Source organism: Rhinoderma darwinii, chromosome 5, assembly GCF_050947455.1.
Source record: "Rhinoderma darwinii isolate aRhiDar2 chromosome 5, aRhiDar2.hap1, whole genome shotgun sequence".
In the NCBI taxonomy this organism is placed as follows: Eukaryota; Metazoa; Chordata; class Amphibia; order Anura; family Rhinodermatidae; genus Rhinoderma; species Rhinoderma darwinii.
Genome location: NC_134691.1, coordinates 137,405,301 through 137,527,196, shown reverse-complemented (window position 1 = coordinate 137,527,196; position 121,896 = coordinate 137,405,301). Strand labels below are relative to the sequence as shown.

General features: G+C 43.2%; 4 protein-coding genes across 5 annotated transcripts; 2 read left to right on the top strand and 2 right to left on the bottom strand.

The window, feature by feature from the left end:
- Window positions 1–733: 733 nt before the first annotated feature.
- TDP2 (tyrosyl-DNA phosphodiesterase 2) lies at window positions 734–36,896 on the bottom strand. The gene is made up of 7 exons (XM_075826563.1): window positions 36,714–36,896; window positions 14,499–14,617; window positions 13,770–13,946; window positions 9,851–9,942; window positions 4,813–4,931; window positions 3,045–3,215; window positions 734–1,248 (listed from the first exon to the last, which is right to left on the bottom strand). The coding sequence occupies exons 1-7, from the start codon at window positions 36,867–36,869 to the stop codon at window positions 967–969; spliced, it is 1,116 nt and encodes a 371-aa protein (XP_075682678.1). The 5' UTR covers window positions 36,870–36,896; the 3' UTR covers window positions 734–966.
- A 164-nt stretch (window positions 36,897–37,060) lies between these two features.
- On the top strand, window positions 37,061–56,514 carry ACOT13 (acyl-CoA thioesterase 13). Of its 2 annotated transcripts, XM_075826562.1 has the most exons (4): window positions 37,354–37,444; window positions 43,349–43,412; window positions 45,515–45,699; window positions 56,259–56,514. In XM_075826562.1, the coding sequence occupies exons 2-4, from the start codon at window positions 43,383–43,385 to the stop codon at window positions 56,413–56,415; spliced, it is 372 nt and encodes a 123-aa protein (XP_075682677.1). In that variant the 5' UTR covers window positions 37,354–37,444; window positions 43,349–43,382; the 3' UTR covers window positions 56,416–56,514. The 2 variants fall into 2 exon arrangements, with proteins under 2 accessions (XP_075682676.1, XP_075682677.1); XM_075826561.1 differs by lacking the exon at window positions 43,349–43,412 and having other exon boundaries at window positions 37,061–37,444.
- A 21,692-nt stretch (window positions 56,515–78,206) lies between these two features.
- Window positions 78,207–91,478, bottom strand: C5H6orf62 (chromosome 5 C6orf62 homolog). The gene is made up of 5 exons (XM_075826559.1): window positions 89,948–91,478; window positions 87,032–87,208; window positions 86,466–86,588; window positions 86,156–86,290; window positions 78,207–79,429 (listed from the first exon to the last, which is right to left on the bottom strand). The coding sequence occupies exons 1-5, from the start codon at window positions 90,074–90,076 to the stop codon at window positions 79,304–79,306; spliced, it is 690 nt and encodes a 229-aa protein (XP_075682674.1). The 5' UTR covers window positions 90,077–91,478; the 3' UTR covers window positions 78,207–79,303.
- Window positions 91,479–98,356: 6,878 nt separating this feature from the next.
- LOC142652724 (uncharacterized) lies at window positions 98,357–99,983 on the top strand. The gene is made up of 2 exons (XM_075828401.1): window positions 98,357–98,967; window positions 99,091–99,983. The coding sequence occupies exons 1-2, from the start codon at window positions 98,744–98,746 to the stop codon at window positions 99,827–99,829; spliced, it is 963 nt and encodes a 320-aa protein (XP_075684516.1). The 5' UTR covers window positions 98,357–98,743; the 3' UTR covers window positions 99,830–99,983.
- Window positions 99,984–121,896: the final 21,913 nt, after the last annotated feature.

Below are 121,896 nucleotides of genomic sequence, written 5' to 3'. Positions count from 1 at the left end.
CGGACAGGAATGAGACATGTTCTATAATTTTGTGGATAATTTTTATGGCACGGACACACATCCGTAAATATACGAAAAGGTGCCCGTGGCCAATAGAAATTAATGGGTCTGCAATTTCATCCGTAATTGTGGATGAAATCTACAGTCGTGTGCATGGGGCATGCGTAAGTTGCCTAAAAGTGACCTAGAAGCCTATAGTGCTTCTGAAAAAGCTGGGGATATATAAGCAACGGAAAATAAAATCCTGAACAGGTCGCCACAAATCTTGAAAAGGCAGAATACGCGTTACACTTCATGTATCGCTACAAACCACGTGTGGGGGGGGGGGGGGAATGGTTAGCTAGTTAACAGATCTTTTAATGGTTGACCTAGTGGGATAGATACGGAGGTAAGACTTTGTGACAGTTTGTTAGTCCAACTACCTATTTCATATTTGTGTATAGAGGAGTCTGTTTGTAAGGGATCATTCTATTTACCTCAATGATCCATTGGTCAGGCAGAGTCATTTTCCATAATTAGTTTTTGTGCTAGGAACAGAGTGCCTCTGTGTCTCTCAATGTGGTGGGGGGTTTGATATAGATGAATACAGGAATTATAGAACTCCCTTTTTTATAACCGAAGAAACTGGAATTCCCCTTAAAAAACACACACACACACACACACACATAATATATCATAAGTATTGTGAAATACAGTGGCATCCGTAATTTAAAAAAATATTTATTTTGTACATTTGGATAATCGCTAAATATTTTATGAAAACAAAAATAAATGAAACAATACATTTAAGCACAATAAAAACCTTTCCGAAAAAGTACAGAAAATAATGAATACCGGTTTCACACCAGAGAACAATTATGCATATAAAAGTTAGTAGTGGAAGGGAAATGTCTAAATCCCTGTCGGAGAAAACAGTTTAATTAAATGAGCTATAAAATAATCCCAAGCATGGAAGGACTCCTAATTTTACAAGATCACATCAAAATCACAAAATAGACCCCAGTGATCACTAGGAAACCTCCCACAGTCAAGCTTTTCAGTACCAACTAAATCCAGAGACTGAGGAACCACTTGGCTCCCATCTACAGCAGCACGATAGAATATACGGTCAAATCGCAGCCTGCTAGTGTATGAAATTTTCAGATTGTTGTTCATTTTTGTGTCCCATGTATATCGACAATGTTCAGGTTTTCCCAGGAACTCCCAAATGTCCAAAATGTTACTTGGCAATCCTCCAATTTTCTCTACCTGTAAGGCAAAAATAAAATAAAAATAGATTTAACAATTCAAGAATACAAAACAAAACACTTTCAATCATAGAAAGTCCTGGAAATGGTAAAGTAGAACGCTTATATGCGCTATAAAATATTCTCCTTTTTATATACACATTTCGCCGAACTGCCGTCCATTATGTTCACACAAACGTTATGAGCCATTGTCAGAAATTCCGACAGTGCTGCATACTGCTCTATTCTTTCCATAAAACTATTATTGCCATCAAAACCCAAATGGAAACCTTTATAAATTAATGGGGTTAGTCTTACAGAATGGAAGCCATGACGCCAGTGTGAACATTGGCAAATGTTGCTTTCACACAATCACATTTTTAATTAGTATTACATCTTCAGTGCATAATAAAAAGCAAATTTTAATCTACGAGGTCAGTCAGGTGGGCGCATACAATATGCACATACTTTAAAAACGGAGCATTTGCTACTTTCATCTGTCTTGTGCATGAAAACTACCCATTGAAGTCAAGAGAGTGTTTAAAGTACGGATTTATCCCTATGTAAACCGTATTGCATCCGTTTTTTGAAGAAGCGGTCGATTATCTCCCTTGAAAGCCCATCATTATTTATAACATGGATGCATCATCTGTAGTGAGGATGGTAGGGTTATTCCCATCTTATAAAGTGATGCCACCACTTTATGAACTGTGTGGGGGGGGGGGGGGTCTGACCTCTGGAATCCCCCCCCCAGATGGAAGTCGCTGCAGTAATGATTGTCAGACTCCTTGCTCACTGTTTTTCCCTGAAAAGCGGCGCTCCCGGCCTCTCAACTGGGCAGGGAACTTCAGCACAGCTACATTTTCTTGAATGGTTATGCGCTGCAGTTTCCTGCATCGGACGGGGGGCCACTGTGCAGGGAAAGCCAAAATTAGCACTGCGGCTCCTTCGTTCTCATCTCATCACCGGGATGCTGCTAACAGGACCCAGCACAGCACTAACCGTGACAATCACTGAAACACGGCAGATTTGTCCTGTAACAAGCAGCAGTATAGTGTAAATAAAAAAAATTAATACAATAAAATAATGCCCCTCAATGATCTTTTCTGACACTTAATGGACAAAACAAAGTCAAATAAACCCACCTCCCCCAAAAAATTGCTCCCCTCTACATTTCCACTAGTTACGCTAGCCCCGACTCAATTATCCTAAATTGGACATCCAACTCACGTTCGACAATGACAAACACTAATGAAAAGTCTATTTAAGGACGGGGTCCCACATAGCGTAAACGCTGTGGAATTTCCACAACAGAATTCTGTGCGGAAATTCCACAGCATTTATAGTAGCAGCAAAGTGGATGAGATTAAGAAAACTTCATGCCCACGCTGCGGGGAAAAAATACTGCAGCGTAAACATTAATAATATGACCTGCGGTGCGGAATTTAAAACCGCAGCATGTCAATTTATGCTGCATTTTTGTTGATTTTCTGTTGCGTGTTTTCCTCATTGAAGTCAATGTGAATGCAAAACCCACAACAAAAAGCCAAGTGTTGCGACTTTTGGTGAAAAACATGTTTTCAGTACGTGACAGTTTTCCCACAGTGAGGCAGCGACTTCTAGCGTCATAGAGAACGATGATGCTAGGAGCCCAGCTCCCTGCAGTGTGTTCAGTCCGGGAAATGCGGCCGACCTGCGGACCGTAGATCACGGATTGAACACGCTTGTGTGAATCAGGCCTTAATATAAGGGGGGGGGGGGGGTGGACGACGACAACAAACCATTAGTGAACAGTTTGAACTGGTGAACAGTACGGACCTCTTTGTCCCTCAGGTTTGTATCTCCAGCAAATAGGACCGTGGTGGAAGGAGGCACTTCTTGTATCTTCTTCAGTACAATGTCCAGTTGTTTCAAACGTTCATTTGAGTGCTCTTTGGTGCTCTCTAGATGGGAAGTCATGAGGCAAATATTGTGTCCGCAGATATTCACCTATTTGGAAAGCACACAAGTCACAAAATAGAGGAACAACATGAGGCAGAGTTCTAAGAGAAAATGCTTTGAAACATTGAAATTGCAACACCAAGAAGGAGAAGTTTTGGAATTGTGGAAATTACAGGTTCGATATAAAGGTTAAATAAGTGAATGAAATATTTTGTTATCTTTTTTTTTTTAATCAAACATCTTGATTTATTCAGTATCGAGTGCGAGCGCCATAAATCCACGCACTTACACGCCTTGGCATGCCATCAATGAGGTTATTAATGCTTGTCTGAGGAATGTTATGCCACACAAATCTTTAAGATTGTTTGCTAGCAGCTCCCTTTGCAATTTCCAATGACGTCCCAGATGTGCTCGATGGAAGACAAGTCCAGAGATGCTGCCGGCTACGGTAGCATGTTTAGGCAAAGCAGGCTGCTTACAGTAGCACGAGCAACATGCGGCTTGCCGTTGTCCTGTTGAAAAACTGCTTTTGGGACGCTATAAAGAAATGGCCGTACCACTGCTTCCACGTCCAATTCATTGTAACACAGAGCTGTTAGTGTACCTGAAATAAGGACTAGAGGGGTCAGACTACCGTACATTATGCAACCCCACGTCATAATACCCAGGAGTAGGACCAGTGTGACGTTCCCTTGTGAAGGCCTCTTCATAGCGTTGCCCACATGGTCTCCAGACCAATCTCTGGCTATCATTGCATCCAAGACTAAAGCGGAACGCATCACTGAAGAGGATAGACCTTCATTCCAGCCTCCATAGCCTTCTTGCTGTGCACCATGATAGCCTTGGAGAGCGGTGGCGTGTGGTCAATGGAACACCTGTAGCTGGACGTCTGGCTCGTAGCCCAATGTCGTGCAAACGCCTTCTGCCGGTTTGTGTTGACACTGGTTGCCGTCCTATGCTTGGGACGGGACGCCCAATTTCACTTGCAGTACAAAGTAGATCACTACGCACCATTCTTCCAATCAGACGATCCGTGCGTGCAGTGGCTCGCCTCCTCGCACCACTTGCTGTCATTCCCGCTCGTAGTGGTTTTCCCAACCTCCGGGACCCACAACATGGATGAGTGTGGACATCTCGGCCTAGGCGCGTAGCGATCTACCGGAGTGATAAACCAAGGTCTCGCAGTTCAAGGATTCTGTCCCTTTCAGTTTGCGACAAGTGGCGATAACTGCCACGTTGATGAACCTCCTGCATTGCACAATCATCCCACACTACTGGATCCGATTTTTGTGGTTTCATGTGGCTAAAAAACTTTGCTTTCAATCTGGCTTTTATGCCCCCCACATGCCACAGATTGGAGCTTGAGAATTTGATCATTTGCAGAATTTAGCAACACCTGCTACTTCCTCGATTTGCATAACCTTATGGCTTTCCCTTCTTGGTTTTGCAATTGCAATGTTGAGAGTATTTTAAAGGGGAATGCAAGTATTTATTAAATTACACATATCAGGGGAGCAGAAGACATTACACAAGGGAAGAAAGGAAAGGCACGCACCATCTATTTTGCAATCCAGAAAACAAGACACATTCATCTGCTAGATAATGTACACAATAAATCATTCAGACAAAGCAAGGACATACTTACATTTGCTATCAGCAAATTTCTCATCATAACCGTACTTGGGAATGTAACAATTTCTTTACTTATTAGCCTCACTCTGGTTTTTTTCAGCATTATGGCAGTAAAGTAACCATCTTCATTTCCTAGAAAGTTTTCAAATAATGATGAACAGTCATTTTGGTCTGGACTAGTGCGCTCTAGCCCGAATAAGGGATATACAGCCACCAGGGATACCATGGGGGGGGGCACAAACACACACTGCTTTTCTACAGTTAATCAGGTGCTTTGGCTAATAATGCTGCATGACATACATATATACCGTATTTTTCGGACTATAAGATGCAGTTTTTAGCAGGAATAAATCTTGTATTAAAAAGTCCCTGCGTCTTATAGTCAGCAGTCAAGGGACCCGGCAGCGCTGGGCCCCCTCACCGCTTCTTACTTAACCCTTTCCCGACACATGATGTGCCGGCACATCATGGAGCGTGGAGGGGGATAATGTTTGGAGCAGACTCACGTGTTGACCCCGCTCCATACACTGCAGGTGTCCGCTGTGTTTTACAGCTGGCATGCTGCTCTAACAGCCAGGAACAGCGATGGCACGGTTCCTGGCCACGGCATTTATAAGGGTCTTACCATGAAGGACATTTTATGACATATCCACAGAATAGATCATAAACGTTAGATACATTCGGGTCCCAACTCTGGGACACTCACCTATCTCCAGAATGGGGCCCCCTAAGCCCTGTTCTATCTTACTCGGCTCCGCTGTCTCCGGGCCACTTCCTGGTTAGGTTGGGAGGTACGGAAACAGCAGTTCGCTGAGCTACGCGGTTTCCGTAACTCGGTAGCTACGAAAACGTACATGGTCCAGTTACGGAAACAGCGTAACTCACTGTGCTACCCAGTAGATGTAACTCCCATAGAACTGAAAAGTAGTTACGGAAACAGCGTAGCATGCTATGGGAGTTACGCTGTTTCCGTAACTCATCCATTGCAGTGTATTGTAAATGATCGCTGGTTCAAGTCCCCTAGGGGAACTAATAAAATCTGTAAAAAAAATTAATTAAAAATTAGGTACATTTTCAGGAGTGTAAAAACATATTAAGGCCTCATTTACACGAGCGTGTGCGCAAAAGGCACTTGACAGCTCCATGTGTCATCAGTGTATGATGCGCGGCTGCGTGATTTTCGCGCAGCCGCCATCATAGAGATGAGGCTAGTCGACGTCAGTCACTGTCCAGGGTGCTGAAAGTTAACTGATCGGCAGTAACTCTTTCAGCACCCTCGACAGTGAATTCCGATCACAATATACACCAACCTGTGAATAAAAAAAAAAAAAGACGTTCATACTTACCAAGAACTTCCTGCTTCCTCCAGTCCGGTCTCCCGGCCGTTGCCTTGGTGACGCGTCCCTCTCTTGACATCCGGCCCCACCTCCCTGGATGACGCGGCAGTCCATGTGACCGCTGCAGTCTGTGATTGGCTACAGCCTGTGCTTGGCTGCAGCTGTCACTTGGACTGAATTGTCATCCCGGGAGGTCAGACTGGAGGAAGAAGCCGGGAGTTATCGGTAAGTCAGAACTTCGTTTTTTTTTTTACAGGTTCATGTATATTGGGATCGGAAGTCACTGTCCAGGGTGCTGAAACAGTTTAACTCTTTCAGCACCCTGGACAGTGACTATCTCTGGACGTCGCGTACCGGAAATTTTTTTGCCGGGTTCGGTCAAAACTAGTTCGGCCGAACCCGGTGAAGTTCGGTTCGCTCATCTCTAAATTCTGACACTCCGTTTGGATGTTTGTAAACAGAAAAGCACGTGGCGCTTTTCTGTTTACATTCAGTTTGACAGCTCTTGCGCGAATCACGCAGTTCGCACGGAAGTGCTTACGTGCGGCATGCGTGGTTTTCACGCACCCATTGACTTCAATGGGTGCGTGATGCGCGAAAAACGCACGATTATAGAACATGTCGTGAGTTTTACGCAACGCACTCGCGCTGCGCAAAATTCACGCATTGTCTGCACTGCCCCATAGAGTAATATAGGTGCGTACGACACGCGTGAAAAGCACGCGCGTATATTACGCTCGTGTAAATGAGGCCTAAAAGTTAAAAAAAAAAAAAAATAATCCCCAAGCACAATGTAATTATTATTTTTTTTAATTGGCATCGCTGCATCCGTAAAACTCCAAACTATTACAAGATAGCATTATTTAACTCGCATGAACGGCATAACAAAAAATTTAAAATCCCATAATCATTGTTTTTTGGTCACCATAGCACTAAAAACAATGAAATAAAAAAAATCAAAAAAGTGGTAAAAAAAAAAAAAATCAAAAAAAAAAATCGTATGTACCAAAAAATGGTGCTAATAAAAACTACAGCTCGTCCCGCAAAAAATAAGCCCTCACACTGCTCAAATGATGAAAAAATATAAAAACTTATGGCTCTCAGAACGTGGTGAAACGGAACTAATTTTTTTTAACCAATAGTTTTTTCTTTGTAAAAAGTAGTCAAATATGAAATTTTTTCTTATTTTCTGTTGTCTAAAACCTGGGTACGCCTTATAGTCAGGTGTGTATTATAGTCAGAAAAATACGGTAGATGATACACACTCGTTTGGCTCTGTGGAACACGTCTGAATCAGGGCTAATATCTGCCAGCTGAATTATTCCCCATATATCAGGAACCAAGGGTTTTTTATTTTTAAATCCCTTGCAGACACAGCCAATTTTTGGACTTTTATTTTTCCATTGACATAGCCGTATGAGGACTTGTTTTTTGCTGGAAGAGTTGTAGTTTACAGCTTTTTTTAATGTGCCATATAATGTATTGGAAAACTCCCCAAAAAATATTTGTGAGGTGAAATGGGTAACAAACTGCGTTTCCACCTTTGTTTCTTGGGTTTCGTATTTACAATGTACATCGTGCGGTAAAAATGATAAGTTAACTTTAATGTATGGGTTGCCATAACTTTTTTTTTCCGTCGATGAAGAGGTAGAAGTGCGTATTTTTTGAGTGTTGTGGTTTATATTGGTACCATTTTGGCGTACATGAGACTATCATTTTTTTTTTTAATTGAATTTTTTCGTGGGAGATGAAGCGACTAGAATAAACAGCAATTCTGGCGTTTGATTTTTTTTAAATGGCATTCGAGCAGGTTAAATAATGATATAATGTAATAATTCAGACTTATGGACGCGGCGATACCAGTTCTGTACAAATCTATATTTTGTTTAACTTTTAATATTTTTTTGTACACTGAAAAAGAAACCCGAGGGAACTTGAACCAGTAATTGCTTGCATGATATACTGCAATACTAATGTATTTCAGCATATCGCTATACTGACAGTCTGCTATGAAGCCCTGCATGGCTTTATAGGAGTACAAAGATGGCAGACTTAGGGGCCCCCAGAACGACCAGCAGCACTCTGCGATCGCGTTGCAGGGGGGGGGCGATGGGCAGTCAGAGGGGGATGCCCCCTTTTAACGGCTTAGATGCCGCAGTCACTATTGACCGCAGCGTCTAGGGGGTTAAACAGTCGGAATCTAATTGATCTTTGATTCCGCCTGTTGCAGTTGGTTGTCGGCCGTAACATACAGCCTACACCCGCTCAGTATGGAGAGCGCTCAGCCTGTGAGCGCGCTCAATACTTCCCCCTAGGCAGCGGTCACGTACACGTCTTGGGCCTCATGCACACGACCGTGTTCGGTCCGTGATATACGGTCCGCATGTCGGCCGCTTGTCCCGGACCGTACAAAGTACAGGGAGCCGGGCTCCTAGCATCATACTTATCTATGACGCTAGGTGTCACTGCCTATCCACGTAACTACTGTCACACACTAAAACATGATTACAGTACGGGACAGTAGTTCCGCGGACAGGCAGTGACCCCTATCGTCATAGATAAGTGTGATGCTAGGAGCCCGACTCCCTGCACTGTGTTCGGTCCGGGACATGCAGCCGACATGCGGACCGTATATCACGGACCGAACACGGTCGTGTGCATGAGGCCTTAGAGCTTAACCAAACACAGGAATAGACACACAAAAAATGAAGATGCATCAGTCTTTCCTTTATACTTTTCCTTCTTTTAATCTACTTTAGTCTTTGGCTTAAAAAAAATTATATATATATATATTTTTTTTTTTTAAAAAAGGCCCCAAAAACGGCGTCTGATCCTGGCCTAATGCAGCTTGTCTCCCCTCTACTCTCTATCATTGCACTGCAAATGCAGCACAGACACAAAAGAACTAAGGCTGCTATTACATGGCCCCATATGGGCCGTGAAAACGAGTGACGGTCAACGAGATGCTGATTGGCGCTAGTTTGCACCTTTCACAAGGAGAAATTATTGCTTATATATAGGGACAAGCGATCGAAAAGGGCGATTATTCGTCCCCATGCATTTTAATTATGTCAGCAGCACATCTCCTTGTTCACACAGGGATATGTGCTGCCCACAACCATGATTTTTAATACTGCATAAACTACCAGATCAGCCGGTTTGCTCGTTAATCGGCTGATCGTTGCCCTGTTTACACAGAGAAATGATCGGGAATGAGCGTTCATATGAATACTTGTTTGCAAGACCATTGGCCCGTTACATGGCCTTTAGTCCCTAAGGCCAGGATCACACACACACAGCTTTGGGCTCCGTTTTTTGAGCCAAACACAGAATTCGACACAAAAGTAAGGAAATGCATCAGTCTGTTCTTTATACCTTTCTTTCCTATTGTATCCACTTCTGGCTTTGGCTCGAAAAACGGAGCCAAAACTGCATGAAAACTGTGTGTGATCCAAGACAGAGGGAAACATTGAGGTTGCGCTGCGGTCGTGTTGCAATTTTATCTTAACGCACGGGATACTAAATGCCACCTTCTAGCCCTAGCTTAAATTAGAAGAAACAAAACAAGGCTTTAAAAGAGACAATGCATACTAGAAATTGTAGATAAATTCTTTAAAAGAAATAAATAAAAAAAATAAATATATATATATATATATATATATATATATATATATATATATATATATATATATATATATATATATAAAAACATACCTGTAATGATTGTGTAGCTTACTGCTCTTTTCTTTAGATATTCATAATATGGGGGAATAACCTCTTGCAAAAATATTATATCTGGGCTGTACCTACAAAATATCAATCACTACAAATAAGAAGCAATCACTTCGGACATGGTGGGATCTACAGTTCAAGTTTAACAAAAAAAAAAAAAGGGCAAAGTCTAAAAAAAAATTTTTTCCCATAAAAAATAGAAAGCGTTAAAAAATAAAAAAAAAACATAGTATTGCTGCGTTTGTAACAAGCCAAACGATAAAATTAACATAATTTTTAAACCGCAGGGTGAATGCCGTACAATAAAAAACAAAAAAAAAAAACATCGCTTTTTGTTTTCCACCCCCCCCCCCAAAAAAATTTTTTCATTAACCCCGTGTATCCGAAATTGGTGCCAATGAAAACTACATCTCATAAATCAAGGCCACATCGAAAGAAAAAGACAAAAAGCTATGGCTCTTGGAATGCATCAACACAAAAACCAATTATTTTTGTTTAAAAGTGTTTTTAGTGTGCAAAAGTAGCACAAAACATAACTATACATATTTGCCATAATCGTACCGACCTATAAAATGAAGGTAACACATTATTTACACCGCGCACTTACAGTAAAGACTTTAGAATTTAGCCCAAGTACAACTCGGGTCAGTGCGAGTGCAGTCTCTTCGCTTTAAAACAAGACCGGCATCGCGGCTCTAGTCGTGATCTAGTCTGAGCTGTTCAACTGGGAGATCCATATACTGTTCTTGCTGCTCTCACCAGCCTGTGTGAAGAGCAGAGGGGGAAGGGGAGGGCAGTGGGGGACATGCAGGGAGAGTAGAGGGATCTGTGAACCTTCTCCTGGACATTCAAATAGGCTCAGGAGTGAAAGAGTACCATGCGAAGTTGAGGCCTAATTTGGCAACTTACACAGTATTGGTTCACAATTGCAGAGGCTCTGATGTGAAATAATAAAAAGAAACCCTTGAGAAGTGACCCCATTTTGGAAACTACACCCTCAATGCATTTATTAAGAGGTGTAGTGAGCATTTTCACCAACCAGTTCTTTTCCATAAATGATTGCGCTGCGGATGGTGCAAAGTAAAAATTGAAATTTTTCCCTAGATATGCCATTTCTGTGGCAAATATGTAATGTCCAGCTTTTGCCACTGGAGACACACACACCCCAAAAATTGTTAAAAGGGTTCTCCAGGGTATGGCAATGCCATATATGTGGAAGTAAACTACTGTAGGGCTCAGAAGGGAGGGAGCGCCATTTGGCTTTTGGAGTGTGGATTTTGCTTGGTAGTAGTTTTGTTTCAGGTATTACTGGTATTTCAGTCTATAATGTAGGGGCAAATGTAAGCTGGGCAGAGTACATCAGGGGCATAGTCAGGTGGTATAATGATCGGGTAAAAGAAAAGAAAATAATCCATAGCTGTGTGTTATGCTGTGAAGAATCCTTTATACATAGGCCAGTGTGACACTGATAAATGGCATCCTTACTTTTTCATTTTGGTCCACACTCTGCACCTTTGGAGTTTGGGGAATTTTACTGGGAAGGTGTTGTCCTGGTATAATACTGGCACCCTCACTTCCAGCAGATATGTTTGGGCTCTCCCCTTCCTGGTTCCCTAATTTTAGGGCCTTGATAAATCGCCTCTTGAAACAGAAGAAATTTTCCCCTCGGGCCGGCACAACTGCATATTTTTATTTCCTGAATTATCAGAGCCTTAACTTATTTTATTTTTTCAGACGTAGTGGTATGAGGGCTGTTTTTTTTGCGGGATGAGCTATTGTCATTATCGGTACCATTTTGGGGTACATGCGACTTTTTAATCAGTTTTTATCCTATTTTTTGGGAGGAAATGTGACCAAAAAACAGCAATTCTGGTATAGTTTTTAAAAAAAAATATATATATATATATATATATATATATATATATATATATATCTCTTCATAAATTATATGTTTACTTTATTCTGCGGGTCAGTACGATTCCGGCGAAACCAAATTTATAGCACTTTGTTTTACAACTTTTTTCACAATAAAATTACTTTTGTAAAAAGAATGTATTTTTTCTGTCGCCATGTTGTAAGAGCCATAACTTTTTAATTTTTTTGTTGACTAAGCTATATGAGGGCTTTGTTTTGCGAGACGAGCTATAGTTTTTATAGGTAACATTTTTGGATACATGCGACTTTTTGATCACTTTTTGGAAGACAAAGTGACCAAAAAAAAAAGCAATTCTGGTAGTATTATTGAGCCGGCGCCATCTTTCCGATGGTACCAGAAGCCTTTTAGGGGGCATAGGAGGCTTTCGTTACTGGCAGACCGGGAGGCCAGTATTAGGCCTCCGGTTGCCACTGCAGCCACTGGCAACCCAGCGATCACGTTGCTGGGGTGCCGGTGGCTAAAAACCCCTCACATGCTGCGATCTCTATTAAACGCAGCATCTGAGGGGTGAATCGGCTGGATCGGAGGCTAGCTCCGGTCCTGGCCGTTACATCAGGGTGCCAGCTGTGACATACAGCTGACACCCAGCGGTGACTGTGCGGGCTCAGCTCCTGATCCCGCACTATCACCGCGACGTAATGGTGCTGCGCTTCGCGGGAAGCCCTGCCCGCCCGCGCCGTATATATACGGCGGATGTCGGGAAGGGGTTAAAGACAAGTCAATAAGGGGTTAAAATGCACTTAAAGAGGCCCTCTAACTAGGGCAGTTGAACTGGTTAACTCACCTGAATAGCGCGGGCTCCTTGATTCCAGGGCTTTTTTTTCCCCAAGCATCCCCCCCTGTTCCAGACATATTGCCCACTGTTGTGTTAGTTTCAGTTATGCTAGTTTGCTGTGGTTAGCCAACAGGGCCTGAACTACCGTCAAGCTGCCTTGAGTATTAGTATATAGGGATCCAACACAACAGTGGGCGAAGTCTCTTGTCAGTTAACCAGTTCAACTTATATGACCTAGTGACTGGTCCTCTTTAAGGCATTTAAATTATGCAGCGATTACACGTACTTAAAATATAAAAGTCAAAATATACAATTTTGGGAAGGTTTTGGCTAGGCATTAAAGGGGTTCTCCGCTTTGGACAATCACTAGTTTTTAGAAGTGTCCCTTGGCAATAAGCGGACTACAAAGAGCCCCCCTGCTGGGACCTCCAGCAATTAGCCGTATTCTGTGGAGAAACGTGACAGTAAGAATGTAACTTTTCCGCAGCACCACCACAAAAGGAAATTTAGCGTTACACAGTGCCCATTCAAATCAATGGGTAATGCAGAAGAGGACAAGTCCTTCAGAGCAAGAAATGCTCTCTGTAGCTGCTCCCCAATCTGCTCAAAAAATAAGGATCCTGAACAGCAGACCCTCCCTCTATTAAATCAGAATTCTCTAACAGGGTATATTGTAATGGGGTTATCTAAACGAGATGACCCCTTTGAGCCCCAAAGTAGGCAGGTCGCTAAGGTTGGTGCCATTAAGGAATCTTGTTGAAAGGAATCTTATTATATAATGTCTCATGCACCATTCCTTTTACTTATTTTAATTGGGGATGGTCAGTCTAAACTTCAGTCATAGGCTCTGTTCACATCTACGTCAGAGGCCGTTAGAAGCCCCGTGAAAGATTTTGACATTTTTGCCAGACAAAAAAGCGCAGCATGCAGCACTATGTTGTCTAGCAAAACGACAGACACCATGAAGGAAACCCGACGGAATCCATTCAAGTCAACTGGTTGCGTCAGGTGCCGCTGGCGTCAGACATGACAGATCCAGCTCTTCCAGTATTTTCGTTGTTTTCCTCCTATGACAGAGCAGGACAACAGAAACACGGAGCGCATATGTGAACAGACCCATAATGCTTTCTCTTTCTTACCAAAAAACAAACACATAATACATACATAAAATACACACATAATAGACTTACAATGCCACATAAGAGCAAACACCCCGAGCTCTCTCTTGAAGGTTGGATTGGTCAATGCCATCCACGTTCCAGGTTAGGAAAGTAATGTGGCCCTCATCTTCTTGGGTCAACGTAGCAGGATTATCTACAACAGGTGCTTGCTTTATAACAACCGGTGCATCATCTGTCAGGTCAATGCTAGATCAGAAAACCAAAACCATTATTAACAACAACGTTCTGCGTGCCTAACAAGTACACATTAGGGGAGAGGATTTAAAAACGGATGCAAAATGGATTCCACCTCCCATTTTTCAGACACCCTTTGGGAAATGAAAGCAGCAAACTAACTAGTTGCCATTACCATGGGCAATTACACTTCTCCTTTGCACCAGTTTTGCTACATCTCCCACATGGTGTATGAAACACTGCGTAAATACAGGATAACTAGGATTTCGCATTTGTGTACATGGTTATAAGAATATACAACATACTGTAGATATCAGAAAACAGTTTCTATATGTGCCTGGCAAAAACAACTTTCATGGACATTCCTAGAAAACCAACCAAAAAGTTAGAACATTTCTAGGAACATTAGCTAAATGGTTGCTGGGATTTTCCCAGCCCTTTGTTAAGAAGTATGTGCTCCCCACTTTAGGGGAGGGAATGTAAACCTAACATTTTGGTTGATATAATTTCCTTACATCTTCATGTAGAATTTCAGTTTGTGCCAGTATTCTCCTTTAATCTTACCATGTATCTGAAGCGGTTACAGGCATGATTTGTTGTTCTGGTGGATTTGTCAAATTAGTTGAAGACTCTTCGTTTGGAGGAGTCTCCACACCTGGTTCAAAGTAAGAGTTAATTGCCCTCTAAAACAGTAAAAGAAAAAAAAAGAAATAAAGTGAGGACATAAAAACGATACTAATTGTATATATTACGTGTACTTTTAACTCCTTGCGTACCTTCGACGTAATAGTACGTCGCTGGCCGCTTATTCCAGCATACCTTCGACGTACTATTACGGCGCAGGAATAAAACTGTCACTATGTGAAATCACATAGAACAGCGGCGGCAGCTGTCATTGACAGCTAACCGTCTCTGCTACCGGCCTGGGGACCAATTAGCAGTCCCCAATGCCGGCGATTGCTGTGATTGGTCAGTCTCTGAAGACTGACCAATCACAGCCGTCTGACGTCGTCTGCAGGAGAAAGCTCCTGTCACTTTCTCTGATCTCCTCACTTCTGTGAGATACGTGAGGAGATCAGAGAAAGCGGTGTAAAAAAACAACAAAAACACTATTTTTATTAACCCCTTCCCGAAAATGGGCATATAGTAACGCCATGAGGATGAAGCGGGCACAGGAGCTGTGCTCGCTCCATCTTCATCGGATGTCAACTGTAATATACAGCCGACATCCCACTGCAACTACAGCGATCACTGTCCTCTCCGATCGCTGTAGTTTAACCCCTTAAATGCCGCTGTCAATAGCGACAGCAGCATTTAAGTGATTGATACAGAGGGGGGGGGGCTCCCTCTGCACCCCAACGGCTTCCTGGTTGCCAGGTACGGGAGCCTATTAGGTCCTGCCCAAGGCAGGACGTAATAGGCTCAACTGTCAGTTGTAAAGTGACAGTTACAATACACTGCACTACATACAGAAGTAGTGCAGTGTATTGTGCAGGGGATCAGAAGATCAGATCTTCCAGTCCCCTAGTATGTGTAAAATAAAAAGTAAAAAAAGTTTTAGATAAATAAATAAATACAAGTTTTGCGTAATAAAAACAATAATCCCCTTGTTTCCCTGATCAAGCCCTTTATAATTAGAAAGAAAAAAAAAAAAAAAAAAAAAAAGACAAAAACTAGACATAATAGGTATCGCCGCGTTCAAATCGGCCTGACCTAAAAAAAATATCATATTATTTATCCCGCACGGTGAACACCGTAAAAAAAATACCATAAAAAACAATGGCAGAATTTCCTTTTTTGGTCACGTTGTTTCCAAAAAAAATGGAATAAAAAGTGATCAAAAAGTTGCGCGTACCCAAACATGGTACCAATAAAAACGACAGTGTGTCACGCAAAAAATGTATGTACTCCGCACAGATTACATATGCCCCCACATTATAAACTGAAACACCAGTAAAACACTAAACAAAACTACTACCAAGCAAAATCTGCGCTCCAAAAGCCAAATGGCGCTCCTTCTGGGCCTGGCAGTGTGCCCAAATAGCGGTTTATGACCACATATGGGGTATTACCGTACTCTGGAGAACCGCTTAACAATTTATGGGGCGTATGTCTCCAGTGGTACAAGCTGGGCCCAACGCATTGGGCACTGAAATAGCATACATGTGGAAAATGTCAATTTTCAATCTGCAACATCCACTGTGCACTAATTTCTGCAAAACCTTTGGGGGTCAAAATGCTCACTACACTTCTAGATGAATTCCTTGAGGGGTGTAGTTTCCTAAATGGGGTCACTTCTCGGGAGTTTTCACTGTACTGGTACCTCAGCGCAATGCAACATGGAGTCAAAAACAAATTTTGTAAAATCTCAACTCCAAAAACGAAATTGCACTTTTTCCATTTAGACCCTTGCCGTATTTCCAAATAGCCGTTTACAACCACATATGGGGTATTTCCGTAATCAGGAGAAATTGTGTAACACATTTTGGGGTGTCTTTTCTCCTGTATTCCTTGTGGAAATGAAAAATTCTGAGCTAAAGCTACAGGTTATTGGAAAAAAAAAAAATGTTTTCATTTTCACGGACCAATTCTAATAAAATCTATAAAACACCTGAGGGCTCAAAATGCTCACTACACCTCTAATTTAATTCTTTCAGGGGTATAGTCTCCAAATTGGGATCACATCTGGGGAATTTCTACTGTACTGGTACTTCAGGGACTCTGCAAATGCGACATGGCCCCCAGAAACCAATTCAGCAAAATCTGAGCTGCAAAATCCAAATGGTGCTCCGTCCCTTCTGAGCCCTGCCGTGGGTCCAAACAGCAGTTTATTACCACATAATGGGGTATTTCCGTAATCAGGAGAAATTGCTTTACAAATGTTGAGGTGCTTTTTCTCCTTTATTCCTTATAAAAATTAGAAAATTCTGTGTTTTTTCCAAAAAAAAGTCTCTTTTCATCTTCACAGACTAATTCCAATAAATTCAGCAAAAAACCTGTGGGGTCAAAATGCTAACTATTCCACTAGAAAAATTCCTTGAGGGGTATAGTTTCCAAAATGGGGTCACTTTTGGGGGGATTCCACTGTTTAGGTCCCTCCAGGGCGTTGCAAACGTGACACGGCACTGAAAACCATTCCAGTAAAACCAGAGCTCCAAAATCCAAATGGGGGTCCTTCCCTTCTGAGCCCTGCTGTGGGTCCAAAGAGCAGTTTATTACCACATATGGGGTATTTCCGTAATCGCGAGAAATTGCTTTACAAATGTTGGGGTGCTTTCTCTCCTTTATTTCTTGCAAAAATTAGAAATTTTTACGTTTTTCCAGAAAAAAAGTAGATTTTCATTTTCACAGACTAACTCCAGAAAATATAGCAAAATACCTGTGGGGTCAAAATACTAACTATACCCCTAGATAAATTCCCTGAGGGGTGTAGTTTAAAAAATGGGGCCACTTTTGGGGGTTTCCACTGTTTTGGCACCACAAGACCTCTTCAAACCTGACATGGTGCCTAAAATATATTCTGAAAAAAGGAGGCCCCAAAATCCAAGAGGTGCTCCTTTGCTTCTGAGGCCTGTGTTTCAGTCCATTAGCGCACTAGGGCCACATGTGGGATATTTCTAAAAACTGCAGAATCTGGGCAATAAATATTGAGTTGCGTTTCTCAGGTAAAACCTTCTGTCGTACAGAAGAAAATGTATTACATATGAATTTTGTAAAAAAAAAATGAAATTTGAAAATTTCAGCTCTACTTTCCTTCAATTCCTGTAAAACGCCTAAAGGGTTGAAACACTTTCTGAATGCTGTTTTGGATACTTTGAGGGGTGCAGTTTTCAAAATGGGGTGTTTTATGGGGGTTTCTAATATATAGGGCACTCAAAACCACTTCAGAACTGAACTCGTCCCTGAAAAAAAATCACTTTTTGAAATTTTCTTAAAAATATGAGAAATTGCTGCTAAAGTTCTAAGCCTTGTGAGGTCATAGAAAAATAAAAGGATGTTCAAAAAACGATGCAAACATAAAGTAAACATATGGGAGATGTTAATTGGTAACTATTTTGTGTGGTATTACCATCTGTTTTACAAGCAGATGCATTAAAAATTGGAAAAATCATAATTTCTTCATATTTTCGCTAAATGTTGGTGTTTTTCACAAATAAGCAATGAATTTATCGACCAAATTTTTGCACTAAACTAAAGTCCAATATGTCACGAGAAAACAATCTCAGAATCAATTGGATAGGTAAAAGTATTCCAGAGTTATTACCACATAAAGTGATACATGTCAGATTTGAAAAAAATGGGTCTGGTCCTCAAGGCCAAAATGAGCTGGGTACTCAAGGGGTTAATGAGACGTTGTAAAGGGGGGGACACACACACACACACACACACACACACACACACACACACACACACACACACACACACACATGAGAGATTGCCTCAGTCAAAGCAGGACAATAGCAACAGGGGGAGACAGGAGATACTACTTGTGATCTGCTGTCTCCATACTCTGCGGAGGGAGGAGGCGGAGAGCCAGTTGGGCGGTTGTCCAGCTATGCATAGCAGGACTTTCCCTGTGACTTGAACTTCCCGCGCAGGCGGTCGATTTCACGCTTGTGAGTTGGCCGGTGAGGTCATATCACCTCGCCGACACTGGTTAGCCGGGGCAAGCACCACTCGCTCCCTGCTATGAGCGTACCAGCAGGGTTTAAACAGCCCTGCATCGGTACGCTCAGCAGCTGGGACTTGCCCTCACCACTCCACCAATGGAACGGCTCGGCTCTGTCGCCTGTCCTGCTCCACCAACGGACTGCTGCACAGATGCTCCCCTACACCGAGTGCCAAGTATCAAATGCACAACAGCTGCATTTAACCCTTTCCCATCTATCTCTCCAGATTCCTCTAGAAACAAACAACCCTTTCATCCCTGCACTTTAACCCTCTCTGCCCTCCACTACAGCACATCCCTAGTTAACCCTTTCTGACCTACCTGTACATCCCCCAAATTAACCCTTTTCCACCTGCACGTTACCTGCATAGCCCTTGTTCCCATTGTTAAACCTATACCAGATTATCCCCTGGTAACCCTTTATCCTCCACCTCCCTTGTTATACCCTTAGTGTACAGGGGCAGTTATAGTTAGGAGGGAGAGACAAATAGTGAGCATGTGTGTATTTCAACGCAACTTACCGTATTATTCTGACTATAAGATGCACCTGACCATAAGACGCACCCAGGTTTTAGACAACAGAAAATGGGAACAAAAATTATTTATTCTGTTTCACCACATTCTGAGAACCAAAACTTTTTTTATATTTTTTTCATCGATTGAGCAGTGTGAGGGCCTATTTTTTGCGGGACGAGCTGTAGTTTTATTGGCAAAATTTTTTGGTACATACGATTATTTTGATCACTTTTTTTTTTATTCAATTCTTTTAAGTGCTAGGGTGACCAAAAAACTATTTTGATGGTTTCAATTTTTAAACTCACCGTGCAAGTTAAATAATGGTATATTGTAATAGATCAGACTTTTACGGACGCAGCGATACCAAATTATTTTCTTTTTTACATTGTGTTTTGGGAAAAGGTTTTATTTTTGAACTTTTTTTTATTTATTTAAATATTTTTTTTTTATTTACTTTTTTTGCACACCTGAAATTTTTTCTTTTTTTTTTTTTTTACACATTTCATTAGTTCCCCTAGGGGACTTGAATCAGCGGCCACTTGGTTACATGTGGAGTTACTGAAACAGCATAACTCGCTGAGCTACACTGTTTCCCTAACTTCCATTGTAGTGAATGGCAGTTACGGAAGCAGCGTAGCATGCGAGCTACGCTGTCTCCGTAACTACGCATGTAACCAAGTGGCCGGGAGAACACAAAGCTAGAACGGGGTTTAGGGGGCCCCGTTGTAGACATAGGTGCGGGTTCCAGAGGTGGGACCTGCATCTATCTGACATTTATGACATATCCTGTGGATATAATCCAAAAAATACAATATTTGAAGCAGCACAAATCCCGTTATCAGGAGCGTTGTCACGCTGTAAAATCAGACAAACCCAGTCTGACGTAATGTAATCTTCAGAAAAAGCGTGGTGAACAGCAGCACACGTCTCCCAAGTTTCAATCAATAAGTTCTTTTATTGGTCAAACATCCAGTAAAAAAATGGCAAAGTTTCGACCCGTGACAAGTGGAGAGTCTTTCTCAAGGCTTGAGAAAGACCCTCCACTTGTCACGGGTCGAAACGTTGCCATTTTTTTACGGGATGTTTGACCAATAAAAGAACTTATTGATTCAAACTTGGGAGACGTGTGCTGCTGTTCACCACGCTTTTTCTGAAGATATCCTGTGGATATGTCATAAATGTCCTTCATAGAAAAACCCCTATAAATGCTGCGGTCGCTATTGACCGCAGCATTTAACTAGTTAAAGGGGTTTGCCATAAAACACATGTCTCCCCTATCAACAGAATAGGGGCTACATGTGAGATCACTAAGGGACCAACCGCTGGGACCCCCAGCGATAAGGAGAACAGGGGACAGAAAGTCACCCAGAAGCCTGGACTTCAGGGTTCTGTGTCCGGATTACCTGTTCCGCAGCTCCATAGAGATCAATGGAGAGCCGCTCGCGCATGCGCAGAAGAATCCCATTGATTTCTGAGAAGCTGCCGGACACAGAACGCGGAAGTCAAAGCTTCTCATGCAGCGCTCTTGGTAACTTTCCTGTGGATACATGTTTTATGGCACACCCCCTTTAAACTGCCAGGAACAGCGAAATTGCTGTTCCTGGCCGTTAGAGCAACGTGCCCGCTCCATACATCATCCCCCCCCCCCGCTCCATGATGTGCCGGCACGTCATTGGTCGGGTAGGGGTTAAGTAATGAAGCGGTCAGGGGGGCGGACGATGCTGGGACCCTTGACTGCGGGCTATAAGACGCAGGGACTTTTTAGCAAGATTTATGTTCCGAAAATACGGTATATCTATGTTTAGGTAAGTGGGTGGTGGTTTAGATTAGGATTGTGATACCTTGTTTATGCTATACCACATGTAGTATCAGCGTATTCAATACATATCAAGTTATGTGTATTGGGATACACTGATACTATATTGTGATTACTGTGTTTGATGTATTTGATCTAAGTATTACTTACTGAGTATTAATAAATATTACCTTTATTTCTACTATAGTCGTATCCACTCAATAGCAAAGAAAGTAGACTAACGTTAATACAAGAGAAAGATAGGGGAAACTAGGCATAACCCTAGTGACCCTAAGATAAAGGAGGTAGTAGTAGTGGGCGAGACTTTACAGTGAACCCCGCAATTATTACGAGCCCTTTTACATTGGCGAGCCAGCCAGGAGACGTGTGTGCGCAAGTATGCTTTTTACATTGGCGAGCCAGCTCATGCGGTTTTTAATTTCGGTGTTTTGTACAATAAAATGGTGTTAAAATGTGAACTAAGATAGGCGGAGAGGCGTGGACAGGTAACGTACGTACACAGTGTAGTGTTGGGTTGAGTTATACTGTGCGCCCAGTCCTTTTGAATTTCGGACGAGTAACAGTTTTATTTAAGGCTTAATACAGGATACAATTGGAAGCAGCGAACCGAATACTATTGTTTGTTTTTTTTTCGAAGTTATTAACGCATTTTATTTGCTTTGCGGCGTTCTGCCCTAAGGCGACGAATCGTCAGGCGATCGAGCATACAAAAGAGTCTGCAGAAGTATCGACATCGGCGTCTTTCAGAAATCCAGCTGTTCAGGAAAAGGCATTTCGAAAGAAAAAGGACCTTCTTCATGCAGCAAGGGACAAGGAGGACAACGCAAACGGAGAGGACTTCTGGAACAGCGAGTATGGATTTCTCCACACTTAAAAACCTGGCCAAACACAGTACATTCAATCCAGTATTCTCGTCCTGTGTGACAGCCAGTGTCCGCGCGCCATGACGAGCGGGGCAACGGCTGTAATACACAGCTGCAGCCCCGCTCTATCAGCGGAGTGAATAGAAACCTCTTCACTCAGCCGTTAACCCCTTGAATGCCGTGATCAAAGCTGACCGCGGCATTCAAAGCTAAAGTGAGGAGGGGGGGGGGGGGGTCTCCCCTTTGATCGAGTCACAGGAAATCCCTGCGACACCATCAATGGCTATACCTGGTATGGGCAGACAGCCTAGGGTCCATTGAAGGACCCCAGGGCTGTCTGACCATATTTCCTGTTAAGGCATACTGAGGTATGTCCTAACAACTGTCTGTGTACGATCAGTACACAGGCTAATGTACCGGCATGTAGATAGAAAGTTTTGTTAAATAAAATAAAAAAATGACACAGAAATACAACATTTTTACAATCAACTTTTCAAAATATAAGTCCCAAAACATGAAATATATGCATATTTGGTATCGCCATGTCCGTAACAACAAACATATAACATTATATAGGATGATCGGTGTAAAAATAATAAAGAAAACTGCAGCAGATCTGCTTTTTTTTTTTCTACATTTTTGCCAAAATATAAACTTATAGAAATTAAACGATAATGTAAATGTACCAAAAAATGGTACCTACATAAAGTTAAACTTGTCCCGCAAAATACAAAAAGTCTCATAAAGGCACGTCGGGCAAAAAAAAAATAAAAAATAAAAAAAAAGACGATTGGACAGTGTCAGAGCGGAGACATCACGACCCCTTGCCTTTTAGCTAGTTAGAATTGCCCCATTGACTGTTCAGGGGCTTATTTACATATCGGGCACCAAATATAACGGCAACTATATGTAAATAACAGAGGGAGTTACAAAAATAATTTTACGTGAGACAGGGTTTGTGAAGCCTTTCCTATAACATGATGCACATGTTTGGGGAGGTGAAAGGTTCTCTTTAAGGCGGTATCCCCAATAATCAAAACTTTATGCATGGTAACACTGCTGTAATTGTATCAGCAGCATTTATTGAGACCATACAGCTACTACTAGGAGATATAAACTTCTACATAGTTTCATTCTAACAAGCAGAGATACAGCAGCAGCGCACATGTAACCACAAGGAATTTGCGCTTGCTTACACTATTGCTAATTGTATCAGCAGTGCTTGTTGAAGCCATGCGGCTGCTCCTTGAAAATATAACCTGCTATTAAGTTTTACCCTAAGGCCCCACGCACGCGAACGTGCTTTTGCAGCCGCAATTCCCCCGAAAATCCATGGGAGAATTGCGGCCCCATTCATTTCAATGGGCCCATGCACACGACCGTGGTTTCCACAACCGTGCACGGCCCAGGAGCCTGGACCGCAAAAAGAATGGACATGTCTTATTACGGCCGTGTTTTGCAGTCCAGGCTCATAGACAATTACGCACGCGGCCATGTGCACGGCCCGCGATTTGCGGCTGTCTCACAGATGACACTCCGCGGCCAGCCAGCCGACCCGAAAATCACAGCCGTGCACATGGCTACGGTCGTGTGCATAAGGCCTAACAGTCAGAGACACAGTAGCAGCGTATATGTAACCACAGGATAAGCAGAGCGCTTCTTGATCGAGTGTGATATTATATAAACACACTCAATGTAGCGAACATGCTCTGCTTGAACAGCTGACACACTCCCCAGGGCCTGCCTGATGAAAAGCATGATATTTACTGCTGTGTGATGCAGCGATCAGAGCCAGCACTCAAGTGTTCTATGTGCGGCTCACACACCTGGGGGAGATATGTAGAGGTTAATGATACTGTGCTGCTGATACAATTACAGCAGTTTTACCATGCATAAAGTTTGGATTATTAGGGATACAGCCTTAAATTTGGAACCCAGCCTTTCCTCCTATTCCCATTCTTATTTCTGTATTCACCTCTGCTAGCTATTGGAAGTACCAGTGGCAGCTCAGGAGGTGAATAATATCTGATTTTATAACCACATCAAAATATAAAAAAAAAATGTAAAAGTAGAAATGTTAATAGGATTTGAAAATTTATTATTGGTGTTCGCAAGAGGGACCGTTCGCCATATATCCCCTTGGTAGGCATAATCTGCCTTTTGGTGCTGGTTTTATACTATAAGGCCTCATTTACACGAACGTGATATACGTCCGTGCGACTCGCGTGCTTTTCACGCGGGTCGCACGGACCTACACAAGTCTATGGGGGCATGCAGACAGTCCGTGAGTTTTGCTCAGCGTGAGTGCGCTGAAAAAAAACTCACGACATGTTCTAAAAATCTGCGTTTTTCGCTCATCACGCACCCATTGAAGTCAATGGGTGCGTGAAAACCACGAAGGTCGCACGGAAGCACTTCCGTGCGAACTGTGTGATTCGCGCAAGAGCTGTCAAACTGAATGTAAACAGAAAAGCACCACGTGCTTTTCTGTTTACAAACATCCGAACGGAGTGTCTTAGAGATGAGCAAACCGAACTTCACCGGGTTCGGCCGAACTCGTTTTGACCGAACCCGGCAGGAGACAGTCACTGTCCAGGGTGCTGAAAGAGTTAAACTGTTTCAGCACCCTGGACAGTGACTTCCGATCCCAATATACGTGAACATGTAAAAAAATAAAGTTCTGACTTACCGATAACTCCCGGCTTCTTCCTCCAGTCTGACCTCCCAGGATGACAATTCAGTCCAAGTGACAGCTGCAGCCAATCACAAGCCAAGCACAGGCTGCAGCGGTCACATGGACTGCCGCGTCATCCAGGGAGGTGGGGCCAGATGTCGAGAGGCGCGTCACCAAGGACGCGTCACCAAGGCAACGGCCGGGAAGTTCTCGGTAAGTACGAACCTCTTTTTTTTTAAACAGGTTGCTCGATATGGTGATCGGAATTCACTGTCGAGGGTGCTGAAAGAGTTACTGCCTATCAGTTAACTCTTTCAGCACCCTGGACAGTGACTGACGTCGACTAGCCTCATCTCTATGATGGCGGCTGCGCGAAAATCACGCAGCCGCGCATCATACACTGATGACACACGGAGCGGTCAAGTGCCTTTTGCGCATGCAAAACGCTGCGTTTTTTTGCGTGCGCAAAACGCACACGCTCGTGTAAATGAGGCCTAAGGGTATGTTCACATGGGCTATTTTCGGCCATTTTTAGGGCTGTAAACGGCCCGAAAAATCGGAAGCAGAACGCCTCCAAACATCTGGCCATTGATTTCAATGGGAAATACAGCGTTCTGTTCCGACAGGGCGTTTTTTTACGCGGCCGTTTTTCAAAATAGCAGTGTGAAAAAACGGCTGCAAAAAATCAGTGCATGTCACTTCTTGAGCCGTTTTTGGAGCAGTTTTTCATTGACTTTATAGAAAAACAGCTTCAAAAAAACTCAGTGAAAAACGCGAGTTGATAAAAAAAAAAAATAACACGGCTGAAAATCAGGAGCTGTTTTCCCTTGAAAACCGCTCTGTATTTTCAGACGTTTTTTAGTAAGCGTGTGAACATACCCTAAGAGATCGAATGATCCAATTAACATTTGCCATTTTTTTCTTATCCCCAACCCTTTTTCCTACTATTTCCCTATACTGATGTTGTGGTTTTGCACAAAAAAGTGGAACCTTGCAAGCAATTTAGCTGCAAGAGAGCAATTTGATCACAACATGCGATTGTACCCATACACATTTCTTTCGGGTGGAAACTATTTTTGGCAGACACCCGCTAACTGTTGCCATAAACAATTGTTTCAGGGAGTTTCACGAAAAACAAACAAAAACCAGTAGTGGCTAACACATTAGATAAGGGATTTGAGATTATTGATTGGGGATAGAGTGTGTATAGAGGGATTTATGCAGCAATAGGTTGGCACATTCCTGCGGTTTCTTTATTAACACACGCACCTGTGAATGTAGACGTGAAGTGATATGTATGAACTCCTCACATCTTAGTTTTTTGCAGAGTACATTTTGTTTGCATAAAGGGTCTGCTTGAGTTGCTAGCACAGTTGTTTTTGTGCAGTTTGTGTTTATAAATAATGTAAAGTTGCGTGAAGTTGGTAGGGTGTATAAAATTATTACGCTGTATTTTTATATACGGTATGCTGTGCACTCAAAAAACTATAATTAGATATTAGTAGCATAGTACTGTAGCAGTTTGCAGTGTCCACGGCCAACTATCACATGGGCTCTGCTCTAGCATTTTTTGAGAATGCAAGCTCTTCGGGTATGTGCACACGACCTCTTTTCAGACGTAATGGAGGCGTTCTACGCCTCGAATTACGCCTGAAAAGACGGCTCCAATACGTCGGCAAACATCTGCCCATTGCTTGCAATGGGTCTTACGATGTTCTGTGCAGACGAGCAGTCATTTTACGTGGCGCTGTCAAAATACGGCGCGTAAAAAGACGGCTCATCAAAAGAAGCACAGGACACTTCTTGGGACATTTTTGGAGCAGTTTTCGCATAGACTATTGAAAACAGCACCAAAAACGGCTCGTGAAAAACGGCGCGAAAACGCAGCGAAAAACGCAAGTTGCTCAAAAAACGTCTGAAAATCAGGAGCTGTTTTCCCTTGAAAACAGCTCCGTATTTTCAGACGTATTTTGTTAATCGTGGGAACATAGACTTATTGATATATATATATATATATATATATATATGCAGGGGCGGATCCTCATTAGGGTGGTTTGCCGGCTGCCCCAGAACCAAAGGCCTCCATGGGGCCCACGGCCACCTGAACCGCACAGGCCCCCTCATGACCAGTGGCGTCGCCTGCGACGGAGGGGGCCCCGGTGCTAGCGACAGCCACATTCACTTGTATCTGAGTCCTCAGGACTCTGATACCAATAAATACTATAGGCTGCAGGCTACGTTAGGCCTATAAGGATACATCACGCCAGTCTGCGCATGCGTCCGGCCGGAATGGCCGTCGCGGGAACGGGGCAAGGCAAGTACAATATATATTTATTTTAGGGGGATAGCACGGTGTCCCTATATACAAAAGGGGGTGCGCTGTGTGTGTGTCTGTGTGTGTGTGTGTGTGTGTGGGGGGGGGGGAGCGCTGTGTGTCCCTATATACAAGGAGAAGGGAGCGCTGTGTCCCTATATACAAGGGGCGAAGCTCTGTGTGGCCCTATATAGAAGGGGGATCGCTGTGTGGCCCTATATAGAAGGGGGATCGCTGTGTGGCCCTATATAGAAGGGGGATCGCTGTGTGGCCCTATATAGAAGGGGGAGCGCTGTGTGGCCCTATATAGAAGGGGGAGCGCTGTGTGGCCCTATATAGAAGGGGGAGCGCTGTGTGGCCCTATATAGAAGGGGGAGCGCTGTGTGGCCCTATATAGAAGGGGGAGCGCTGTGTGGCCCTATATAGAAGGGGGAGCGCTGTGTGGCCCTATATAGAAGGGGGAGCGCTGTGTGGCCCTATATAGAAGGGGGAGCGCTGTGTGGCCCTATATAGAAGGGGGAGCGCTGTGTGGCCCTATATAGAAGGGGGAGCGCTGTGTGGCCCTATATAGAAGGGGGAGCGCTGTGTGGCCCTATATAGAAGGGGGAGCGCTGTGTGGCCCTATATAGAAGGGGGAGCGCTGTGTGGCCCTATATAGAAGGGGGAGCGCTGTGTGGCCCTATATAGAAGGGGGAGCGCTGTGTGGCCCTATATAGAAGGGGGAGCGCTGTGTGGCCCTATATAGAAGGGGGAGCGCTGTGTGGCCCTATATAGAAGGGGGAGCGCTGTGTGGCCCTATATAGAAGGGGGGAGCGCTGTGTGGCCCTATATAGAAGGGGAGGGGGCATTACTGTCCATATGTGGACAGTGATGTAAGGAGGAGAGAAGGCGTCCCAGGAAGAGTGCTAGCGGCTCTGCTCCGGAACTCCATCTCTGGGGAAGCCCCTGACATCAGTGTCCATACACCGCGTTCCAAATTATTATGCAAATGTTATTTTTCGCCGATTTTCCTAAATAGTCGATGCAAATGACAGTCAGTATAATCTTCAAGCCATCAACCGTTGGAGTATAATGCAAATTTTATTGAACATATCTCATAATAATAAGATTTTTTTTTTTAGAAGTAAAAAACTCAAAATGCACGGTTTCAAATTATTATGCACAACAGAGATCAAAACATTTTAAAGTTGTAAAGAGAACTAAAATGGTAATTTGTTGAATTTGCAGCATCAGGAGGTCATATTTACCGAAATCAAAAGCGCTTTCAATAAAAAAAAACAAAAAAAAAAAACTTAACAGGCCAAGTTACAGGTTAACATATGACCCCTTCTTTGATATCACCTTCACAATTCTTCCATCCATTGAATTTGTGAGTATTTGGACAGTTTCTGCTTGAATATCTTTGCAGGATGTCAGAATAGCCTCCCAGAGCTTCTGTTTTGATGTGAACTGCCTCCCACCCTCATAGATATTTTGCTTGAGGATGCTCCAAAGGTTCTCAATAGGGTTGAGGTCAGGGGAACATGGGGGCCACACCATGAGTTTCTCTCCTTTTATGCCCATAGAAGTCAATGACAGAGGTATTCTTTGCAGCATGAGATGGTACATTGTCATGCATGAAGATAATTTTGCTACGGAAGGCACGGTTCTTCTTTTTGTACCACGGAAGAAAGTGGTCAGTCATAAACTCTACGTACTTTGCAGAGGTCATTTTCACACCGTCAGGGACCCTAAAGGGGCCTACCAGCTCACTCCCCATGATTCCAGGCCAAAACATGACTCCGCTACGTCCTTGCTGACGTCGCAGCCTTGTTGGGACATGGTGGCCATTCAACAACCATCCATCTGGACCATCCAGGGTTGCACAGCACTCATCAGTAAACAACACGGTTTGAAAATTAGTCTTCATGTATTTCTGAGCCCACTCCAACCGTTTCTGCTTGTGAGCATTGTTTAGGGATGGCCGAATAATAGCTTTATGCACACTTGTAAACCTCTGGCGGATCCTACACCTTGAGGTTCGCGGGACTCCAGAAGCACCAGCGGCTTCAAATACCGGTTTGCTGCTTTGCAATGGCATTTTAGCAGCTGCTCTCCTAATCCTATTAATTTGTCTGGCAGAAACCTTCCTCATTATGCCTTTATCTGAACGAACCCGTCTGTGCTCTGAATCAGCCACAAATCTTTTCACAGTACGATGATCACGCTTACGCTATTTCACGCTTTTCGGCAGCAGAGAGATCCTTTTTCTTTCCCATATTGCTTGAAACCTGTGGCCTGCTTAATAATGTGGAACGTCCTTCTTAAGTAGTTTTCCTTTGATTGGGCACACCTGGCAAACTAATGATCACAGGTGTCTGAGATTGATTACAATGATCCAAAGAGCCCTAAGACACAATACCATCCATGAGTTTAATTGAAAAACTAATAAATTAAATGTTTATGACACTTAAATCCAATGTGCATAATAATTTGGAACACGGTGTATATGGACAGTGTTGTCAGGAGCAGGGTAGTGTCCCAGGCAGTGGCGTAGCTATAGGGGTTGCACATTCAGTTGGGTTCAATGCATTCACTGTGCAGTGAGCGGCTTGGCGCAGGCAGGTGCGATGTAGTTACTCACAGCACAGTGCAGAGGAGGGGAGGAGAAGGATCTCCACCACCAGTCATGGGAACGGGGATAGCTAAGTAATGTTATTATTTTTATATTAGGTACATACATATGGGGGAATTATACTGCGTATGGGGGGGGAGGGGGGACGACTTATATGGTAGCTTTTGAGGGGGCATTATACTGTATGGGGGGCATTACACTGTCTGTGACAGCTAGGAGGCCCAATCTGAATTCTTGCACCAGGGCCCATGAGCCTTTAGCTATACCCCTGGTCCCAGGCAGAGTGCTAATAGTGCTCTGCCCGGGACTATGGCTCCGGGGTTGCCCCTGACAACACTATCCATATAGGGACAGGGATGTCTGGGGCTTCTCCTGAAGCGGAATCCCCAGCCAGAGCGTCGGCAATGCTCCGACTGGGGATTCCACTCCAAGAAGGAACCCCAAAGGCGCTACCTCCATGGAGGGGGGCTGTGTGGCACTATCTACAGAGGGCATTAAATTTATGGGGGTACAAACTAAGAGCCTAACGTCCATGAGGGCATAAACAGGGCCTAACGTCGATGTGGGGGCACAAAGTGACGTTTCTGCCATTTTACTGCCGCCGTGAGTTCCCCCGCAGAGGGGCCTACTAAGTGTGTGTCGCCCGAGGGCCCACATAAACCTAGAGCCGGCCCTGTATAGGATTGTGGTATATATGAAATTTACACACCGTAATCTATTTTACATTGTTTTTGTGTGTAACCTCTGCTTGTATGTGAGTTTTAGGCCCTATTCAGATGAGCGTAGTGACGTCCATGTGCTGTTCAAGTGTACAGGGTGGGCCATTTATATGGATACACCTAAATAAAATGGGAATGGTTGGTGATATTAACTTCCTGTTTGTGGCACATTAGTATATGGGAGGGGGAAACTTTTCAAGCTGGGTGTTGACCATGGCGGCCATTTTGAAGTCGGCCATTTTGTATCCAACTTTATTTTTTTCAATGGGAAGAGGGTCATGTGACACATCAAACTTATCGAGAATTTCACAAGAAAAACAATGGTGTGCTTGGTTTTAACGTTACTTTATTCTTTCATGAGTTATTTACAAGTTTCTGACCACTTATAAAATGTGTTCAAAGTGCTGCCCATTGTGTTGGATTGTCAATGCAACCCTCTTCTCACACTGATAGCAACACCGCAGAAGAAATGCTAGCACAGGCTTCCAGTATCCGTAGTTTCAGTTGCTGCACATCTCGTATCTTCACAGCATAGACAATTGCCTTCAGATGACCCCAAAGATAAAAGTCTAAGGGGGTCAGATCTGGAGGCATTTCTTCTGCGGTGTTGCTATCAGTGTGTGAAGAGTGGGAGAAGAGGGTTGCATTGACAATCCAACACAATGGGCAGCATTTTGAACACATTTTATAAGTGGTCAGAAACTTGTAAATAACTCATGAAAGAATAAAGTAACATTAAAACCAAGCACACCATTGTTTTTCTTGTGAAATTCTCGATAAGTTTGATGTGTCACATGACCCTCTTCCCATTGAAAAAACTAAAGTTGGATACAAAATGGCTGACTTCAAAATGGCCGCCACGGTCAACACCAAGCTTGAAAAGTTTCCCCCCTCCCATATACTAATGTGCCACAAACAGGAAGTTAATATCACCAACCATTCCCATTTTATTTAGGTGTATCCATATAAATGGCCCACCCTGTAGAATCGCAGCATGCACTAGTTTGGTCTCATTTTCACGCTAAACATGTTTATTAAAGTAAATGGGTCTGTATAAAAAAAATAAAAAATCAAGCAGCACAGCCGCTATGCGAGTGAAGTTAAATTTTACACAGATGGGCTGCTGGCAGACGCTGAAAAGAAAACAGGAACGTATCTCAAAAGTGGATGATAGCTGATGCTATATGGACATTATATATATATATATATATATATATATATATAGCTATAGCAGAAAAAGAATGGCGACCGCACACTGCGGACACTAATGCCACGTAAACCACTAAATATAAATAAATATGCACTAAAGCTAAATCTACTTATAATAGGGAGGTTCTTAGTGCACATTTTGATCAAAAAGTGTTTGCTCACCTGCCACGACAAGGCGACCTCTGTAAGGTGGGAACCTACGCTGCACATACACCCAGAACTGGGACTAAGCCTACATATATACCTGGGGATGGTAGGATCCAGCCTTAAACTAATTAAAATCACCCAGGGCAGAATGGGAGGAGTGCAAGAACAACAAGTGGAGGCAGTCACTAACCCCACATATATGGATCACATAAACACAACAAAAATTTGAACAGCACATTCCAACTAAACGATATAAAATGTGTATGCAGGTGCAGGAACACCTATGACTGCAGATATACAGCAAACATAGAATGGTGACAGCACACTGTGTGTGTGTATATATATATACATACATATATATACATACATACATACACACATTTATTAATAATAATACAAATAATAATAAGTAATAAGATGAACGGAATGCATACTAATACAATAAGGATTAAACTCTGATAGAAAATAGTTTGTTTTTTATCCTGATGAAACAGACGAGTTTTACAATGCTCGTCTGAAAGGGGACTTGGGGTATGTTCACACGCAGGGAGCAAAAACGTCTGAAAATATGGAGCTGTTTTCAGGCGAACACATCTCCTGATTTTCTGAAGTTTTTTTTAACAACTCGTGTTTTTCGCTGCGTTTTTTACAGCCGTTTTTGGAGCGGCTTTTCAATGGAGTCAATGAAAAACGCCTCCAAAAACGTCCCAAGAAGTGACCTGCACTTCTTTTGACGAGCCGTCATTTTACACGCCGTATTTTGACAGCGACGCGTAAAATAAAGGCTCGTGGGAACAGAACATCGTAATTCCCATTGAAAGCAATGGGCAGATGTTTGTAGGCGTAATGGAGCTGTTTTTTTCAGGCGTAATTCGAGGCGTAAAACACCCGAATTACGTCTGAAACCACTGCGTGTGAACATACCCTTAGACGCAAATGAAGGTTTTAATGCATGGTTTAAAAAAAATAATTCCGTTTTGTCACAAAGTTATGTGACGGTGGACATGGCTGTCAACAGCACATCAAGACAACTGCAATAGTTAGATTTTCTGCTATCAGGAAATGTATAGGGTTTGGGGTTGTGCTCACTGTTCAAGGTGTGTAATCCTTGTATTTTATAGGTGGTTACTTTTTTCAATTTCCAGCTTCAAACCAGAATTCGGTCTCCAGTTGTGGGGCTTTTATGAAGAAACGTGCATGTAGACATAGGAGTAAGAGGTACGTATGAACGGTGTTCATAGGGTTTCATAAGCTTGATGAAGGCCAAAAAGTGTGTTCTTTTGACCTTTGTATTTTGCTACGTAATTGTTCTGCGATTTTACCCCTCTCATTGAAAAAAAGCAAAATCCACAGCATAAATTGACATGCTGTGGATTTTACATTTTTGTGTGAGATCTGTTCAAATCTCATCTACATGGCTGGTACGGTATTCTGCTGCCGATTTTCTGTCCGTAAACCTGCAGCTATAAGGGTATGTTCACACGCTAGCTTGCTTTTACGGCTGAAGTGACAGCCTGTTTTCAGAAGAAAACAGCTGCCTCGTTTCAGCCGTAAAAGCTCCTCCTCGTATTTTACGAGGCGTCTGAGACGCTCGTAAATCTTGAGCTGTGCTTCATTGAATTCAATGAAAAACGGCTCAAATTACGTCCAAAGAAGTGCCCTGCACTTCTTTGCCGAGGCAGTCAATTTACGCGTCATCGTTTGACAGCTGTCAAACGACGACACGTAATTTACAGGTCGTCTGCACAATACGTCGGCAAACCCATTCAAATGAATGGGCAGATGTTTGCCGACGTATTGTAGCCCTATTTTCAGGCGTAAAACGATGCATAATACGCCTCGTTTACGCCTGAAAATAGGTCGTGTGAACCCAGCCTTACACTCGTGTGCAGATGGTCTAAAGAAGGTGTCTCCAACTCGGCCGGGTAAGTGGGCCACATATAGAAAAATTGGGAAGTTGACGGGCTGCATTACTTTCAAATTTGATACAATACAAAATTATTGTTAATTGCTCAGTTGGCAGTGTTTGGCAAACACACGTCAAGATTGGGCAGCCCCTTTTTAGATAGTGACAACATGTAGAAAAGAAGACAGCACGGCACTCACCTTTATTTGCAAAAGGTTTCTCTTTATTCCAAGATTGAGGCAGGCAAGGGATGCCTTGATAAAGTGTCTGATGGACGGGAAACAGTTGGCTCTATTGTCTTTTGAATCCCGTGTTGCCTGCCTCAATCTTGGAATAAAGAGAAACCTTTTGCAAATGAGGGTATGTTCACACGGCGGGGGTCCGTAACGGCTGAAATTACGGGGATGTTTCAGCCTGACAACATCCCCGTAATTTCAGCCGTACCGGCATGTGCAGGCGCTTGAACGCCGCGTCAATTACGGCCGTAATTAGCGCTGCTATTCATTGGAGTCAATGAATAACGGCTCCAATTACGGCCAAAGAAGTGACAGGTCACTTCTTCTACGCGGGCGTCTATTTACGCGCCGTCATTTGACAGCGGCGCGTAAATATACGCCTCGTGTGAACAGACAAACGTCTGCCCATTGCTTTCAATGGGCAGATGTTTGTCAGCGCTATTGAGGCGCTATTTTCGGGCGTAATTCGGGGCAAAAACGCCCGATTTACGTCCGTAAATAGGCCGTGTGAACATACCCTAAAGGTGAGTGCCGTGCTGTCTTCTTTTCTACATGTTGTTATTTGCTGAAACTAACTTCAACACGCACTGAGCACCGCCAGACAAAGGCTGTTGAACCACAGGTCCCAGCGAGCTGAAGCACAGAGTCTGTGACATTGCAAGCTAAGGCAGTGCCAACCATTTTTCATTTCTACATGTTGCACCTTTTTAGATAGTGCCGCAGTGATGTCAGGGCAACCCCAGAGCTGGAGTCCCGGGCAGCTCGCTAGTAGGCTCTTCCTGGGACTCCAGCTGTGCTCCAGACATCACTGGGACTCCTGCTCTGGGGAAGCCCCTGACATCATTGTTGATGTATGGACAGCAATGTCAGAGGCTTCCCCAGAGTCCTAGAGCAGAGCCTATACTAGCGCTCTGCCCGGGACTCCGGCTCTGGGGAAGCCCCAGACATCGTGCGTCCAAACATGGACACCAATGTCAGGGAATTCCACAGAGTCCCGGAGAGGAGCCGATACTAGCGCTCTGCCCGGGCCTCCGCTCTGGGGAAGACCCTGACACACTGTCCATATATAGACAAAAGAAAGTGAGGCAGCACTACCAAATATTTGGAAAAAGTTATTTATTCCACGTGCGACGTTTCAGCTCAGTGTGAGCCTTTCTCAAGCATGAGATGAAACGTCGCACGTGGAATAAATGGATCTTTTTCCAAATATTTGGTAGTGCTGCCTCATTCTTTTGTCCAAATTGAGGAGTCATTTTTGGACTGTGACCCAGGAGGCGTGCACCCATCTTGAGTTTTGGATCTTGTGCTGCTGATCTGTATCTGTCCATATATGGACAGTGATGTCAGGGAATTCCACAGAGTTCCAGAGCAGAGCCGATACTAACGCTCTGCCCGGGACTCCGCTCTGGGGAAGACCCTGACAACACTGTCCATATATGGGAAGCGATGTCAGGGAATTCCACAGAGTCCCAGAGCAGAGCCTATACTAGCGCTCTGCATGGGACTCCGGCTCTGGGGAAGCCCCAGACATTGTGTGTCCAAACATGGACACCGATGTCAGGGAATTCCACAGAGTCCCGGGGCAGAGCCGATACTAGCACTCTGCCCAGGACTCCACTCTGGGGAAGACGCTGACACACTGTCCATATATGGACAGCGATGTCAGGGGATTCCACAGAGTATTGGCGCAGAGCCTATACTAGCGCTCTGCCCGGGACTCCGCTCTGGGGAAGACCCTGACATACTGTCCATATACGATGTCAGGGAATGCCACAGAGTCCCGGAGCAGAGCCTGCACTAGCACTCTGAACAGGACTCTGTCTCTGGGGAAGCCCCAGACATCGCTGTTCATATGTGGACAGCGATGTCAGGGAATTCCAGAGTCTCGGAGCAGAGCCTATACTAGTGGATCTGTGTCCCGCGTGCCGCAGATGACAGCCCCAGGGGCTGCATTCGGCCCGCGTGCTTGAGACCCCTGGTCTAAAGGTATATTACAGGGGATGTCTACTTTGGACAATTCCTACTTGTTAAAAGAGCCCCTTGACAATAAGCTGTTTACAATGGGTTTCCCTGCTGGGATCCCCAGGGATCAGCTGTAATGTTTGAGAAACCATGGCACAAAGTGTTCAATTTCCCAGCAGCGCCACCACAGGAGAAATTAAACATTACACATTCATCTCAATGGGTTATCTGTATAATACAGGACAGGGAGAGAGAGAGAGAGAGAAAAACTTAGCAGTTTCTGAATCTTCCATCATCTAGAATGAAGATCAGCAACACATACAAGGCCACCGCCTTATGCCTCTGGGGGTCCCAGAGGTAAGACCACCACCGGTCACAGTTATCTAATCAATATGCCATAAACGTGTAATGGAAAAGCCCCATATGAAGTTCATCCACAAACAATTAAATACCAGGAGGTTGTTAAATACCATTTACTGTACATTTGTAAATTTGCACACATCTCCCCCTGAGGAAGCAACACTACAGCGAAACGCGCGTTGGGGCTTTTGTGCTGGAGCACATATCGGACTATTACTGCAATCTAATATGGGTAAGCCTTGTCCAATGCACTCTCTCTCCTAGTCACTACTTTAGCTAGACATTGGTAACTTGGATGCTATATTTAGTATCTAGATCTATATAAATCATGTCTTTCTATACTGGGACTTTGTGAGTCTGACCACGTCTTAGAAACGGGATTTACCCAAATATATTTGAGAGATTTTGCCTCTTTGACAATATAGCTAACCCAATCTGCATATTGAGATTACCGATACCTGCTCCATTAAACTTTTTTCTAGAGTCTCGTCCTTCTAATATATTGTATCATATACATATATTTTTTATAATTGTATTTCTGTATATGTTACTAATAAATTTTGTATGTTTAATATATTCCCCTGGCTATAAGCTCTCTTCTTTCTGTGTTCTCGACATTTGTACCGATGTAGCAGAGCTGAGTTTCTCATTTAGCATGATGAGGTATTCTATAGAGCTGCAGAGGCCTATTATTTCAATGATTTAAGATGATACAACACTAAAGTAACAAATTTGGCTCTGCTACATTTCAGAATTACTGTAAATATGTCATACTTCTACTTCCCAGTCATTTTCTGCCAGATAACACTGTGCCACGGCCAGATCACAGCCCGCAATGCTGGCAAACGCCGCACAACTCTGTTGCCTGTCCGTTATCAGTGCCGCATCTCCCTCCGGTGGCGAGAGCCCCGCAACACCGTCCAGCTCCATCCCAGAGACTGCATGTCAACAAACCCCGCCCACCTCGGAGTTACTGCAAGAGAGGCGACTATCGATCTATCCAATCCACGGTGCCCGCGGCTGGGAGCCCTTCTTTCGTTGGTTAAGAACTCTCCGCTTATATTATCGCGAGATAGATGTACAAGTTTACAGCCAATCGGTAGTTAAAGATGAAATCATGTGACGCGTTACAGTCTGGAAACGGAAGTCAAAGTAGCCGCAGGCAGATACACATTGACTGCCTGCACTGCCCGTTGTAGTGCTGAGCATCGTCACCACGGTGATATAATGCCGTCGCTTATCTGCGGGTACTCCGGAAGCCTAACGTATTTTGTATAGCTCCTGTCCGGAACTTCTCTGCATGTCGTAAAGAAGCCGGGACTGTGGTGAAGGCGGGGCTTGTCCGCACATAACTGCACTTGGAGGTGACCTGCACTGTCCAGGCTGGGACGTCGCGTGATATTTCTGTTACTACGCTAGTCATGAGCTCTTTATCGACCAGCACGTTACGAATGGTGTTCAAAGCCCTCGGAGAGGGCCCTGGGTTTGACCGAGTGCTAAGCAAGGTATAACGCTGTGAATGTGACCCAGGTTATTACTAGTAATGTGTGCCGGGATCTCCCCTGTAGATGCTAAGGAGCCGTTGCCGGTAACTACCAGTCAGAGAATAGCTTGCGTTTTAAATTCTGGCACGAAAAAAATAAGAGCGGAGGTCTAATTGGTTGATATGGACATTTTTAATTTTTTTTTTACGCACTTCAGGACCACCAACTAACTTTATTTTGCTGGGCTTTGTGTAGCAGCAACATGAATTTTACGTTTTGAAGTAGAAAAAGGTTTTGGTTGCCGCTACTCCACCTCCGTGGCAATATCTCTAGGGTGTATTCACTGCTGGGTTTTGTGGTACTTCAGCTCCATGTATTAGTTGTGCTCTCTGTGTAAACAGTCACATCAAATAATATACAAATATTTGCTGCAACAATTCCTCTACATGTAGACTTAACCTTAAAGTGTAGCTAAACGTTCGTCAAACTTCTGACATGTCATAGGGACATATCAGAAGTTTGGATTGGTGGGGGTCCGAGCACGGAGACCCCCACCAATCTCTAGAACAAAGCAGCTGAAGTTCTCGTGTGAGCGCTCAGCTGCTTCGTGTCTGTTCGGCTTTTTCCGGAAAGCCGATGTATCTGAGTACGGGCTCATAGACTTTCTATTGAGTCCGTACTTCGATACATTTATTTCCGAAAAAAGCTGAACAGACACGAAGCGGCTGAGCGATCACACGAGAACTTCAGCTGCTTCGTTCTAGAGATTGGTGGGGGTCTTCGTTCTAGAGATTGGTGGGGGTCTCACTGCTCGGACCCCCACCAATACAAACTTCTGACATGTACCTATGACATGTAAGAAGTTTGTCGAACGTTTAGCTACACTTTAAAGGGATCCTGTCATCAACATCTTACCTGTTAAACTCACCTGACCCCTCAATGACCGCAGCTGTCCAGAGTTCGTTCCTGTTCTCTTCTTTCGTAAATATAGTCGTTTAAACTTTTCCCGCCTTTTATGGTAATTATTTTTCCCTCTGGGATGCAGCTTCTTAACCACGCCCACTGCCACCACCTGTCCGGCCCTGACTGGCTAAGGAGCTGTCGATCAAAAAGAAGGAAGTGGAGATGCTGGAGGAATGAAAATCTGACTCTCTTCAGATGAAGATTTGACTCTTTACTGCTCATTTGCATACGGCGTGGGACCACTGAAAAACGGAATGCTAAAGTTACAGAGCTTACTTAGAACATATTTATAGCTTAGATGACACTGATTTTTCACCCACTTTCACCAGGTATTGCTGGCTTTATAGCTAAAATGCTGGTGACAGGTTCCCTTTAAGGCCCTGTTCACACGGAGTATTTTGGCACGAAAACTGGCTGAAAATGCCTCCCATTGATTTCAATGGGAGGCGGGGCGGTTTTCTCCCGCGAGGCGGTTACACCGCCTCGTGGGAGAAAGAAGGGACACGCCCTATCTTCACGCGGTTACGCCTCTGACCTCCCATTGACATCAATGGGAGGCAGAGAAAGCGTATTTCGCTGAGTTTTTTGCCCGTAGCACTCAATGGGCGCGAGCGAAAATCGGGGCAAACGCTGTGCAGGAAGGTCAAAATCTGCCTCAAAATCCCGAATGGAATTTTGAGGCAGAATTTTCCTCCTGCAAAAAACTCAGTAAGGGTCAGTTCACACAGAGTTCTTTGGCGCTGATTTTGATGCGGAAAACGCGTCGGAATTGGCGACAGTCTGAAATCGGCATGTCCTTTCTTGCTGCGGTTACAGCCTCTGACCTCCCATTGAACCAATGGGAGGCAGGAAAAACCTGAGGCACTTGTTATTCAAGCTTTTATTTTTTTTCTTCAGTGGCCGCAGGCGAAAAATGCACAGGCAGTTGAAAATCTGCTACAAAATTCCTGACAGAATTCTGAGGCAGATTTTTTTTTTCTGCTTCCAAAAAACTCGTGTGAACAGGGCCTCAGGCTACATTCACACAAACGTAGCCAACCTCAGAAATGAAAAACTGCTGTTTCTCACGTCCGACGTGCAGCCATGCGGGACGTGTTATCACGCATTCTCCATAGACTAGAGTCTATGGAGAGATGCGTGAAGCGCAAAGAAATAGGAAGTTCTATTTTTTTCATGAACCCGTTACGCGCTCTGTTGAAACTACAGTCATGTGAACGGCCCTATTGCAGTACGTGAGGCTGTATGGCGGCCGTTGTCACACGGACAAGATACACGCTCGCCTGAATGAGCCCTTAGGCAAACTTTTTCCTGTGAGAGTCATGATTGTTTATCGCAGCCTTCACATGACTGGGACCTGATCTAATCAAGTCTCGATGATGTCATCAGGACCACAGGTTGTTTGTTATTAATATCTCAATCGGGGCTGCTGTAGGGGATCCAATCACCAGATTCAGAATAAACATACATTTATAAACAAATCTAGAAATAATACACTAAACTCACCCTTGAGGTTCAAGGCACTTTTACACCGGCCGATAAGCGGCTGGTGCGACGATCAACGAGACTTCGTTGATCGGCGCTCGTTTGCTCCTGTCACACGGAGCTATGGATGGGGACGAGCGGTCGTTACTCCGATCGCTCATCCCCATCCATTATTGTCGTGTCGGCAGCGCGTCTCCCTGTTTACACAGGGAGATGTGCTGCCGGAAACGATAATCTTTTACTGATCAGACAAGCAGATGATCGAGCGTTTGCTCGTTCACCTGCTGTCCGATTTACAGCTTTCTTGAGGCCTTAAATCCCCAGCCATGCATCAGCGGTAACCATTACAAAATGTATCAATATTGTTAACAAAGTAACAAATCCTATTCAAAAATAGAGCACGTACGTACGGCAGTGGTAGAAAAGAAAAAGATGCGGCACTCACCCAGATGCAGTAAAAGTCCTTTATTATGGCATCAAACAAGGACTGTGGAGGGAGGACGAACAGACAAATGCGGTTACAGACTTTCGCGCTCATCGAAGAAGCGCTTTTGAGCGTGAAACAGTCTGTAACCGCATGTTTTTCTTTTCTACCGCTGCCATGTTTAACTTTGATGATATGTTCCATTGCTGAGCACCACCCGAAGATGAATTAGGAACCCCTGATGTTACAAATGTGGAAATTCCAGCACAGTATTGCCCACTCCATCTCCTCATGACTGTACGTACGTGCAAACCAATCGGATGGAACATATTCATAAAAAAGACGATCGGTCACTCCTATTGTTCAGACCATAGGGTCCCAGCGTCTCCGTTCGGATAATCCAATTGGCTTTGCATCTTAAGGCTTTATTCAGACGAACGTGATCTACGCACGTCGCACGGACCTATATTAGTCTATGGGGCCGTGCAGACAGTTGCGTGATTTTTACGCAGCGTTAGTCCGCTGCGTAAAAGTCACGACATGTCCGTTCTTTGAGCGTTTTTCGCGCATCACGCACCCATTGAAGTCAATGGGTGAGTGAAAATCATGCGCACCATACGGAAGCACTTCCGTGGGACAAGCGTGATTTGCGCAACAGCTGTCAAACTATGAATGTAAACAGAAAAGCACCACGTACAAACATCCAAACGGAGTGTCATAATGATGGCGGCTGCGCATCATATGGTGATGACACACGGAGCTGTTAAGTGCCTTCTGCGCGCGCAAAATGCCGCGTTTTTTGCATGCGCAAAACTCACACGCTCGTGTGAATCCAGCCTAACCGTTTAATATGACGATCACTACCATCTACTGAGGTGAACAATCGCTGTAATCCTACAATCGATAAATGATGTACATCCCTCATGTGGCTCAACAACCTTGGTGCTCCCTTCCCTGTACCCGATGAATATGTTTATGAAATCTCTTAACCTTTTCCAGCTGCAGACATTTTTTGGATTTTCACTTTCCTCCCCACCTTCCAAAAGCCATAACTTATTTTTTTTCCGTCGATTATAGCCGTATAAGGGCTCGTTTTTTTTGTGGAACGAGTTGTAGATTTTCGCGTCTCCGTTTATTGTACCATAGAATGTAGCGGGAAACTGAAAAAATTTGTTTGTGGGGTGGAATGGGGAAAAAAACAGTGATGCATCCGTTTATTTTTGGGGGGTTTCGGTTTTACGATGTTCACCGTGTGATAAAAAAAAAGGCTTGTTAACTTTAATCTGCGGTTCAATATGATTCCGATGATACCAAATTTATATATATTTTTTTTAATGTGTATTTTTACCGGGTAAAAAATTATTATTTTAAAAAATAAAATTTGTTTTGTTCTATTCTGAGACCCTTAACGTGTTTTTTTTCTTTCCCCCGTCAATTGAGTTGTGTGAGCTTATTTTTTTGCGGGGCTAGCTGTCGTTTCTATATATGATACCATTTTAGGGTACATGAGGCTTTTTTTTTCACTTTTTTTATTTCACGCTATTGTTTTTTGTTTTTTTTCACGGAACCTTTATGGAACAGAAACTAAATGAAACGGAGGCATTACCATTGAAATCAATGGTAATGCAAATGAAAGATATATAGTTTCTTACTTACCCTCCATGACCGCACCACAGGACGATAGGGCTCTACCTCTAATGGGGACCAAAAACACAACAGGTTAAAGAGACTCTGTTACCACATTATAAGTGGCCTATCTTCTACATGATGTGATCGGCGCTGTAATGTAGATTACAGCGGTGTTTTTTATTTAGAAAAACAATCATTTTTTAGCAAGTTATGAACAATTTTAGCTTTATGCTAATGACTTTCTTAATAGACAACTGGGCGTGTTTTATTTCTTGACCAAGTGGGCGTTGGAGAGAAGTGTATGACGCTGACCAATCAGTGACCAATCAGCGTCATACACTTCTCCCCATTCATTTACACAGCACATATCAAAAATGATCGTTTTTCTAAATAAAAAACACTGGTGTAATCTACATTACAGCGCCGATCACATTATGCAGAAGATAAGGAACTTAAAGAGGCTCTGTCACCACATTATAAGTAGCCCCTCCCCGCCTCCCTCAGTGGTTTTTACTGTCCCTATTGGGCATGCAAAAGGTTGCTTCCAACTGGGCTGGTGTCAGTCTGTTAGCTCACTTAAAAGAATAATCACCAGGCAGTGAGTGGTCGTTCCTACCTCCACTTAGCACTGCTCCCATCTCTCCTGAATTTGGGACCACGTTCACCTCTTCTGTTCCTCCGGGTGAAGCTGAGGTGTAAATTGCTGGCTGTGGTCCCCCAGGAGCTCCCAAGCCGTGCGCTTCGATGCAATAGGGATCCTACTGCTGCTATAAATATGGCGCATTCCGGCGTGCAACACACGCTTATGTCACTTCTGGCGGACTGAGTGAGACACTTCCGGTTGCAGATGCCAGATTGTCATGGTGGCACCCTGTTACTGGCGTCTGCATGAAATGGGCTCCTCCGGGGGACAAGCAGAGGAGGAGCACGCTACCGTTTGGTAGATATCATCACGCAGGTCCCGGTAATCCGGGTTAGAGCTCACCCGGACATGAGACCTCATTCTCTCAGGTAGGACAGTTTGACTGTATCATGTCTGAGAAGTCTGCCTCCAAACCCCGGCGTGGTGGAGCCTAGCGTATTTCCCAACCCGTAAGTAGTTTCTGCACAGAAAAGATTATAAGGGATGAAGAACCATTATTTATGGAAGAGATTAAGGGGCTGGTCAAGCAAGAGATTCAATCTTTGGTCACTTTCTCTGTCATATTTTCGCTCTCAAACCCCTCCCACACCTAAGAAAAGGAAAATTGTGGTAGAAGAGGATTCAGAATCTGATGGGGTAGCTACTGTGTCTTTATAGTCCGAAAAATATGTGATCTGATTATGAAGAAATAAATATGTTGAATCGCTATGCCATATGGTAATTTGAAATACACTGAAGCGTGGAGGGGCTAATTAACCTCTTGTGTGTTGCCTGTCCCTATTAGAGGCGGAGCCCTATCCTCCTGTGGTGCGGCGGTCATGGAGGGTTTCTTAGAAACCGAATTACAGGTAAGTCTAATTCTATTTTCCGTTCCTCTGACTGAATAGATGAACGGAAACCCCAAATGGAACCCGACGCTGATGTGAAAAGGCCCTTAGAACAGCTTGATTATTCTCTGCACAAGTCAAACTAAATAAAAACCTATTCGCTCCAATTTGGAAAAATTAAGTCCTATGCGTCCTATAAAAATATGTGTGAAAAAAGATTGCAGGGTCCAGTAAGAAAATCTGTGGGTCTTATTTGCTCATGTTTGGAGCCAAGTGGCTTTTCATTTCCACCATGGAACTTTTTTTTGCTTGATATAAATATATATTTAACTCCTGTTCCTACTGCACTCTAAAATATCTTTCTAGGCCTGAAAGGAGTTGCCTCAACTGGTCGACACAATGCAGCCATCCGGGTAATGAGCTATGGATGGCCATTGCAACATCCGTGTGCATGGGTGACCATGTAATACTATGTGTAACCACACAGAATCTGCTACACTGAGTGTTTAAGCCACCCCATTAACCCCTTAGTGACCAGCCCATTTTAGGCCCTAATGACCAAGCTATTTTATTCGTTTTTCTATAGACGCATTCAAAGAGCTATAACGTTTTTATTTTTTCGTCTACATAGCTGTATGAGGACTTGTTTTTTGCGGGATTAGTTGTGCTTTTTAATGGCACCATTTTTGGGTACATATAATTTTTATATTAACTTTTATTAACCTTTTTGGGGGGGATTATAAAAAAAAAACTGAAATTCCGCCATTGTTCTATGCGTTTTTAAATTGACGCCGTTCACTATGCGACGTAAATAACATGTTACCTTTATTCTATGGGTCGGTACGATTACGCCGATACCACATATGTGGAGGTTTTTTTATGTTTTACGACTTTTGCACAATAAAAACTCTTTTGAACTAAAATTATTTGTTTTTGCATCGTTGCTTTCCAAGAGCCGTAATTTTTTTATTTTTCCATCAATGTAGTGATTTTTTGGGCTTGTTTTCTGCGGGACGAGACGTAGTTTTGAATGGTACTGTTTTGGGGTGCATGGGACTTATTGATTCATTTTTATTATGACTTTTTTTGGGGGGCAATGGAAAAAAATTGCAATTTCGCCATGGTTTTTTGCGTTTTTTTTTTACGGTATTCACTTTGCGGTTTAAATTACATATTAACTTTATTAATGGAGTCATTACGGTCGCGGCGATACCACATGTGTATTTTTTTTTTTTTTTTTTACACTTTTACTAAATAAAACCACTTTTTAATTGGAAAAAATTGTTTTATTTTTTTTACTGTACTTTTTTATTAATAATCTTTATTTCACTTTGACTTATTTTATTAGTCCCACTAGGGGACTTTACTGTGCGATATTCCGATCGCTGCTATAATGCTCTGGTATACTTCGTATGCCAGAGCATTATTGCCTGTCAGTGTAAATCTGACAGGCAATCTGTTAGGACGTGCCTCCGGCGCGTCCTAACAGGAATATGTCCAGGGCAGACCTGGGGGCTTTTATCAAGCCCCCGGCTGCCATGACACCCCATCGGAGACCCGCGATTTCATTCGCGGGCCGCCGATGGGTGACAGAGGGAGCGCACTCCCTCTGTAAACAGTTAAATGCCGCGGTCGCTATTGACGGCGGCATTTAACGGGTTAAACGGGCGCGATCGAAGTAAACTTCGATCGCGGGCGTTGGAGCAGGAGCTCAGCTGTCATCAGACAGCAGAGCCCCGGCACCAGCCTGCACGGGAAACCCGTGCAGCACTTAGACTAGGCTGACGTGAAAAGGCGTCAGCCTAGCCTAAAGCCCATTAGTGACCGACGTAAAAAGGCGTATTAGTGGTCACTAAGGGGTTAAAAATGTCCTGTCTCCTTCAGAACCAGATACACATGTTATACATGTTTTGTGAGGTTCATTTACATGTTATAATTTTTCTAACCATCGATAAACCCAGACCCTCAAAATCATTACAACCGATACATGTGAATTAATTTGTCCAGTGCTGCGAAATATTGAATGTATATCTAAGATCGAGCTAAGAGTAGCGCTTGCTGAAATTCCGCTGGTCTCCATTCTTGGGAATAATATATATTGTGCTTCTTCTAACCTTTCCCAGCTCCAGCTTGTGTCTGCAAGTCCTGGTAAAGTTATTTGTGAGCTGAAAGTTGATGAGGAGCACACAAATCATGGTGGCACGATGCATGGCGGCTTCACGGCTACCTTGGTTGACATGGTTTCCACCGTTGCTTTGATGCACACAGAAAGAGGAGCTCCAGGAGTTAGTGTGGACATGAACATAACGTAAGTATGTTTGCTTGGTTTCATCATTTCAGTATGTGATTGATAGCAATATGTTTATGATGTACCTGACTACAAAAATGTGCCATGTACACCACTTGTGGGTATTTGGGCTCTGTGCACATTAGTTTTTGGCCTACTTCAACATAAATGTCAGGAAAAGCTCTTGGCTGTAACAGATACCTTAACAGTGGCATCAGGCACCCATGTAAAAAAAATAAAAAATCTGAAACTGCAAATTGTATTAATTTTTTGCAGGGTCCCTCAGGATGGAAAAGCATCTACTACACTATTCCAGCCTTAATGGCCTTTTCCCAAGTAAAAACTTGTATGTGTTAATGCTTTTATCTTGGGAATGTGAATAAATTAGTAATTTTACATGGTTTCCAAATTGGCCCTGTTTCCCGATGCTGCCGCGGGGCACGTGACTGGTGACATCACTCTGCTGTGACATCACTCTGCTGTGACACCTCATTGTAATGGCCGAGATCGGAGATAACTCTGATCCCAGCAGTTTTAGAAAGGTGGGGGGTGCCCCCTCTGTCATCAGCAGCGATCGCAGGGTGCAAATGGTTGACATGGCAACCTAGGGGCCTAATGAAGGGCCCCTGGTGTGCCATCTTTGTCCTCTTATTCAAGATAAGATAGAACAGATGTGAACGATATCTTATCATAGGAACAGAAGAAAGAAAAAACTGAAATGCTGGAGCTAATGCATCACGGACACTAACTATGCCTGATGAAACCCATTGACTTTAATGGGTTCCATCGAGTTTTGGTGAGGGTGTCCATTTTACCAGAAAAAATTGCTTTGCATGCAGCGCTATTTCTTCTGCCTTTTTTAACTGGAAATGCGACTGAGGCCTAACCGAGCCTCCAACCCAGATGTGAACAGAGCCTAAGGGAGCGGTAAAACCACCATATTACTGCAATACTTAAGTATTTCAGTGTATTGTACAAGCAATTGAACAATCAAGTGCCCTAGTGGGGCTAAAGGAAAAAAAAAAAAAAAATATATATATATATATGACAAGTTCAAAAAATACCCGTTTTCCAACGAAAGTAATGTAAAAAATAAGCCTAATTTGGTATTGCCACATCCGTAAAAAGCCGAACTATTACAATATAGCATTATTTATCCCGCATGGTAACCGCCGTAAAAAAAAACCTGCCAGAATTGGTATTTTTTTAATCCTATTGCTTTTCCCCAAAAAAGCAATAAAAAGTGATCACAATTACAAAATATGGAAAAAAAAATTATGGGTCTCAGAATATGGCGACACAAAAGAAAACCATTTATTAAAAAAAATACTAATAATTATAATTTGTTTTGTAAGAGTAGAAAAATGATAAAAAATTTATAAAAAAAGTGGTATTGCCGTGATGTATTCGACCCCAAGTCATAAGTCATTATGTTTACCGCACAGTGGAGGAATTCTTTTTGTTTTTTCCATTCCACCCAGCCCCCCCCCCAAAATTTTTTTTTCTTTCAGCACATTTATATGGTACACTCAATGGTGCCAATAAAAACTACAATTCACCCTGCAAAAAACAAGTTATGGCTCTTAGGCCTCCCACACACGAGCGTAATTGGTCCATGATTTACGGTCCGTACTTCGGACGCGTTTCCCGGACCGTACACCCTGCAGGGAGCCGGGCTTCTAGCATCAGTTATCGAGGACGTTAGGTGTCACTTCCTCGCTGCGGGATAACTGTCCCTTTCTGTAATTATGTAAATATTTCAGTATGGGACAGTTGTGCCACCTAGCGTCATAGATAACTATGATGCTAGGAGCCCGGCTCCCTGCAGTGTGTCCGGTCCAGGAAATAAGGCAGATGTACGGACCGTATATCACGAACCAAACACGCTCGTGTGTGGGAGGCCGTAGAATTCGGGAAGGGGTTGAAAAAAGAATGGTCTTCATGAGACCTTAGAGGGTAGTGCCCTCTTGGGACCCCGTTTTATAAGCCATAGTGGAGTTTGGCATCAATGATCACCTCTTGCTCTGGAGGACTCAACCATGTACTTATTTGAATAGATGCTTTGTAATAACACATTAACAGTTGGTGGCTGTGGGTTCAGCTGCCAGACCTGCAGCAATCCACTAATCACTAGTTTTCATGTAGGGAAAAGGTTGTCCAGAAGAGACCATCCCTTTGAGAAAACTGGTCAATGCAAATGTAATTAACCCGTTAGTGACCGGCCCATAGTCTTTTTACGTCGGTCACTAACGGGCCTTATTCCGATGCCATAGACTTTTTCCGTTGCGGCATCGGAATAAGTAAACCGAGCAGGGAGCTGTCAAATCTCCCTGCTCTCAGCTGCCAGAGGCAGCTGAGGGCTGGGAGCGTCCCTGCTCTGCCGGGTGAGATCGATATTAGTATCGCTCTCACCCGTTTAACCCCTCCAATGCGGTGCTCAATAGTGAGCACCGCATCTGAGTGGTTTTGGAGAGAGGGAGGGAGCTCCCTCTCATCCCACCAACACCCGGCGATAAGATCGCCGAGTGTCAGTGTCTCCGATGGCAGCCGGGGGCCTAATAAAGGCCCCCAGGTCTGCCTGTAATGCCTGCTAGATCATGCCGCAGGCATGACCTAGCAGATGCCTGTCCGTTTTAAACGGACAGGCATAATACACTGCAATACAAAAGTATTGCAGTGTATTATAATAGCGATCGAAGGATCGCATAGTGAAGTCCCCTAGTGGGACTAGTAAAAAAGTAAAAAAAAAAAAGTTTAATAAAGTTAATTAAAAAAAAGTGAAAAAAAAATGAAAAACCCACTTTTTCCCCTTACAAACTGCTTTACTATTAAAAAAACAAAATACAGTTAAAAAGTTACACATATTTGGTATCGCCGCGTCCGTAACGACCACGACTATAAATCTATTACATTACTTAACCCACACGGTAAACGTCGTAAAAAATTGCTGTTTTCTGTGAATCCTGACTTTAAAAAAAATGTGATTAAAAAGTGATTAAAAAGTCGCATCTACTCCAAAATGGTACCAATAAAAACTACAAGTCTTCCCGCAAAAAAAAAGCCCTCATACAACTTACATAGTTAAATAGTTAGTACGGCTGAAAAAAGACACATGTCCATCAAGTTCAACCAAGGGAAGGGAAAAGGGAAGGAAAAATTTCTACACATAGGAGCTAATATTTTTTTGTTCTAGGAAATTATCTAACCCTTTTTTAAAGCCATCTACTGTCCCTGCTGTGACCAGCTCCTGCGGTAGGCTATTCCATAGATTCACAGTTCTCACTGTAAAGAAGCCTTGTCGCCTCTGCAGCTTGAACCTTTTTTTCACCAGACGGAGGGAGTGCCCCCTTGTTTTTTGAGGGGGTTTTACAAGGAACAGGATTTCACCATATTTTTTGTATGTGCCATTAATATATTTATATAAGTTAATCATGTCCCCCCTTAGTCGTCTTTTTTCAAGGCTAAATAGGTTTAATTCTTTCAATCTTTCCTCATAACTTAAATTCTCCATGCCCCTAATTAGCTTCGTTGCTCTTCTTTGTATTTTTTACAACTCCAGGGCATCCTTTCTATGAACTGGAGCCCAGAACTGAACTGCATATTCTAGATGAGGCCTCACTAATGCTTTGTAAAGTGGTAATATTACATCCCTGTCCCGCGAGTCCATGCCTCTTTTAATACACGACAATATCCTGCTGGCCTTTGAAGCAGCTGATTGACACTGCATGCTGTTATTGAGTTTATGATTTACAAGTACACCCAGATCCTTCTCAACAAGTGAATCCGCCAGTGTAGCTCCCCCTAGGACATATGATGCATGCAGGTTGTTGGTACCCAGATGCATAACTTTACATTTATCTACATTAAACTTCATCTGCCAAGTGGACGCCCAAACACTTAGTTTGTTTAAATCTGCCTGTAATTCATGAACATCTTCCATAGTCTGAACTATATTACATAGCTTGGTGTCATCTGCAAAAATAGAAATAGTGCTATTAATCCCATTCTCTATATCATTAATAAATAAGTTGAATAATAGTGGTCCCAGCACTGAACCCTGGGGTACACCACTTATAACCGGTGACCATTCAGAGAAGGAATCATTGACCACAACTCTCTGGATACGGGCCTTGAGCCAATTCTCAATCCAATTACAAACTATATTTTCTAAACCTATAGTCCTTAATTTACCCATTAGGCGTCTATGGGGGACAGTGTCAAATGCCTTTGCAAAGTCCAAAAACACTAAATCCACAGCGGCCCCTCTGTCTAGACTTCTGCTCACCTCTTCATAAAAACAGATTAGGTTAGTTTGACAACTTCTGTCCTTAGTAAAACCGTGCTGGCTGTCACTTATAATGCTATTTATTGTCACATAATCCTGTGTATAGTCCCTCAATAGCCCCTCAAACATTTTCCCCACGAGGGATGTTAAGCTTACTGGTCTATAATTACCTGGGGAAGACCTAGAGCCCTTTTTGAAAATAGGCACCACATTTGCGCTGCGCCAGTCCCTTGGCACTATACCAGTCACTAGAGATTCTCTGAATATTATGAAAAGGGGGACAGAAATAACTGAACTAAGCTCTTTAAGAATTCTAGGGTGTAACCCATCTGGTCCCGGGGCCTTGTGCACATTTATTTTATTTAATTTAGCTTGGACCATCTCTACATTCATCCAATTCAGTATATCAACTGATATATTAACAGCACTGGCACCGGCTACATCAGCTGCTCTTTCTTCAGTTGTATATACAGTGCTAAAGAACCCATTTAGTAACTCTGCCTTCTCTTGATCCCCTGTGACCAACTCCCCATTACCAATATCATGGGGTCCTACATGTTCAGACCTGGGCTTTTTTGCATTTATATACTTGAAGAATTTTTTGGGATTTGTTTTACTATCCTTGGCCACCTGCCTTTCATTTTGTATTTTTGCTAATTTTATTAAATTTTTACAGATTTTATTAAGCTCTTTATATTTTACAAAGGCTACAGCTGTACCCTCAGATTTGTATTTTTTAAATGCCCTTTTTTTGTCATGTATTGCCCCTTTCACAGAAGGTGTAAGCCATGTGGGGTTTAATTTGAGTCGTTTATACTTGTTACCTGTAGGAATCCATTTTGCACTATAATTACCCAAAGTCGATTTGAAAATCTCCCATTTTATCATTTGTCCCATTATTTGACATTAGTTCTTCCCAGTCCATATCCTGAATTGCAGCCCTCATCCTGGGGAAATTGGCTTTCTTAAAATTAAATGTTCTTGCCCTCCCAGCCTGCGTTTGTTTTTTACAGTATAGGTAAAATGTAACTATATTATGATCACTGTTACCGAGGTTTTCACGAACATTGACATTCCCAACAAGATCTGCATTATTAGAAATGACCAGATCCAACAGAGCTTCACCTCTAGTCGGGTCTTCCACAAACTGGCCCATAAAATTTTCCTGCAACAGGTTGAGGAAATGTCTCCCCTTTGCAGTTGAAGCCGAACCATGACACCAATTAATATCCCGGAAATTAAAATCTCCCATTATCACTACAGTACCCGCCTGTGCAGCCCGCTCCATCTGTTTATATAGCTGAACTTCCATCTCCTCAGTTATATTGGGGGGTCTATAGATTACACCAAAAGTAATTTTTTTCAGTGTTTACCTCCCTTTCTAGTTCCACCCACAAGGTTTCAACCTCCTCACAGTATTCACCCACTATTGTCTCTTTCACACTCGCCTTCATATCATTTCTCACATACAGACATACACCACCGCCTTTCCTATTTGTCCTGTCTTTCCGAAAAAGTGTAAAACCCTGTAGATTTACAGCCCAGTCATGTGAAGAGTCCAGCCATGTTTCAGCAACACCAACTATATCTATATTTTCTTCCAGTATCAAGGCCTCCAGCTCCCCCATTTTGCTTGCTAGACTTCTGGCATTTGTGAACATACACTTTAACTTGCCTGTCAGTTTTTCACTTTTATTATCAGAAATGTGATTTGACATTAATCGGGCCTTTTTATTTACACTGATGTTTTGTAATGAAAGGATCTCCTTATCTTGTTGTCTAGTCCTCTCCCCACATTCTGTTTCTCCCCCCCACCAATATAGTCTGACCCCTCTCTAACCTGGCTACCCCTTTTTTTTCTACATTGACCTCCCTCCTCAGCCCTAGTTTAAATACTCCGCCACCCCAGCTAGAATTCTCTCCCCCAGCACAGCGGACCCCCTTCCATTTAGGTGCAAATCATCTGCAGAATACAGTTTGTACCCCAATGAAAAGTCAGCCCAGTGCTCTAGGAACCCAAATCCTTCTCCTCTACACCAAGACTTCAGCCATGCATTTAACTCCCTGAGCTCCCGCTGTCTTTCCTGTGATGCGCATTGCACAGGCAGTATTCCTGAGAATACTACTTTGGAGGTCCTTCCCTTCAGCTTGTAGCCTAGTTCTTTAAAATTATTCTTAAGGCTCCTCCACCTACCATTTATTCTGTCGTTGGTACCGACATGGACCACGACAGCTGGATCATCACCAGCCCCTCCCAGCAATTTGTCCACCCGTTCCACCACATGCCGAACCCTGGCACCAGGGAGACAGCAAACCATTCGGTTGAGGTGGCCTTGGCGACAAATTATTCTATCCGTCTTCCTGATTATAGAATCCCCTACGACTATCAATTGTCTTGGCTTACCTGCATTACCATCCCGCCGACTACTAGCTGGGCTGTTCTCCCGGCTGTTAGGGAGATCAGTATCCACTAGGGCTGCCATTTCTGAGACGGACACCCTCGCATCATCACCCAACTTGGCAATTTTGCCTGGAATGTCAGAAACCGGATCGGCCTTCCTTTTCTTTGACCCCTTTCTGCTGCCCCTAACTACATTAACCCAGCTACTTACCTGATCCTGCTCACCCATGTCTTCACCCTCCAGTTGTAACCCACTAACTGCATGCTCCGTGAGCAGCAAGCTCAGCTCAAGATTGTCTATCCTCCTCAGTGTTGCATTCTGCTCCTCCAACTGCATCGGTGAAAAAAGAAAAACGTTATAGCTCTTCAAATATGGAGACACAAACACATAATTTTGAAAAAAAAAATGCGTTTTTATTGTGTAAAAGTAGTAAAACTATACAAATTTGGTATCGTTGCAACTGTAACAACCCGCTGAATAAAGTTAGTGTTATTTATACTACACGGTAAACGGCGTAGTTTTAGGACGCCAAAAAGAGTGGCGAAATTTCAGATTTTTTTCTATTCCCCCCCCAAAAAAAGTTAATAAAAGTTAATCAATAAATAATATGTCCCCCAGAATGGTGCTATTAAAAAATACAACTTGTCCCGCAAAAAACAAGACCTTATACAGCTATGTCGACGCAAAAATAAAAACGTTATAGCTCTTGGAATGCGACGATGGAAATACCCCTTGAGGAAGCACACTGCGAAGCGTGTTGGGGTTTTTCCATACGTCCGTCAGGCTCCAAGTACATCTCATTATGGGTAAGATACCTTTTCTGCATTTGGGTGATAATTGCGAACTTTACTAACCACGATACTAAATGTTGACAGCTTCACATTGCACACTAATCGGATATGACTTAGAGATCTACACATGTATATTACTGTGCCTCTATACTCTGTAACTCTGTGCATGTATATTATGTCATGCACTTTGGTATCTATGGTTGCCCCTATTCACACATGCTATTGGTAACCTTCTTGTATCTATATACCTTAATAACTGAGCCTGCCCTTCTGCAATGGATATTTCACAGAGTCACTCTTTCCAACTGTACCTTTTTTAATAATTCGTCAGTGTTATGTGTATAACCTATGTAATAAAGATTTATTTTATTATATGGCCTCTATACTCCTTGTTCGTTCTTGTGTATAAAAATAAAAACGTTATAGCTCTTGGAATGCGACGATGGAAAAACGTAAAAAATAGCTTGGTCATTAAGGTCTAAAATAGGCTGGTTATTAAGGGGTTAAACAAGCGGTTTTGCTGCAGTTTGTTGTGGTTTTTCATATGCGTAGCCAACTCTTTATTCATTATTCGCCTAGATGCGGCCACCTAACTAGGTGGATGACCCCTGTTCTGAAGATAGATGCGAGTCCAAGAGCTGGGACGCACATCTATCAGACATTTATGGCATATACCGTGGATATGCCATATATGTCTAAGATGGGAATAGCCCTTTAACCCCTTCCCGACATTTGTCGTATGGATAAGTTATGGAAAGCCAGTGCTTCCCGCATTTTGCCATATCCATACGACAAACGCATGGCATCGGCTCAGAAGCGTAAGTCAGTGCCGCCATCGCCGGATGTCAGCGGTGTATTACAGCTGACATCCGGCTGTAATGGCGGGGACCGAAATTGGCTTCGATCCCCACCATTAACCCCTTAAATGCAGCGGTCAAAAGCGATCTCTGCATTTAAGTTGTTTGCAGCTCATCGGAACCCCGGCAATTAAACTTTTAAAACCAATAATAACTCAGCTCGTCCCGCAAAAAAACACCCCTCATACCACTAAGTCTATGAAAAAATAACATTCGTTAAGGCTTCCATAAGTCAGGAAATAAAAAATATACAGTCCCGAGGGGAACATTTCTTCTGTTTCAAGAGGCGATTTATCAAGGCCCCAAAATTAGGAAACCAGGAAGGGGAGGGCCCAAACATATCTGCTAGAAGCGAGGGCGCCCGTATTATACCAGGACAACACTTCCCAGCAAAATTCCCCAAACTGCAAAGGTGCGGAGTGTGGACCAAAAGGGGGATAAGTAAGGACACCATTTATCAGTGCAACACCGGCCTGCGCATAAAGGATTGCTTCACAGCATAACAACCAACTATGGATTACTTTTTTTATTTTTATCCCATTATTATACCACCTGACTATGCCCCTGATGTACTCTGCCCAGCTTAAATGTACCCCCACATTATAAACTGAAACACCAGCAATACTCAAACAAATCTACCAAGCAAATCCATGCTCCAAAAGCCAAATAGCGCTCCCTCCCCTCTGAACCCTACAGTGTGCCCAAACAGTAGTTTACTTACACATATATGGCATCGCCATACCCAGGAGAAACCTATTAACAATTTTTGGGATGTCTCCAGTGGCACAAGCTGGGCACAACATATTTGCCACAGAAATGGCATATCTAGGGAAAAATTGAAATTTTGACTTTGCACCATCTGCAGCACAATCATTTATGGAAAAGACCTGTGGGGTGAAAATGATCACTACACCCTGTAATAAATGCCTTGTGGGGTGTAGTTTCCAAAATGGGGTCACTTCTCAGGGGTTTCTTATTATTTCACATCAGAGCTCTGCAATTGTAAGCCAATACTTTTTGTAAATCACCAAATTAGGCCTCAATTTTACATGGTTTTCTTTCACTCCTGAACCCTGTCAAATGCCCAGGCAAACGATTAAGGCCACATGTAAGGGGTTTCTAAAACCGGGAAACACTGCATAATAATTAGAGAGCTGTCTTGTTATGGTGGCACAAGCTGGGCACCACATATTGGCATATCTATAGAAAAAAATCCAATTTTTACTCTGCAACATCAAGTGCACACTAATTTTTGCAAAATACCTGCAGGGTTAACATGCTCACTACACCCCTAGGTGAATACCTTGAGGGGTGTAGTTTCCAAAATGGGGTCCCTTCTAGGGGGTTTCTACTGTTTTGGTCCCAGAGACCAATCCAGCAAAATCTGCACTCCAAAGGCCAAATGCCACTCCTTCCCTTCTGAGCCCTACTGTGTGCCCAAACAGCAGTTTGACCGCAAATGGGGTATTGTCATACTCAGGAGAAATTGCTTTACAAATGTTGGGGTTCTTTTTTTCCTTTATGTTCACTAACCCATTAACTTCAATGGGTGCGTGATGCGCCAAAAACGCACGAGTATAGGACATGCAGTGAGTTTCATGCAGCGGACACACGCTGCATGAAAAACACTGTCTGAATGGCCCCATTGAATTGCATAGGTCCGTGTGACGTCCGTTGTTTTAACGCGCGTAACACGGACGTGAAATACGCTCGTGTGAATAAGGCCTTAGGGTCACAATCGCTCACTTATTTCTGGACTCCCTTGTATTTAATGCACATATCTATCTTTGTTTTTCTGCTAGAATGAGAAAATGTACGAGATCCTGGGCAAAGTCCATGTGCCAGTGTGCAAATATAAAAATAACAAGACAAGGGTCAGGAAGGCAGGCAGCCTGAAGATCCCTGAAAGCAGTGATCTTTATGAATATTCATTCTGTTTAGGGTAATTTCACATGTGCCGAGTGGCACGTGACACGGCTAATTACCGCTGCACAAAACAATGTGTGTTTTGCTGTGGTTTTTGACCACATGGCTTCTACCAGGTGAAACAATTTGAAAACACTTGTATCAACTGGTAGAAACTGTGCGACCAAAATCCGCAGTGCAAAACCGGTAATTTCTGACACAACCATGGCCGGTTTCGGAGAGTGGTAACTTTGTATGTGTAAAGTTACCCTTCGGCAATGGCTAGCTTGTTGATGTCTTTTAAAAAACAAACTCTAAAACGTCTTCTCATTTCTTAAAGGTATATGAATGCTGCCAAAATTGGAGAATCCGTTCTCATCACTGCGCAAGTTTTGAAGCAAGGAAGAACGCTGGCGTTTGCAACTGTAGATTTGGTTAATAAAGAGACAGGGAAACTAATAGCACAAGGAAGGCACACTAAACATCTTGGAAGTTAGAGCTAAGCTGTGAGTTCTGTTGAAGGATTTTATGCAAAAATACAGATGTTAGAATTTTTGTCCGCAGCCCCCCCCCCCAATAAAAAATAATTTCCATTACTGTCTCTTGCACTTTTATTTCAAGGAAAACGAAAAAGTTTTATCAACATAAAAATAATCTGAATTCTTTAACATAATAATGCAGTCTATATATGTTTTATCGCATTATATACAGTATACACATAGAAGGAAATGAAATAGTCTGCCATTCTGGATAGGGAGTTGAGGATGGTGGAACAAATAGGTAACATGGCATAGTACTATATACAGGTCCTTCTCAATGAATTAGAATATCCCAAAAATTATTTCAGTAATTCAATACAAAAAGAGAAAATCATATTATAAAGTTTCATTACACACAGAGTGATCTCTTTTCAGCATTTTTTTTTTCTTTTTAATGTTGATTATGGCTGGCCTTTGGTACGTGCGACCAGTGCGGTCACGCAGGGTGCCACCCGCCGCACTGTAGGGGGGGAGGCACTAACTGGTGTGCATGCCGTGGCCACTACTCGGGGTGCCAGCTCACTTACTGCACCAACCTCAATACTGGCTGCCCCGCAACCTGGCCACTGCTCACCCTGTCCTGCATCCTGAATGAAGAGACAGGTGTAATTACATTACTCAGGACCAAAGACAGGGAGGAGACACCGCGCTTCCTATGCATTTCCAGGGCTGGTGGGGAGACGGAGTAAACGTTTTCTGCGGCCGGCTCCAGCTCGCAGTGTTTTTCAGAAGCCCAGCAGGTCAGTCACTTAACGTGGGCTTTGTTTGAATGGGGGTCTAAAAAGGGCAATAATGGCAAATGGATGGAGGATTCTGTGCCACCCTGGTGTCCATTTGCCAATTATTGCCCCTTTAGTTTCCTATTCAGTGCTCCCTGATGCCCATTTGCCATTTTGTTGCCTTTGTTGTTGTTCTGTCACAGAAGATGCTACAGGGGCAGTAAATAGCAAATGGGCATCAAGGGGCCACCAGGACGCTAAAGGGGCAATAAGTGGAAAATGGGCACCATGGTGGCACTGAAACACAGAACCCTTGCACAACTGAGATTAACGGAAACCGTCTGCATCGGATCAGTCACGTTGAAATCAATGGTGATGCAAACAGAAACCTATGGTCACCGTTTGTTTCAGTCAGGGTTCCGTTCTGACAGAACGCTCAGATGGAACGCCTGAACTGAGCCCTGACGCAGATCTGAATGAAGCCTTATTAAACTATTTTTACTTTTTGAGATAGTTGCTTTGTATTCTGTATACAGGGCAGCCGTATCTAGCGCTGAGACCTGAATCCGTCAGGTTAGTGGGACTGGCGGGTTCAGTGTCAGTGGATCCTGCGTATCTCTGACCGTTTATAACTTAAATGTGATGGATAACAGGTGGATCAGGCGTGTCAGACGCACGCAGGAACTGGTGACATTGAACCTGTCAGTCCCACTGACCTGATGGATTCAGGTCTCCGCGCTAGATACGACTGCTCTGTATACAGAATACAAAGCAACTATCTAAAAAAGTAAAAATATTTTTTAATAAAAAGTATAAGTTGCACAAAACAAATGACTATTTAAAAAAAAATATTTCAAAGGTGTGCATGGCCTTTTTAAAGCGGTTGTCCGGAATTAAACATTTTGTCGAAGCAGCAGGAAGAGTTAAAAAACACAAAACAAACTTCTACTTACCTCTCCTCCCAGATGTTCCTGTGCTGGGGGCTCCTGTCAGATCTGTTCTCTGTTTGTATATAGCAGTGACATCATGTTGACTTACACCACTGCTGAAGCCTATTAACCCCTTCAGGACTGAGCCTGTTTTGGCCTTCAGGACGAAGCCTATTTTTCAAATCTGACGTGTCACTTTATGTGGTAATAACTACGGAATGCTTTTGCCTATCCAAGTGATTCTGAGATTGTTTTCTCGTGACATGTTGTACTTTGTTAGGGAAAAAATTTGGTAGATAAATTCAATATTTATTTGTAAAAGAAACACCAAGATTTAGAGAAAATTAGCAAAAATTTGCATTTTTCTAAATTTAAATGTATCTACTTGTAAAACAGATAGTAATACCACACAAAATACTTACTAGTTTACATTTCCCATATGTCTACTTTGTTTGCATCGTTTTTTGAACATTCTTTTTTTCTAGGATGTTACAAGGCTTAGAACTTTAGCAGCAATTTCTCATATTTAAGAAAATTTAAAAAGCCTATTTGTTCAGGGACCAGTTCAGTTGTGGGCCCTATATATTAGAAAGTCCCCATAAATCACCCCATTTTGAAAACTGCACCCCTCAAAGTATTCAAAACAGCATTCAGAAACTGTTTTAACCCTTTAGGCATTTCACAGGAATTAAAGCAAAGTAGAGGTGAAATTTACAAATTTCATTATTTTTTTTTCGAAAATTCATTTGTAATACATTTTTTCTGTACTACAGAAGGTTTTCACCCAAGAAATGCAACTCAATATTTATTGCCCAGATTCTGCAGTTTTTAGAAATATCCTACATGTGGTCCTAGTGCGGTAATGGACTGAAACACAGGCCTCAGAAGCAAAGGAGCACCTAGTGGGTTTTGGGGCCTCCTTTTTTTTTTTTTCTATTTTAGGCACCATGTCCGGTTTGAATAGGTCTTGTGGTACCAAAACAGTAAAAACCCCCCAAAAGTGACCCCATTTTGGAAACTATACCCCTCAAGGAGTTTATCTAGGGGTATAGTTAGCATTTTGAAGCCACAGTTTTTTTTGCTAAATTTATTTGAATTAGTATGTGAAGATGAAAATCTACTTTTTTTTTTGTGAAAAAAAACGTAGAAATGTAACATTTTTACAAGGAATAAAGTAGAAAAAACACCCCAACATATGTAAAGCAATTTATTCCGATTATAGCAATACCCCATATGCGGTAATAAACTGCTGTTTGGACCCACAGCAGGCCTCAGAATAGAAGGAGCACCTTTTGGATTTCTGATTTTGCTGGAATAGGTTTCAGTGCCGTGTCGCGTTTGCAATGCACTGAAGGGATGAAAACTGTGGAAACCCCCCAATAGTGACCCCATTTTGGAAACTACACCCCTCAAGGAATTTTTCTAGGAGTAAAGTTAGCATTTTGACCTCACAGCTGTTTTGCTGAATTCATTGGAATTAGTCTGTAAAGGTAAAAATCTACGTTTTTTTCTGTAAGAACTTAGACATTTTTAATTTTTACAAGGAATAAAGGAGAAAAAGCATCCCAACATTTGTAAAACAATTTCTCCTGATTACGTAAATACCCCATATGTGGTAATAAACTGCTGTTTGGACCCACACCGGGGCTTAGAAGGGAAGGAGCGCTATTTGGCTTTTGGAGCTCAAATTTAGCTGGAATAGTTTTTGGGTGTCATGTCGCATTTGCAAAGCCCCCGAGAGACCGAAACAGTGGAAGCCCCCCAAAAGTAACCCCATTTGGGAAACTACACCACTTAAGGAATCTATCTAGGGGTATAGTGAGCGTTTAGGCCCCACACGTATTTTGCAGAATTTATTAGAATTAGGCCGTGAAAATTAATATCAACATTATTTCCACTAAAATGTTGAATTTTTTCAATTTCACAAAGGATAAAGGAGAAAATGCACCCCAACATTTGTAAAGCAATTTCTCCCGACTACGGCTATACCCCACATGTGGTCATAAATGTTTTTTTCATTAGAAAGTAATTAACCCTTTTTCCGAACTGATCCATGTTTTTCTTTTTAGTTTTTCCTCCCCGCTTTCCGAGAGCCACAACTTTTTTATTTTTCCATCAATAGAGTGGTGTGAGGGCTTATTTTTTGCGGGACGAGCTGTAGTTTTTATTGGTACCATTTTTTGGTACATAAGACTTTTTGAGCACTTTTTATAAAATTTTTTGGTAGAGTGAAGGTGACCAAAAAACTACGATTTTGCCGTTTAAAATTATTTATTTTTCCCGGCGTTCATCGTGCGAGTTCAATAATGGTATATTGTAATAGCTTGGACTTTTACGGACGCAGCGATACCAATTTTGTGTATTTTTTTACATTACTTTAGAGAAAAAATGTGAAAAGGGTTTCTTTTTGGACTTTAAATATTTATTAAATTTTTTCCACTAATAATAACTATTTACTTTTGTTTTTACATATTTTATTAGTCCCCCTAGAAGACTTGAACCAGCAATCGTTAGATCACTGGTAGAATACACTGCAATACTAATGTATTGCAGTATATTGTCATTTTTACAGGCTCCTGTAACAGCGTGATCGCTGTTTCTGTCCGTTAGTCCTGGGTATCAGCTGTAATACACAGCTGACACCCGCAGCGTATGGCGCGGGCTCAGCGCGTGAGACGCTCCATATATCACCCCCCACACCACGACATGCTATTAAGTCATGGCGCGCGAAGGGTTTAATGCGCAGCGGATGGTGCAAAGTGAAAATTAAAATTTTCCACTGTTGTGCCATTTTAGTGCACTATATGTTGTGCTCAGTTTGTGCCACAAATACCTCATAAAATATTAACCGGGTTCTCCCGGGTATGGCGATGCCATATCGGTGGACGTAAACGGCTGTTTGGGCACGCTGTGGGGCTCAGAATGGAGGGAGCGCCATTTGGCTTTTGGAGCGCAGATTTTGCTTGCTAGTAGCTCTGGCGTTTTGCTGGTATTTCAGTTTATAATGTGGGGGCATATGTAGGCTGGGCAGAGTACATCAGGGCATAATAAGAGGGTATAATAATTGGGTAAATAAATAATAATCCGCAGATATGTGGCCAGTGTCGCGCTTATAAATGGCACCCGATCCTATCCGCTTTTGGAACACTGCACATTTTGCATCGCCATAATCTGAGAGCCGGAACTTTTTTTATTTTTTTCACCACTGGAGATGCGTGATGGCTTATTTGTTGCGGGACAATCTGTAATTTTCATTGGTACCATTTTGGGGTACATGCGATTTTGTTGATCACTTTTTATGCCATTTTTCGGCAAGCCAGGTGACAAAAAACCATAAATTCTGACAATGATTTTTATTTATTTTTTACGGCATTCACCCTGGGCTATAAATGACCATTATATTTTATTCTGCGGGTCGGTACGATTACGGCGATACCATATGTATATAGGTTTTTTTATGTTTTGCAGCGTTTGCGCAATAAAATAACTTATTTAGAAAATAATTTTTTTTTTGTGTCACCATATTCTGAGAGCCATAACTTTTTTATTTTTCAGTCAAAAAAGCTGTGTAAGGGCTTGTTTTTTGCAGGACGGGTTGTAGTTTGTATCGGTACTATTTTGGCGTACATGCGACTTTTTGATCACTTTTTATTGTATATTTTGGGAGGGGTGGTGACCAAAAAATAGTGATTCTGGCATTGTTTTTCGTTAATTTTTTTTGCGGTGTTCACCGTGCGGGAAAAATAATATTATAGTTTTATAGTTGGGGTCGTTATGAACGCAGTAATACCAAATATGTGTACTTTTTTTTCCTATAATAAAAGACTTATTATAGGAAAAAAAAGTAGTTCTTGTTTATGTCACTTATAACTTTTAATTTTACACTTTTTTTAAAACATTTTTATTCTTTTTTCACTTGTCCCACTAGGGGACATTTAGGGTATGTTCACACACACTAATTACGGACGTAATTCGGGCGTTTTTGCCCCGAATTACGTCAGACAAATGCGGCTTGAAAGCGTTGACAAACATCTGCCCATTGAAAGCAATGGGCTGACGTTTGTCTGCTCACACGAGGCGTATATTTACGCGCCGCTGTCAAATGACGGCGCGTAAATAGACGCCCGCGTCAAAGAAGTGACCTGTCACTTCTTGGGGCGTAATTGGAGCCGTTATTCATTGACTCCAATGAAAAGCAGCGCCAATTAGGTCCGTAATGGACGCGGCGTTCAAGCGTCTGCACATGCCGTTACGGCTGAAATTACAGATATGTTTTCTCCTGAAAACATCCCCGTAATTTCAGCCGTTACGGACGCTGCCGTGTGAACATACCCTTAGACTTGCAGCTCTGATCGCTGCTGGAATACATTACACTACCTACGTAGTGTAATGTATTCTAACTGTCACACTGACAGGAAGCCTACGACGACCACCCTCCGGCTGGTCCTCATAGGCTTCTGTACATAGCAGCCCGGAAGCCATTGTCTGGTGTCCGGTTGCCATGGGTACCATCGCCAGCCCCCGTGAGGGCTGCCGATCGGCGCTAAACACCTTAATTGCGGCGTTCAAAATCGAGCGCCGCAATTAAGGGGTTAACTGCCGAAATCAGCGGCGATGGGCCGCTGATCGGCAACGGGGAATGCAGGGCAGACACCCTGCACAGTTAACCTCCGCTGTGGTGTAGCGCCGCACGGCGGTTAACTGTCAAAGCACAGACGTAACTGCACGTCAAGGTGCGCAAACTTACTGCACACATCAGCTGAGACCAGTAATAGGCTGCAGCGGTGATGTACTGTCTGCATGATGTCACTGTTACAGCTGCTCTGTGTACACACAGAACAGAGATGATAGAAGCCCCCAGCGCTGGAACGTTGGGGGGGAGGGAGGGAGGTAAGTATGGGCTGCTTTTTATTAAAAGTCCTCCTCTCCTGCTGGCACAAAGTTTAAACCCGGACAACCCCTTTAACCTCTGAACACTGTCTGTGTATGTATGGAAGATGTACATTCCAACAATATTGCAGGTGTCACTGTGTGTTATCTGCAGTGTTACATAGGACTGCAGGTAACATTATTAGAGAGTTATCACTGTGTTATCTGCGGTGTTCCGCAGGACTGCATGTAACACTAAGGCCTTATTCAGATGAGCGAGAATCACGTCCGTGTGCTGTGCGTTGAAACAACGGGTAGGACACGGACTGATTTTAATGGGGCACGCAGTGAGAGTCCGTTGGATGAAACTCACTTAATTTCCTATATTGCTGCGTTTTCACACACCTACGTGCTCATTGAAGTCAATGGGTGCGTAATTTGCACATCAAACCCATTTTAAAAAAAAAAGGTGATTTGTGAATGCATGAAAAATGCATGCCACTCGCAAAGCACACTGACTCATAACACAACACACACGGACCACATTTGCGTGCGGTTTTCACGGGCGTGAATGTCACGCTTGTGTGAATGTAGCCTAATACATTATCTGTAATCAGAGTTATCACTGGTGTTACATAGGACAGCAGGTAACATCCACTACATTATATGTACTGTTTATACTTGCCTGCGTGGGTATATTTGGGTCTGTATGTCTATATATTTACGTGTGTGTGTGTGTGTGTGTGTGTGTCTAAATATGTGCCACTATATACAGTATGTATGTTCCCACATGTGTGTGTCTAGTAATGTGGTTAATTGATGTTTGTTTTTTTTGGTGGAGGGCAGCAATATAGAGTCCCGCACAGGTTGCCATACAACCTAAAGCCGGCCCTGATTATGGCTAACCGTTAAAGCGTAACTAAACGTTCAATCAACTACTTATTTTCTAGCAGCATGTGTAAAATAAATATATTTTGCAATCTACTTTATTAATGGATTTGGGCTCCTTTTTGTGTTATATGTGTTTTAAATGGCCACTCTGACACTTATTTCTTGTATTTCTCCTGTTGCTAGCAGAAATCCGTACACCGTTTGAATGTATCAGTGTACGAATTCTGCTGCCTATGAGTACGGGTGGGTGGTGGCCCCATCCTGACGTGAGATGTGCACGCCCCCATCGTGACGTCAGGAAGGTCTTTCTGCCTCTATACACTACACAGTTCTCTAGCAGCAGAGCGCATGGAAGAGACTGTGCGCACTGGTCTATGTGCCTGAATGATTCTCCCCCTTCCCTCAGGCAAAGAGTCTCAGGACACTGTAATCTGAGCTGCTAATTAGCATCAGATAAGACTAGGACTGCAAAAACGCCGAAAGAACGGACATGTCGTGACTTTTTTTCAGCGGACTCACGCTGAGTAAAAATCAGACATGTCTGCACGGCCCCATAGACTAATATAGGTCCGTGCAACGCGCGTGCAAATCACGCGCGTTGAACGGACGTTTTTCCCGTTCGTCTGAATAAAGCCAAAGGGTGAGAAAATAGATGTAGACGGTTTCACAAGAGAAAAAGCTGCAAAAAAAGGTACTTTGAAGTGAAAGAAAATTGCTAGGAGTAATGTATTCACATAGAGGGACATAATAGCAGTTTAAATATTTTTTTTTGGGCGAAAGTTTAGCTACGCAATAAATGAAAACCCAAAATTTACTCTCAGAAGATTTGAATATTGGGTAAAAGTTGAAGATTGTAGACTCATGGTGTCACACTCTAATCAGCACAAAACACCTGCAAAGGTTTCCTAAGCCTTTAACCCCTTCCCGCTGTGGCCACTTTTGACCTTACTGACAGCCTCATTTTTCAAATCTGACATGTTTGACTTTATGTGGTAATAACTTGAGTGCTCTTACCTTTCCAAGCGATTCTGAGATTTCCTTGTGACACAATGGACTTTGTTACCGGCAAAATTTGCTTGATATATTCAGTATTTAAAGAGAACCTTTCACCTCCAGTGTCTGAGCACCGAGACCCCCACCAATCGCTAGAACGAAGCAGCTGAAAAGCTCATGTGAGTGCTCAGCCGCTTCGTGTCTGTACGGCTTTTTCCGGAAATGAATGTATCGTGTACGGACTCAATAGAAATTCTATGAGCCCATACTCCGATACATCGGCTTTCCGGAAAAAGTTGAAAAGACACGAAGCGACTGAGCGCTCACACGAGCACTTCTGCCGCTTCGTTCTAGTGATTGGTGGGGGTCTCAGTGCTTGGACCCCTACCAATCCAAACTTCTGACATGTCACTATGACATATCAGAAGTTTGTCAAACGTTTAGCTACACTTTAATTGTGAAAAACACCAAAATTTTGCGCAAAAATTGGCATTTTTCCAAATTTAAATGTATCTGCTTGTAAGACAGGCAGTTATACCACACAAAATAGTTACTAGTTAACATCCCCCATATGTCTACTTTAGATTGACATCGTTTTTTTGAACATCCTTTTTTCTAGGACGTTACAAGGCTTAGCACTTTAGCAGCAATTTCTCACATTTTCAAGAAAATTTCAAAAGGCGATTTTTACAGGGACCAGTTCAATTGTGAAGTGGCTTTGAGGGCCTTATATATTAGAAACCCCCAATAAGTCACCCCATTTTATAAACTGCACCACTCAAAGTATTCAAAACAGCATCTAGGGTATGTTCACAAGCACTGTTTTCAGATGTAATTTGGGCGTTTTACACCTCGAATTACGCCTGAAAAAACGGCTCCATTTACGCCTACAAACATCTGCCCATTGCTTTCAGTGGTTTTACGATGTTCTGTTCCCACGAGGTGTTATATTACGAGTCGCTGTCAAAATACGGCGCGTAAAAAGACGCCCGCGAAAAAGAAGTGCATGTCACTTCTTGGGACGTTTTTGGAGCCGTTTTTCCTTGACTCCATTGAAAAACAGCTCCAATAACGTCCGTAAAATACGCAGCGAAAAACGCAAGTTGCTACAAAAACGTCTGAAAATCAGGAGCTGTTTTTGCCTGAAATCGGCTCCGTATTTTCAGACGTATTTTGCTGTGTGAACATACCCTTAGGCTATGTTCACACGGAGTATTTTGGGGGAGGAATATCTGCCTCAAAGCTCCAAACGGAATTTTGAGGCAGATATTCCTCCCCCAAAATACTCCGTGTGAATAGCAATTATCGCGCCGTTTTTCGCCCGCGGCCATTGAGCGCCGCGGGCATAAAACACGCTTTCTCCTGCCTCCCATTGAAGTCAATGGGAGGTCGGAGGCGGAAGCGCCCGAAGATAGGGCATGTCGCTTCTTTTTCCCGCGAGGCAGTTTTACTGCTCGCGGGAAAAAGACGCCGACGCCTCCCATTGAAATCAATGGGAGGCGTTCTCGGGCCGTTTCTGCCGAGTTTTGCGACGCGGTTTCCGCGTCAAAAAACTCGGCAAAAGACCCCGTGTGAACATAGCCTTAGATAGTTTTTTTTAACCCTTTAGGTGTTTCACAAGAATTAAAGAAAAGTAGAGGTGAAATTTACAAATTATTTTTTTTTTTGCAGAAATTAATTTGTAATCAATTTTTTTTTGTAACACAGAAGGTTTTACCAGAGAAATGCATCTCAATATTTATTACCCAGATTCTGCAGTTTTAGAAAATATCCCACATGTGGCCCTAGTATCCTACTGGACTGAAAGGGTATGTTCACATGGCAGCGTCCATTACGGCTGAAATTACAGAGCTGTTTTCAGGAGAAAACAGCTCCAGAATTTCAGACGTAATGGCATGTTGCAGCCGTTTTTCGCAGCGTCCATTACGGACGTAATTGGAGCTGTTTTTCTATGGAGTCAATGGAAAACGGCTCCAATTACGTCCCAAGAAGTGACAGGCACTTCTTTGACGCGGGCGTCTTTTTTAAAAATGACCGTCGGCACAGAACATTGTAAAGCCCATTCAAATGAATGGGCAGATGTTTGCCGGCGCATTGGAGCCGTATTTTCGGACGTAATTCGAGGTTAAAACGCCCGAATTACGTCCGTAAATAGTGTGTGTGAACCCAGCCAAACACAGGCCTCAGGAGCACCTAGAGGATTTTGGGGCCTCCTTTTTATTAGGATATATTTTAGGCACTATGTCAGGTTTGAAGAGGTCTTGAGGTGCCAAAACAGTGAAAACCCCCCAAAAGTGACCCCATTTGTGAAAATACACCCCTCAAGGAATTTATCAAGGGGTATAGTGAGCATTTTGACCCCACAGGTTTTTTTGTAGAAATTAGTAGGCCGTGAAAATCAAAATCTAAATTTTTTCAAAGAAAATGCCAATTTATTTTATTTTTTTTAATATCCACAGGGACTAAAGGAGAAAAAGCACCCCAACATTTGTAAAGCAATTTCTCCCGAATAAAACAATACCCTATATGCAGTCCTAAACGGCTGTTTGGACACATGGTAGGGCTCAGAAGGGAAGGAGTACCATTTGGATTTTGGAATGGTTTCTGGGCGCCATGTCACATTTGCGGAGCCCCTGTAATACTAGTTTAGTGGAATCATCCCAAAAGTGACCCCATTTGGGAAACTACACCCCTTGAGGAACCATCTAGGGGTATAGTGGGAATTTTGACCCCAAAGGTTTTTTGCTGAATTAATTAGAATTAAGCCGTGAAAATTAAAAATGAAATTTCTTTCCAATAAGATGTAGTTTTAGATCAACATTTTTCATTTTTACAAGAAATAAAGAAGAAAAAGCACCCCTACATTTGTAAAGCAATTTCTCCCCAGTATGGTAACACCTCATATGTGGCTATAAACTGCTGTTTACATATACGAGACGGTTCAGGAGAAAAGGAGTGTTAGTAGGCTATGTTCACACGGAGTATTTTGGGGGAGGAATATCTGCCTCAAAATTCCGTTTGGAACTTTGAGGCAGATATTCCTCTCCCTGCACGCCGATTTTCGCGGCAATTATCGCACCGTTTTTCGCCCGCGGCAGCGAGAAATACGCTTTCTCCTGCCTCCCATTGAAGTCAATGGGAGGTCAGAGGCGGAAGCGCCCGAAGATAGGGCATGTCGCTTCTTTTTCCCGCGAGGCAGTTTTACTGCTCGCGGGAAAAAGACGCCGACGCCTCCCATTGAAATCAATGGGAGGCGTTCTCGGGCCGTTTTTGCCGAGTTTTGCGACGCGGTTTCCGCGTCAAAAAACTCGGCAAAATACCCCGTGTGAACATAGCCTTTGACTTTTGGAGCATTGATTTTGCTGGAATGGTTTGTGAACGCCATGTCGCATTTTCAAAACCCCTGATGTACCAAAAAAAGTGTCCATTTTAGAAACGACACCCCTACAAGCAGTGAGAATTTAGACCCCCCACTAGTGTTTTTCAGAAATTAGTACACAGTGGATGATGCAAAGTGAAAATTGCACTGATATGCCTATTCATCGCACAATATGTTGTGCCCAGCTTGTGCTACTGGAGAATCTTACCACATAAATTGTTAAGCGGGTTCTCCCGGGTATGGTAATGCCTTAATTGTGGATGTGAACTGCTGTTTGGGCCCACTGTAGGTCTAATAAGGGAAGTAGCGCCACTTGGAGCATGGATTTTGCTTGGTAGTAGAGTATTACTGGTATTTCAGTTTATAATGTGGGGGCATTTGTAATCTGCGCAGAGTACATCAGGACATAATAAGAGGGTATAATCATGGGGTAAATAATACCATTATCCATAGATGTGTGGTACGCGGTGAAGCAATCCATTATGCACAGGCCAGTGTCGCATTTTATTATCCCCCTTTTGTAACAATGCACATTTTGGGGACTTTTTCTTTGTAGTTTGGGAAATTTTGCTGGGAAAGCGTTGCACTGGTATAACATAGGCGCCCTCGCTTCCAGTAGATGTGCTATGTCCCTTCCTAATTCCTATGGCCCTGAAACTAAAGGAACGTTCCCCTCCGGCCTGCACCTCAGGATGTTTTTTTTATCACCGCATTACTAGTGCCATAACTTATTTTTCGGTTGATGGAGCAGTGTGCGGGCTCGTTTTTTGCGAGACAAAAGTAGATTTTATTGGTATCATATTGCGACATACGACTTTTTGATCACTTTTTATTTCATTTTTTAGAAGAGGAAATTACAAAACAGGCAATTCTGTACTAGATTTTTATTGTTTTTTTTGGGCATTCACACTGTGCCATAAATTACATGTTAACTTTATTCTGCAGGTCGATGCGATTAAGGTGATACCAAATTTATATCGTTTTTTTTTTTATGTATTGCAGCTTTTGCACAATAAAACCAGTGATTTTTTTTTACATTTTTTTTCTGGGTCGCCATATTCTATGACCCATAACTTTCTTTAATTTTTGCGTGGACAAAGCTGTGTCAGGGATTTATTTTTTTTCGCGGGACGGGCTGATATTTTTATTAGGACAATATTGGAGTAAACGTGACTTTTTGATCACTTTTTATACCATTTTTGGTAGATACGTAGTGCAGTGTATTAGAGCTGTCAGTTATTCAAATACAGCAAGCCTATGAGGACCCGCCGGAGGCGGGTCCTCATTGGCTTCTGTACAAGGCAAACACGGAGGCCATTATTTGGCCTCCGATTGCCATAGCAACCCAGCGATTGCATTGCCGGTCGGGTAAAAAAAACAACTCAGATGCTGCACTCTCTGAGGGGTTAATCGGCCAGATCGAGAGAATAGCTCCGGTCCTGGCTGTTACAGGAGGATGTCAGCTGTATAATACAGCGGTCACCCCGCAGTGATGGTGCGGGCTCCACTTCGGAGCCCGCACCATCAGTGTGACGTAACTGTACTGTGGTTTGCGTGAACACCGTCCCAACATCACCGTGTATATATATACATACATATATATATATATATATATATATATATATATATATACACATATACACGACGGATGTTGGGTAGGCGTTAAATGGTCCAACAGTCTGGTTCAGTAGGCTACGCAATCATGGGGAAGACTGCTAACTTAACAGTTGTCCAGAAGACAGTCATTGATACACTCCACAAAGATGGTAAGCCACAAAAGGACATAGCTATAGAAGCTGGCTGTGCACAGAGCGCTGTATCCAAGCATATTAATGGAAAGGAAGGAAAAAGTGTGGTAGAAAAAGGTGCACAAGCAACAGGGATAACCGCAGCCTTGAAAGGTTTGTAAAGAAAAGGCCATTCGAGAATCTGGGGGAGAGTCACAAGGAGTGGACTGCGGCTAGAGTCAGTGCTTCAAGACACACCACACATAGGACGTATCCAGTACATGGGCTACAACTGTCACATTCCTTGTGTAAAGCCACTCATGACCCAGACACAACATCAGAAGTGTCTTACCTGGGATAATGAGAAAAAGGACTGGTCTGTTACTCAGTGGTCCAAAGTCCTGTTTTCAGATGAAAGTAAATTTTGTGTCCTTGATTTAAAAAATGAAATGCAGTGTGGTGGAAGAGGGGAGAGGCTCAATCCAAATTGATTGTGGTCAGTGGCGTAACTACCGCGGTAGCGGCCGCTAGGGGGCCCGCGGCTTGAGGGGGCCCGTGCCGCCTCGCCTCCCCCCCAACACGCCTTGCGGTGGCGCCGCTAGCACCGCTACTATGGGGCCTGCGCCGCCGAGCCTCCAACAAGTATGGGCCGGGCAACACAGGCCCTCTCATGCCTGTAGGCGTCGCTAGCACCGGAGAGGGCCCTGGTGCCAGGGACAGCCAAATACATGAATTAGCGCTGAATGGCCTTACAATGATGCTGATTGGCTAGCGGCGCGATGACGTTATCGCGCCGCTTCCATGCTTGAAAGGTGCTGATTGACGGGGCAAGTCATTCTGCCCCGCCAATCAGCGTCATTGGACGACGCTTGTTCAGCTCCAGCAGACCTGCCACAGCGTGGGAACGGGATCATGTGAGTATGTAAAGTTTTTGTTTTTTTTCTCATAAAACTGAGTGGCAATATATATAGTGGGGGCTCTATCTACAGGGGTGGGTCTATATGTGGGCCACTATATACGGGGGGGGGGGTCTATATGTGGGGCACTAGCTACAGGGGCGGTCTGTATGTGGGGCACAATCTACAGGGTGGGGTCTATATGTGGGCCACTATATACAGGGGGGTCTATATGTGGGCCACTATCTACAGGGGGGTCTATATGTGGGCCACTAGCTACAGGGGTGGTCTGTATGTGGGGCACAATCTACAGGGGGTCTATATGTGGGCCACTATCCACAGGGGGTCTATATGTGGGCCACTATATACAGGGGGGTCTATATGTGGGCCACTATATACAGGGGGGTCTATATGTGGGCCACTATATACAGGGGGGTCTATATGTGGGCCACTATCTACAGGGAGGGGGGTCTATATGTGGGGTGGGGATGTATCTATAGGGGAGTTATTTTTTTTAAGGTACTTTCTATAGGGGTGGGCTATATGTGGGACACTATATACAGGGGTGGGATACCCGTGGGGCACTAGCAACAGGGTGGCTATATGTAGGGCACAGTCTACAGGGGTGGGCTATATGTGGGACACTATATACAGGGGGCGCTATATGTGAGACACTATATACAGGGGTGGGATACCCGTGGGGCACTAGCAACAGGGTGGCTATATGTAGGGAGCAGTCTACAGGGGTGGGCTATATGTGGGACACTATATACAGGGGGCGCTATATGTGGGACACTATATACAGGGGGCGCTATATGTGAGACACTATCTACAGAGGTGGGCTATACGTGGAGCACTATCTATAGGGAAGCTATATGTAGGGCAGCACGGTGGCTCAGTGGTTAGCTCTATTGTCTTGCAGCTCTGGAGTCCATATCTGGGTGTGTGCGTGTTAATCAGGGACACAGTGTATGGCGCTATTATAGTTAGAGGTGCAGTGTATGGTGCTTTATTATATTTAGAGTTGTTGAGAATTTTAACTTTGTTTATAGGTGCAGAAATGTTTTAAATGTGAGCAGTTGAAGACATCTGAGCAGAAATGGGTCATGGCCGGTAGAAATCCATCATAGATGTCTGGACCGGAGGGAGAAGAAAAGAACTAGAATCTGAGAAGTCACCGGTGAGTGACTTAATGTAAATGTTTATTCTGCCTCTGATCGGTATTGTAGTCACTGTATGACCTGCAGCAAGATAATGGTGGTATGATTAGGATATGATTTTTTTTTTTTGTGAAACAGCATCTCCCAGCATATCCTTACCATTGTTCGGGCCATGCTGGGATCTGTAGTTTTATGCCATACAAACCTATACGGCAGGGGTTGCACTAAATTGAACTGTATTTGTTCTGGTGTTGTATAGATATACTGAGCTTGGTTCTGTTGCTGTATGTAAGTACTGAGCTTTGTTCTGGTACTGTATATACGTATGAGCCAGGTTCTGGTGCTGTATATATGTATGAGATTGGTTTTGGTGCTGTGTATATGTACTGAGCTTGGTTGTAGCGCTGTATTTATGTATGGAGGTTGGTTCTGGTGCTGTATATATGTATGGGCTTGGTTCTAGTGCTGTATTTATGTACTGAGCTTGGTTGTGGTACTGTATATATGTCAGAGCTTGGTTCTAGCGATGTATTTATGTACTGAGCTTGGTTGTGGTACAGTATGTATGTCAGAGCTTGGTTCTGGAGCTGTAATTATATAGGATATATTTATAATAACAAAATTGCAGGGCAGATGGAATGGTTCTCAATTCATTGTATATTTAATGGGAATCTGTCAGGTAGTTTTAACCCCGTGAACCGCCACCATGCAGTGGTACATGACCTGACAATATTTCCAAACATTCCCTTGTATGTTTTTTTCAAATGCAACAAAATCCTTAAAATCCACTTTTAAAACGACGCACACTATATGCTAATTACTCATTAGAGGGTCATGGGGCAGTGCCGCTATCCTGAAGAGTCACATAGTCCTGCCTCTAAACCCACCTTTCCATGTTTGAGTGACATCTCCCTGGCTGTTACAACTTTCTCGGATGTGCCATTGCTTTGTGGCACTATACACAAGGGGGGGGGGCTGTGTGGCACTATACACAAGGGGGAGCACTGAGGCTCTATCTACAGGGGACTGAGTGTGGCACTTTCTACTAAGGGGGGGGGGTTGTGCTGCACTTTCTACTAAGGGAGGGGGCCTGTGTGGCGCTGTATACAAGGGAGGGGGGCTGTGTGGCGCTGTATACAAGGGAGGGGGGCTGTGTGGCGCTGTATACAAGGGAGGGGGGCTGTGTGGCGCTGTATACAAGGGAGGGGGGCTGTGTGGCACTGTATACAAGGGAGGGGGGCTGTGTGGCACTGTATACAAGGGAGGGGGCTGTGTAGCACTGTATACAAGGGAGGGGGCTGTATAGCACTATCTACAAGGGGGAGGTGGGGGCGCTATCTACAAATGGAGTGTGACTCTATAGGCAGGGCTATATAGCACTGTCTACAGGTGGGCTGTATAGCACATTCTACAGGGGGCACTATTTATAAGGGGGGGGGGCAGTTAAGAATTTGCTATGGGGCCCAGTCTTTCTTAGTTACGCCCCTGCTTGTGGTCCAGTGTGAAATTTACAGTCAGTGATGGTTTGGAGAGCCATGTCATCTGCTGGTGTTGTTCCACCGTTTTATCAAGTCCAGAGTCAACGCAGCCATCTAGCAGGAAATTTTAGACTACTTCATGCTGCCCTCTGCTGACAAGCTTTATGGAGATGCGGATTTCATTTGCCAGCAGGACTTGGCACCTGCCCACACTGCCAAAAGTACCAATACCTGGTTTAATAACCACAGTATCACTGTGCTTGATTGGCCAGCAAACTCGCCTAACCTAAACCCCATAGAGACTCTATGGGGCATTGTCAAGAGGACAATGAAAGACACCAGACCCAACAATGCACATGAGCTGAAGGCCGCCATCAAAGCAACCTGGGCTTCCATAACACCTCAGCAGTGCCAGAGGCTGGTCGCCTCCATGCCACGCCGCATTGATGCAGTAATTCATGCAAAAGGAGCCCCAACCTAGTATTGAGTGCATATACTGTACATACTTTGCAGTAGGCCAACACAATTGAGCTCATATAATATTTTAATTTTCTGAGACTAAATTAGCTCTTAGCCATAAACATTAAAAAAAATTTGGAAATCGATCACGGTGTGTGTAATGGATCTATATAATATGAGTTTTACTATTTGAATTACTGAAATAAATTAACTTTTTGATATTCTAATTCATTGAGAAGGACCTGTATGCTGCCTGCTATAATTCTGTAACATTGCGCAAAATAAAATATAATTCTAAGTGACAGTTTCAGATCTCAACAAGACACACTCTATGCTTAAAACAAAAGATATCCACACAGGCTCTGTCAATGCACGAGTGAAAAGTATACAATATATGTTTCTAGTTATGCCCTAACAGATTACACCAATGTAGGATAATTTATGTAATGTATTGGTATAGACCGATAAAAGATCAAATTCCTAAAAGGGATTTGAAAAAAAATATCAAAATAACTGAAGTTTAACCCCTTAACGACTGGCAGAGTCTTTACGTCAGCCGTTAGGGGTAGTTCTTCAGAAGTGCCGCCTTTTCATGTCAGCGCTTCAGAAGAAGTCTTCCAGGAGCACCCCGCCCGATGCAGGAAGCCCAGGCTGTTGCTAACAGCCTCGGGCTGCAGGGCATCGATTGGAGACCCATAGCAGTTGTCTCCAATCAGGTTTAACCCCTCAGATGCAGTGCTCAATGGCAAACGCCGCATCTGAGTGGTTTTAAAGGGAGCTGGTTCCCTCTCACTCCACCAGCATCCCACCATTAAATTGCAGGCTACTAATTGTTTCTATGGCAGCCTGGGGGCCTAACAAAGGCCCCCAGGTCTGCCTTTAGTATATCAGAGACATGGTCTAAAAGACGCCTGAAAGGCAATACACTGCAACACAGAAATATTGCAGTGTATTATAAAGGCGATCAAATGATCACATTAAAGACTAGTGAGAGCAAAAAAAAAAAAAAAGTTAATTTTTAAATTTAAAACCCATTTTTTCCCCATACAAAATACTTTATGGGAAAAAACTATAAAACAATTGCATTATTTTACCCGCACAGTGAACGCTGTAAAAAAAATGAACACAAAAAATGCCAGAATAGCTGTTCTCTGTTCATCCTGTTTTAAAAAAAAAAAAAAAAATAAGTGATCAAAAAGTCGCATGTACTCCAAAATGTTACCAATAAAAAAAAATACAACTCGCCCCGCAAAAAAACAAGTCCTCATATACCGGTTAGCAGAAAAATAAAAAAATAAAAAAATAAAAAAAGTTATGGCTCTTAAAATAAGGAGACAACCAATAAATTCAGAAAAAAAAATAAATAAAAATAATAAAAATTTGGTATCGCCGCAATCGTAATGACCCGCTGAATAAAGTTGTGTGTTTTTATATATATATATATATATATATACACACACACACACACACACAGTAAACAGCAAATTTAATACTCAAAAAAGTGGCAACATTTCTGGGTTTTTTCCTATCACCCCATCCAAAAAGTTAATAAATATCAATAAATTATAAGTACCCCAAAATGGTGCTATTAAAAAATACAACTTGTCCCACAAATAGCAAGTCCTTATACAGCTACGTTGACGGAGAACTAAAGAGTTATAGCTCTTCGAATAAGACTATGGAAAAACTTTAAAACTTGCTTGGTAATTAAGGCTTAAAATATCTTCGGTACTAAGGGGTTAAATAAATGTTCGCAGTCGACAATTGTTGGTGTCAGGCCTATCTATTTTGTATCAAAAATTTAATCGATGCAAGCGCCCCACTCCCTACTGCAGATGGAGCAGGAGAGAAGACAAGTCCCTGTGTGCAGTGATGTTTTATCTCAGAGGGGTGGGGGGGGGGGGGGGGGCAGTATTGCTCACAGTACAGAGAACACATCAATACAAGCGGAGGAACTACCTGCAATGGTGGAGTGAGATATGATCTCACAAAAGTGCTGCATTGGGAAGAAAGATCTGTATTAAGTTTATAGCATTGGGTTGATAAGATTACTTTAGGTTCAATTTTCTATATGCAGATAACCCCTTTAAGACCAGAACTATCTGAATTCTAAAACAATTGTTTTCAGTTTTGGCTTGAGGTAAGTTTTAAAGGGGTTACATGGGGACAGAAAAGTATTAGCAGTGTTCTCACTGCAGTATGTGAGTACACTCACTAATATACATTGCGGTCCCCCATCTCCCTGATAGAGAGGTTTTTAAAGCGCTGGTGGGGAACCGGAAGTCTAGCGGCACAGTCTAACTTTAGGATGACAACTCTCATGTGACCAGCCCCGATGTACTCTATGTAATCACTGTACTACTGCTACAGCTATTACATAGAGCACAGCGGGGCTGGTCACATGAAGAGTTGTGTCGTCATTAAGTTAGACTGTGCCACTAGGCTTCCGGTTCCCCGCCAGCGCTATAAAAACCCTCTCATAATCAGTGTGACAGGGGACCGGAATGTATATTAGCGAGTGTACTCACATACTGCAGTGAGAACACTGCTAATACTTTTCTGTCCCCACGTAACCCCTTTAACTGATTCACTGGTAAAGTCTGCAGCAAATCTGCAATTTTTAAAATACATAGTTTTATACCCAAAGGCCATTTCCACGGGACAGATGCGCTGCGTAAAAACCACACCGCGTATCAGACCTGGAACACGCAGTACATTCCGTCCAAAAACCGCACCACATTGTGCTGCGTTTTTTCGGACTAAATTTCCGCTGCGGAAAGCAGCTGTAAAAAGCAGTTACAGCAACGAGTCCCTCCTGCGCAGTCCAGTCCCCCTGGATGACACAGCACCCCATGTGACCGCTGCAGCGGCAGTCACATAGGATGTAACGACATCCCTAGAGGCCGGCGTCCTGGGATGACATCCCATGTGACCATCGCTGCAGCAGTCACATGGGATGCAAAGTCATCCCAGGAGGCAGGACCGCAGGAAGGAGGAGGGCGATCTGGGTAAGTATGATTTTATTTTTCCGGAGTTGCGATGATTTTTGCGACGTAAACGCTGCGATTACGCCACAGAATTGGCAACACACTGCTTTCTGTTGTGGATTTTGCATGTATATTGAATTCAATGGGGAAAACCTGCAATAGGAATTCAAGAAAAATGCAGCATAAGTTGACATGCTACGGATTTAAATTCTACACCGCATGAGATTTTCCAAATCTTATCCACTTTGCTGGTCCCGTAAATGCGGAAATTCTGCAGCGCTTACATTACGTGGGAACCCGGCCTAACAGTCTCCCGCTTCAGTGTACTCATTCTTTAAAAGGGTTGTCCCATAAAACACATGGAGCGCTGGTCAGGCTTGTGCACAAGCTCTCCATTCTCATGGAGCACTTCAGGGGACTTTTGTTTCCCCCCTTCTACTTATCGCTGGGGGAGGCGATAGGGAACTAGTTTGTCTCTTTCCCCAGCATGCTTGAGATTCTAGTTCCTCTTATCCAATCAGCTATTACCCCCTAACAAAAAAATAAATAAAATAATGCTGTGAGAACACCCCCACCTTCTATTAGTCAGCTCATACCTTAGGCTCCTTTCACACGGCAGTAATTGTAACTATTTTTATTCAGTATTTGGAGACCAAAACTAGGAGTGAAACCTACACAGAAAAAGTAGAAATGGAAAGATTTGCACCTCTTCCATATTTTGCACTTACTCCTGGTTTTGGCTTCCAAATACTGACCAAAAAACAGCCGTGGGTAAAACCTTATAGATGAGGGATTCGGTGTTAAATCTACGTAGCACAGTATCCAGTGTAGGTCCACCAAGGAAATGATCCTAAATGGATCTGGGCTCACATACTCCATATACATAAATATCTTCTATTGGGACAAGGTGTTCATTCTAAGCAGAAGCAACAGAGGGCAATTTACTGCCAAAGCTAGAAATAGATCCTAAAAGGGAGGAAGAGGACAAATAAAAAGTTTATACACTTCTTTTGCATCCCACTCCGTTTTGGCTACAAAAAGACCCATCAAAGCCTGAACAGTGTGGATACTTCAGTTAATGCGGACGACATAAGTGGTGTAATTTCTTCTTCTACACAAATCTTTAATTTCTTAACAATTGTAGAATATCCCTATTAACACTATAAAGTTCAGAGCAAACGGATTCACACAAATACTCAGTGTTATGGAAGGAACAAAGGCTCAGCATTCTCCTGCATGGCAGAAAGACTACAACATGGACACAGATTTAAGCTTGTTTATTTTAAATTTCAATTAAATCCAATTTCAAACAAAAGCTAGATACAAATTTAAACCAGGTAAGCACTAGTATTAGCCAACGGGAGCAGGCCTATACAAGTTTAATCAAAGAGGTACTGAAACCCTTTGAGCAAAGCTTTCTTTCAATACAATACAGTAGTCAACCTTATTTTCATTGCACAAAATAAAAATATCCTCCTCCAACTCCGCACGCTTCAACTTCCAATTACAGTTTGCAACTGCTTTGTAACTTAGTTTCCCGAACCCTCCATGGGTTTACGATTATAGAAGTATTACTTTATTCTACAAAAGTAATAACTGCACAAACACCAGCAGGTTTGTGTCTCATTTCCTCTATGCAGAACATGTGTTTTCCACAGTGCCCAAGTACTTCACATATATAATATAGCTACTGCAGACTTTTAGGCTATATTCATGTCAATGCACCCACAGTGGGAAATGCAGCAACTGGGAAAAAGAGATCAAAAATTTGAAGTGCCTCTACACTTTGTCTCACCCCTGCAATAAGAACGGAGGTATGAAAGCAAATGCTGAATAAACAGGATTTCTTCTTATAAATCTGTCTAAAGTCAGCCTTTATTTACTGCAGCAAATCCTTGCTTCATTGAAGCGATTCAGATAGTGCTTTTATACCGGTTACTTTCATATTTCACCCTTGCAACTGTAGTCTAACATTCTAAACTTTGTTAGGGGATATGACCAGTGCAAATGGGAAGACCACCAAAACAAATAATACCTTGTGCTTTCTGATACATTTGATTCAGTGTGCCAAAGTCCCATCATTTCACATTTTACAAGGCTAAAGCAAAGATGTTGCAGAACATCCTCTCTTTCACAAGGTCCATGCAAAGAAAAAAAAATTAAGAAAAAAGTAAAAAAAAAAAAAAAAAAAAAAAGTCCAGATACTAAAATGGTGAAGGAAAAAAAAAAAAAAAAGTCCAGCATGAAGGTTCACAACGTACAAGTGTTCTGAGCATGAGTCCATATTCTTCTTTAAATTGGAGAAGAAAAATAAAATTGTTGTGAATATCTGATCTTCCCAGTTTGACTGGTCACAACCTTACTCGGGCATGTATGGGCGAAGGTGATCCTCAATGGTGCCAACCGCCCAATGCGTGAGCTGTTCCTGTGGCAGGTAGAGGCAGATGCTGCATAACTTGAGGATTGTGGCTTTGCTTTTAGGAGTCTGCAGACAGGTAAAACATATACATTGTATCTTAAGATAAAGTAAATTAAGAAAGCTAGTAAACTAAAAACAATTCACTTCTACATCTGAAATTTAGTAAATGCCGCCACATGCTGTGTTCCTTCTCCAAAACATTCAGTGGTCCATCCTAAATTTGTATTTGAAGAACTTTTACTACAATACAAAAAATACTCGCTGTAGGAACTTCCGGGACCGGAGCCCCACATAGCTTATATAAACCACACATTAAAAATAAAGCACTATCTGATGGGAAAATACTAGAACTTAGGGCCTTGTTCACATCACGTTTTGCTATCCTGTTGAAACTAATTTTAATTTTATCTTTTTGCAAACGGATCCTGCAACAGATCTATAGGTTTATCATGGTGTAACTTGCAGCTCCTCATCTCCGAGAAGCCTGCTAAATACAGCTGGGGGTCGGAAAACATTCCAATCCCAGCTGTTTAACCATTTTAATCGCCACAGTCCATGACCGCAGCATGATCAAAGGGCATTCCCCCCTTTGATCTAGTCATCAGAAACCTGGTGATGTGATCAAAGACCAGGGAATCCCTCTGCAGTCAGACCTGGGGACCTAGAAAGGACCTCAGGGCTGTCTGTTCAGTTTGCCTGCTGTTAGGGCACACTATGTGCTGCCCTAACAGCAGCCTTGGTCAAAGTGACAGTATAATGTAGATAAATAGACTCCAAGCATATATTGGTTACAGGCTAGGTAAAGTTTAAAAGGCCAACTTCCCCCCATAATGTATCGGATAGACTGCTCCGTAGTATAGAGCCATACCGAAGAAAGAATAGAGCATATAGTCGGAGTATATAAGAATATATCAGTTTTATTATTACAAAATAACATACATTTTAAAACACATCATTCGAAGACTCTAGTACTATGGTACGTCATTCAGCACAGGAAGATATTATGTAACACAGACAAAATGGTGTATGCTGCAAAATTGTATATACTACCCACAGAGGTGATTATAATATATTACATCCATGTGGATTGTATACTGATCATCCGCAGTGTCCTCTCAGTTATATAAGCATGAAGGATACTATTAAGTCAGGAGAGAGTCACACCGGGAGGATCAGTAATGAGAGTAGTGAGCAGTTATAACAGTGCAGTCTTACCCATTGCAAAGGAAAGTAAGGGATATCGATACACGTCCGTGCTGAGTCGCCCACAGAAAAACCCCAACGTGCGTTTCGCTGTTCTTAATCGCTTCCTCAGGGGGTACATTCAACCCATAATGTGTGTGGTCCTTTTATAGTGTGTGCACATACCCCAGTGAATCCACATTATCGCCGAGACGGAAGTCGGCGCTTGTCCGATGACGCGACCGGAAGCAAGGCATGCCCCACATCCGGCCCCGCACGCTGGAGCGCACATCCGGAGTCCCAACGCGTGACGGGAGTTCCGGACATGCGCAGTGCATGCATCGAAGCCGAAGGGGGCAGGCACCGCCGCAAGCCGCACCACCGAGCAAGCGCACGTCATCAAGGAGGTAAGTGGGTTCTAACTTGGAGTAATTGAAATTCCAGGAATAGAGCATAGTAATGTTCATCATATTTAAGAAGTTCTGACAGCATAACAGTATAGCTGTAAGGCCAGTTTGGGTTATGGTCATCATTATTAATAGCATATGTGAATATACAGAATAAAAAACACGGGATGAATATTAAATAAAAAATAAATAGTAAATAAATAAATAAAGAGTGTTATATACAGCAAATACATACAGTATAAGAAACAGTATACAATCCACATGGATGTAATATATTATAATCACCTCTGTGGGTAGTATATACAATTTTGCGGCATACACCATTTCGTCTGTGTTACATAATATCTTCCTGTGCTGAATGACGTACCATAGTACTAGAGTCTTCGATTGATGTGTTTTTAAATGTATGTTATTTTGTAATAATAAAACTGATATATTCTTATATACTCCGACTATATGCTCTATTCTTTCTTCGGTATGACAGTATAATGTAGTAGCATACACTAATCCATTATAAGTAAAAAAATAAAGTTGTAAATAAAGTTATTCCTTGATGGGATTAAAAAAAAATAAAAAAAAATGAAGTCCCCAAAAAAATAAAGTCATTATTCTGCAGAAAATATATTCTGCCCCATACATAACAAAAACCCTACTCATTAAATATCTACATGACCGTAATATCCTGAACGTAATATCCTATTAGCGTCAAACATGAACGGGATAAAAAATAAACAAGGAAAACAATGCCGAGAATCGCTTTTTCCTATATTCATGCCGTAAAGATAAAAAAATTGCTACCCCCAAACTGCGGGGGAAAAAAGAAAAATATTCTCCTGCACAAAACAAGGCCTCATACAGCCACGTCAATGAAAAAATACAAAATAGAAGAGTTTTGGCTCCTAAAACTCAGAAGAAAAAAACTGAAAAATTTAGCTGGGTCATTATAGGGGTTATCCGGGGACCAAAATATATTATTGCAATGCAATTTTATGTGAAACTAAGTAAATTACCAATATACTTTTATTTACAATTCTGTACTAAATGGTGCAGTTCAAACCTTGTGAATTGTTCCTGGAAGCGCTGGAGCTTTTCTAATAATGACGACGCTCTGACACGGCCCCGCGTGACTGAGCTCTTGCTTCATGTGCTGTTCGTGAACATTAATGCAAGGGGCTGTCACGTTGCCTATTGCTTGAGTCCCGAGCAGAGCATCAACTAGCGTTTTGCTCAGAAATCCAGTACTGCTTCCGACGTCCATATTTGGTCAATTCAGGGGTTTCCTATCGCTGGAGTTCCCGAGCAGAGATCCGCTGATACTCTGCCTGGGGACTAAAGCACTTCTGCCAACGTCCCTTTCCATATATGGACAATGACGTCGGCAGCAGTACTTGAGTCGCCGAGCATCAGCTGATGATTTGCTTGAGAACTCTAGTGATAGGAAACCCCTAAAGTCACTGACCATATATGGACAGTGACGTCAGGAGCAGGGCTGGAGACACCGGGCAAAGCATCAGCTAGGTGATGCTCTGCTCGGGACTCAAGCAATAGGCATTGTGACAGCCCCTGAAGCAAGCCCTCAGTCATGTGGGGCCGTGTCAGAGCGTCATTATTAGAAAAGCTCCAGGACTTCCGTGAACAATTTACGAGGTTTGAACTGCACCATTTAGTACAGAATTTATATTAAAGTATATTAGTAAGTTACTTAGTCTCACATAAATATATTGTTGCAATGCAATTTTTAGTCCCGGATAACCCCTTTAAGGCCTTCAGGCCCGGTCATTAAGGGGTTAAAAAAAAAAACCTCAAGCTTCGTTTTTTTTTTGTAAAAACAAAAACCCGACGTTTCAACAGGATGGAAAAACATGTAAACCTAGTACCTGGTATTGTACTGAAAACTCGTGGGGCACACTTGGGAAATGAGCCATATCTACGTCAAATATTATGTACTTCCATTATAAATTGGTTGGGACGTTATTGCTTGTTTGTTTACCTACCAATCCGATGTCTAATTCTGTACTGCTAAAACTAAAAACGTACTTATTTTTTTTCGGGGGGGGGGGGGGGGGGGGGGCTACATACAGTCTAGAATAGCATAGGAAAATTCAACCAAAATTGTATATATATCTCAGATCAAAAGTATTGTGTTCACTTGTGTGAAATAGAAAAAATCCACCTGAATAAGAACGCTCAACTTATTTTAATTAGTATCCTCATTAAAACTAGGTTAAACCAGCCAATATTTTCCCAATAAAGTTTCAGGCTAACCAAGGAACGACCAAGAGAGTATCAACAGGAAGCGATAAATGTATCCAATTTAACACTTACCTATTTGCTCGTAATCACTTCTCTACCTAGAGTCAACAAAACATATATACTTTAACACTGCCTGGGACTAGTATTAGAAGTGCAACATCTCTTCCTATGACAAATCATCGAACACCTGACGCGTTTCTACATCCCTCTCTTATATGGATGTTTCCTCAGAGGTGTATAATAATTGACAGAGGGAGCTTGTCACAATTTTGTGTATATATTTTCTCAAGCTGCCTGTCATACAAATCTTATCACACACCACTGGTGTCAGACCGTGACACGCGTGGCAAGATGCCGGCTATTTGAAGCTAAATACATATTAAAGTATATATATGTCTTGTTGACTCTAGGTAGAGAAGAGATTAGGAATAAATAGGCAAGTGTTACATTGGAATCATTGATCGCTTCCTGTTGATACTCTCTTGGTCGTTCATTGGTTAGCCTGAAACTTTATATGGAAAATATTGGCTAGTTTAGCCCAGTTTTAATGAGAAAACTAATAAAACATACGAACATTCAGTTGATGTACTGATGTACCAATAAGCCTGGCTCTGCATGGCGACTAGAACAGAAAAAAGGTATAGCGCCCATCTCCTTATGTAGGAGATAGGGCACTTATGTGGTGACAGAGCCTCTTTAAACAGCAACTGTGACACCATTTGTGTGTGACTGGAGATTTTTAACCAGGGCTACGCTGTGACTTTGGCTGTGACACAGGTCGTGCGGCCAAAGATTGCGGTGTCGCCCTGCCTGCCTTTCAGGTAACGAAAGTCAATGTGGCCGCGTTACGAGCTGAGGGTTAAGGCGACAGTCAACACTGCCACAACTTTCATGACCTAAGATGCAGGCAGGGCGTCAGTGATCTGTGGCCGCATGACCGGTGTTAAAGCCAATGTCACAGCGTAGCCCTGGTTAAAAATCCCTCTCAAGTCACACACAAATGGTGTCACAGTTGCTATTTAAAGAGGCTCTGTCACCACATAAGTGCTTTATCTCCTACATACGGAGAAGGGCGCTATAATGTAGGTGACAGCAGTGCTTTTTATTTAGAAAAATTATCTATTTTTACCACGTTATTAGCGATTTTAGATTTATGCGAATGACTTTCTTAACCCCTTAGTGACCAGCCCATTTTAGGCCTTAATGACCAAGCTATTTTATTAGTTTTTCTATAGTCGCATTCAAAGAGCTATAACGTTTTTATTTTTTCGTCTACATAGCTGTATGAGGACTTGTTTTTTGCGGGATTAGTTGTGCTTTTTAATGGCACCATTTTTGGGTACATATAATTTTTATATTAACTTTTATTAACCTTTTTTGGGGGGGGGGGGGGGGGGGGGGGATTATAAAAAAAACCTGAAATTCCGCCATTGTTCTATGCGTTTTTAAATTGACGCCGTTCACTATGCGACGTAAATAACATGTTACCTTTATTCTATGGGTCGGTACGATTACGGCGATACCACATATGTAGAGTTTTTTTTATGTTTTACGACTTTTGCACAATAAAAACACTTTTGAACTAAAATTATTTGTTTTTGCATCATCGCTTTTCAAGAGCCGTAATTTTTTTATTTTTCCATCAATGTAGTGATTTTTTGGGCTTGTTTTCTGCGGGACAAGACGTAGTTTTGAATGGTACTGTTTTGGGGTACATGGGACTTATTGATTCATTTTTATTATGACTTTTTTGGGGGGCAATGGAAAAAAATTGCAATTTCGCCATAGTTTTTGGCGTTTTTTTTTTACGGTGTTCACTTTGCGGTTTAAATTACATATTAACTTTATTAATGGAGTCATTACGGTCGCGGCGATACCACATATGTGTACTTTTTTTTACACTTACTAAATAAAACCACTTTTTATGGAAAAAAATGGATTTATTTTTTTACTGTACTTTTTATTAATCATCTTTATTTCACTTTGATGACTGATTTTATTAGTCCCACTAGGGGACTTTACTGTGCGATGTTCCGATCGCTGCTATAATGCTCTGGTATACTTCGTATACCAGAGCATTATTGCCTGTCAGTGTAAATCTGACAGGCAATCTGTTAGGACGTGCCTCCGGCGCGTCCTAACAGGCATATGTCCAGGGCAGACCTGGGGGCTTTTATCAGTCCCCCGGCTGCCATGACACCCCATCGGAGACCCGCGATTGCATTCGCGGGCCGCCGATGGGTGAGAGAGGGAGCGCACTCCCTCTGTAAACAAAGTTAAATGCCGCGGTCGCTATTGACGGCGGCATTTAACGGGTTACACGGCCGCGATCGAAGTAAACTTCGATCGCGGGCGTTGGAGCAGGAGCTCAGCTGTCATCAGACAGCAGAGCCCCGGCTCCTGCCTGCACGGGAGACCCATGCAGGACTTAGACTAGGCTGACGTGAAAAGGCGTCAGCCTAGCCTAAAGCCCAGTAGTGAATCACGTTAAAAGGCGTATTAGTGGTCACTAAGGGGTTAATGGACAACTGGGCGTTGTGGAGAGAAGTGTATGATACTGACAAATCAGCGTCATACACTTCTCTCCCTTCACTCAACGCATAGTGACACTGCGTTGTTCACTATGTGCTGACTTATACTGACATATTAACGTTACTGAAGTGTCTTCACAGTGAATAGACATCACCTCCAGCCAGGACGGGATGTCTATTCACAATCCCGAAACTTCGGTAACGTTTCTGTGGTACTTACAGCAGAGCAAAGCGTAAGCTCACTGTAACTTGTCATTTAATAGATTGTTTTTCTAAATAAAAAGCACTGCTGTCACCTACATTATAGCGCCCCTCACCTTATGTAAGAGATAGGCCACTTATAATGTGGTGACAGAGCCTCTTTAAGCGGCCGTGCTATATAAAGCCTGTGCGTAGCTTCAGCCTAAAGAAACACTTACCTGCAAGTGCTGTCTATCTATGAAGAGGAACACCGACTGGCTAGGGTTGTTCAGAACAACTCCAGTCTTGTCATTCCGGCTAAGTACATGCAGAAGATGTTTTTCATAGTCACCATGATGAAATTCAAACTTGGCCTAACAGAAAAATGTAAGATTGAAGATTGTTAATAAGAACAAACTGGTATCAGATAGCTTTGCTGAAGTTCCACATATGCTTTCAAACAGAACTACTCCTGTATAAAATATTCAAAGCCCTTTATTGCATTTTCTACTAAACAGAACATAGTACAATTCAGTAAAATATACTTGCCAAAACAGGCCTGTAGGGCTCCTCTGATCCCTTCCATCTCGAAAACAGAAGACAATCAATCTTCTCTATATCATTTCGAGGCCAAAGAATAAAGTCCATCTCTTGAGTACACCCAATTACATCCTGTAATATAGAGACATCAAAAGGGTTACTTTATTCATAAACATGTTATTTCTTCTGGGGCAACACAACAAATCCTGGTAACACTGAAGACCGAATCATTCAGATCCTAGTCTTGGTTTCCCACCAAGAAGGCAGATTGGAGCTTTAAATAAACTTATAAAACACTTTAAAGGATAAACCTAGCAGGGCGATGGGATTTTGTGGCATACATTTTTTAGATCAGTTAGGCGTCACGCACACAGCCGCAGTTCTGCAGCCGTATACTACTCGCAATTGCGGATAGTATAGAATGCAAGCTTTCCTATGGGCCAATCCACACAATCATGGCTTCCACGCTCCGTGCATTGCCCGGTCCGCAAAAAATAAAATAAAACAGGACAGAGAGAGACAGAGACAGAGGTAAAAACAGAAGACAAGTGTAAAGTTACAAGACCCTGCGTTACCCTGCGCATTGACTGGTAGCGAGGTGCATGAAGCTGTACTATATCCTTCTGCAGAAGCTCAAGGGAACTTTCCAAGGAATAGCTGGAATCCCGCACACCTTTCAGGATATTTTCCTCATAATTATTAGTCATAACAGGTATAACGTCAGCCACTTCAAAGAGAGCCGACTTCTTTTTCTACACGGGAAAAGATAAAAATAAAATTATAATTAGCATTAGATGCCACTAAGTACAATTACCCAAAAACCAGTAAAGACTAAGACATCTTCATGGAAATAAAACGAATGGGATGTTACTACATTATTCAGCATAGTAACAAAAAAAGCGCACACTTCTGAAATCTGTTCATCCCATAGAAACATAAAATTTCTACATTATTTAGGGGGTAAGTGGTATGAACAGAGCCCAAGACATTTATTCCCAAACAGACAGGATTTTTCTTTTAATGTAATCTACTAAATGCTCTACATACGCCACTTTCAAAAACTAACTCTGGCAGGGTGGTGCCCACCTGCTATTCCCTCACCCCTCCCACCTTATCTGTTGCGCCCAGCTGCAGAGACCCGGTACAGCGTAGTAACCCCTGCCACAGAAAATAAAAAGTTCATCTTTGCCACAAGGAACAGTCAGGAACAGTTTGGCTATACATTTTCTATATGGTGCAGCAGATGTTGTATTGCATCACTTCGGTCAGATTCCCAATAAAGAAATAAACAGGCAGAGTAACGAGGAAAGACTATTACTCCGACTGCCATGGCCTCAATGGGGGGGGGTGTCAGCTAAAGGACCCCCACCATTTTGTAACACTTAATACTGGCCAAGAAAATGTGTAACGGATTCAATATATTCTCAAACGTAACTTATGTAAATGTCATTTCTAGTTTGCCTGATATGACGTAGGCTGTGTTCACACTGGCAACTTTAGGTTTCTGTATGTTCTGGTATTTTCGACAACTAGAATACTAGTCCGCAGAGCTATGCTTATCGTCACAAAATACTAGAACCGCAATAGAAACCCAATATAATGGGGTCCTTCAGAATTCCCTAGAATCCACCTGAAAACTGAGTCAGCCAGCCATCATGGCTCAGTTATGGAAGCCATGAGGCTAGTGTGTAAGACCAGATACAATAAGCAGTTATTGTTGATCAGTTTCCATTGTGTAACACCAATTGTCAAGCTACAATCTACGCTGAACAGACAAACAACAATGACTGACCCGGCAACACCAAAACAGCTTGTGATGCTGCCATAGGGATGGGTTAAACCACTGAAAATGATGGTCTAAACCATTTCGTGCGGCCCCAGATAAGCCTGTCCAGAAAGTCACTGCTGGTAAAAGGACAGCCGCAGAGAGCAGTGTGCAGAAATTAGACAGCAGCTCCGATCATAGACATCAGTGCAGTTCTGGAGTATCTCCCATGTCAGAGGAGGGGAGCCCTGCAGAGCCTAAGGCCTGTTTACATTGCATGATTGGGGGAATGGAACGTAAAAGTGCCCAGCAAACAGTAGATACACGGGCAAATGTTAGCCCTTGATTGCGGCCCTTGAGAAAGGTACAACCCAACAACGCGGCCTTCAAATAAATAAAAGATGCTGTATTAATGCAGTACATAGATGACTCACGTTCTGAGCTTAGATTCTGACGTGGAAGGATGCAGGGGGGATACCAGGATGCCCCTACCTGGAAGCTCAGACCCAACTCCTGCATGTAGTAGGTCATTTGCATAGTTTAAAGATTCCTTGATATGTGGCTTATTTTAACTAAAAAATGTGATTTCTTAATTCTTACAGGTTTTCAGGTCCTCTTTAAATGCTGTAAAATCCTAGAATTCCATTTAAAAAGCAACGGCATCAATTTACACAGAAATGTATTCCAGGGAATAAAACACCTACAAGGCCTACTTCAGGTTTTTGCAGGCAGAAAAAAAAAAAAAAAAAAAAATCAGCCTCAAAATTCCTGTAGGAATTTGAGACAGATTTTGAATTGCCAGCGTTGTTTGAATGCTTTTTTTTTTGCACCTGGTCGTTGAATCTAATGCAAGAACTGCAGTAAAAAAAAAAACCTTAGAAACAAGCGCCACGGGTTTTTACTGCCTTCTACTATTGATTTCAACGGGAGATCAGAGGCATAAACCGTTCGAAGAAAGAGCAAGCCGGTTGTTTGTTGTTTTTTTTTTGCACGAGTGGCCAGAAGCTGCTCAGGAAAAAAAAAACAAAAAACGCCTCTGCCTCCCAATTCAAGAAGCTCTGTCACCAGATTATCAAATCCATATCTCCTATTGAATGTGATCGGCGCTGCAATGTAGATAAAAGCAAAGTTGTTGTTTTTTGTTTTTTAAAACGATCATTTTTGCCCAAGTTATGAGCAATTTTATATTTATGCAAATGAGATTTTCAATGGACAACTGGGCGTGTTTTCTCGTTTTACCAACTGGGTGTGTATTGTGTTTTTACCATCTGGGTGTGTATTGTGTTTTTACCATCTGGGTGTTGTGAATAGAAGTGTATGACGCTGATGAATCAGCATCATGCACTTCTCATCGCTCCCACCCAGCTTATTTCCCTGCAGACACACAGCGTGACGTCACCCACAGGTCCTTCAACCTTGTTGTCGGACAGAGAAGATACATGGGCTCCAGCTAGGAGTTTGCTATGCTTACCTGCACATTGGGCTGATCACCAATATGGCTAGAACAGTACACACAACTGTTCCAGCAAGACTACTAAGTCATGTAAGGAAACATCACTGCATATGTAGACAGGTAGGATTCCATGAAAGCCCAATGACACCCCCTCCCCCCCGGGAGCCATATCGGCAGTCACCCAGCTTTCCCCAGACACAGATGGACAGCTGAATGACTAGTTTTGCAGATATACCTGCTCTTTACTTCAGATAGGATTCCAGGCTGTTTTACCTGATCTTTGAACACAAATGCGATGTACATCTTGAAGTCAAACTGGTCAGCTAGAGACTCTTTCTTCTTCCTTAGCTGAGATCGCAGTCTGTTCAGAGCCTGCTTCTTCCGAGAGTTGGGGTCACCCATTTTTATACCGCCGCCGGTGCAAAGGCCTATGAAACTTCTTAATTTGTCGCTAATTTCGGGTAATTTTTGTTCACGTAAGACAAGTCAACAGAAACAAGCTATGCTACCTCCTTCGAGTGACGCCGTCAGGTCAACGCAACCTAAACCACTACTTAGGCAATATGTGACAGGCCTGTCATACTACCAGGGTCAAGAAACGGAGCTGCTGTACAACCATGACAGGAAGTAGGCTATTTTCTGATAAAACTAAAAGAGGCATTATATCCTATACATGAACAAAACCAGTAACTGAAAAATGTTAGGGGCCCAATGATGAAAAAAATATAAAGATGTCTCCTGCGGTCAGCCTATACCATAAAATCAAAAGCCATCCTGCATAGGCCTGCTTGTTAGGCCTCCCTGCTCACAAAAAGAGAAACTAAGATTGCTCAGCCAGCCCCAAGACTGCATTGTATGGAGAAGAGATGACGTCACTGTACTTCAAGAGAACCCCGTGTCTTCCTATTACCTCTACAGTGCAAATACAGCTAGATATATTACTTATCCGTCTGACAGGTGGGGTGTTCACAGCACAGGTCGAGTCGCCCCAAAATACCGGGCTTAAGGGCAGAGAAGAAGCCCATGTGGAAGTTCAGCCGACACCCCATAGGGAGGAACACCATGATGCCGGAGCACAGGGAAGGGGACGTGCGCTAAGGATGACCTGTCACTAGCGTAGTGTATGAGCTGCCTAGATGAAGGGTCAACGGTAAGGAGTACAGGCAGTCATGTCGCGATCAGATGCGACACAAAAAAAAATAATAAGTCGTATGACTGGGATAGTGCGCCTAGACGGCCGATCAACACTGGGGAGGAGATTACAACTAGGTCAGGAGGGGGCTATCTGGTGTCCTAGCCACGCCGACTACCTGTCATGTCTGCTGGAGGCTGAATGCTGGTGTCAGGATGCCGGATCAGCTGTCTCTTCGGGGGGAGGCTGGCGGTGGTGAGGGTAACAACTCCAGGGGGATCCATGTCAAGAAAACACCAAGGACCCCAACGGACCCCTCTGCTTGTGAGCTGCAGTGCTCAGCGGGTTGTACACCCTATTCCACCCCGACCCACCCATACTCCGGACCGGGGGTCTCGCTGTGAGAGGGGAAGGAGGCGGCAGAAAGAGGGAGAGGCGGAGCAGACGAAGGCCTCGATAGCAGGCAGTCCTTTAACACCTCAATAGGAGAAGTACAAAACCTAGGGAAAACCCCAGCCCGTCTCGGTTTACGAAGAAGGCAGCGCGAACATGCAGCCTGAAGAGCGGGATTGGCTTCGCCACAGCCCGGGAGCTGTACACAAACACCCTGCACAACACACAGAAGGAGAAGATGGCCGCCGCTGCGTCACCTCCTGCCTTCTCCCGCCAGGGATCCTCTGGGTGATACCATTACAACGCAGAAGAATGTAAATATAGCCCGTGGACGCATTTATCTAACGCGTTACTGCACTTGTCCAACTTCATTCTAAAAGACACATAAAATCTTTCGTTTTATATGACGCCACAGTCAGCATCCCCCAAAAAATAGCAACAAACCTTCTCGCAATTGTGACACCCCTTCACAAATGGTAGCGCCCACATTGGAGATTCCTATGTTCTGCATAGAACGGCTGGTGACGTATTTTCACATGACATATCGGGAAAGCTCGTTAGCGTAGGTTTTCACTAAACTTTATTAATATGGAAGCAGAAAACAACCGAAAATATAGAGGCGTCTGGAGCTACTTTTAGGCTATGTTCACACGGAGTATTTTGGGGGAGGAATATCTGCCTCAAAATTCCGTTTGGAACTTTGAGGCAGATATTCATCTCCCTGCACGCCGATTTTGGCTATGTTCACACGGAGTGTTTTGGGGGAGGAATATCTGCCTCAAAATTCCGTTTGGAACTTTGAGGCAGATATTCCTCTCCCTGCACGCCGATTTTCGCGGCAATTATCGCGCCGTTTTTCGCCCGCGGCCATTGAGCGCCGCGGGCATAAAACAGCGAGAAATACGCTTTCTCCTGCCTCCCATTGAAGTCAATGGGAGGTCGGAGGCGGAAGCGCCCGAAGATAGGGCATGTCGCTTCTTTTTCCCGCGAGGCACTTTTACTGCTCGCGGGAAAAAGACGCCGACGCCTCCCATTGAAATCAATGGGAGGCGTTCTCGGGCCGTTTCTGCCGAGTTTTGCGACGCGGTTTCCGCGTCAAAAAACTTGGCAAAATACCCCGTGTGAACATAGCCTTTCGCGGCAATTATCGCGACGTTTTTCGCCCGCGGCCATTGAGCGCCGCGGGCATAAAACAGAGAAATACGCTTTCTCCTGCCTCCCATTGAAGTCAATGGGAGGTCAGAGGCGGAAGCGCCCGAAGATAGGGCATGTCGCTTCTTTTTCCCGCGAGGCAGTTTTAGGCTATGTTGCCTAAAGACGTTAGGGCTTACGTCGCCGCCTGTGAGGTTTGTGCTAGGTCCAAGACCCCTAGGTACCGACCTGCGGGCTTACTACGTTCCTTGCCAATTCCCCAGAGTCCTTGGACCCATATCTCCATGGATTTTATCACCGATTTGCCTCCATCTCAGGGCAAGTCGGTGGTGTGGGTGGTAGTAGACCGCTTCAGCAAGATGTGCCACTTTGTGCCCCTTAAGAAACTACCTAACGTCAAGACGTTAGCTTCTTTGTTTGTTAAACACATTCTGCGTCTCCATGGGGCCCCAGTCAATATCGTTTCTGACAGAGGGGTACAATTTGTTTCCTTATTTTGGAGAGCTTTTTGTAAAAAGTTGGAGATTGATCTGTCCTTCTCCGCCTTCCATCCCGAAACTAATGGCCAAACGGAAAGGACTAATCAATCCCTGGAACAATATTTAAGGTGTTTCATCTCTGACTGTCAATTTGATTGGGTCTCATTCCTTCCCCTCGCCGAATTTTCCCTGAATAACCGGGTCAGTAACTCGTCAGGGGTCTCCCCGTTTTTCTGTAATTTCGGGTTTAATCCAAGGTTCTCCTCCGTTTCTCCTGGTTGTTCCAATAATCCCGAGGTAGAGGACGTTCATCGGGAACTGTGCACAGTCTGGGCCCAGGTTCAGAAGAACCTAGAGGCGTCCCAGAGCGTACAAAAGATTCAGGCTGATAGAAGACGTTCTGCTAACCCCCGGTTTGTCGTCGGGGATCTGGTGTGGTTGTCGTCTAGGAACTTGCGCCTTAAGGTCCCGTCCAGGAAGTTTGCTCCCCGATTTATTGGGCCTTATAAGGTCATTGAAGTCCTCAACCCTGTATCCTTCTGTCTGGAGCTGCCACCATCCTTTCGCATACACGACGTCTTTCATGCCTCCCTCCTTAAACGCTGCTCCCCGTCCTGGTCCCCCTCGAGGAAACCTCCTGTTCCCGTTCTCACCCCTGAGGGGGTGGAATTCGAGGTGGCCAAGATTGTGGACAGTAGGATGATCCAGGGCTCCCTCCAGTACCTGGTCCATTGGAGAGGATACGGGCCGGAGGAGAGGACTTGGGTACCTGCTCGAGATGTTCACGCTGGGGTATTGGTCAGGAGGTTCCACCTTCTCTTCCCCACTAAACCGGGTCCTCTTAGTAAGGGTCCAGTGGCCCCTCATAAAAGGGGGAGTACTGTAAAGGATCTGCCAGGCACTACGTCTGTGGATACTCCCAGGATTAATCAGTCGACACCTGAGGCCAGACCTCTTAGACTGACACCGGCTCCCACCAATCAGGGTGGCAGGCTCAGGAGTGGGAGAGCCTATCGCGGCCTGGTCAGTCGGAGTTAGCTCCGCCCCCTGTCCATTTATACCTGCCGTTTTCTCTTCCTCATTGCTTGTGATTCTTCTTGGTTTCCTGGCCCCACTGCTGCCTTGCTCCAGCCTGCTTCTGCTGTGCTTCTGCCTTGCTTCAGTTCCCGCTTATCCTGCTTCGCTCTGCCCCCGGCTTGCTTCCTGCTCCGTGCTCTGCGTTTGTATACTCCATTACATCCTGATCCTGACTGGCTCGTTCACCACTCCGTTTCCTCACAGTGTTCCGTGGGCTACTGCCCCTTCCCTTGCTTGTTCCCTGTTTGTATCCCCTTGCACTTAGTCAGCGTAGGGACCGCCGCCAAGTTGTACCCCGTCGCCTAGGGCGGGTCGTTGCAAGTAGGCAGGGACAGGGCGGTGGGTAGATTAGGGCTCACTTGTTCCCTTCACCTCCTTCCTGCCATAACAGATCAGCTTGGATTATCACATGACATTTTTATCACATGGCACATTGAGTAGGTTTTTAAGGAACCGGCTTTCATACAGGTGCAAGTCATGACTAAGGACGCATGTCTGAAACGCGTAAGCTAATGCTTGATCTGTGATGAGAAACTGCCATGGAATTTGTACGTTTGCTAAATAAATGTAAAGTTGTATATATACATACCCCTGAGGAAGCGATACTTGCGAAACGCGCGTTGGGGTGCCTCAACACCCGGTGGGTCACTTCACCTCTAAAACACCTCCATGGGTAAGCCTTCAATTTCAGTTTTGCCATATCAGTGGTTCTGTTAAGCGGACGTTCGGTTCCCCTTCACACCAGGCTATAGTAGGCCGGCTCCTTTTCCCTTGATCTATTTCTGGGACCATGCAATTGAAGAGTTAGACGTAACTCTTGTGTTACTAGTCTGTAGACTGTGTTTTCATCTGCTGCTGACTTGCATGTACTATCTGGTGGTGAGATGGCACTGATTCCGTTGCAGTGAACCAGCATTGTCTGTATGTGACGGCGAGGTGCTTTCTCTCCCCCATATATTTATATATCCTAACGGAACCTCTTATACTATTGTACATATGGCATGCCCGTGTTGAGGGTTTTTGACACTTGATCCACCTATCGACTTTCAATTTTATACACCTCGTTGTGTACCTGTGTTTTTATATATTTTTGCATTTTTTGAGTGTAACAATAAAATTATATTTTCTTGTGTACTTATAGTCTATGACTCCTTTTCCTCATGGTTTCTAATGTTATTGTGGAGTTTTCGCTAGTTTATAGTGACATTTTTGGAGGTAGAACATTTCGCCTTGCGGGTGATACCTAGCCAAATTACCATACCTGTGAGACCTTTTTGGTTGTTAAATATATACATACTGTGTGTATATCAGTGCTGGAATCTCCTGCCCCTCTTGTAACTGTGGAATATGTCTTGCTCCAAGACGCCTCCATGCATGGATGCCACGTCTCATTAATTGGATTTACTTAGCTGAGTGAAACACCATTTCCCTTTTTGCTTATGCCTTATTCCATATTTTGGACCCACTCCAGGTTCTGGCTTACAAATACTGATGCAAAATATTGACCAAAATACTAACAAGTGAAAGTGGTCTTACATGTGGCAGATTCATTGCAGAAGTTTCTAAAACTGAAAAATCTGTTCTATACATCTGAATATGGCTGCTTCTGCAGCATTTGCATGTTAGTTTTAGGGTATGTTCACACGTAGTCAACAAAAACGTCTGAAAATCCAGAGCTGTTTTCAAGGGAAAACAGACCCTGCTTTTCAGACGTTTTTTTACCAACTCGCATTTTTCGCGGCGTTTTCACGCCGTTTTCGCGGCGTTTTTTACGTCCGTTTTTGGAGCTGTTTTCATTGGAGTCTATGAGAAAACAGCTCCAAAAACGTCCAAAGAAGTGTCCTGCACTTCTTTTGACGAGGCTGTATTTTTACGCGTCGTCGTTTGACAGCTGTCAAACGACGATGCGTAAATAACAGGTCGTCTGCACAGTACGTCGGCAAACCCATTCAAATGAATGGGCAGATGTTTGCCGACGTATTGGAGCCGTATTTTCAGACGTAAAACGAGGCATAATACGCCTCGTATACGTCTGAAATTTGGCCGTGTGAACATACCCTCATACAACCCTATTCAGATATATGGGACAGATTTTTTTAATTTGTAGAATGTTCTGCAACAAATCTGCTGCATGCCCTAAGACCATATGGACCTTATGCATTTTACGTGCAGATTTGCCATGCAGATTTTATAGTGACAAGTCCGCAACCCAATACAGTACAAGCAAAATAAATGAGATTTTAAGTAATCTCATGTACATTTTGCGAAATTTTTTCTGCACGTAAATTGACCTGCGCTGCAGATTTTAATATCCGCAGCATGTCACATTATCTTGCGTTTCCATCTCAGAATTGTATCTTACAATTTTATTAAAAAACGCACCAAAATACGCAGCATAAAATCCGCACAAGTTTCTGCATGAAAATGGATAAATGAACCTAAAAACACATTTTAAAAACAAATTCAATATTAACCCCTTGCGTACCTTCGCCGTAATAGTACGTCGCTGGCCGCTTATTGCAGCGTACCTTCTCCGTACTATTGCGGAGAAGGAATAAACTCACTATGTGAAATCACATAGTGACATAACAGCGGCGGTAGCTGTCATTGACAGCTAACCGTCTCTGCTACCGGCCTGGGGACCAATTAGCAGTCCCCAATGCCGGCGATTGCTGTGATTGGTCAGTCTCTGAAGACTGACCAATCACAGCCGTCTGTGACGTCGTCTGCAGGAGAAAGCTCCTGTCACTTTCTCTGAACTCCTCATTTCTGTGAGATCCGTGAGGAGATCAGAGAAAGCGGTGTAAAAAAAAACAAACACTATTTTTATTAACCCCTTCCCGAAAATGGGTATATAGTAACGCCCTGAGGATGAAGCGGGCACAGGAGCTGTGCTCGCTCCATCTTCATCGGATGTCGGCTGTAATATACAGCCGACATCTCACTGCAACTACAGCGATCACTGTCCTCTCCGATCGCTGTAGTTTAACCCCGAAAATGCCGCTGTCAATAGCGACAGCGGCATTTAAGTGATTGATACAGAGGGAGGGGGCTCCCTCTGCACCCCATTGCCCCCCCCCCGCGCGAAAAATCGCGGGGTTCTGATGGTTGCAATGGCAACCAGGAAGCCTAGCAACGGCTTCCTGGTTGCCAGGAACGCGAGCCTATTAGGTCCTGCCCGAGGCAGGACGTAATAGGCTCAACTGTCAGTTGTAAAGTGACAGTTACAATACACTGCACTACACAAGTATATACAGAAGTAGTGCAGTGCATTGTACAGGGGATCAGAAGATCAGATCTTCCAGTCCCCTAGTATGTGTAAAATAAAAAGTGAAAAAAAAGTAAAAAAAAGTTTTAGATAAATAAATAAATAAATAAAAGTTTTACGTAATAAAAACAATAATCGCCTTGTTTCCCTGATCAAGCCATTTATAATTAGAAAAAAAATGAAAAAAAAAGACAAAAACTAGACATAATAAGTATCGGCGCGTTCGTATTGGCCTGACCTAAAAAAACAGCATATTATTTATCCCGCACGGTGAACACCGTAAAAAAAATACCATAAAAAACAATGGCAGAATTTCCTTTTTTGGTCACGTTGTTTCCAAAAAATGGAATAAAAAGTGATCAAAAAGTCGTGCGTAGCCAAACATGGTACCAATAAAAACTACAGTGTGTCACGCAAAAAAAAAGCCCTCACACGGCTCCGTCGATAAAAAAATAAAAAAGTTATGGCTCTCAGGAGATGGTGACACTAAAACATTTTATTTAGAAAAAAGTGTTTTTATTTTGTAAAAGTAGTAAAACATATAAAAACTATATAAATTTGGTATTGCCATAATCGTATCGAACCGCAGAATAAAGTAAACATGTTGTTTATACTGCACAGTGAACGCCGGTAAAAAATTATAAAAAAAATAGTGAAAGAATTTCTGTTTTTTGGTCTCCTCACCTCAGAAAAAATGGAATAAAAACTGATCAAATTATCGCATGTACCCCAAAATGATACTAATAAAAACGACAGCTCGTCCCATGAAAATCAAGCACTCACATAGCTCGTGAACGGAAAAATAAAAAGTTATGACTCTTAGGGGGGATTCAGACAAGCGCGATTTGCGCGCGTGCAGGCCGCGTATTTTCTGCGCGTCATGCACAGCACTATAGAAGTCAATGAGGCAGTTCAAACAGTGCGTGATTCTTGCGCAGCGTTTGTTCACTGCGTACTATACGCGACAGGTTCAATAACTGCGTATTTCACGCATCACGCACCCATTGAAGTCAATGGGTGCATGAAAATCACGCATGTCATACGCTGGCAGCAGCTGCGAACGCGCGTTTTTCACGCAGGACACGTTGTCTCAATGCAAATGAGTTTGAACTAACTAGTTGAAACCAGCAGAAAAGCAGGAAGTTGGTTAGACAGCAGGTTTTGCAAAAGAGGCCACACCGTTTGCAAAAGCACCACAAGCACCTTGCAGGCATGCCTCGGCAGATGGATGTGGCGAAGCTCATCAGGTTAGTTCAGGAGCGGCCGGAGGTCTGGAACACCCATGCGGAGTCGTACCATGACCGCACATTGAAGGAGGCAGCATGGGAGCAGATAGCAGAGGCGCTATTCGACCAGGAGTGGGCCGCCAGCCGCACCCGTGACCGGCAACAAATTGGTGAGTGGATATCTGTGTGTTGCCATTGATGTGTATAATGACATACATATTGGATATTGCGTCCCTGCTGAATAATTGCCTGTCATTGCCAACGTTTTGGTGCAGTGCCATCTTTATATAGTATCATCAACTTAGGTTTGTTCTTGTGTAGACGTGTGGTACACCAGTTTATATGCACTGTCTGTGTGCGCACTCACATCTGCTGAGTTTATTCAATGATGTGTTCTTTATTGATCATACAGTGGACGATGTAAAGAGACGGTGGCGCAGCTCGAGGGACCAGTTCCGTCGAGAACATGGATCCGGCGCCCGTAGCGGAGATGGTGGTCCACGAAAACGGCGCTACATTTACTACGACCAGCTGTTGTTCCTGCGGGAAATAATGGACATGCGACCGTAAGTACTAGTTGTTGTCCCTTTGTGGCCACGTCACCTTCCAAAAATGTTACATACGCCAAAACACCTTTGTGTTTGCACATGACATTTGGTTCCTCAACTGACGTGTCCCCTATATTATAGAACTAGCGACACTCTGGATGCGTCAGAAGAGGAGGCACGGCACGAGTCTAGCCAGGCGTCAGAATCCGCTGCTCCCCTGGTCGCCCTAACCCCGGAGGCCACTAGAGAGGATCCTGGTCCAGTCGCCTCAGCGCCTGAAGCAGGACAACCGGACCAAGTGGCACCTAGTCAAGCAGCACCCCGCCGCAGACGTCCTGTTAACCCACCCGCAGCTGCACAGGTGGACGCCCGTGTTCTTGAGTACCTGCGCCGTGCTGCTGATGAGGACCAGCATGATTTTTTTTGTCGGAGCATGGCACCTTTGATGCGGCGGGTACCAGAGGATAGGTTGGTGCGGCTGCAAATAAATATGCTGTCGCTAATCGACTGTGCGACACCCCCGCTAAGTCCAGGCCGGTGCTTTACTTCTATTGAGCACTGGCGTAGTGTCTATATGCCCTCAGCGCGTGCCCATGTGCCACGGCCCTCCCAACCTGCCCCCGTCTTCTCGCAGATGGCGCAATACCCTCCTGCCCCAAGATACCTCTCCCCTGCCCCAATGCCTGGGCCAGTCCGTCACTTTCCTCCATACTCCATACCTGGGCCAAGTTTACAGGCTCACATGCAGCCTCAGGGCTACCCACCTCAGTATCAAACCCAATATGCTGTGCAGGAACAGGCTCCTCAGGGCCGGGGACAGCATAGTGGTGCGGAACTGTCTGGTTACAGCTCGCCGCCCCATGCCTATCATAATCTTTAGGGGCAAGTTTTTTCTACGGGCACATGTTACAAAGCGATGACATGCTAGGAATCCCTACATGTATTTGTTGTATATGCATCATGTTGGTGCACTTTTTAGTTCGGGTATGTTTTCCCGCCTCTGTATTTTGCTGATATGGCGTGTATGTGCCACAAACATGACCGCTAAAGTTAGATATTTTGAACTTCTGTGTGGACAATCCTTTTGTTACCTTGCGCACCATTTCTACTGCCTCTACCGCTATGAAGTGCCATTGCGTTAGAGGTTGTGACGGTATTATATTTCTCCACCACATCTTTGAGGTCTTCGTTGGTCGGAAGGGGTTTGGAATACCAGGAACTCAGCTGTAATTAGTATAGTTAGTGTTTGGACATAACTAACTTTACTCACCCCGAAAGGCTCACATACATATAGGGCAGGAAATACATAGTTTCCACAAGAGGATGTGATGTCCATGCATTCTTGCCGTCTAAAAAGGGTATTCCAAGCGCCTACCGAGCTTTAAGCTCGCAACCCACGTCAAGGGGCCTCAAGTTTTGCGAGTCCCTAACCCTCCCCCACACCCCCAAAACAAAAAAGGCCTTGAGGGATAAACAGACATTCTCTCAAAGAATATTAACTTCACCACACCTCAAATGGCAGCGTTCGGGCAGGTTACATCTCAAGCCTGCCTGTCAAAATACTCCGCAAATTGTTGGCGCACTCGCTGCCCACATGTCGGTGCCCGGCCAGGCCGAGCAGCCTGGCCCAGGCTGGTGGTGGGTGCAGATGTTACCATATATTCCCCATCATGAGCAGCATCATGGATGCGGGTAAAGTTGTGCAGCACAACACAGGCTTTGATGACACATGTGACATTTGACGGCGACAATTGCATTGATGTCATCAGGACCCTCCACTTGCTGGTCATGATGCCAAAGGCACATTCCACAACTTTCCGTGCTCTGCATAGTCGCTGATTGAAAATGCGCCTACGGTTATCCAAGCCCCTCCGCGCAAATGGCCGCATTACGTGTCTGCTGAGGGCAAAACCTTCATCTGCAACCATAACATAAGGAACGGGTGGACCGCTGGTGCCAGGGAGGATGCTAGGCTCGGGGACATCAAGTTGGTTGGACATTAGACGCTGGGCCATTCTGGATGAGCGAAAAATGCGTGCATCCGCCGAGCTGCTATAGGACCCAATGTCCACGATGGTAAAGCAGAAATTACAGTCCGACAAGGCAAGCAAGACTATTGAAAAAAACTGCTTGTAATTGAAGTAGCGAGAGCCAGAGTGGGGCAGTTTCTGCACACGGATGTGCTTCCCATCGAGTGCACCAATACAGTTAGGAAATTGGGTGTCGCGTTCAAACTGCTGCGCTATGCGAAGCCAGTGTTGGGCCGTAGGCTGAGGGATCACGCTGCTCTTCAATCTCTGCCACAGGACCACACAGGTTGCTGGGACAATGCCGGAAATAGTGGAGACTCCAATAAGAAATTCAAAATGAAGGGCATGGTAGCTATTGCCGGTCGCCAAAAATCTACAGGAAATCATACAAGCAAACCACAAAGCAAACATGTTAGTTAGGACATTAAGCACATAAAATAATGTGTAACCTGTATCACAAAACTGCACATACCGTAACGTCAGAAGGAGACGCTCCTCGTGGGAAATACAGCGTCGCATGTTTGTGTTCTGATAGGTTATTCCAGGCCGAACCAGCCCCAGCAGCATATCAAAGGCATGCACAGACAGGCGGCAAAAGGCCCGAAATTTCTCAGGGTGACGACGGAGGTCAGCAAAGAGGGTATGAAAATGCCCTTTAGAGGTGCGTTGGGCCACTATTGGGTGAACCCACATCCTACCTGATCTCCGCCGGTGTGGCCGTAGAAGGCTACCTCGTTGGCCAAACCTCCGGGATAGCATCCATGCTAATAGGACACGGGCCAGAGAGCTAGGTGGCATCAATGCAGTGTGGCAGACAAACTTCCCTAAAATACTGGTAGAAACAGTGGGTTGCATCCAAAGCACACAAATGAATTAACACAGGTGCACACATGAAGCAGGGGTATTGCATTCATGGCCCTTTTGAAGCCTGGAGTAAACAGAACAGCTGAGTGCGTTTTTTTACACGCGCGGGGAAAAACGCATGTCTTACGCGCGTATTACACGCATACATCGTTAAAAAACGCATTGCACACGCTGCTGACACGCGCACAAAACGCTGCGTTGTTTGCGCGCGCAGAAACGCAACGCTCGTGTGAATCTGCCCTTAGAACGCAATAATGCAAAACGACGGCCCAGACTAATTTATATGTGCAGTTCTTCACCTAAAATCCCATGTCATCATTTGCAGCCCCCATTGGTAGACCCTGTAAATGCAGCGGAAACTATGACATTTTGGGATCTGTGCTACATGTGGGGCTAGTGAAGAAGTCAAAGATTAGACAATGCTGGAGTGCGGATGTTTTGTACAATACCACGGACACCCTTTAGAAGTGCGACTCCTACACCCAATAATCCGGCCTGTGCATAAAGGATTGGTTCAAAGCGTACATCACTATCCATGGATCATTTTATTATTCATTTACCCCATTATTACATCATCCTATTATGACCTGTTGCACTCCGCCCAGCTTACATATACCCTGATGTACTCCGCACAGTTTACATATACCCTGATACACTCCGCCCAGCTAACATATACCCTGATGTACTCCGCCCAGCTTACATATACCCTGATGTACTCCTCACAGTTTACATATACCCTGATGTACTCCGCCCAGCTTACATATACCCTGATGTACTCCGCACAGCTTACATATACCCTGATGTACTCCGCACAGCTTACATATACCCTGATGTACTCCGCACAGCTTACATATACCCTGATGTACTCCGCACAGCTTACATATACCCTGATGTACTCCGCACAGCTTACATATACCCTGATGTACTCCGCACAGCTTACATATACCCTGATGTACTCCGCACAGCTTACATATACCCTGATGTACTCCGCACAGCTTACATATACCCTGATGTACTCCGCACAGCTTACATATATCCTGATGTTCTCCGCCCAGCTTACATATACCCTGATGTACTCCGCACATATTACATATACCCTGATACACTCCGCCCAGCTTACATATGCCCCCACATTATAAACTGAAACACCAGTAAAACACTAAACAAAACTACTACCAAGCAAAATCTGCGCTCCAAAAGCCAAATGGCGCTCCTTCTGGGCCTGGCAGTGTGCCCAAACAGCAGTTTATGACCACATATGGGGTATTACCGTACTCTGGAGAACCGCTTAACAATTTATGGGGCGTATGTCTCCAGTGGTACAAGCTGGGCCCAACACATTGGGCACTGAAATAGCATATCTGTGGAAGATTTCAATTTTCAATCTGCAACATCCACTGTGCACTAATTTCTGCAAAACCTTTGGGGGTCAAAATGCTCACTACACTTCTAGATGAATTCCTTGAGGGGTGTAGTTTCCTAAATGGGGTCACTTCTCGGGAGTTTTCACTGTACTGGTGTAAGAAGATGTGTAATTATTGGGTACTTCATTTGCACTTGGTGATACTCTTTCAGCAGGATTTGTACCTTGATCTCAGCTGATTGCCTAGAACATCTCCACCTCACAGAAACATACACAGATTCCACATGTTTATTTGACAAGTGTCTCAAACCAATTTTTCTTACTCTAATCTGGTTCGTTCTACCTGGGAAGGCCTCTCAAGGTCGGTTCTCTTCATGGGAGGCGGGTATGATAAGGTTGGCACCGGTCTGCCAGGACTGTTCTGTAGGCAAATCAAACAGCTCTAACAGAATTTAGCAGCGACAGCTGTAAAACCTGGGACATACCAATTAGATCTTACCAAATCGATCCTTGCAGTCTTGGGGCATATGTGAGGTCATACACCATCAATGCAAGTGCCATCAAGAGTGCCTTGGGTGTTACCGGTTTACCTTCCTTTATCCGTCCACATTCTGTCAGAATCTGGTTCTCACGCCTTCCGCTCCCAGTTGGACTCTTCCTGTGGAGAACAAGCTTTTCATAGCCTAATCAGTAATTGATCTTAATCAGATAATTAACTTGAAGAAAAACATTAACAATGACAGATTTATGTTAAACGTTCACACTGGTCAGTAACTAAAACTGATACCTACAAACTGATTCTTCTTCTTTATATACATATCTATACTTACACATATACACTGCACAGAATTCTCTGCTCTAAAATTTTTCTTAGACAACAAAAATAAAAATAAACAAATAAAAATGTTTTCTAATGGGAATATTCCGCTTCTGTACCTTTTATCTGACGCATGACTCTAATAGTCCAATGCTAAGGCTGGTCTAGAACTTTACATAAAACTTAACTTCAGAATTTAATATTCCCACAACACTTCTTAAATACAGTTATTAAACAAACTAACTTTGGGACAACGTCTAGAGAACTGCTAACATCTTATCATTGTACAAACATCAGGTCAATACTTGGGATAACACTGTTCCCCTGTCACTTACACACAACGTCTGCAGTGGGGAAGATAACGGCCGGGCTTCAGGCCCCCCTGAGAACAGATCTACACACACGAGCACATTGTCATACACTTCTACCTCGGGTAGTTGTATGTTCTGCAGTCGCTGGGACTGTTAATCTGGCCGGGCTGCACTTTTCACAGGTACCTTTGCTGTTTTACCTATGTCATGCCGTACGCACATCATGCCGGCTGCTACAAACCTAGTGGTGGCATTATTGTATCCAGGGACAAGCCAATTTACTGACACCTGGCTGCACATATCCTTGTTGTCAGGTCTGTCTTCTCTCGCTCTCTCAATTGGCTTACCCGATGATCCAATAAAGTTCCTACTACCAATGGGCCCATAATTGTGGGCGATGCCAAAAGCGTACCTAGTGTCAGTGTAGATGTCGGCCGTCTTACCTTCTGCCAGGTTACAGCCTCAGCGAGCACCTCCAACTCCGCTCCTTGAGATGAACAAGAAGGTGAGAGTGGTTTCTGGATGATTTACCTGGTGCCTCGTATCCTGTCTTGTACATATTGTATAATAAAATATCTCTTTATTACAAATTTACATTAAAAACCCATGTCACATATAGATAGAACATCTCAAAGGGGTGGCGTCTTCATCCTCTAAAATAAAACCAAATGTTATACACTTCTCCACACTCATCTGATAATCCAGAATACTTTGAGAATCTCACTTTTATCAGGTTCTGCAAATAAAATACTTGATTAATACAAAAACAAATAAAAATAAAACATTCCTAAAAACTTTACATCAAATTAACAATGTCCAGACAATTTTTTTCCGTTTTGCCTTCTCCCTCATCTAAATCCATAAAGACTCGTGTGAGTGACGTCACCTCTGCCTCCTGTGTAACTTTGCTGGAGGGGGATGGTCTCTTACACAATACCTCATATTGGGTGGAGACTACAGCACAGCATACCCAGTGCCATATTTACTGTTCTGGAAAGATCTGGAACCATCTACACAGAAAAACCTCAAAATGTAGGTTACTCTCATACACATTTAATCTGGATTACTCATTGGGGTCTCTTACACATTTTTAGATCTCCTGAAACCAAATTAATTAACTCAAAACAAACCAAAATTGTACCTGATCAGTTCCTTCACCATTCCCCCCTTTGTGGACTCAACTACAACTCAACATAACACTAGTTTAACCCCCTGTAATGTACAACAGCCTGAAACAAAAATGACTTTTTCCTGACAAATACATTTGATCTTTACAATGACATAATTTATGTGTGAAATCAAAAACAAAACAATTGTAGTTAGTTATTCAATAAAACAGAAAATATTATCTCTGATAACATTAATTACTGCAAACCAATAAACTGTATATAAAAATAGGGAAAGGTGGGGGCACATACATTTTCAAAACCCCGTGTCTCACAGTATCTGTAGTTTAATACATCTGAATTAACATCAAAACCCATGAAATCTGATCACATCATAGCACATAAATATCGTAACTTTTATAAACAACAGCGCATGCGCAAAGAGAAGAAATTTATTTAGGTTTGTAGACATTACTGATATATATATATATCTCTCAGCAGTGCATATTGAAATCCCTTTGTCTCATCAGCCCTGCAGACTGCACCCAGTCAGCCCCCCTCCTCCTCCCAAACACAGCATAGTACACTACAGGGGGGAGGGAGGGGGGTCACACACTCACAGCTTCTAACAGAGTCTAGACTCACAATCTTAACACTTTCAATGCCGGCCAAACAACATACGTATCTGCAATCATTCATCACACTATTGTATAGGAATTATCTACGTTCAAAACATCAAACACATAATCTTTAACAGCACAATCTGTCGGCCACCATCTCTATATTATGATGACGTGTTGTTTCATCAGTGAACTAGACTGGAACTTCTGTAAATAGAAAAAACACTACAAATGACAAAATTAACAAGGCGATTATTTCATACTGATTTGGTTGGGCCGGGCGTGGCCACATCAGGGGTGGGTGGTGGGGGGGCAGCCTCTCCCATTGGAAACACATTGTGCAGCTGTGAGGGGGGGGGTTCCCCACCCACAATGAGGACACACTCAACATGAGGTACGGACACCATTACCGGGCGTCGGCTGGTCCTGTGTTTTCTAATACATATAACATACAATACCTTTCTTATTCCTAACTTCCATTCACTTCACCAAATCATGAATAGGATCGGGTGATCCTGATGATTTGAATATGGAGCGTAAACCATCCATTCTAACAGTCTATATTATACACGTAACTTATATAACAATTTTCGGTCTACAACTCTCTGGTCTGGCCACTATATTACCTACAATTTAATACACGACTTAACAGTTTTTTGTTGTTTTTTTCCGTTTATACACCCCGCATGCGCCTTATCGCATGACTTATCAGTGTTTTTGCACTTCTCACGTCTTATCACACGTCTTATCAGTGCATTGCACCCCGCGTGCCCGCGTCTCACGTCTTATCACACATGTACTTATGCCCGCGTGCCTATCCACGACTTATCACACATGTACTTATGCCCGCGTGCCCCTGTATAAGACAGGTTATAATACTATCCACGACTTATCACACATATATATTGTGTCCGCGTATTTTCTGTCTAGTCCCTAATTACTCAGAGGATGGTTAGTCGGGCGCGACTAAGGTCTCACAGGTTTTTGACCTCACAGCGGAAAATATCACCTCTGTCGCCTGAGATAATCCAGGAAATCAACAAAAGGGTTATACAGATCGCCACAAGACTGTCCACTAACACAGATAAGACGAAGATTTATAAAATCAATTCGCTTACCGTGTTATTCCGGAGGTGATCAAATTCCTTCAGTGGGCAACTTTGAGTTATCTGTTTCACCCTGTGATTGTCGATTGTCCGGATTTTGATATTTCCTCGAGTGAGGTCCCATCTGGGGTGCCAAATGTCAGGTCCGTATTTCACACCGAATAACCACCTCTGTAAATTGAAAGCTGAAGGCATGCCTGGAGAGAAGTACACCACACAGATGTTTGGTACAGCTTCCCTCTCTGTCAGGAGGAAGACTGAAAACTTTTTATTCAGAACAAAGAAACACAGAAAGAGACACATGCCTCCTCCCCAGAGATGTGGGAGTGCCCAAGCCCCCACCATTTTCTCAGACTCACTCTTCTTGCATTCCAGGGGGCGGTGTCTTCCATAGGTGTGTCCGACATGAACAAAGAACTTGTTATATATATCAGTATATTACACAAAGAACTGAAATGTATATACATATGTGTGAGGATAATATTTTTCAAACAATATACATAGTATTGATCCCTGACAGTACCTCAGCGCAATGCAACATGGCGTCAAAAACAAATTTTGTAAAATCTCCACTCCAAAAACGAAATTGCACTTTTTCCATTTAGACCCTTGCCGTATGTCCAAATAGCCGTTTACAACCACATATGGGGTATTTCCGTACTCAGGAGAAATTGTGTAACACATTTTGGGGTGTCTTTTCTCCTGTGTTCCTTGCGGAAATGAGAAATTCTGTGCTAAATCTACAGGTTATTGGAAAAAAAAAATTTTTTCATTTTCACGGACCAATTCTAATAAAATCTATAAAACACCTGAGCGCTCAAAATGCTCACTACACCTCTAATTTAATTCTTTCAGGGGTATAGTCTCCAAATTGGGATCACATCTGGGGAATTTCTACTGTACTGGTACTTCAGGGACTCTGCAAATGCGACATGGCCCCCAGAAACTAATTCAGCAAAATCTGAGCTGCAAAATCTAAATGGTGCTCCGTCCCTTCTGAGCCCTGCCATGGGTCCAAACAACAATTTATTATCACATATGGGGTATTACCCTAATCAGGAGAAATTGCTTTATAAATGTTGAGGTGCTTTTTCTCCTTTATTCCTTATAAAAATTAGAAAATTCTGTTTTTTTCCCCAAAAAAAGTCTCTTTTCATCTTCACAGACTAATTCCAATAAATTCAGCAAAAAACCTGTGGGGTCAAAATGCTAACTATACCACTAGAAAAATTCCTTGAGGGGTATAGTTTCCAAAATGGGGCCACTTTTGGGGGGATTCCACTGTTTAGGTCCCTCCAGGGCGTTGCAAACGTGACACGGCACCGAAAACCATTCCAGTAAAATCAGAGCTCCAAAATCCAAATGGGGGTCCTTCCCTTCTGAGCCCTGCTGTGGGTCCAAACAGCAGTTTATTACCACATATGGGGTATTTCCGTAATCGGGAGAAATTGATTTACAAATGTTGGGGTGCGTTCTCTCCTTTATTTCTTGCAAAAATTTGAAATTTTTATGTTTTTCCAGAAAAAAAGTAGATTTTCATTTTCACAGACTAACTCCAGAAAATATGGCAAAATACCTATGGGGTCAAAATGCTAACTATACCCCTAGATAAATTCCCTGAGGGGTGTAGTTGAAAAAATGGGGGTCACTTTTGGGGGTTTCCACTGTTTTGGCACCACAAGACCTCTTCAAACCTGACATGGTGCCTAAAATATATTCTGAAAAAAGGAGGCCCCAAAATCCAAGAGGTGCTCTTTTGCTTCTGAGGCCTGTGTTTCAGTCCATTATCACACTAGGGCCACATGTGGGATATTTCCTAAAACTGCAGAACCTGGGCAATAAATATTGAGTTGCGTTTCTCAGGTAAAACCTTCTGTGGTATAGAATTTTTTTTATTACATATGAATTTTGGTAAAAAAAATTACATTTGAAAATGTCAGCTCTAATTTCCTTCAATTCCTGTAAAACGTCAAAAGGGTTGAAACACTTTCTGAAGGCTGTTTTGGATACTTTGAGGGGTGCAGTTTTCAAAATGGGGTGTTTTATGGGGGTTTCTAATATATAGGGCACTCAAAACCACTTCAGAACTGAACTGGTCCCTGAAAAAATAGCTTTTTGAAATTTTCTTAAAAATATGAGAAATTGCTGCTAAAGTTCTAAGCCTTGTAACGTCCTATTCAAAAAACGATGCAAACATAAAGTAGACATATGGGGGATGTTAATTAGTAACTATTTTGTGTGGTATTACTATCTGTTTTACAAGCAGATACATTTAAAATTGGAAAAATCATAATTTCTTTATATTTTCTCTAAATTTTGGTGTTTTTCACAAATAAGCAATGAATTTATCGACCAAATTTTTGCACTAACCTAAAGTACAATATGTCACGAGAAAACAATCTCAGAATCGCTTGGATAGGTAAAAGCATTCCAGAGTTATTACCACATAAAGTGACACATGTCAGATTTGAAAAAATGGGTCTGGTCCTCAAGGCCAAAATGAGCTGGGTACTCAAGGGGTTAAGCTGGATTCTGATTGCTTGCTATGTTTTTTATTTTATTCCTCTCTTTTATTTTGTGTTTCCAATTCTCTCATTTTTCATTTTCTCTTCCTTTTTGGAAGTTATAGATTGCAAATAAGCTTATATCTTGTCATGCACTTGATCAGTGTGTATTATTCCTGTTCAATAACATAAAAGTATTTTAGGTTAACTTTTTGTGTTTTCTATTTGCATAAGAGGTGTGCTAAAAAGGTGTTTTTTTATTTCACTACTTGCTAATCAATCCTATTTGTTTCATTATTGAACCTGTATCTGTTTTCCAAAACGTGTTCTTCTTTTGAAAATTCATTATAGATAAAAGAATAAAAACTCAGAACACTAAAGGTCAGAAACAGCTAATTTAAATGTTAATGACCTTGTGTTTCATTGGCTTTCTCATCTTAAATTAACCACCTTAGGGTAAAGGTCACACACTAATTAAATAATTACAAAAGATCTACAGGAAGGGTCAGGGGAATGCGATTTCTAAATAAACAGTCCCTTTTACCACCAAAGAGACAATTTTCCACTTGGCAAAACAATATCATGTACCTTACTTATTTACATAGATTGTCCAATTTCCAGCCATCAGAGCAAGGAAATGCCACTAATGCTACTCTTCTTCCTAGCCCTAAGGCTATTCAGCTATTGTGTGTAGTGTCACCACTCCAAATTACAGTATATATTTTCAGATATTTTACTTTTTCATTTACCACATACTGTATCTGTCGAGACAAAAAAACAAGTCATAAAATTATAGTTGTAGAATGAAACAGCAGTAAGAAGTGAGAAAGTAATATACAGGCTGTGTCATTCATTTTGATGGAAATAACCCCATTTGTGCTCTAATGTACTATTTAATACCACACACCTGAACCAGAGGCATTATATTCAGACTTTTTCCAAAGACTCATCAGTACATAGAAATATTATTTTGAAATGGAAACACCTTTTCACAAAACATCTATACATTTTGACAATGTGTAATTGTTACCCATCCATGTACCAGCCTTAAGTTATTATATTATTTGTTTTATAGCACCATTAAAGGAGCACTAAATTTAGAAATTAATGATGAAAGTGAAAAGGAGATATATTTGCCCCCACTGTTTTGTTTGTCATTCTGCTTGATTTTCTAGATGTTTCTAAAACAGTCTTGAAAAAATCCTGCAGAGAACGCGGATCAGTTTCCTGCTGATCTGTTCCATTTTTGTCTGGGGAATGGCTGAGGGGGCAGGGTTTAGTAAAGGGGATGTGGCTTATCATTATTTTTGTCCTGCTGACATGTCAGAGGGGGAGGTTCCTGTTCCAGCCAGTGGTCTTATAGCCAGACACCGGACAGTGAGGAGGAAGGGGGACATAACTGAGCTACTGGAGCTCACAGAGATTTCTATATATATATATTTCTCAGTTTTAATTGTAATGTGATACAAATGGGACCAAAGGAAAGATAAGGAGATAAAGGCAGGAACTGCTAGGATACATATATTTTTTTTGTACGTTTTCAATATTTTGTGTTTTTTTAACTTCCAGGGAGCTGTACATATAAACTACAGAGGGGCTTAAATACATACCATGAAAAAACCTCTAAAAACCAGCAAGTACAATAAACATGAGCTAAATGGGTGTAAAACTGGTACAGAAGGAGAGAGTGCCCTGTTCATGAGCGTAGGAGGCAGTACGTGATGGTAGAAGCAGCTTGTGGTGGGGAAGAGTCTGATTTGTTGGGGTAGTGAGTTCCAGAGTATGGGGGATACATGGGAGAAATCATGAAGATGTGACGAGTAGACTAGAGGAGGGCACAGAAGCAAGTCTTGTGAATAATGGGGATTACACATGGGGAGGTATCAGGATATTAGGGCAGAAATGTATGGAGGGGACAGGTTGTGGATAACCTTGTATGTCATTGCTAAAAATTTGAACAGAATTTGTTGTGCATCGGGTAGTGAAGGGATTGGCAGAGAGAAGAGGCAGTGGTGAAATGACGGGAGAGGTAGAAAAACTGGGCAGCAGAGTTGAGGGTGCCATTGTCATTATTTTGAAGTGTACTCATTGGGCCATGGGTAGCCAGTGAAGGAACAAGAAGAGAGGAGAGGCAGTAGAGGAACAAGGAGAGAATTTAATCACACAGTTATATGACTGTTTAGTTATACAGGGTGGGCCATTTATATGGATACACCTAAATAAAATGGGAATGGTTGGTGATATTAACTTCCTGTTTGTGGCACATTAGTATATGGGAGGGGGGAAACTTTTCAAGCTTGGTGTTGACCATGGCGGCCATTTTGAAGTCGGCCATTTTGTATCCAACTTTAGTTTTTTCAATGGGAAGAGGGTCATGTGACACATTAAACTTATCGAGAATTTCACAAGAAAAACAATGGTGGGCTTGGTTTTAACGTTACTTTATTCTTTCATGAGTTATTTACAAGTTTCTGACCACTTATAAAATGTGTTCAAAGTGCTGCCCATTGTGTTGGATTGTCAATGCAACCCTCTTCTCCCACTCTTCACAGACTGATAGCAACACCGCAGAAGAAATGCCTCCCGATTTGACCCCCTTAGACTTTTATCTTTGGGGTCATCTGAAGGCAATTGTCTATGCTGTGAAGATACGAGATGTGCAGCAACTGAAACTACGGATACTGGAAGCCTGTGCTAGCATTTCTTCTGCAGTGTTGCTATCAGTGTGTGAAGAGTGGGAGAAGAGGGTTGCATTGACAATCCAACACAATGGGCAGCACTTTGAACACATTTTATAAGTGGTCAGAAACTTGTAAATAACTCATGAAAGAATAAAGTAACGTTAAAACCAAGCACACCATTGTTTTTCTTGTGGAAATTCTCGATAAGTTTGATGTGTCACATGACCCTCTTCCCATTGAAAAAACTAAAACTGGATACAAAATGGCCGACTTCAAAATGGCCGCCATGGTCAACACCCAGCTTGAAAATTTTCCCCCCTCCCATATACTAATGTGCCACAAACAGGAAGTTAATATCACCAACCATTCCCATTTTATTTAGGTGTATCCATATAAATGGCCCACCCTGTAGTATGTTTATCAGAGCCCTGTCTTCTATTGAGTCATGCACCTGTGTGACTATCACACGACTATCACATGACCAAGACATATTTTTATCCCCTAGAAGTAAACCATTAAGGTTCATATTGATTGACTGCAAGCAAAGATTTTGAAAACTGTGAGGAATTAAGACAGAAAGTATATTGAAAAATTGTTTAACTTTTCTTTGTATTAAAGACCTTTATTTGCTAAAACCATAGTACCCCTTTAAGAAAAATTGTTAGTACACAAGGTTCAAAACATTCTTTAGTAAATACATGTGTGCCACTAAGTGAAATATAATATGAACTTTATCATTACTTTACTTTTTACTTAGTGCTGTGTCTTACAGGTCCTAAAATTCCAGTTTGCAATCTTGACTTGACATAGACAGCCCATTGATTTACGTGAATACTGTGTAAGGTTTTATTTCTCCTGTGGTGGCGCTGCAGGGAAATTAAACATGTGCCGCCAGATTCTCCAGGAGATTACAGCTGAAAACCCTGTGATCAGCTTTTTCATTGGGGGACACATTGAGTGACAGCAAGTCACTGCGTCGTTCCCGATACACACTGTCGGCGACAAGGTGTGCATCGGGAACCGGGAGGTCAGCTGTCCCCTTCCCTTCTGAGCACTGCTGTGAGTCCAAACATCAGTTTATGACCACATATGAGGTATTGCTGTAATCGGGAGAAATTGCTTTACAAATGTTGGGGTGCTTTTTCTCCTTTATTCCTTGTAAAAATGAAAAACTTCTTTGTTGTAGCAGAAAAAAATTAGATTTTCATCTTCACAGACTAATTCCACTAAGTTCTGCAAAAAAAACAGTGGGGTCAAAATGCCAACTATAACCCTAGAAAATGCCTTGAGTGGTATAGTTTCCAAAATAGGGTCACTTTTGGGGGGTATCAACTGTTTAGGCACCACAAGACCACTTCAAACCTGACATGGTGCCTAAAATATATTCCTAAAAAAAGAAGGCCCCAAAATCCTCTAGGTGCTCCTTTACTTCTTAGGCTGGTGCTTCAGTCCATTAGGACACTAGGGCCACATGTTGGATATTTCTAAAAACTGCAGAATATGGGCAATAAATATTGAGTTGCGTTTCTCTGGTAAAACCTTCTGTGTTACAGGAAAAAATGTATTACAAATGAATTTCAGCAAAAAAAATTTAATTTGTAAATTTCACCTCTACTTTGCTTTAATTCCTGTAAAACGCCTAAAGGGTTAAAATACTTTCTGAATGCTGTTTTGAATACTTTGAGGGGTGAAGTTTTCAAAATGGGGTGATTTATGGGGACTTTCTAATATATAAGGCCCTCAAAGCCACTTCAGAACTGAACTGGTCCCTGAAAAAATAGCCTTTTGAAATTTTCTGGAAAATATGAGAAATTGCTGCTAAAGTTCTAAGCCTTGTAACATCCCAGAAAAATAAAAGGACGTGAAAAAAACGAGGCAAACATAAAGTAGACATATGAGAAATGTTAACTAGTAACTATTTTGGGTGGTATTACTATCTGTTTTACAAGTAGATACATTAAAATTTAGAAATGCTAATTTTTGCAGATTTTCTCTAAAATTGTAAGTTTTTCACAAATAAATATTACATTTATCAACCAAATTTTTTCACTTACATAAAGTACAATATGTCACGAGAAAACAGTCTCAGAATCGCTTGGATAGGTTAAAGCATTCCAAAGTTATTACCACAAAAAGCGACATATGTCAGATTTGATAAAATAATTTCTTGCCCCATATAATTTTCTTTAGCATTTGAGAGTTATAGCAGTTTTGAGACAATTTTTGTGTTACTTTTAGCCCTATTTAATAATGATGCAATCACAGGCATGGCCGTATTTGCCACTAGGCACTGGGGGTGCAGTGCCTGGGGCATCCACCAGGGGGTGAAGGCAGAATCGTGTTTTTTTGTTTTTTAATTGAACTTGTGACCTGACCGACCAGCGGTCAGGTCACTCACAGGGCAGGGGGAGGGGGTGCACTTCACTAGCGCTCCTCAGACTGTAAGACACGCCCTCTGTTATTGGATTGGTCAGAGCTGCACACGTAAGCAGCTGTGGCCAATTTGAGAACAGTGGGCATGTCCTAGACTCACAGTCTAAGAAGCGCTATGGGGAACGGACGGCAGAGCAGGAGGGCGCCGCACCAGTGCAGGGCAGGTATGTATGAATCATGTACTGTCTAATGCAGTGGTTCCCAACCGGTGTGCCACGGCATCGTGGGGTGCCGTGAGAACCCTCTAGGGGTGCCGCGACACTCTTCTGAAGGGACTGAACCACTGCCACGGCTGTGCTTTCTCTCCTCCTCCTCACAGCGCGTAGTAAATGTGAGGAGGAGATTTTTTGCAGCCCCCCCTGTAGATAGCACCCCCCCTTCCTGTACATAGCACCCCTCTTCCTGTACATAGCGCCACTGTAGCTTCCTGAATGAGCGGAATCCCCCTGTAGCCTGGGATTCCGCTCCTGGACGGAGCGCTTGATGTCTCTGTTCATATACGGACAGTGACATCAGAGGCAACTCCTGAAGCGGAACCCCCGTCCACAGCGTTGCCGGCGTGTTGGCCGGTAATTCGGCTCTAGGAGAAGCCCCTGGAGTCACTGTCCATAAATAGACCGAGATGCCAGGCGTGTATCTCCTGGAGTGGAATCCCCGGCAACGCTGTGGACAGGGATTCCGCTTCAGGAGTTGCCCCTGATGTCACTGTCCATATATGGACAGAGACATCAAGCTCTCTGTCCAGGAGCGGAATCCCCGGCCACAGGGGGATTCCGCTCCTTCAGGGAGCTACAGTGGCGCTATGTACAGGAAGGGGGGGGGAGCTGCCTACAAGGGGGCTGTGTGGAACAACGGGAACAGGATAACACTAAGGGACCATTTGCTAAGACTAACATGGGTAAACACAGCAACGCTCAGGTAATGAGTGAAAGAGCAGAGCCCTTTTTATAGTCCAGGGTGATCATGGGCTAATTACTGGTTTTACACATGTGCGCGTACTGGCCCTTTAAGGCGAGCCCGCCCTCGCACCCTAAGGGAACCAGCACAGTGATGCGGAAGTGAGTGCAGGCACTCTCTCATCTATTGCCGTGGCCGTCGAGGGGTAAGTTAGAACGACGGTCCGCGGCTGTGGACATTACAGTATCCCCCCTCTTACGCCCCCTCTTCTTGGGGCCGGAGCGAGAGAGGAACTTCTTAATGAGGGTAGGAGCATTGATGTTCTCTTCTGGCTCCCAGGACCTCTCCTTTGGACCAAACTCCTTCCAATCCACCAAATAAAAAGTTCTTCCACCTATATTTTTGAAGTCCAGGATCTCCTTAACTTCAAACACAGCGGCAGAACCGCTGGAAGCAACTGCAGGGCTAGGAGTCTTAGGGTATGTTCACACGGCAGCGTCCATTACGGCTGAAATCACGGAGCTGTTTTCAGGCGAAAACAGCTCCTGAATTTCAGACGTAATGGCATGTTGCCGGCGTTTTTCGCTGCGTCCATTACGGACGTAATTGGAGCTGTTTTTCTATGGTGCCAATGGAAACCGGCTCAAATTACGTCCCAAGAAGTGACAGGCACTTCTTTGACGTGGGCGTCTTTTTTACGCGCCGTCTTTAGACAGCGGCGCGTAAAAAAAATGACCGTCGGCACAGAACATCGTAAAGCCCATTCAAATGAATGGGCAGATGTTTGCCGGCGCATTGGAGCCGTATTTTCGGACGTAATTCGAGGTTAAAATGCCCGAATTACATCCGTAAATAGGGTGTGTGAACCCAGCCTTAGAGTAGCGGTTCAGGACCACAGGCTTCAGCGGAGACACATGAAAGGAGTTGGGGATCCTGGGGGAAGGGGGCAGCCGAAGCTTATGAGACAGGATTAATTTGCTGCAGGATCTCAAAGGGTCCGAGGAACCTGGGAGCAAATTTGTATGATGGCACCTTCAGCAGGATATTCCTTGAGGACAACTAGACTTTGGTACCTGGAAGATAGAGAGGCGTCTCTCTTCTCCTAGTATCTGCCTTTCACTTCATGCGATCGACTGCCTGCAGAATAGAAGACCGGGTTTGGGTTTGCTGCCAGACCTGTAGAAAGTCTCCAAATGCAGAGTCAGCTGTGGGTACCTGGGATGTAGCCGGAACAGGAAGAGGGATTCATGGATGTTGGCTGTACACAATGTAGAATGGTGTGGAAGTAGTGGACTCACTTGTGTGGTTGTATGAGAACTCGGCCCATGGAAGAAGCTGTATCCAGTCATCATGCTGCATGAAGATGAAGTGGCGAAGATAATTCTCCATGATTTGGTTAATCCTCTCGACTTGGCCATTAGACTGGGGATAATAGGCTGAAGAAAAGTTAAACTTCACGTTTGGGAGTTTACCGATGGCTCTCCCGAATTTCGAGGTGAACTGAACCCCCGATCAGACACGATATGAAGAGGCAAGCCATGCAAACGTAATATGTGCTGGATGAAGAGTTTAGCCAGACGAGGAGCAGAAGGTAGGCTGGTCAGCGGGATAAAATGAGCCATCTTCGAGAACCGGTCCACCACCACCAAGACCGTATTGCATCCTACAGAGGAAGGGAGGTCTGTGACAAAGTCCATTGCTATATGCTGCCAGGGAGCATTGGGCACAGGCAGAGGTTGGAGCAGACCGAAATGCTTGGATTGAGCAACTTTGTTGGAAGCACACAAAGTCCACAATATCTTTGGGCAGCGTGGGCCACCAGAAATGACGAGCAATCAGATCTCGGGTTTTACGAGCACCCACATGCCAAGCCAGGTTGAAGCTGTGCCCCCAGCGAAAGATTCTCCTCCTGTCTGCCAACCGCACAAAAGTCCTGCCCAGAGGGATGTCTCTAACTTGCAGAGGATTAGAAGAAATAATACAGGATGGGTCAATGATACTTTGCGGGGACTCCACGGTGTCCTCTGTTTCAAACGACCAGGACAGGGCATTGGCCCTCATACTTTTGTTAGCAGAACGGTAGTGGAGCACAAATTGGAATCGGGTGAAGAACAGCGACCACCTGGCTTGACGGGGGTTCAGCCGTTGGGCCGACTGGAGATAGGTGAGGTTCATGTGGTCAGTATATATCAGGATGGGGAGAGCTGCACCCTCTAGTAGATGTCTCCTCTCCTCCAGAGCCAATTTGATGGCTAGTAACTCCTGATCCCCAATAAAGTAATTGTGCACTGCGGGAGAAAAAAGTTTCGAGTAATAGCCACATACCACTGCCTTCCCTTTGGAACCTCTCTGGAACAGAAGTGCATCTGCACCAACAGAGGAGGCGTCCACCTCCAATAAAAACTGTCGAGATACATCAGGATAATAGAGGGTTGAGGCTGACGTGAAGGCTATTGAATGCAGATTCTGCCTCTGGAGTCCACACCTTGGCGTTCATACCTTTTTTGGTGAGGGTAGAGATGGAGGCCGTCAGTGAAGAGAAGTTTGGGATAAACTGCCGGTAGAAGTTAGCGAATCACAAAAAATTTTACTTTCTCAGGATCCATCTTGAGGCCTTGATCCGAGATGATGTAGTCCAGGAAGGGTAGAGAATGCTTCTCAAAAATGCACTTCTCCAGCTTGGCATACAGACGATTCTCCCTTAATCGCAGCAGAACTTGACGGACATGCCTCTGATGAGTCGTCGGATCTGGAGAGAAAATCAAGATATCAGGATAGACCACAACACAGACATATAGGAGATCTCTGAAAATATCATTAACGAATTATTGGAAGACCGCTGGGAGCAGTACACAGACCGAAGGGCATTACCAGGTATTCATAGTGGCCGTCTCGAGCGTTGAATGCCGTCTTCCATTCGTCACGCTGGCGGATCCAGATCAAATTGTAGGCCACACGGAAGTCTAGTTTCGAAAAACTCTTGGCTCCTTGTATGCGGTCAAATAGTTCGGAAATTAGTGGCAACGGATATTTGTTCTTGACTGTGATTTGATTGAAACTACACTCTCAAGGAATAATTTATCTAGGGGTATAGTGAGCATTTAGACCCACAGGTTTTTTGCTGAATTTATTTGAATTAGGCCGTGAAAATAATAAAATATTTAATAAAACATAGAACTTTTTCATTTCCACAAGGTAAAAAGGAGAAAAAGCACCCTAACATTTGTAAAGAAATGTCTCCCAAGCATGGCAATACCACATATGTGGTCATAAACTACTGTTTCAAAACAAGGCAGGGCTCAGGAGCAATATTAGGCTGGCAGGAGCAGGAGCAATATTAGGCATGTAGATTTTGCTGGATTGGTTTTTGGGTGCCACGTTGCATTCTTAGAGCCGCTGAGGTACCAGTAAAGTAGAAAACCCTGGGAAGTGACTCCATTTTGGAAATATTATAATTAGGCAGTGAAAATGAAAAATGTTATGTTTTCCAAAATTATGTCGTTTTAGCTCACAATAAATAATTTTTACAAGGAGTAGTAGGAGAAAAAACACCACAAAATGTATTACTCAATAAATCCAGAGTATGGGAATACCCCATATGTGGCCCGTAACTGCTGTTTGAGCAGAGGGTAATGCTCAGAAAGGAAAGAGCGCCATTTAGGCTTTTGGAGCGCAGTTTGCTGGATTGGTGTTTGTGCGCCATATCACATTTGCAAAGCTGCTGATGTACCAGAATACAGTGGAAGCCCACGAGAAGTGACCCCTTTTTCGAAAATACACCACTCAAGGCATTTATCATTTGCCTGGACATATGACAAGGCTCATAAGAGAATGAGCACCACGCACATTTGTGGCCTATTTTGGTGATTTTCATAGTATTGGCCCACAATTGCAGGGCTCTGAGGTCAAATAGTAAAACAAAATTCCCCCAGAGGTGACCCCATTTTGGAAACTACACCCCTCAAAGCTTTCTTTAAGGGGTGTAGTGAGCATCTTGACACCATAGTTTTGTTTTTTTAGAAATTAATGAGGAGCGGATGGTGCAAAGCGAAAATTCTAATTTATCCACACATATGTAATTTTAGTGACCGATATGTGATGCCCAGCAACCCTCGTCACCCCCGCTTCGCAAGGGTGCCGATTGGCTACAAACCCCCTAGATGCTGTGGTTGATAATGACCGCGTCATCTAAGGGGTTAATGCCGGTCCCTGCCGTTACAGCAGAGTGTCAGCTGTAATATATAGCTGACACCCGCTTGTGATGGCGCAAGCTCAGCTTCTGAGCCCACTTCATCACTGTCACGTACAGTTACGTGACAATGAGCTAACCCTTTAGCGGCAGCGACGTAGCTGTACGTGAGATGTCGCCAAGGGGTTAAAATAATGTATTCCCTTTTAAATATTGTGTTGTTGATGCTCCCCTATGGGAACCAATAACATTGAACATGCAGTCTGATCTGCCAGCAGCATGATATAGAGGAGGGGCTGAGTAGATTGATAAATAGTTTTGGGAGAAAAGATTCAGTGTAATTTGTATTTAAATTATTTAAATACCTGTTCATTCTGGCCTTAGGAGTCCAGTGGGCAGTCCTATCCAATGACTGACAATTATCTCTGTATGCACACTCATACGTGGAAGGCTGTCAGTCATTGAATCACTCTGCCCACTGAACTCCTAAAATAGATTGAACAAAAATGTAAATTAATTAAATACAAATTATACTGAACATTTTCCCAGCAAACTATCAATCTGCTCAACTCCTCCTGCAATATAACATGCTGACCATAGATTGGTCAGCATTTTAAAGGTGACGGGTTCCCTTATGTGTTGTATACTAAGGTCTGTGGGCATCAACATGCCCACAGACTAGCATTAAGCCAAAAGAGTGCCTATTTGGCATGTTTGGCCAGTATACATTGGTATACCTTTTTTCAACTATAGGGAACAGCATAGTCTGGTATGCTTTTCAATACAGCTGGCCGGCACAAAACATATACAATTTTTTACAATGGTAGTAAAAGGCAGACATATGCACCCTGAACTCTGCTGCCCCTCTGCCACACCATTCACTGGCTACCCATTGCACAGCGAATTCAGCTCATAATATTAACAATGACATATAAGGCTGTCCCGAACTTGTTCCCTCCATACATCTCTGACCTAATCTCCCGACACTGAACCACACGTAATCTCAGGTCCTCACAAGACCTTCTTCTCTGATTTCCTCTTGTCTGTTCCTATGAAGATTTCTCCTGTACTTCCAACACACTCTGGAACTCGCTACCCCAACACATCAGACTCTGTCCCACTATCAAAACCTACAAAAGCAAGGGCCCCGATGCAAAAGTTCTTATTGGCCCCCCCCCCCCTGCAAATTTCTCATGGCCGACGGACCGCAGCTTTCAGCTGCATCGCTGGGTCTCCTAAGTGACAGGGGAAATAACCCCAATACATATGTGTGTGTGTGTGTGTGTGTGTGTGTGTGTCTGTAAATAGAAATAGTAAGGATGTACTCCAGTGTGTTGGTGCTGTTTCAGGTTCGGGTTGTACCCCACTTATAGATATAAAGAAAAACCGAAAAACAAATAAATTCAAGAGATTATGACAATGGTATTTCTTATATCTTAATTTAGAAAACTAATCCCAGTGGGTAGTATCAATGGATATATACGTAGATTTAATAAACATGTATAAAGAACAAAATATGTTTCAATGACATATATATATGGCCATATATATATATGTCATTGAAACATATTTTGTTCTTTATACATGTTTATTAAATCTACGTATATATCCATTGATACTACCCACTGGGATTAGTTTTCTAAATTAAAATATAAGAAATACCATTGTCATAATCTCTTGAATTTATTTGTTTCTTTTTGGTCCTATTGAAAGTACTAGATATGTTACTATACTGTCTGCTTTTCCCATAGCGATTGTGAGAAAGGCCTTGGATGGGCCGAAACGTCCGTCAAAACGCTTATCGCTTGCACTGCATAAATTCTGCTTTGTACAAATTGCCAATTTTGGAATGAATGAAAATAAATAATTCTTCCTTGGAAATTCAATACAGTCGAATATCTTTGGAGTGCTTTTGGGTTTTTCTTTATGTGTGTGTGTGTGTGTGTGTGTGTGTGTGTGTGTGTATATAGGAGACAGCATAGCATATCTATAACACTGCGACCCTATAGCTATGGATAGGATTAGA

Coding starts and splice junctions, on each gene's coding strand:
- C5H6orf62 (XM_075826559.1), bottom strand. CDS start 90,076: ATGGGTGACCCCAACTCTCGGAAGAAGCAGGCTCTGAACAGACTGCGA. Junction 86,291..86,465: donor AGCCCTACAGGCCTGTTTTG/GCAAGTATATTT, acceptor TTTTTCTGTTAG/GCCAAGTTTGAATTTCATCA. Junction 79,430..86,155: donor TAGATAGACAGCACTTGCAG/GTAAGTGTTTCT, acceptor ACCTGTCTGCAG/ACTCCTAAAAGCAAAGCCAC.
- LOC142652724 (XM_075828401.1), top strand. CDS start 98,744: ATGCACTGTCTGTGTGCGCACTCACATCTGCTGAGTTTATTCAATGAT. Junction 98,968..99,090: donor GAAATAATGGACATGCGACC/GTAAGTACTAGT, acceptor CCTATATTATAG/AACTAGCGACACTCTGGATG.
- TDP2 (XM_075826563.1), bottom strand. CDS start 36,869: ATGGAGCTGGACGGTGTTGCGGGGCTCTCGCCACCGGAGGGAGATGCG. Junction 13,947..14,498: donor GTAACCGCTTCAGATACATG/GTAAGATTAAAG, acceptor TTTCTGATCTAG/CATTGACCTGACAGATGATG. Junction 1,249..3,044: donor CAAACCTGAGGGACAAAGAG/GTCCGTACTGTT, acceptor TTTGCCTTACAG/GTAGAGAAAATTGGAGGATT.
- ACOT13 (XM_075826561.1), top strand. CDS start 37,361: ATGAGCTCTTTATCGACCAGCACGTTACGAATGGTGTTCAAAGCCCTC. Junction 37,445..45,514: donor TTGACCGAGTGCTAAGCAAG/GTATAACGCTGT, acceptor AACCTTTCCCAG/CTCCAGCTTGTGTCTGCAAG. Junction 45,700..56,258: donor AGTGTGGACATGAACATAAC/GTAAGTATGTTT, acceptor CATTTCTTAAAG/GTATATGAATGCTGCCAAAA.